The following is a 137,588-nucleotide window of genomic DNA, read 5'->3' on the forward strand; positions in this document are numbered from 1 at the left end:
CCTTTTCTGGGATGCTGGGCTGCGTGGCTGGGTGCCACATCATGGAGCTGGCGGTGGCTGGTGCTGGAAGACATTCCTGGAGCATGTCTCAACTGGCCTCTGTGGCAGACAAGGTTCCCCCTCCAGGCTCTGGCCAGCTCCTCCACTCCTCCCCTGCCTCAGCACTAGCCTCCTGCTGCTCCCCTCCCCAGTGTGAAAGTGCTGGGAGAGGTGGCTTCTCCCTCCCAGCAGCCCCAGAGCTGTGCCATGCATCTCCACTGGCTGGGAATGCTGATATCTGCTGGAGTGAGGAGCACTGCAGGAACACAGCAGGGCCAGAAAACTGAAATCCTGTAAGGGTTGTGCTGAATCCTGGCCCATGGCAGATCAGCACCAGAGGCAGTGGCTGCAGCATGGAGAGGGTGGGCAGGGGATGGGGGCAGCAATCCCCAGAGCACCACAAGTGCAGCAGGCTCTGTACCCCACCATGGTGTGGGACTGTGCAGCAGGCTCTGTACCCCACCATGGTGTGTGACTCATCCCGTCCCAGAGAGCTGAAACCTCACCTGGGGCTGAAGATTTTCTTCTTGTTTCCCACTAAGGCAGCAGTGAGGCCTCATGCCTGGCAAGCAGGGGCAAAGAAAAGCTCAGCTCCTGTCCTCCCCTTGTGAACACTCTCAAACCAAGGGGTTCCCTTCGCAGGGGTAATATGACCCCTGTGAGGCTCAGGGGTAGTGCTTGCCTGGGCAGTGCCCTGCAAAGACCAGGGCTGTTGGGACCCGTGGAGGTGTCCTGGAATGTCTCATGATGTGGCCAGCTGTTGAGTGTCATTTGGGAACTGGGTAGGCCTGCACAGGTGAGGAGCTGGGGTCAGGGTCAGCCCTACAAATGTTGTCTGTGTAGAGGAATCAGTACGCTCTGGTGCCGAGCCAGCTGGGAGATGGGGAAGCCCAGGTCTGGGCTGTGGGAATGACTAGTGGCTGGGCTGCCAGCCGTCCAGGCTTTGAGAAGGCTTTTCAGCCTTTGAGGATGTCCCCGGAGGGGCTGGCGTGCAGCGGCGCGGGGGTGCCCGTGAGTCACTCACACCTGGCGCTCTCCATCTGCACAGGCAGGACCGTCCCGCGCCGGCGGCCGCAGATTCCTTCCCTGCTCCTGGTATGCGGAGGGAAGCTGGGAAACACCGCGGAGGCGGAGACACACCGGTTCTGGGGACCCAGCAGCCCTGCGTGCCCCGCTCCAGTGCACATGTAAGGGCAATGCTACTGGCAAGATGGTCAAGATGCTGCCGTGGGCGACTGGGGTTTGGGGAGCACCCCAAAGCAGTGCCTGCCGCAGTCCTGGGGGCCGAGGTGGTGGGCAGAGCCCCTGGCACGGCTGTGGAGTGTCGCTGCCCCGGTGTCGCTGCCCGGGTGCCCGCTGAGCGCTGCCCGCTCCGGCGCTGCCCCGCTGGCCGCGGTGACCCCCGGCCGCCCGTGCCCCGCCGCCGGCACCGCGCCGTGGGGCGGCTCCACAGCTCCGGGCCCGGGGCCAGCCACAGAGCCCTTGGCAGGCCCCTCCGCTCCCTGTCTAACCGAGCCCCTGGTCTAATTGGGACAGGCCGCCCTGTCTTCATTAAACGGGCTCTGGCGGGAGGAGGGTCTAGGGATGGTCCTGACCTGAGGATGCTGGACTGACGGCCGGAGCCGCAGGGCTGGGGCAGGCAGGGGCAAAGCTGCGGGCACGGCGAGCTCCGGAACCCGCCCGCCAGCCCTGGGGGCCAGGGCTGAGGTCTAAGGAGAGGAAGGCTAATGAAGAGGAGGGGATGCACTGCTTGCTGTACCTTTAAGAAGAGCGAGGGCATCGCCGCTCCTCCCCTGCCTGGGAACAGCTTGTGCCTGGGAAAGTTGCCTGCAGCCGACCCTGGAGCATCTTTGCTCGGTGGCCGGTGGCCCTGCCCCCGGCCCCCAGCTGTGAGGTGGCCCTGGGCCCCAGAGATCCCCACTGTTGCTCCTCTTGCTGCCCACAGGAAGATGCCTCTGGACCTGTCTGTGCATTGCCCTGCCAGGAGCCGGAGGGGAGACCCTGGGGCAGTGGCCAGGAGGGCACAGGTACGTGGGGTGCTGGGGACGGGGAATGAGGGCTGACCAAGGGGACAGAGGACAGGTGGCATGGGGTGCATAGCAGGTTCCTTGAGCCAGGATCAACCCCAGGTGAGCACAGGCACCAGTGGGGAGGATGAGGTGATGAGGTGCTGTGTGATGTGCCCCAAGGAGCGGTGTAGTCCCACAGGTGGCCCAGGGTGAGGAGCACCCTGAGGGTCAAGGGTGCACCCTGGGCTGAGGAGGAGCCTCAAGGGACTGTTCCACCAGCCACAGGATGGGCAGGAAGTGAGACCAGGGCAACACGAGCTCCCCGCCTGCCTTGCTGGGCATCTTCTCCCTTTCGCCTCCTCCCAGCAACTGCAGCCACATCACCAGTGGCTTTCCAGCAAGTTTCTCCAGCTCTGGGGTAGGTCTCAGCCACAAGCCTGCTGTGAAATGGAGTTTGAGAAGGGCAGGATGATGTTCCCACAGCTGACTCCAGTGCAGTCCCCGTACTAGAACCATGCGTGCCAGGGCTCCGCATGCTGGGTACCCCAGCCCTGTGTGCAGGAAGGATCCTGGACGGGGCCTGGCTGTCCTGCAGCCTGGTGGGAGCTGTGCTGGCATGGGGAGCAGCCCTTCACCACCAGTGCCCTTCCCAGGGCTAGTGCTCAGAGCCAGGCTTTAACCCAGATGGTGCCAGGCGCTCAAGTCCCTGTGGCAGCTCCATCCAGGTCTGCCTGGATCCAGGCCCCAAGTCTCCATGACACATTCCCCTTGGATGGATGGATGGATGGATGGATGGATGGATGGATGGATGGATGGATGGATGGATGGATGGATGGAAGTGGGTGGCCAGCTCCTGGATGGCACGTTCCAGAGCTGCTCACCTTCCTGAAAGATGCAGATGCTGGAGGGAAAACTGCCTTGAGCCTTACTGGGGCCCACTCAGCCCCTCACGGAGGTCTCGGTGGCAAATCCAGCAGCAGCCGTTCCCGGGTGTCCAGCCCTCTCCATCCCCGTGCCGTGCAGCCGCTGCACGCCGTGCAGCCGCGGGGCAGCCCGGGTGGCCCTGGAGCGGGAAGAGCCTCAGGAGCTGCTTTCCTTCCTTCCTTCCCTCTCAGGGGAGCGGTGGGAAAAGCCCTTTGGGAGGCCGGGCTGGGCGGGGGCCGCGCCGCTCCGCTCCCCCCGGCCCGTGCTCCGGGCCGCCCTCCATAAAGGGGCGGGAGCGCCGGGGGCCGGTGCGCGCCGGCACCGCCTGCGCCCGGCACGGCTCGGCACGGAACGGCTCGGAGCGGTGCGGGACGGAGCGGCCCCGCGGGGGCGGCGGGTGAGCCTGGAGCCGGGGCGGGGGGCACTGCGGGGCAGGTCGGAGCCTCCGCGGGGGCACCGCGGGCACTCGGCCGCGCTCCGTGGCGGGGCTGGCACCGCCCGGGCCGGGCTCAGCTGGGGCTGGGACCCGGCGGAGCCATCGCGGGGGTACCGGGCCAGGTGCCGTCCGTGCGGCGGGGCTGGCACCGCCCGGGCCGGGCTCAGCTGGGGCTGGGACATCGCGGGGGTACCGGGCCAGGTGCCCTCCGTGCGGCGGGGCAGGGGCTGGCGGGCAGGGCTGCCCGCGCTGGCTCCCGCTGCCCTGGAGCACCTTCCTGGGGCGGAGGAGCCCTGCGGGCGGGGGCCAAGCGCGCCGCTGCTGCCCGTGCCGTGGGGCAGGGGAAGGGGTGGCGGGGGCAGATCCCGGGCTGTAGCCGGGCTGGGGCTCTCTGTATCCCCCGCACCGCGGACAGCCCCACCGGCTGCTCACGGGCCAGCTCCTGCCGCCTGTCCCGGCCCGGAGCGGGGCTCTCCCCGCGCCGTGCGGTGCCTGGGGCGGCACTGGCACCCTGCCCTCCCAGCGCTGCCAGGCGTTCTGGCACGGGTGGTGCTGGGAACCTCCCGAACTGCTGTCCCCAAGGCTTGGGGCTGCTGTGAGACTGTGGTGGCAGCATCTTGTCCTGCAGGCTCCCACGATGAGCAGCCAACTCCTGCTCCTGGCTGTGCTCCCGGCGCTCCTGCGTCCTCCAGCTGCCACGGCACAGAAGAGGAACCAAGGTAGGTGCTGAGCACTGGGTCCACACGGTGGGTGGCACAATAAGAGGGCTTCAGCACCAATGTGCCACAGCGCCAGTCTGTGCCCTGAGTGCTGTCACTGCTCCGCAGCAGTGTGTGAGGATGTGCTGGAGGCTGACATCGCCTTCCTGGTGGATGGCTCATCCAGCATCGGAAGGAACAACTTCCGTGCTGTCCGCACCTTCATGGAGGAGCTGGTGGGGCCCTTTGTGCAGGTGGTGGGTGAGAAGGCAGTGCGCTTTGCCATGGCACAGTACAGTGATGACCCACGGTGAGCCCAAGGGAAGGGGAATGTGGGATGCAGGGTGGCAGGGCTGGGTGACAGTGACAGTGTCCCCCTGCGCTCTCCAGGGTGGAGTTCTCGTTCTCCCAGCACACTGATGGCACAAGTGTCCGGAGGGCCATCCAGCAGCTGAGCTACAAGGGTGGCAATACTCGCACGGGCGCTGGCTTCCGCTACATTGCTGACAACTTCTTCAGCCCCACGCAGCGCCGGCCTGGGGTCCCCCAGGTATGTGTGCAGAGCAGTGACCCTGGCAACATGGGGAGAAGTGTCAGGCCCATGGACCCCAAGCTGGATCCCACAGTTCTTTCCTGGCCCTGCAGATCTGCATTCTCATCACGGATGGCAAGTCCCAGGATGATGCTGAGGGGCCGGCAGCGAAGCTGAAGAGCCAGGGTATCAAGGTCTTTGCTGTGGGTGAGTGAGGCTTCTGCAGCACATGAAAGAGTCTTCTGCTTGGTTCAGGTTCCCCCCTCACCCATCATCTCCCTGTGTCCCAGGTATTAAGAATGCTGACCGCAAGGAGCTGATCCGTGTGGCCTCGATGCCTACTGATGCCTTCTTCTTCTACGTTGGTGATTTCAAGCTGCTGGACACGCTGGTGCCACTGATAACACGGAGGGTGTGCACCACTGTTGGGGGCACCCTGCGCCTGCTGGGTATGAGCCCCCATCCTCCTCCCTGAGGGGCACAGGTGCTGACAGTGCTGGGTGCCAGACTGTGCACCCTTAGCATCCGTCCCACCACCAAAATGACCTCCCGGCTATCCCATCCCATCGGGCACATGTGTGCTGCCACAGCAAGATCTCTCTGCTTCATGCATGTGCAGCCAACAGCCCCTGTGCTACTCCACAGATGGGCCAAGCCACACTGGCCCCTCCAACCTGGAGATCCCAGAGCGGGGCCTGGATCATCTGCGGGTCCGCTGGAGACCAGCCAGTGGCCCCATCACTGGCTACCGGGTGCAGTACGTGCCACTGACAGGGCTAGGGCAGCCCATCCTGGCAGAGAGGCAGGAGGTGAGTGCTCCCATCTGACTGCTCAGAGCTCCTGGGGTTCCTGGTGGCTCCATGTGTGACCTGGGGAAGATGGGGGGGTGACATTGTTCCTGCCCAGGTGAGCGTGGGGCCACGGGAGACAAATGCTGTGCTGCGGGGACTGCGTGTTGGGACAGAGTACCTGGTCACTGTCACCGCCCAGTACGCCAACAGCATTGGCGAGTCCGTGTCCGGCCGAGCACGGACCCGTGAGTGTCCATGTCCATAGGGATGGGTGGGTGCAGGCATGGGGCTGGGGACTCATCCCTGCTTCTGTGTGCCTCCAGAAAGCCGTGCTGGCTCCGTGCTGGATTTTCGCGTGGTGGAGGCTGGACCAACCTTTCTGAGGCTGGCCTGGCAGCCTGGCCCCGAGCCTCCCCAGGGCTACAGCCTCAGCTATGCTGTGCAAGGTGAGGGCATGGGCCCGAGGAGGGTCAGTGCTGCCTGGGCACCCTGCCTTTGTGCACCCCCTGGGCAGAGGGAAGCAGGGATGAGTGTGAATGCAGGGATACATGCCCGGAGTGCAGTGGGTGTATATCCACCCACCCTCACACGGCAGCCGGCACGCGTGCGCTGGGCGTGGGGTGCGTGGTGTGCAGAGCTGTGGAGGCAGCCTGTGTATTCCTACACCCCGAGGCTTCATGTGCAAGGTTCAGGGTGTGTGCTTGGGCGTGCACAATGGCTGGGGCCCTGGCATGTGCCCCCATGGCTGCTGCACATGGGGAGCAGGCAGCAGACCCCCGTTCCAGCCAGGGACGGGGCTGGAGCCACACACCTGGCAGCCTCACCCTGGCCTGGGGCGTTCCAGGGGATGCCCCTGCCCTGGCCCACGTCCCAGTCTCTTCCCAGTGCTCCCCACCCCTGGCACTGGCTGGCATCCTCAGGGCAGGGTGCAGGCCTACAGACACCCCTTCCCTGCTGGGCCTGGTGTGTGTTATGTCCCTGTGCCCCTCACACCCCTCCAGGAGCACCTCAAAGAGAGGAGAAGAGCCTGACAGCCAGCGCACAGTCAGCCACACTCAGCAACCTGCAGCCCAATACTGAGTACCTGGTGATGCTCCAGCCCCACTATGCACAGCAGCCTGCTGCCCCTGCCACCCTCACTGCCCGCACACGTAAGTGCTGAGCCCAGCCCTGGGCCCAGCCAGGGTTAGGAATGGGTTCCCAGCACAGGGATGCCCCCCTCCAATCACTGTGCCCCATTGGGATGGGGCTGCCTGGCCCATGGCTGCCTGTGGGGGTGGGATGGGGAAGCAGGTGAGCATGGCTACAAGGTGATGCTCTGGGCCCCAAAAGTTGCTCCCAGTGCAGGATGCAGCACTGTGTGCTCCCAATTTCCTTTGCAGCCTTCTGGGAGTGTTTCCACCAGAGCTTTCCTCCCATGACGTAAAAAATGTTGACTGAAAAAATGCAGGGTTTGAGTACAGTGCTCTGTGGGAGGAAAGTGTGGTTTCCACCAGGGCAGAGGCTGTTGGAAAGCATCTCCGGGTAGGAGTGGGGGTGAGGCTCCAGGGCAGCACCTTTGCAAGCATCTGATTTTGGCAAACCAATTCCTTCAGCTGCCCCAGGCAGTCTTAACCCACAGAAAGTATTTAAGGCATTAAGAGGAAGACATTTGAGCTCCGTTTTGCACAGTTTGATGCTTTGAAGGAGCCGCCTGAGCGCGGGCTGCGCTCAGTGACCTCAGTGTGGTTAGCACTGGTGAGCAGGGGCAAGGGGGCTTCCTGGAGACAGCGGTTTGCAGGTGAAGGTGCTTCCTGCTGCCTCCTGCCCCATTCTCATGGGGGAGATGGACAGTCACCTCACTCCCACAGGGCACCTGGTGGGCGTGCAGCACTTGACAGTGCACAACGTGTCAGCACAGAGCATGCTGCTGGCCTGGCAGCCTGTCAGTGGCGCCACCGGCTACCGCCTCTCCTGGGCAACCCGCACAGGTAGGTGCTTCTCCCAAAGCTTATGCCCCTTCTGCTGGTGGCCCCTGAGGAGGGACAGGAGGGAGCTGGTGGCACCTTCTGCCTGACCTCCCCAAGGGACTGCTGCACTGGCTCCCACAGGGCAGGACAGGCACAGGGTGGACCTGGACGCCGGGCAGATGTCACATGCCTTGGTGGGGCTGCAGCCCAACACTGACTATGTGGTGACGGTGGCCCCACTCTTCAGGCAGCTGGAGGGGCCCACAGCCACTGTGCGGCAGAGGACAGGTAGGTGTTGGGTACAGGTGATGCCATCCTGCTGCTGTGCATGGGAGGGAGGAGGGACCAGCCCTTGCAGCCCCTGTCCTTGCCATGTGTGGGGACCAGGGACATGGGCTGGGTGGCTGCAGCAGGGTGGCACAAGGTACCCTGGCCCATGGGGTCCCTCTTGCAGAGGCAGGTACAGACCAGACACTGCAGACCAACATCCTGGGCCCCACATCCATCCAAGTGCTCTGGACCAGTGCCCGTGATGCTCGTGGCTACCGTCTGGAGTGGAAGAGAGCCACAGGTAGGCTCGAGGTGCCTGTTGCCCCTGTGGGCCCTCCATGCCAGCAGCTGGCTGTGATCCTTCCCTTCCTGCAGGACCAGAGCCCCCCAGAACAGTGTCTCTCCCCAGCAGCACCAATACTTACCAGCTGACGGGGCTGAAGCCGGGCACCGAGTACCGCATCACCCTCTACACACTCTATGATGGTGGGGAGGTGGCCACCCCTGTCACCACCTTTCAGACAGGTCAGTGCTGCTGTGGGTCCCCTGAGCTGTTCCCCAGCATTCCAAGCCTTTGGCATGGAGGGATGTGGGATGTCCCAATGGGCATTGCTCAGGTTGAGGACTGCCTTGGCCATGACAACCCCCAGCTGTCTGGTCACAGCCCAGGATGAGTATGGGGGTTGTGCTGAGTATGGAGGTTGTGCTGTCCAGGCTGTGCCACTCCAGCTGTGCCTCACATGTGCCCTCACAGGCGTGGAGGCACCCGTGGGTGCTGTGTCAGACCTGCGGCTCATTGAGGAATCGGGCAGGCAGGTACGGCTGAGCTGGACGGCTGTCCCCGGTGCCACCGAGTACAAAGTGGTGCTGCGCAACAGCCAGGGTGAGTCTGTGGGCAGGGTCAGGGTGGCACCCGGGGGATCCTGACCAGCTGACACTGAGCCACCGCACTGCCCTCCTCCTGGCAGATGGCACGGAGAGGATGAGGCGCATCCCCGGCAGCCAGACGGGGCTGGAGCTCGGTGACCTCCGGGAGGGTGTCCCCTACCTGGTGCGTGTCTCAGCACTGGCAGGCGGCCAGGAGGGCAGTGCTGCCACGCTCACCGTCCGCCTCAGTAAGTCCACGTCAGGATTTGGTGCCAGGAGTTCTGGTACTGCATGTTCCCACTGGCCGGCAGCTGTCTCTATCCCCCTGCAACCCCTTGGGATGGCAGCTTGGCTGTGGGGTCCCTTCGGACTACCCAGGGTGATGCTGTGGTGTTATGGGGTGGTGCAGAGTATCCAGAGGTGGGCAGCATTTCGGATCTGCGGGTGATGGAGGCCGGTCCCAGCCAGCTGCGGGTCACCTGGCGAGGGCTGCCAGGTGCCGGGGGCTACCTGCTGACGTGGCAAGGCAGTGACGGTGAGTGTATGGACCATGGGGTGCTGTGGCAGCTCTGCTGGAGCCCTTCCTATCCCAGCCATCTCTTAGGTCTGAAGAAATCCCGCTTCCTCCCTGCTGACCCCACCACCTTCACCATCGATGGGCTGCACGCCAACATTGTCTACACCGTCAGTGTCTCAGCCATTGTGGATGGCCGTGAGGGCAGCCCCGTCACTGCCACAGGACGGATAGGTGAGGTAACCCCTGCCTGACAGAGCTGTCTGGTGCCATTGGCTGTGACCCAGGATGACAGTGGCCCTCTTGGTGTCACAGTGCCAGAGCAGGTGGGGAAGGTGACCCAGCTGGAGGTGCAGGCATCCAGGAGCAATGTTGCCCGTGTCACTTGGGTCGGTGTGCCGGGAGCCACTGCCTACCGTGTGGTGTGGAGCCGCAGGGACGGTACTGTGGGGTGGGGATGGGGGTGGGCTGTGAGGGCAGCAGGGTGGGGGCCTCATGCCACAGTCCTTGGCAGGGGGTTCGGAGAATAGCCGGCGAGTTCCTGGCCACACCAACTCCTTTGACATCCCCAACCTGGAGGGAGGTGTCTCCTACACCGTGAAGGTGACGGCACTCATTGGCAACCGGGAAGGCAACCCCGTCTCCATTGTCGTCACCACCCGTGAGTGCTGGGGCAGGGGGCATCACCCCAGGGTGGCACTGGGCACTCCTGCCTCTGACGCCTGCCCCTCTGCCCCGCAGCGGAGGCAGCCCCCCCACGCCCTGTCAGCGGCTTCCAGGTGACCGAGGCCTCGGAGCACCACCTGCGCCTGACCTGGCTGCCAGTGGCTGGCAGCACCGGGTACCGCCTGTTCTGGCGCCTGGCTGAAGGTAAGCATAGCTGGCTGGAGCCCCTGCATCCCTGCCAGCTCCCACCCGCACCCCCTCACCCCTCTCTGCCCCTGCCAGGGGGGCCCCAGCACAGCCAGCAGCTCCCAGCCACCTCCAGCTCTTATACCCTGTCGGGACTGGAACCGGGCCGGCACTACCACATCAGCATCACCAGCCTGGCTGGCAGCCGGGAGAGCGAGCCAGCCACCATCACTGCCATCACCAGTAAGGGACTGACTGCCTGGGGCCAAGGCAGCATGAGCCCCCTGACACATGGCTTGAGCCCAGAGGGGCACCCAGGGACTGACTGTCCCAGCATTAGGCTGGGGAGGGAGAACGTTGGGGGCTGCCCCATGAAGCTGGGACACCCTTTCCTCCCCCTTGGTAGCTGCCCCGAGCCACATCACCAGCCTGCGGGTGACGGAGGTGCAGAGGGACTCTGTGACTCTCACCTGGACCCCAGTCCCCGGTGCCTCTGGCTATGTCCTCTCCTGGAGCCCTCCTGCAGGTGAGACGAGTGGGTGGCCCCAGGACGGTGGGCGGCATCCCCGCAGGGGCCTGCTGATCCCTCTGACTGTCCCGTGGGCGGCAGCTGGTGGGGACAGGGGGCGGACGCTGCCCAGCACTGCCAGCTCCCAGCAGGTCCCCGGGCTGCGCCTGGGCCAGCGCTACACCTTCACCCTGCGGCCGCTCCTGGGGAGCACTCCGGGTGCCGAGGCGTCCGTCAGTGAGCGCACAGGTACTGGGGGCTCCCTGCAGGGTGGGCTGGGCTTGTCCCCACTCTGGTGGTGGCTTCACCCCTTCCCATCCTGCAGTCTGCAGGGATGCCCTCGGTGACGTGGTCTTTCTGGTACATGGCACCCGCAACAGCTCCTCTGGAGCCAGCGCTGTGCGCACCCTCCTCTCCAACACCGTGTCAGCCCTGGGGCGCCTGGGCCCTGAGGGCACACAGGTAGGCTGCTGCCACAGCAGTGGGGGCACGGGGGGCTCGTGGGTGGGCCGTGGTGCCCACTGCTGCCCTGCACCCTTGCAGGTGGCCCTGGCCACGTACAGCTACCGCAGCCTACCCTGGCTGCTCCTCAACCGCTCCAGTGACCTGCCCACCGTGCTGGAGCAGATCCGTGCCATGCGCTACGAGGAGCCCAGCGGCAACAACATCGGTGAGGGGCGGCTCTAGGAGCTGGGGCAGTGTTTCTGCGATCCTGCTGACTGTCCCTTCTTCCTTCTCTCTGTCTAGGGGCAGCCATGACCTTTGCCAGGACGTACCTGCTGAGTCCTGGTGCAGGGCGCCGTCCCGGGGTGCCAGCAGTGCTGGTGGTTCTGGCTGACAGCCCCTCGGGGGATGATGCCATCACAGTGGCCAGGGATGTCAAGGCTGGGGGTGAGGATTAATAGGGTCTCATCAGGGTGTGCAGGGACTTCTGTGGGGTGCTGAGGGTGCTCTCTGCTCAGGGGTCCAGGTGCTGGCAGTGAGCATGGAGGGGGCAGACCGGGAGCAGCTCCGGCGCATGGTCACCAGTGAGGACCCACGGTACATCTACCATGGCAGTGACCTGGCAGAGCTGGAGGGAGAGCTCACCGATGACCTCTGCACCATCATCTCCACCAGGGTAAGGGCCAGAACACCTCAGGGATGTGGAAGGGGAGCAGCCCATGTAAGCTCTGATCCCTGGGTTCACACAGGCTTATCTTTTCTTGCCAGCCGGAGCCAAAGCCAAAGCCCTGCACTATGGAGTGCCCCAAGGTGAGCTTCTCAAGGCTGTGCCATGCTGTGCCACAGGTGCTCAGCATGGGTCAGAGACCCCTAGCTGCTGACAGCAGAAGCCCAGTGGGGAGTTAAGCACAAGAGTGCCAGCCCCTAACCCCTTCCCTCTGTCCCTTGCAGGGCGAGAAGGGAGAGCGCGGTGAGGCAGTGAGTGCTTTGGGGACACCCCGCCACCAGCTGGTGGCTTTGGGAGGTTTGCATCTCCCAAACCAGGCTAACATCAGCTCACAGGGGATGCTCACTACTGGCTTTGTCTCTGCAGGGACTGCAAGGACGTATGGGACCACCAGGTCTCCCTGGGCAGCCGGTAATAACCTGATGGAGGGGAGCATAAGAGGGGCAGCTCCCTGGAGAGGGCAGTGCCATGGTCCCCATGTCCTCATGTTCCCTTGTCCCTTTGTCCTGCCAGTGGGTGGGTGTGGGGCAAGGACCTGTCCAGCCCTTGCTACAGGGGTGGACAGGCAACACCTCTTGACCACCACCTGCCACCCAGCCTGTCCTCTCCCCTGTGTCTCCAGGGTCGCCACGGGCTTCCCGGCTCTCCAGGACCACCAGGACCACGGGGTCCACCAGGAGAGAGTGCTGAGGGTCCAGGCAAGAAGGGGGACAGGGTGAGTACCTCTGGCCCCTCACCTAGGCACCCCAGGATCCCTGGACACAGTGACTTGGCCCCATTGGGGCCTCCCACTGCCCCTTGTCCTTTTGGTCTCCACACCTGCACTGGAGGGGAAATCCCGCAGAAGAACCCCAGCCCAGCCCCACACTGCAGCCTCACACCCCAGCTCAGCACACGGGGAAAGGCACCCCGGAACCCAGCTCTGCCTTGGGGCTGCCCTGAGCTCCCAGGGCTAGGGCCAGCACTGCCTGGAGCACTGAAGGAGTCTGGCAGTGCTGGGGTACACCAGATGCTGCCATGATGCTCCTCTGTCCTGCAGGGATTTCCTGGAGCTGATGGGGCACCAGGAAGCCCTGGACGCCCTGGGAATCCTGGATCACCTGGGCAGCCAGTGAGTAAGGGTGTCCCCTGGCTTTGCTGCTGCACAATGGGCTCTCCATCACCCTGCCTGCTCCCTGAGCCAGCCTCTGCTTCCCTGTTTCCTGTGCTGGGGAGTCTCAGCAGCTGGCAGGGGCAGTGCTGTCTCCTGTGTGTGTATCCCCGGCAAAGTGTACTGTCTAGCCTTACTTTGGCTGGAGATGCCATGCCATGCCATGCCATGCCATGCCATGCCAAGCCCCCTCATTCCATCTCATCCCATCCTCACTCCCCTGGCTGGCAGGGATGTGTTCACCTCCTCAGCTGTTGTTTTCTAGGGCATCCAGGGCATCCCTGGTCCTCGAGGGGATCCTGTGAGTATGGCCCCAACCGTCCCCAACCCTTCTCACACCCAGCACCCCCTCTCATCCTCATCTTTCCTTCCCAGGGGACACGTGGGCCCATGGGACTCCCTGGCCCAAAGGGGGAGAAAGGTGACCCGGTAGGTGATGGGCAGGGGGCTGCCCCACAGGGGTCCCTGGGGAGCTCTGGGGACCCTGGTGGGCACAGCTTGGTGCCTGGCATCTCCTGGCCCCACGGCCTCCCCTGGCCCCACGGCCTCCCCATCTCCCTGCCAGATTCCTGGCACTGTGGCCACAGCAGGGCACATGTGGCACACGTGGTCACTGATTTTTCCTCCCCCTCCTCATGCAGGGAGAGCCCAGGGTGTTCACGGATGGAGAGCAGGGGCTGCCAGGCCAGAGAGGGGAGCCAGGTGTGCCGGTAGGTGTGGGCATACAGGTGTGAAGGGGTCTCTGCCAGCACCCCCAGCCCACACCTCAGCCCCAGCTGATGGAGCCCCTCTGTCCTGCAGGGCAGCCCCGGCCCACCTGGGATCCCTGGCCCACGGGGGCCTCTTGGTGACCCAGGCCCTCCTGGTCCACTCGGACCCATGGGGCTACCAGGACCTCCTGGAGAGTTTGTGAAGGTAAATCCCCCGATGCTGCATGGGGAAGGCTGGGGATGTGTGGGCAGAGGGATGGGGAACAGGCAGCTGCTTGGAGCTGTTCCCCTGTGGGCTCCTCCTGGGCCTGCTTGTGGGCTGTGCCTGCACAAGATGCTCGTGGGGTGCAGTGTGGGGAGAGGCACTTGGCATGCACATACCCTGATGCCACTGATGATGGCTCTAGCCAGCATGTTCCTCTCGTATTCAAGGAGAGCATGGGAACAGCCCAGAACTGCCCTGATTTGCTTTTTTCACCTTTGCAGGGAGAGAAGGGTGACCGAGGGGAAAGGGTGAGTGGCTGTGCATTACCCTGACTCCTCTACCCTACTGGATGGAGGCCCCTTGAGTGTCCAAGGGCACTGCAGCCCCTCAGGGTGCTGGGGAGGACTGAGCCCTCAGGGCAGCCACACAGGAGCTGACCCTTCTCTCTGCAGGGCCCCCCTGGATTCGTAGATGGGGCAGTGCCTCGAGGGGACCCTGGACCCCCAGTGAGTTGAGCCCCCAGGCCACCAGGGCTGGCAGAGGGGATCCGGGCTGCACAGGCTGTGTGTGCCCAGGGCTGAGTCACATCCACAGGGGCTGAGATTTTCTGTCTTGCAGGGCCTCCCTGGGGACCCTGGGCCTCGGGGACCTGCTGGGCCCCCTGGGCTGAAGGGAGAGAAGGTAAGAAGGTGGCAGGGATGCTCCCCACTGGGGCTGGACCTCACACTACTCTCCAGTGAGGATTCCCATCTAATGGGCATCCCCGTGTCACGAGCATGGCTCTCACCTTTCCAAATCCCCAGGGTGATGGCACAGAAGGTTTCCCAGGGCCACCTGGCCGCCCCGGAGACCCAGGAGACAGGGTGAGTGTCCTGAGAGAAGGAAAGGCAGGCAGGAGCTGGCCATGCCAGGAGCCAAGCCTGAGGGCACGCTGAGCCCTCCTGCTTTGGGCAGCCTGGGTGTTTGCCTTGTCACACCAAAGGTGACAACGTCTCCATCCTCCTCTGCAGGGCCCTCGGGGACCGCCGGGGGAGCAGGGCAGGAAGGTGAGTGGTGCAGGGACCCAGGGATGCTCCTGCCATGCCTTGGCAGAGAGAAGGGGGTTCTGGTTCTGTGCCGGGACCCAGGATGTCCCCAAAGGTCCTGCTGTGTCTGACCCTTTGTTCCTCCTATACCAGGGGGACCGTGGGGTGCCGGGCGAGCTGGGAGAGACGGGCGAGAAGGTGAGAGGGTGCCCAGGCAGGGTCCTGGTGTCGCTGGGACCTGCTGGTGGCAGTGCCTGGGCATGGCTGTCACAACCCAAGGGTCTTGGGTGGGATCCAGGGCTGGCTTGTGAAGAGCTCTGGGGCAGTGTGTGGGGTGGGGGCAGTGTGATGTAGAGGGAGGAAGGCTCCCTGAACCCTCCTCTCTTTGCTCTGCAGGGAGACCGTGGTGTGCCAGGCCCACAGGGTGAGAAGGTAGGAGCACCCTGGGCATGGTGGAGTGATGCCCACTCTGCCCTGGAGCAGCCACGCTGGCAGGGGGTGGCAGGATGCCCCCACACCTTCCTCTTCCTCCTCTCCTGCAGGGTGAGGTGGGAGCCCCCGGGCACCCGGGGCCATCAGGCAGAGAGGTGAGTCAGGGTGGTGGCTGTGCTGCTGTGGAGCCGGGAGCTGCCATGCCCTGGGTGGTTCCCAGGCACTGCCAGCCCCCTGAGGTCTCCAATCTCACCACAGGGAGCTCCAGGACCGACTGGCCCCCGGGGGGAGAAGGTGAGGGCAAAGGGGGGTCCCAGTGGGGTGGCAGGGGTCTGTTGGGGAAGGGGCTGGCAGTGACACCTGTCTCTCTGCAGGGTGACCCAGGACCACCTGGCAGGCCAGTAAGTGATGCTGCCCAGCAGCTCCAGCTCTGCCTGCCCCAACCCCAGCACAGGGAGCCATGGGCAGTGCCCAGCATGGTCTCCTCTGCTTCCCCTGCAGGCTCCCAGCGTGGCTGGTGTTGGAGAGAAGGTAACCCTGGCCCAGCCGTGCCCTCCACCCTCTGGGCATGGCTGTGGGCATGGCTGGGGAGGGGATTGCACAATTGGGCTCATCCTGGTCCTAAGCCTGGTGCACAGCTGCAGTGGGGGGAAAAAAATGGGTGGGTTGGGGTGCTGATTTTTTCTGCTCCAGGGTGACAGAGGTTTCCCAGGACCAGAAGGACCTCCTGGCCCCAAGGGTGACACAGGAGATAAAGGTGCCCGTGTGAGTACTGCCATGAGGATAGGAAGCACAGGGCACAGCCCTGCCCAGCCTCATGGTGCCTGTGCTGTTGCTCCATGCTCTGTCCTTCCATGTCCAGGGTCCCCCTGGCCTGAGCATCCCCGGGCCAGCTGGCCCCAAAGGCGAGCAGGGCGATCGGGTGAGTCTGGGGGCACCCTGGGGACCCCAGCCCATGGGCCTGGCCCTCCCCTGGCCGGGGCTCACCGAGCTGCCCCCTCCCCAAGTGACACCTGCTCTTCCTCTCCAACAACCAGGGTGTCGTTGGCCTCACAGGCAGGAGTGGCCCAAAGGTGATGTCACTGCCCTTCCATTTGTCTGTCTGTCCATTTGTCTGTCTAGAGGGGCTGTTCCTGCAGGCTGTGCCCCTTCTCTCCCCAGCTGCCCAGCCTCTGGCCTGACTGTTGTCCCTTCCCCTGCCTAGGGTGACCCAGGAGAGCCAGGAGAGAAGGGGGAGCCGGGCCGAGCGGGCGCCCCGGGGCAGCCGGGGCTGCGAGGCAAGGAGGTAGTGTGGGACACGGGGCTCTGGGGCACTGTGGCCCTGAGCAGACCGGGGCTGCCAGGGAGCAGGGGGATGCTGGTGACTTGTGCTTTTCTCTCCTGGCCGGTGCCCACTGATTTGTGCCTCAGGGAGAGCGAGGAGAGAAAGGTGACGAAGGCACTCCGGTGAGTGAGGGTCCCCAGGACCACTGCCCCTCTTCCCACTGCCCCTCTTCCCACTGCCCCTGTTTCCTCTGCCCCTCTTCCCACTGCCCCCACTCACCCCCTCTTTCCCCACAGGGAGAAGCAGGCCTGCCTGGCAAGCCTGGAGACAGGGGTCCCCGGGTAAGTGCAGGGCTGCTGGGCACCCTGGGCAGGACAGAGCCTCATGGCCTTGGGGTGGCTCCTGCTAATGCACATCTTCCCTTTGCCCCCCACCCAGGGCCTCCCTGGCTACCGTGGTCCCCCCGGGGAGAAGGGTGACTTGGGGGACCCAGGACCTGAAGGCAGGAATGTGAGTATGTGCCCAGGGCTCCATGGACACCCACCACCCCTCACAGCTCCCTGCCCCACACCACTCCCCCTCTGACTCCATCCCTCTTTCCTGCAGGGCAGCCCTGGAGCACCAGGGAGCAAGGGTGACCGTGGGGACCCAGTGAGTGATGGCAGGACCACATGTGGCCCCCCACCCCAGAGCCAGCTGTGCCCTCCCCAGGGCTGTGCCAGCTCCCCTTAATCTGCTTCCCTTGCCCTTCTTTCAGGGGCTTCCTGGACCTCCAGGACGAGCTGTAAGTTCTGCCTCCCTCTTCTCCCTGCCCATGGGCTGGTGCCCGGCCCCATCAACATCTCCTCTCTGCCCCACAGGTCGATGTTGGGCTTGGAGGAGTGGGGGTAAAGGGTGAGAAGGTAATGACTGAGTCCTTGGGATGCTGGGGTGGGATACCCCCTGCTGTCCTCTGGGCTCTGCCTGCCCACTGGGATCCATCAAGCCCTCCCTGCCCAAAACAGCCTCTGCCACGAGCAGCTGATGTGCCCCACGACTGAGAGGCACGTGGAACTCAGGGCATAGGGGCTGACACTCATGTCCTGTGATGGAGGAGGCCCTGTAGCCCTGAGGTTTCCAAAGGAGCTGGTGTGCTCCTGGCTGCCCAGCCCCACAGCGGTCCCATGGCAGCACCCAACACTCTGGGCATTCTGCTTTTACAACCCAGCTGAGGCTCAGGACCATTTTGGCCAGAGGTTGTGCCCTGTGCAGGGTGGCACTGTGGTCCCCAGCTGTGGCTCTGTGGCTCAGCAGTGCTGCTCAGTGCCTTCCTTCTGCAGCCATGGCCTGGCCCCCACTGCCCCAGCAGGAGCTGCACTGAGCCCAGCCACCTCTTTTTCAGCCTGTGCCTCTTATTTTGAGACCATTCCTCTCACCCCAGCCCTAAACCACACAGCACCAGCGCTGTGCACTCTGGCACAGGTTTGGTACAGCACAATAGTCTCTGACCAACGTGCCCTTCCCTGGCAGGGGGACCCTGGGGACCCGGGCGAGGACGGTGCCAAGGGTGCCCGGGGTGATGCTGGCGCCCCTGGAGTGCCTGGAGAGAGGGTAGGTGCTGGGGCCTGCTGTGGGGGGCACTGGGGCAGCATCAGGTCTGATGTTCTGCAGGAGAGCCAGGGGTCCTGGCATGCAGGCACTGCCTGCTGAGCAACCAGGATCCCTCCTGTCCCCCCATGCCCCACTGCTGAGTGTGTCTCTTTCTTGCAGGGTGTGGAGGGTCCCCGTGGCCCCCCTGGCACACGGGTGAGTGTCCCCTTTCCCAAGGGGGTCTGAATGGGGACCCTGCCCTGTGCAGCTCCTGGTAATGGGAGATGATGCTCACTTCTCTTCTACCCTGTAGGGTGACCCTGGGGACCGAGGCCTGCCAGGAGAGAAGGTGAGAGGGCTGAGGGCTGAGGGTTGTCCCACAGCCCTCCCATCCCACCCCAGAGCTCCAACCACCCTTCCCTGCTCTCCCACAGGGGGACCGTGGCCCACCAGGGATGGATGGCCGCAATGGGCTGGAAGGCAAACCTGGGCCCCCGGGGCCTGCTGGGCTAAGGGTGAGTGTGGGCCAGGCTGGGGGAAGCTCTGTGCCTGGGTGGGAGCTGTGGGACAGAGGGATGATGGGCTGGGAGGAGCTGTCCCCATGGACACCCCGTGCTCCAGGCTGGGGATGCTCTGGAGGGGGGGGCCTTTGGCAGGGTAGCAATGTCCCTGTCCTCACCTCCTCCTTGTCTGCAGGGGGACCCGGGAAAGCAGGGAGATCCTGGCCGGGATGTAAGTACCTCTGGAGAGGGCAGGTTTAGGTTTGTGTTCCTGCTGGGGCCATCAGGCATGCAAGGGACCAGTGTCCTGTGCCATGCTTCTCCCCTGTCCCCAGCAGAGTGCCACTGCCTGTGACACTCCCTGCTCACAGGGCTGGCTGTGGCAGACGGGTGCCCTGCTGCCCTGTGCTCCCACTATCTCCTTTCCCTGCAGGGGCTGCCTGGGCTGCGTGGGGAGCAGGGACCCCCTGGCCCTGTGGGTCCCCTGGGCCCACCTGGCGTGCCTGTGAGTACCAGCCAGCACCCTAGGGACACATCCTGTCCCATGCCCTCTGTGGACCCCAGCTGGATCCATCTGGCACGGCTCACCCTGTGCCCAGCTCCCCCTGCCATGCACCTTGAGGCTCCAGCGGGGCCCAGGCACCCCTGGCTGGTGGAGAGCCTGGGGGGCTCCCTCACTGCCTTTCTTTTCCTGCCAGGGCAAACCTGGTGAGGATGGCAAACCTGGCCTGAATGGCAAGAATGTGAGTAGGGGAAACAGGGCTTGACTCTGGGGCTCTCCCAGGATGTTGAGGGATAGTGATCCCAGTACAGCATAAGGCAAGGGGAGGATGTGGCAAGGAACCCCCCTGCTCTGAGCCATCCTTGGGTTTGTGCCCATGTTGAGAGAATTGAGCTGGGCACTGACAGGCAGCCTTTGTTCCCAGGGAGAAGATGGGACACCAGGAGAGGATGGGAGAAAGGTAAGGAGGTGATCCACGGGTGGTTCCTGTGTGGTCCCCATGTGATCCCCACAAGCCTGGTGGCTCCACCCTTCTCGGACCAGGAGCACCATCCTGGGGCAGTGGATGGGGCAGCATCCCTCCAACTGCTTTCTCTCCTGGTTAGGGAGACAAAGGTGATGCAGGACTGCCTGGGAGAGAGGTGAGTACTCCCCGAGGAGGAGTGTGTGACGGGGGTGCTGGGTGCCTGCCCCCCTCAGGCACAGACCCTGGGGTGATGCTGCTCTCTCGGCAGGGCCGCAGCGGTGCCAAGGGCGAGCAGGGGGACAGAGGTGTGCCAGGCCCCCTCGGCCCCCCTGGCCTCCCCGGCGTCCCAGGGCAGGTTGGCCCCCCTGGCCAGGTGTGTAGTTCTCTCTCCACCCCATGGTGCCCCTCAGCACCAGACCCTGGAGTCCAGATTGCTCTAAGGCAGGCAGGACCCCCATCCATGGCTGCCTTGGGGCACTGCCCCGTGTCCCTGGGGGCCGGGTGCTATTGTGTCACCTCCATGTCTTCTAGGGCTCCCCAGGCCTCCGTGGGGTGGCTGGACCAAAGGTAAGTGTGCTCCTGCCCCCCAGTCCCCCAAGGCAAAGGTCTGGGGGGACCACATGCCAGAGGGAATAAGCCCCTGTCAGGAGTCCCCACCCCCAAGATAACAGGGCTGGACCCTGGTGCTGCAGCTGGTGCTGGGCAGCCTGACTGCTCCCCTTGATCCCTTTGCTGTGTTTCAGGGGGACCCAGGGGAGCCTGGACTGCGAGGGGAGCCGGTGAGTACCCAGCACAGAGCCTGACAACCCCAGTCACAGCCACAGCCCCTGCCAGGCAGCAAAGTGTTAACTCTGAAACCTACCAAGGGCGAGCACTGCTCACCCCTCTTGCTGCAGCTCTGTACATCTTCCCATTCCCTCTTTTCCTCTAAACCTAGGGGCGACCTGGCAGCCCTGGAGCACGTGGAGACCCTGGCACTACAGTGGTGAGTCCCTACCCTGACCTCCTGTGCTGGGACAGCAGCCTCAGCCCTGGGGGACAGAGAACCATCCACAGCCTCTGTGGTGGGAACCTACTTTGTTTTTAATGTCTTTTTTATTGCAGAACATTGAACGTAGCCTGGAAGCACTTGGCATTAAAGTATGTATTTCCTGACTGTCAGGCTGGGGCTTTTTCCTGCCTCATGGCAGCAGAAGGATGGCACGGGAGGTACTGGGGGATGCGAGCAATTTAGGATGGGTTGGCAGGATGGTGGGGTGCTGCTGCAGCTGGTTCCACTTTATGCTCTCTCCTCCTTCCCCATGTTCCTGGGGCAGCATCGTGGGCTGGGGCTGAGGATGGTGGTCAGCAAGGGCTGATGGCACCTGTCTTCTTCCCTCCCAGGTTTCATCCCTGAAGGAGCTCACGGGTGCCTATGATGGGAGCTCAGACTCGTTTCCGCCGGCGGTCGAGCGGCTGCGGGGCCAGAAGGGCAGTCGGGGGGATCCAGGAGAAAGGGGGCCCCCGGGCCGAGAGGTGAGTGGAGCCAGGCTCGATGCCAGGCCCCAGCACTCTGCCCCACTCCTGCTTTCTGGGCTGGCTGGGGGTTCATGCAGCCGCCTCAGCCCCGCCTCAGGGCTGGCTCTGGCAGCGCAGCTTTTGTCTTGCAGGGCTCCTTAGGCTTCCCTGGCGAGCGAGGACCCAAAGGTGACAAGGGAGACCCAGGTACCCCCGGCCCCCAGGGCCCCATGGGCCGGGCCGTGGGTGAGCGGGGTCCCGAGGGCCCGCCTGGGCAGCCAGGGGAGCCTGGCAAGCCAGGCATTCCTGGGGTGCCGGGCCGGGCTGGGGAGCTGGGGGAATCCGGGAGGTCCGGCGAGAAGGTGAGTGTGTGTGCAGGTGCGAGGTGAGGTCTGGGGGACCTGCTCTGGGGGCTTGGGGACAGCCCCGTGACAGCCACCACGGTGTTTCCACAGGGCGACCGTGGCGAGAAGGGCGACCGAGGGGAGCAGGTGAGCTGGGCCAGGGACATGGTGCCCTCCATCCCCTCTGGTGGTGTGCCTCTCTTGAGGGGATGCAGGGCTCTCTGTGGGGCAGGCAGATGCCCATTCCCATACCTTCCTGGCCATACCAGGAAGGCTCTGCTCTCCTGTGCCCTTTGACACTCAACCTCTTTCTCTGCCCTTTCAGGGAAGGGATGGCTTGCCTGGACCCCCAGGGCCCCCAGGGCCCAAGGTAGGTGATGGCTGCTGCTGGGGAGCATTGTCAAGGTGCCAGCCTGCTCCTCTGGGGATGGATGGCCACATCCAGTGCCTTGGCTCAGGGGCTTGGGGAGAGCTTTGCCCCTGAGGGATCCTTCCTGAGGTGCCCTGGGTGCTGGCCCTGACTGTGCCGTGCCCACAGGTGGACGTGGTGGAGGGCAGCCTGATGGGCCTCCCAGGGGAACGCGGCCCCATCGGACCCAAAGGAGCCAAGGTGTGTGGCTGGTCTGAAAGGAGAAGGCAGCTGAGACAACTGAGCTGGGCCAACATCATGGGCTGGGGCTGAGGATGGTGGTCAGCAAGGGCTGATGGCATCTGTCTTCTTCCCCTCACAGGGTGAGCCCGGAGCCGAGGGCGAGCGGGGACCCAAAGGAGACAAGGTCTGAGGTTATAAGTCTCCCATGTCAAAAGGGAGCAAAGCCCTGGGTGAGGGCACTGCTGGGCACAGCCCTCAGCAGGCCCTGGGAGGTCATGGGAAGGTCCCTGCCTATCTTGTGACCCCGTGCCTGTCCCCACTGCAGGGTGAAGGTGGCTTGAGGGGTGACCGAGGGGAGCCTGGTGAGAAGGGCAGGGACGGCAGCCCGGTGAGTGCCACACTGCTCCCCTGCCTGGCACTGCCCCCGGACCTGCCTGGCACTGACCCCATCCCTGTCTCCATCCTTTGCTCCAGGGCCTCCCGGGTGAGAGAGGGCTGGCAGGCCCTGAGGGGAAGCCGGTGAGTGGGGACATGGTGGAGAGATGCAGGCTGGGACTGGGGGAGCTCCTGTGGTCTCACACCAGCCACCACCAGCATCAGCAGGAGCGTTTATGGCTCATTCACCTCCTTCTGCCCATGCAGGGCCTGGGATTTGGGGGCATCTTCCTATTCCTGCCCCTCCTAAGTGCCCTGGCTGGGTACCACACACTGGGAATGGGGAGCATCCCTGGGGGGCAGGCAGGGCTGTGTGGAAGTGTGGGTTTCTGTTTGTCCACTGACTGTAATGTGGTTCTTTGCAGGGTGTGCCAGGCTTTCCTGGCGTGCTGGGACGCCCGGTAGGTGTCTGTGTGTCTCCCATGTCCCTGTGTCCCACCACCTCAGCACACAGCTGGGGGCTCCTGGCTGTGAATGCTTGGTGAAACCATGGGGGTCACCTTGCTGCTGGGCTGGGTCCTTGGCCCCCTGCATCTTAGCAGGACCTGTCCAGGCTTGTCTAACTTGGTGCTTACAAGAGCTGCTGGCACTGTCTGGGTCTGCTCTCCCTGGGGACACCCTCTGCTCCCACTGGGGAAAACCCACTTCTGCAGTGATCCCATTTCTTCCTCCCTTCAGGGCAATCAGGGAGACCCAGGACCCCCAGGACCTCCGGTAAGGAGCCACCTTGCCCCACCCTGTGCAGGGGACTGTCATGCAAGGGTGGTGTCAGCCAGGGTGGGCATTCCCCAGGGAGCAGTGGTGGGGTGGCACTGCTGGGACTGAGTGGTCCTGCTGCCCCCTGCCTGTTCTGTGCCACCAGCAAGCACCACCCCAATAATGTCCCCTTGTCCCCTGCAGGGCAGCACTGGCCCCCCAGGGACCCAGGGCCCCGCTGGTGCCAAGGTAAGGCAGCAGCACTGGCATCTGCATCAGCATTGCCACTCCAGCCTGGCAGAGGGAAAGGCTGCCTTGCCAGATTTGGGGACAGGAGGGAGGACCACATTTCAGGACGTTTTGGGCTGGGGGGAGGGACATTTGGCTGGACCTCCTCCTGGATCCAGCTATGAAGATGTGCCTGTGACCAAGTAGCTGGGTGGTTGGGGTGGTCATGCTGATGCAGTGTGTTCTTCCCAGGGTGATCCAGGGGAACCTGGCTCCAGCATCCGTGTGAGTACTCATACCCTCCCTGCCTGTACCCACCTGGCTGCCCAAAACCATCCAGCCTCCCCTAAATCAGCCAGTCCCACCCCAACACATCTTCCCATGGGGGCAGCCAAGGTCCTGGCTGTGCCATCCCCTCTCTGATGTGTCTGTTTCCATTGCAGGGCTTGCCTGGCCCCCAGGGCAACATGGGCCTGCCAGGACCCCTTGGCCCCCCCGGCCCAGGGGTAGGTATTTGCAGCACCCCAAACCCACCCCTTGGCTGCTCCTGGGGCCTGGGATGCTGCTTGATCTCACATCTCCATTGCAGGGCCCGCCGGGTGTCCCTGGGCTGCCGGGACAAGTGGTGAGTGTGTGACCCCCACATCTGGCTGCCATCAGTGAGGGTGCCTGGGGCTGCCTGCACAGCCCAGCCCCACTGTCACTGCCTGCAGGGGGAGAGTGGGAAGCCAGGAGTGCCGGGCAGGGATGGTGTGCCAGGGAAGGACGGCGAGGCAGGAGTGCCTGGGAAGATGGTACGGACGTGCTCACCCTGCCCTATGCCCACTCAGCTCAGCCTGGCTTTCTGCAGCCAAGGCTGAGGGCTGTGCCACTTGTGCCAGGGCTTACCAGGACCCTCAGGGCCTGCTGGTCCCAAGGGAGAGCCAGGAGATGCTGGAGCCCCAGGGCAGGTGAGTGCAGAGCTGCCTTGGCCAGGATGAGGGGAGCATCCCCGTGCAGCCCTGCTCACCTGCCCACTGTCCTCTGCCCCAGGCCATCACCGGCCCCCCTGGAGCCAAGGGAGAGAAGGTAAGGAGCCAGGCTGGGAGGGCTGGGCTGGGCAGGGGTCTGCTGGGCCCTGGCACCCACAGTGGGCACAGCTGAGCACCTGTGTGTGCCCTGCAGGGAGAGCCGGCGCTGCTGGAGGGTGTGCTGCTGGGAGAGCCCGTGAGTCACACCCTGACACTGCCCTCATCTCCCTCACTGACCCTTCCCTACCATAACCTATCCACCACCCTGGCCTTGTGAGGGGCCAGCCAGCCCTGTGTGTGCCCTGTCCCCTGACACTGCTGTCCCTGACAGGGCTCCAAGGGTGACCGAGGCTTGCCAGGCCCCAAGGGTGACAAGGTGAGCGCTGCCCTGGGGGTCAGTGGGGAGGGGTTGTGTGGTCCTCAGCTCCCTGGCTGCTTGGACACCGTGTGGGGATCCAGCTGCAGCTGCTTGTCGCAGACATGTTTTAGGAGAAATCCTTTCCTCAGGATTTTTTCTCCTGAGAAGCTGAGAGGCCTCAGGAACAAAATGTAAACAATGGTTATCTGCTGCTGTGGAATGCAACAGGTGCATCTGTGACTGGTCCATGGTGGTTGTTTCTAATTAATGGCCAATCACAGTCAGCTGGCATGGACTCCCTGAGAGTCAGAAGCTTTTGTTATCATTCCTTTTCTATTCTTAGCTAGCCTTCTGATGAAATCCTATTCTTTTAGTATAGTATAGTTTTAAAATAATATATATATCATAAAATAATAAATCAGCCTTCTGAAACATGGAGCCAGATCCTTGTCTCTTCCCTTGTCCTGGGACCCCTGTGAACACCACCACAGCTGCTCCTCCTGTTCATAATCCCACACATCTGCTTTTTCCTTCTTTTTCCCTGCCAGGGGGAGCCAGGAAAGTTTGGAGAGCCAGGAGATCCTGGGGAAGACGTGAGTAGAAGGCATATTGGGGTGGTGGGTGGATATTGGGGGCAGTGGATGCTGGTGGGGGCTGGGATCTGTGCCCCTGCCACCTACTGCCCAGGTGCTCCTGGGGGCTTGGTGTCTTCACAGGGAGCCAAGGGGTCCTCTGGAGCCAAAGGGGAGAAGGTATGTGTCCCTGGGGGATGCTCTGGGTGGCACGATGGCCCTGGCACCTCTGTGCCCCCAGCCTGGTGATGTGCCACATGCTCTGTGCCACCTTGCAGGGATCAGTGGGTGTCGGTGCACGGGGACCACCAGGACAGGACGGGCCTCCAGGTTTGAAGGTAACCCCTGTCCCCCTGTCACCCTGGCTCTGATCATGTCCCTTGTGCCCCAGTAATGCTCTAGCTTGGCTGCTGAAGGAAAAGCACACTCCTGAGGAGCTTCATCTTTTACTTCCCTGCCTCAGGGTGACACCGGCCTGCCAGGATTGCCAGGACCCCCAGGCTTGGCAGGCCCTGCTGGGATGCCAGGACAGCCAGGCCTGAGAGGGGACAATGGACAGCCTGGCCCTCCAGGTCCCCCAGGAGAGAGGGTAAAGACTACAACTAGAACACAGCACCACTCGTCCTGGTGACCCTGGACCCTTGTGCAGTGGCACTGAGATCCCTGCAAGCCCCACTCCCTCCCAGCCCCAGGCACTGCCCATTCCCTGCTTCCTCCCTGCAGGGTCTGATCGGCTTTCCAGGCAGGGATGGCACTGCTGGACCACCAGGACCTGTGGGGCCCCCAGGGCCAGCGGTGAGTATGGTGGCACAGCATTCCTGGGGCTGTGGACTCTGCCCTGCTGGCTCAGACAGGCTGGCAGGGACCAGCTGGCACCTCCCTGGGCCCTGGGGCAGGCTGCTGCTGGAGTGTGCAGTGCTGTGCTGTGGTGGGACTCTCAGGGATGTTTCACAGGGTGCAGGCTGCTGCTGGAGTGTGCAGTGCTGTGCTGTGGTGGCACTTTCAGAGATGTTTCACAGGGTATCTGGCATTGCTTTCCTCCCGTGACTTGCTCACCCTTCTCCTTTCTTTTAGGGCATACAAGGGGCCCCTGGCCTGAAGGGGGACAAGGTAAGACCAGGGGCAGCCCTACAGCATGAGAGGTGGGAGGCTGCTTCCCCTGTGGAGTGTCCCTGCAGCCAGCTCACCCCTGAGGGTGCTGAGCCCACTCTGGATGGTGGCACATGGCACCCAGAGAGCTGGTGGGGACTGTGGGGTGTCCCTGGCAGGGCTGGGAGGAGCTGTGGGCAGTGAGGATGGGGATGAGTTCTTGCCTTTCTCTGGCAGGGAGCTCCAGGGGCCGGGCTGCCAGGAGCCAGAGGTGAACGTGGTGACCCAGGACCACGGGTAGGTACTGCCACAGTCCCCCATGTCCCCACAGCCAGGAACAGGAAGGCTCACAGTGTCTGACAGGTCTCTGAGCCAGAACTGCAGCTGTCCCTGGCCTGGGGTGATGCTGGGGTGCCCCCAACACCCTTCTCATATCCCTTCCTCCTTGCAGGGTGAGGATGGACGCCCAGGGCCTGAAGGGGATCGTGGGCCAGCTGTAGGTACCCCCCTTCCTCAGCTGCACCCTGGTCTGGGTGATCCCTTCCTGAGCACCCCTCTCTTGTCCCCCACAGGGCTTGCCTGGGAACCGTGGGGAGCGTGGGGACAAGGTAAGGGACTGTGTGTGATGCACCTCCAGGTACTGGGGTGCCCAGGGAGGTGCTGCCTGCTCCCTGCTGTGCATCTTTGGAGCATCTCCCCTCATCCTCACAGGGAGACCTTGGGGCCCCAGGACCCAAAGGAGACAAGGTGAGTCCTTGGGGAGGGGGCAGTGGGGAGGCAGCCAGCAGCCCTGGCCCCCTTCTCACCCCCCTCTCTGCTTTGGGTGTACAGGGTGATACTGTGGTGGTGGAGGGGCCGCCAGGAGCACGGGGCAGCAAGGGGGAGCCGGTAAGAGCTGTCCCTGTCCTCCCTCTCCCCATCCTTCCTGTCCCTCTGGGAAGAGCTGGAGGAGCTTTTCCCTGCTGGGGGACCCTCCCTTGCAGAGTGTATTGTCCCCACCTCCAGCCACCCTACAGACCCCATGGTCCTGCCCCCATAGGAGTCTGTCCTCCCCACCCTGATGTGTGTCTGAGCTTCTCCTCATCCCCTGACCCCTCCCTGTGTTTCCTCCTTTGCAGGGAGAGCGTGGCCTGAAGGGCACAGAAGGGGACAAGGGGGACAAGGGGCAGCAAGGCATGCTTGGAGAGAAGGTACAGGGCTGGGGGACTTGTGCAGGGCTGGGAGCTGCTGGGTTGGGGATCATGGAGGGCTATTGACAGGGCAAGGGACAGAGGAAGCAGGGCATGACAGCATCCCTCCCTGTGCCCTATGTGCTGGTGGTGCAGGGACATGGTGCAAGGGGACCATGGCCTGGAGGTGACTGTGGCTGTGCTGTGGCCATGCAGTGGCTGTGGCTGGAGCTCTCCCTCCTGGCCTGCGCTGATCTGGGTTTCTGTTGCAGGGCACGAGGGGTGAACAAGGAGAGAAGGGCTCCATGGGCTTCCCTGGGGCACGTGGCCCCAGTGGGCAGAAGGTATGAAGCTGGGCAGCCCCTCTGCTGGGTTTGCTGGTGGCACCATCCCCTCACCTGCCCTGACTGGTGCCTTTGCCTTCCCCAGGGAGAGGTTGGAGCACCAGGAGAGCCTGGCGAGCCGGTGAGGAGCTGTGCCTGTGCCTCTGCCACCCCAGTGCAGGGCAGGAGCAGACCGTGGTCATGCTGTGTGCTCTCCCACAGGGCCAGCCTGGCCGTGATGGCATCCCCGGGGCCCGGGGAGACAAGGGGGACATGGGACCCCTGGGCATGCGTGGCCTCAAGGTGAGTTGGTTTCTCTGGCTGCCAGCACTCTCCAGTGCTGGCTTGGCATGGCTCTGACTTCCCATCCTTGCAGGGTGAGCGGGGCATGAAAGGTGCCTGTGGCCTCAATGGGGACAAGGGTGACAAGGTGAGTGGGTACCTGCAAAGTGCTGCAGGAGCCTGAATGTTCCCTGGGGGCTGTGGCCCTTTGGAACCCCTCCATCAGCCAAGGGAGCGGGGAGATGGCTGAGGCCAGACCTTGACCCCGTGACAGGCTCAGGGGATCCCTCCTCAGCCTGTGGCTCTGGGGTGAGCACTGAGGGGTGAAGAACTGACTGCCCTGCCTCTCTCCTGCCTGCTGTAGGGAGAGCCAGGGATCCCGGGGCGCTCGGGGCTGTCAGGGAGGAAAGGCGAGCCGGTAAGCACCTCAGTGACAGCAGGGTGGGACAGGAAAGCGTGGCTGGTGGCTGATGGACACCTGCATTGTCCCCCAGGGAGAGCTGGGCCTGTCAGGACCACCAGGCATTCCTGGAAAGGAAGGGCTCATGGGACCCAAGGTAGGTTAGAGCAGTGCTGGGAAAAGCTGTGCTGGCACTTCATCCCCTCGCTGCCTGCCCCTGCTGTGTGTCCCCTGCTGCCTGTCCCTTCCTCTTTGCAGGGTGACCGGGGATTTGACGGGCAGCAGGGAGCCAAAGGAGACCAGGGGGAGAAAGGAGACCGGGTGAGCAGGCTGCAAAGGGATGGGATGCATTGCACCACATTGCTTGTACCAGGATACAGCCTTGGTTGGAAGCACATCAGAGCCTGGTGCTCCCAGAAGAGCCATTCAGTGCTGCTCTAAGTTATGTCACTAAGCAAGGACTGACAACAATTCCCTGCTCTTTATAAGGAGGCACCAGTGCTGTTTTTTTGGGGATGCCCAGCTGTGGGGTCGGAGGATGTCCATGGCATCTGCTCTGAAGCTGGGGGCTCTGACACCCCTGGCCTCACCCTCTGCTCTCCTCTCCTCCAGGGTGCCCCGGGTGTTATGGGTGGCCCTGGTCCCCGGGGCAGTGATGGTGCTCCTGGCCCCCCTGGGCCCTCAGGGAGCGTTGGCCCACGAGGTCCCGAGGGCATGCAGGGCCAGAAGGTAAGGCCTCACCACAGGTGACTGCTCCCTCTGGGGCTGTGAGGATGGGAGGGCCCAGTCCCCCTCGTGGGTGAGGGGTGGGTGGCATCTGGAGTCATGTCCCAGCTCTGTCCTGCCCTGCCAGCTCGCTGGTTTGTGTCCTCCCTTGTGTCCCCCTGCCCAGAGGATGGAGTCTGAGGGGGGGAGTCTGCAACCCTGCTTGTCCTTGAGTTGGGCTGGACCTGTCCCCATCCCCACCTGCACTGGCATCCCTGGGGGGCAGGCCTGGGGAAAGCAGCACCTCCATGGTGCTGGGGAGAGCAGAGAGACTCCAGCAGCCAGATGCTGAGCACGTGTCCTTTGCAGGGGGAGAGAGGCCCCCCTGGACAGTCAGTGCCCGGTGCACGTGGCATGCCTGGCATCCCTGGTGAGAGAGGAGAGCAGGTAAGTGTCTGGGTGCCTGGCCCTGCCTGGATGGGCTCCAGCCAGGGCCAGGTTCCCACCTCCTTTCTGCTGTCCCCAGGGCAGTCCTGGCACCCACGGGCTCCGTGGGGAGAAGGGGGAGCCAGGCATGACGGTAAGGAGCCAGAAGGGAGCCAGCACAGGCTCGTGGCACTCAGGTCACTGGGGTGGGAAGGGGTGCTGGATCCATGCCACTGAGGTAGGGGCTGCCCTCACCTCTGGGCTCTGCTAGACCCTGGGGAAAGGGCTTTTCCTCCTCTTGAATTGTACCATCCCCCATTGCTACCCTTGCCCTTCGTGTGCCCGGCAGGAGGAGGAGATCCGTGCCTTTGTCAGGCAGGAGATGAGCCAGCACTGTGGTGAGCATCCCCTCTGCTGCTCTGGGGCTCGGGGTACACACTTACCTGCTCTCCTCTCTGGACTCACTGCCCCTAACCCCACCCTGTCTCTCCCACAGCCTGTGGTGGCCACTTTCCACGGCACCAGGACTCACGTGAGCACTCAGGTTGCAGCTCTTCCTTCCTATCCCCCTGCCCCACACGTGTGGCACAAAGAGAGCCCTGGCACCCAGGTGTGCCACTGGTTTTGGGGAGCTGGAGGTGGCTGGCACCCTCCATGGCCCTTCAGTCAGGGTCAGCATCAGTGCAGGACCCTGCACAGGGAGAAGGGATGGTGTGTGGCAGAAATGATGGCACAGGGATCCCCAGGGACAGCTGGCTCAGGGTGGTGCCAGTGGGGTCTGGGTGCTGCCAGGGTGTGCCCAACTGAGGGGATCCCAGGAACTGTACCCCATCTATTCTTGGGTGTCAGAACTGGGGCAGGGGTCTTGCAGGGGGTCAGCAATGCTGGAGGGAAGGGTAGGCTGGAGGAGTGGGATTGGAGGGATGGAGGCAAGGGGTGGGCTGGGATGAGGTGGGTGCTTTCTCTCCAAGGAGGCTGGGGGGCTCAGGCCAGGAGCAGCTTCCACTCTGCCCAGGGAGCAGGAAGAATCGTCCGCCAGGAGAACGAGCAGGACCAAACAGGTGATGGAGAGTCTGGAGGATCTGTGAGATCTGGTGACATGGGCATGTGTGCCTCCCTGTGGCCTCCCCTGTCCCTGTCCTGCTGGGCTCTGAGTGGGTGCTGTCTCTCTGGGCCTCCCCTGCCTGTGCCTCCTCCAAAGCGCCCGTGGCAGCCCTGGTCTGTGGTGCAGACAGAGGAGGGGTTATCTCCAGGTCCATCATCCCTGTCCATGTACCCTGTTAGGCTGCAACAGGGTTGGGCAGTGCTGCACTGCTCCACATCTGAGAGGGGTGGTTTTCCCTTGGGAAATAAGGGGAAAGCAGCCCACACTCCTTTGCCTCTTCCCTGATGCCCGTGTCCCCTTGACAGGGTCCTTCTCCACTCAGCCGTTCCTTGCTGGCAGCGCTCACATAGTCCCTGTGCTCAAGCTGTCGCACGCTGAGGAAGATGAGGGTGTGTTATCCCTGTGCTTTCAGTCCTTGTCCCCCTTTTCCTGCCCTCCATGTGTGTGGTGAGGACTGCTCACGTGTGGTGCTGTTTCCCAGGGCAGGACAGGCAGACCATGCTCGACGACGACGACCTCGCGTATGACATGGATGGAGAGGAGGATGACTACGATGAGATCTCGGAGATGGACAGCTTGGAGCAGCCCACAGGGGATGGTGAGCTTCCCTGCACTCACCTGGCACTCAGAGCTAAGCTGCTGGGGAAACCATGGAGCTGCCCTGCATTTTTCTGGGCTGGTGTCTTCACATCAGCTGGGCAGTGGGTCCCTGTGCCATCTGTCTGGGGGATTTGGGATTTCCTGCCCTCTTGCTGGTACCTGGGGGGGTTGCACCTTCTCTATCACTGTGCTGCCCACACTGTGCAGACCTTGTGCTCTATCCCCCTCACTGAAGCCATCACCAGCAGTGATGGGTGGTGTGCTGGGCTGGTGGCACCTGCTGCCCTGGTAGAATTCCTGTGTTCTGCTCATGAGCCACAGGACAGATCCCAAAGGACAGATCAGGGAAGCCCCAGTGGCAGCAGCCTTTGGAGAGTCTCTCTATAATCCTTTCAAGGGGTGCTGTGGCCATCATGTCCCCAGCTCTTTGCTGGGAGCTGTCCCAGGAGACAGAGTGGAGTCTCCTGCCCTCAATTCCAGCACTTGGGCAGAGCACAGGGAGTCTCCTCCAACCAAACCCTTCCCATGCTCAGCCTTTCCCTTCTGGGGTTTCCCTCCTGTGCCTGGTGGGTTCCCTCACAGCAGCGTTTGCCCTCAGCTGAGCCCTGCAGGCTGCCTCTGGACGAGGGGCACTGCCAGCGCTACACCCTGCGCTGGTACTACAACCAAAGAGCCGCCGAGTGCCGGCCCTTCGTCTACAGCGGCTGCCAGGGCAACCCCAACCGCTTCCAGAGCAAGGAGGAGTGTGAGCTGCACTGTGGACAGCACCCTGGGGCAGGTGGGCAGGGCTGGGCACAGCAGCACCTCCACCCTGTGCCGCGGGCTCAGCCATGCAGAGCTGGGGACAGTGCTGCTCCCCGGCCCAGCTCTGACAGCGCCTCGCTTCTCTCCACAGATTCCCGTGGCAGTGCTGGCAGCAAGGAAGGAGGGCAGCCAAAGGTGTAGGTGCAGGTGGTGTCTGGGCAGGCAGGGCTGCCTGGAGCTGCCCAGCTGCTGCCCTGGCCGGGGCTGGGCTGCCCGTGGGGGCAGCAGCCATGTGCCCACCATCCCCAGCAGGAACCTGGTGCTATTTCTAACCTGTCTTTATGCTGCTCATGGGTTTTTCATTTCATATCAGTTTATTGTCATTAAGGTGAAATTTATGTCAAATGGGAAATTGCCTCCCAGCAAGGCTCTGAACCCCCTTTCCCACTGGGCTGTTCTCAGTTTGATTTTTAAATTATTTGTTGCCAACAGAAGGGTTCTTAGTCCTGTTCCCTCTCTCTGGAAGCAGAGGTAGGACTTGGCATAGTTGGGCTCCCTCCCCTCCCATAATGTCCTTGTACCCTTTCCTGCCCCCCATAGACCCCCAAACTCCCTCTCTGCTCCCTGTCTCTGCTGGGAGAGCTGCCCACATCCTTGTGCCAGGCAGTGCCTCTCTGCACAGCATCCCTCACCCTGCAATGAGCTCCATCTGATTAAATTTCACCTTAACCTCAACTAGGGCCCAGTTCCCCTTTTGTGGCTGCGATGGTTTGGCAATGAGCTGTGGGGAGACTGGAGGCTCTTGCCATGTGCTGCCCTCCAGCTCACACATCTGCCAGCAGCACATCTGGCCTTAATCTGGGGGATCTCGCCTGCACCCCCAGGCCTGTCAGGGAAACCCTGAGGATGGTGCTATGTTAGAAGCGGTTCCTGCTCGCCCACACTTATTCTCAAAGGCTTTGTGAAAGTGATGTCGCAGCCCCTGCTTCCCCCCATCCCCAGGGCTGGGTAGGGACATGCCCTTCACTGCCCCAGAGCCCCAGGGCTGCTGGGTGGGCTGTGTGGCCCCCACACGTCCTGCTGTTCTCTGTGTATATTATATACAGCAAATGTCTATGTGTACCAATGCAGGGGGATGTGTATTAAAGCTGTGCTCACAGGGAGATGTCACATTCTTGGCTCATTGCTGGAGATGCCTGTGGAGTTTGGGGACAGCTCTTGACTCAGGCATGCCCCCTGCCCCTGCCAGCTGGGCTGCCCTTTCCAGCTGCCCACTGCACTGGCTGGCAGTGCTGGCTGGGATTCCTCACCCCTTCCAGGGAGCCCAGTGTCCCATCCCTGTGCCCAGCACGTGCCCAGCTGATGCAAGCCAGGCCATGACCCCCTGTGCAGGCCCTGACGTATCAGCACGTGGCTCTGTGGTGCTGCATGATGTGCTGTGTGAATCAGTGCTGCCAGCTAATTTTGGCTACTGGGTGTAAGTTCCTGGCTGTCCCTGGGAGGAGGAACAAAGCTGGCATTATTTCTGTTCCCTGCTGTCCTGGGGAGGGTGGCATAGGCTCGGTCACCCATGGGTTCAGACCACAGGGGTGGGCAGAGGCCCAGTGCTCTGAACCCTGGGCACCCTGACTCCTGCCCTTGGCTGCAGGGCTGAGCACCCACAACTCACCCCATGTGGTGCCCACCCAGCCTAAGAGCCTTGGGATGCTCCCACACTCCCTAAGGGGGGAATTTTGGAGCAAAACCCTTGTATATGGAGCTCAGCAGACAGCAATGCCTACAGGCTGCCACCCACCTTGGGCAGCTGGGCCAGGCTGGACTGGTGCAGGTGCCTGCAAACCACTGGTGTCCCAGCTGGAATGCATTAAGGTGAGCTGCAAACCAGTGATGTCCCAGCTGGAATGCATTAAGGTGAGCTGCAAACCAGTGATGTCCCAGCTGGAATGCATTAAGGTGAGCTGCAAGCTACTGGTGTCCTGCAAACCAGTGGCCAAAGCAGTGCCTGGGTTTGGCACAGCAGGGAGGTGACACGTCTCTGGACATGCCCTCCATGTAGCCAGGGAGCCTGTCAGGACACAGTGCCAAACTGGCACCAGGAGCTGTCCTTGTGAGGCACAATGCCCATGATCCCAGCAATGTGCATGTTCTCTCCCTCCCTGAAGTGATCACCAAGTCTGACAGGAGCAGGGAGGCCTAATTAGATGGAGAAAAAACATCTTGCAAGTCAAACATGAAACAATTACAAGTGAGCTGTCCCAGGTTCCTGGAATCCCCTCCGAACGCAGCTGGGGGAGCTGCAAGGGGGCAACACCCACCCACATCCTGGGATGATTTCATCTGCCATTAGGCAAAATGTATTAAAAAGATTTCCACACAGTGCCCCCCCACCTTCCCCCTGTCACCGTCACCCCCTCTGCGGGTCGGAGGTGGAGCTGGGACGGGATAAGAGCCAGGGCTTGGCAGGGAGCAGAGCAAACCCCCAGCCCATGGTCCCTGCAGCCTGGGAGCACTGCTGAACATCGAGGAGACGAGGACCTGCTGCAAATGGTGAGGCTGTGCCCTCAGTGGTGCTTTTCAGGGGCTTTTAGCTGGGAAATAGGTTGCAGGGGGTTAGATACTTTTCATTCCTCACTTTGCAGCGGGTTAACCACCTCTGGCTGCCTACTCTGGTACTTCCCAGAGGGTTTCACCCCAGAGATGCTCTGCTGGGTGACTGATTTTGGGGAGAGGCAGCTATATAGCAGGATTTGTGCAGCAGTGTCCCTGCACCTGCTCTGACCCCCACCCCACATCCCAGCACCCCATAGCACAGCATCCTGCAATCCCTGGGGCCCTCCCTGTGACCAAGGTGAGGGATGGGCTGGAGAAAACTGCTGAGGCTTGATACAGCTCAGGACCTGTGGCCAGTCTCCTGCCCCAATATCCTGTGTATTTAAGTGGCTCGTGTCCCCCCTTGGTGGGTGGCTGTTGCCCCAAAGAGCCCAGCAACACAGTGGGGAATGGCACCTGCCAGGGAAGGCATGGCAGGAAGAAAGCTCCACTGCCCGCCCAGCCCTGAAACCCCAGGGATTTCCCTGGCCAAAGGGCAGGAATGGGCTGGGGAGCAGCCACAGCACCCTGGCAGGACAGGGTTGTCTCCTTCCCTGGGTGACAAACGGCTGAAGGGTGTGAAATTGAGGGCACAGCATCTGGCCAGGGGCTGTGTGAAAGGACAAGGACACCCAGGGGATTTGCTTCCCATGCCCCCTTCAGCCTCCCCAAAACTCCCCACCCTGTTCAGGAGGGTTAAAATCAGGGTGGAATAATGAAAGGCTCCTGAAAGGAGGGTGAAGCCCCACCAGGTGCACCTGCAGGGAGTGGAGGGGTTCTGTGGGTGACACCCTGGTGGGGATGTGACCTGCCTGGTGGGCTGTGGGGCAGTGCCAGGGTGATGGGAGTGATGCTCAGAGCCAAGCCATGTGCTCCCTGCAGGCAGCCCCGGGCACGCTGCGAGGCAGGATGCTGCTCTCCTTCCTGCTGCTCCTCGGGCCACCAGCAGGAGCCTGGGAGGGGCCCAGCCATGAGTGGCTCTCACCAGCCCCCCGAGGTGTGGATGGAGGGAAGCTGCTGAGGCAGGAAAGCACCAGCCACAACAAGATGCTGCCAGCTCTCTCCAACATGAGGAGGGCTGACGGTGGCTCTGGGGCAGGGTCTCATCCAGATGAAGCCAGCCTGCCACTGCTGGAGGGATCAGAAAGACAAACCCTGCCCTGGCTGATGAGCCCAGCCACGGAGAGAGCAGCTCCAAGCAAAAAGAGGAGGAAGGTGTCCCTGTCACTCGATGTCCACACTCACTTACTGAAAATCCTGCTCGACCTGGACCGAGAGAAGGAGCTGCAGGCCAAGGCAGCTGCCAATGCTGAGCTGATGGCCCGGCTGGGGCGCAGGAGATGAACTGTGCTGGGATCCAGCAGGGCTGGAGGGGACAGCAGGGCTGGCACAGGGAGGTGTGGAGCAGCATCAGCGTGTCCGCAGGGAACTGGACATGGCACCTCATCCCCCTGGCGCCAGTGCTCGTGGCACAGGCAGCAGCCATGGCAGGATTTGGTTTAACCACTCTCACCTCAGCACCACTGGAGAAGACACAGCTGGGTTTACCTTGGCCAGTGCTTGAGCACAGCTGGTCCCAGCCCCAGGCACTACAGGGATTTCTGTGCTTGGCTTTGCTCCCTGCTCATCCACCACCTAGATGTCTGCAAAGGGGCTGCATCCAGCCAGGCAGCTTTTCCTGGGTGCTTCTTCTCTCTGGGTGACTGAAGCACACAAAATCCTCCACAAAGCTTGGCCAAGCCTCAAAGCTGGAATTTTGAGTGACCACACACAATAAAATGGGACACCAAACACAGCTTGTGCTTTATACCTGCTCTGCACCCCTGTCACAGACATCTTTTATGAAAAATCCTTTCCTCAGGATTTTTTCTCCTGAGAAGCTGAGAGGCCTCAGGAACAAAATGTAAACAATGATTATCTGCTGCTGTGGAATGCAACAGGTGCATCTGTGATTGGTCTCATGTGGTTGTTTCTAATTAATGACCAATCACAGTCAGATGGCTTGGACTCTCTGTCTGAGATACAAGTCTTTGTTTTTCATTCCTTTTTTTTCTATTCTTAGCTAGCCTTCTGATGAAATCCTTCTATTCTTTTAGTATAGTTTCGATATAATATATATCATTAAATAATAAATCAAGCCTTCTGAAGCATAGAGTCATATCCTCGTCTCTTCCCTCATCCTTGGACCCTTGTGAACACTGTCACACACTCCTTTACACTCCCATTTTGTGTTCCTTTTCTCCAGAGATGCTGTGAGGGCATGTGCTCGGCCAGGGCCAGCATGGGAGGTCATTAAATTCCACATGAGGGGTGTCAGACCTGGCACCAACAGCAGAGCCAGCCCCTGGCCCAGGGAGCCCACAGCGGCTCTGGGCCAACAGGGAAATCGTGTTGTGCCCCTGGAGCTGCTGCTTTCAGCCCAGCTGGGAGATAAGAGCAGAGCAGAGCAGAGTGCGGCCGCCCCGTGCAAAGTACAGGGTGGTGCAAGCCAGGCTGAGGCCAGGAGACACCTCCAGGGGGGCCACTGGAGCTGCTGGGGGACACAATGCTCTTTGAGGACTACCTGCTGCAGGGTGAGTGAGCCCTCACACTGTGGGGTGGGCACTGCCTCTGGGAAAGGGGCAGAAGCAACTGGGGTGACCCCACATTCCATGGAAGGGACGGATTTCAGGAAGGGATGTGCCAGCAGATGGTGGGTTGGGGTGAGGTGGCAAGGTGGGTAAGAGGTATTTTGCCATCCCTGCCCGACCTGAGGTTCAGGTGATGCCCGGGCAGTGCCTGGCCCCTTGAGATACCCCCTGCCCCTCCTGGGTGTATGCTGTGGGGCTGAGCCTGGAGTTTGGGGTCCAGGGTAGAGACAGGGTACCAGTAGCAGTGGGGGACAGCAGTCATAGGAAGATCTGCCAAGTGGGACACTCCAGGGCAGGCAGCCTGAGTGACAACTGTCCATTCCCTAGAACGGGATTCTCCCCTGCCACTCCCAATTGTTCCTGGGACGCTGAGCCCTCGAGGATCTCCTCATTTCCACGTTCTGCCCGTGTCTCATCTGTCCACCCCGAGACCCAGCATGCCCCCATGCTTCAGCCCTCTCTGCCCCTAGTGCCCCGTCACCTCCCCAGCTCAGGAATCCCAGTGCCAGCCCCATCACCAGTGTTTCCCCTAGTGCCAGTGCCTCCTGCCCTGCGCTCTCCCAGCCCCAGTGTGCCGAGCAGTGTCCCCAGTGCTTCCCCTGCAGTCCCGGTGTCCCCAGGGGTGCCCCTGCAGTCACAGTGTCCCCTGCAGTCCCTGGGTCCCTCCAGCGCTGACCCCAGCCCGGACCCCCGCCAGCCCCGCCTCCCCGTCCTCCGCCAATCAGACCGCGCCGTTGTCGATTGGCCCCGCCCTCTCCCTGTCAATCACGGTTCCGTACCACGCCCTGTACACGTCCTGGGGGCGGTGCCGCGCCTGCGCAGTGCGGAGGCCGCGGTGACAGTGACAGGCTGGCAGGAAAGGGCGGGGGCAGGAAGGGGCGGGGGCCGTGCCGGGACCAGGATCAGGATCAGGATCAGGATCAGGATCGAAATCGGGACCGGGACCTAGGCTGGGACTGCCACTGCCACGGGACGGGAGGGTTGCAGTCACAGGCCGCTCGATAGCACCATGCTGAAGAAGTTCGACAAGAAGGACGAGGAGTCGGGTGAGGGGAGGCCGGGGCGCTGTGAGGGGAGAGACCCCTCTGTGGGCACGGAGGGGATCGGTGAGGGCGAGCCCTTCGTGGCTGCGGGGAGAGCAGTGAAGGAAGAGACCCCTCCTGTGGAAATGGGGGAATCTGTGAGGGACAGAGGGAGCTGGGAGGGGAGGCTCGGTGCCAGCTTGGCGGCGGGGGCTTGTGGTGTGCATGGAACCAGTGGGGAGCACTATGGAAGCACTATGGAAGCACAGTGGAACCACTATGGGAACACCATGGGGGCACTAGAGCAGTCTGCTGCCTCCTTCTCGCAGCCGAGGATAAACTGGTTGTATCGGCACAGCACACCGAGGTTACTGCCACATCAGCAGGTGCAGAGCCTGAGACTAAATGTTGAGCACATTAGCGCTGTTCACAGTTGCCCAGCTCTGGAGCCAGGTGCTATAGCCAGGTAGAATCCAGTTCATCGTTTCTGGCCTCACAATCACTGCTACTTTGAATGGATCGGAAAATCTGAGAGCACGAAGTTTCATGCCTGACTTCAAAACTTTAGGCCGATTAGTAAGGAAGAGGTTGATATTTTATGTGGTGTGTAATTCAGGTGGAAGCAATGCATCATAGGACAGTGTTTCCTTTCATGGTTTAGCTTTGTGGTATCTTTTTCATCTTCCTATGAAGCTTTCTACACATCTTGCTGTGCATAACAAATCAGTGTGTCCTGAAGCAAATTGATTCAGCTTACATCTTGGTGATTATTCTGTGTGACTGTGCTTTCTTTTTATCTTAATGGGCATTCAATGCTTTACCCTTGATTCCCTTTTCCAAGGCCTCTAGTGGCATCTTGATAAGCAGAGAATTAGTGAAGTAGCTGTTGGAGGGGAATTGCTCTTGGCTTTAATTTTGAGGGCTGTTCTTCGTTTGTACCTTGCCACACCCATCAAGGTATTGACATTACCTATGGCTGGGGCTGGCAGGAGAAGCACAGATCCAGTTAATTGGCTTCTGTGTCTTTGCTTTCCATGTATGGTTTTGCTAGCCTTGGATGACCTGCTCCCACTCCCTTTGACATGTCATTTGGCCACAAAATTATGTTTCTCTACAAATCAGAACAAATTGTTGTTAGTTACCCAATATTAGGAACTTTATGAACACACAACCTCTGTCCTCCCTGCATTTTTCTCCCTTTCCATGGAAGAAAACTGATGCAGCGTGCTGGGAGGACTGAGACCCCATGTAGAATGTATTTCAGGATCCTTAGTGCTATGAAGGATAAAGAGGTGATGCAGTGTTGTTCATGGCTGATTTAAGGATTGTAGACATGCTGGACCATGGAAATACTGGGCTGCTGGGCAGGTTTTTTGGAACACATTAGCATATTTATCTTAGAACTGGTTCATACTCATACTAGAGACATTTTTGCTCTTTCCCCTTGTTTTGTTCTACCTCTTCAACCTCACATAAGTGTCTGTGTTTTGTTCAGCCACCTGCTGCCTTTGCAAACTTCTCCTGAGCCAGAGGAGGCATTTATGAACCAGGAAGGAGCCAGAGTGCAGATGTGTTTACCTTTTGTATGTAAGACTTACTCTAGAAAAGGCTCCTGGCACCAGCCTGGGATGCTACAAGCTTGGGTCAGGTCAGATTTTGGCCCAGGAGATGTTCTCTCTAGTGGACCAGGCTTTGGAACAAACACTAGAACAACTCTGAAAAAGGCTGCATTTTGTCCCAGGGCCAGGCTGAACATAAGCCCCTATCAATAACTAGCAGCCTTTGAAAAACTGCAGCTCACAAATGCTTGGGAGGCAATCTAATAGAGACCATGCAGAATGATAGTGCTTTTCCCTCTGATTATTTCATCCTTAATTGCTGGGGGATTCTAATTATTTAGTATAATTTACTTTGTTAAGTGGAACAATGAAAGTTACTTTGTGCCCAGCCTTTCTGGTCTGCTGTCTTGTTCTCTTAATTAGTGATAGAGCCAAAAATACTTTACTGGTGGATTTTTGTTTGGTTTATATGGGAGGGATAAAACACTCCTGACTCACCAGTCTGGCAAGCAGTACCTCTTTCTGTCTAAGCCTTTGTTCCTAGGCCTGTCCTATTGATGCTCTAACTGCCAGCAAGCTCCCAGCCCAGGGTGGAAATTGTCTTTGGGGATACAGTGGAGCACAGTTATTTTACAGCTGATCAGTCTGCCTCAGCTCATAGTCAGTTACTTCTGGAGGGGATGGCAAATTGAAGAATGTCCCATCTGCTCTGCCTTCCCTGCCTGCCATGAAGACATCCAATCAATATTACTTCAAAGAGGGTTCTCTCATTGCTTGGTGTTCATGAAAAAAATAATCCCAAAATCAGACTTCTTTTAAAGTATGGGCATGGTTCAAAAGTTGCTTTCCCATGGCACTCTCCTTGGAGAGACTTTTACTCTCTCTGTTTTGCAGGTGGGAATTCCAACCCATTCCAGCACCTGGAGAAGAGTGCAGTCTTGCAAGAGGTAAATCTTCAGACCATCTCCTCTGTGCATACCCCACTGGATAGAGTCTCTCCCTCTCTTGAGTAGGTCACTGGAGAACTTCAGCAAGGAAATGAGGGTTTGTTACAGTCCTGCTTGCTCTGAAAGAGATGAGCAACAGTTCTTATTTTATTACTGGACAGATGAAGGGAGAAGGTTGAAATGGTCTCTGGAACAAATTAAAGACTGTGAACTATAAATAGTAATAAAAGGAATAAAATTATCTGAGAAAGCTTACCCCAAACCAGGAAGAATGGGAAAGTGGCCTTGGACACCCCAAATGTCTTGTGGATGACAATATCAGTGAGAGGGGTGTGAGTGGTTATTAAACAGTTTTATGAATTTTCTCTGAAGAAATGCCATTCTCAATCCCCAGCCCCTGTTGTTTCAGCATTCTCTGCTTGTGAGGTTGGGAATGGTGTTGGTTCCTGTAGCCTCAGCAAGCTCAAGTTCATCTGTTGGAAGAGTGTTTTAGCTAGCACACAGTACAGACCAGTGTGGGTGAAAGTGTGATGAGAATTTAGCCTTTAAACCTCTATTGCTCTTGGATTTGTAATCCCAGACTGCAAAACCAGCTGTTTAAAGGGGTCCATGTTTAACAGGAATTAAAGGGAAATCTGATCCAAAGTCATGAAGTATCTTGCCATACCTCACTCACAGTGTGTAGTTGGGACAGGCAGGACAATGTTTGCAAGGGGGTCAGTGTCACTCCTTGTCTGTGCTTTGTTTCCAGGCTCGAGTGTTTAATGAGACTCCTATAAACCCACGAAAATGTGCTCATATCCTCACCAAGATCTTGTATCTCATAAACCAGGTAAGAGAGAGAAAATATACATCTATACAGACATGTGCATCAGCCCAAAGCTGGCTGTGCTAATTGGGATTTCCTTTCTTCTTTCCACACAACTAGGGGGAGCACCTTGGTGTCATGGAAGCCACCGAATCCTTCTTTGCTATGACCAAGCTGTTTCAGTCCAATGATGTAAGTCTGCCTTTGGTTTTCTCTATTTACCTGGTGGGATAATTTGTCCCATTTTTATACAGTCAGCTTTTCTGTCCTGTCTGAAGCTACCTGATCTGAGGTAGCTTCCCTACTCACCCGGGAAGAGTAGGGTGAAAGTTTAGAAGTGGTGATCAGCTTCCTAGCCCTTCCCAGATCTTGTAGCAGCTTAACTGAAGTGTGCACTGCTCTTGAGGCAGAGATTCCTCTCTCTAAATTGCCATTTAACTCTGAGATTGTGGTAGGCAGGTGGATTTTCCTGTGCTTTGTGCCCAGCATTAAAATATCCTGTTGAGAGTCAACAATTGTGTGTTTGGAGGAGGCTAGGAGTGAGTGCCCACTCACAGCAGTAGCACTGTCATTAGTTGTCCCCCAAACTGCAAGGCTTTAAAATCATGAGACCAGTGCAGAAATCCCCAGACTCAGGAATATAAATTGTTTGCTTTCTTGCTTTTGGAGCAACACATGGTTTTTAACCACCAAACCATCAAATAGTTTCAAGGCTTTCTCCTTGTTCATATGAATGACAAGTGGAAGATGAAACTGTAGATCCAGCTAAATCTGGTATCTCAATGGCCTCACCCTAAGACTGAGGGATTAGAAGAGGAAGAGGTGTTTTGTTCATCAGTCTGGATTTTGTACATCTTTTACGCTCAAGGAGTGATGCACTCTGAAGGTATCAAGTTCTTGTGATCTTCATGATAAAATTATGTAAGCAGGGAAAACTGAGGTCCCTTCCTACCTGGGATCATCTCAGCTGATGTTCTTCTTGCTTATTTCCTTGCCAGCCAACTCTTCGCAGGATGTGTTACCTCACTATCAAGGAGATGTCTTCTATTGCAGAAGATGTGATCATTGTTACTAGCAGGTCAGTCACTTCATTTTCCTTGCTGTAATACTGACATGCTCTTCAGTAATGTCTGTCCAGCTTCTTGAAGTAGTCCCTGAGCAGGGTGATGATAGGGAATGCCTTTGGTGAGGAAAAAGTTTTCCTTTATAAAAGACCAATAAAATACAGACATTAAACTCATAGTGATGTATGCAGAACATGCTGTGTCCCTGTACCCCATGCCCATGGATGTCTGGGGTATTTCTTGGTTACATGATATGGTAGCACTGCTGGCTTTACCCCTTTTGCAAAGGCTTTTTCATTAACTCTTGTCTGAATGCTTTGAAATGTTTTGAAGAATTCTGGCATAAACTCCAAGGCTTTCAACAGGTAGACAAGGATTTACTTCTGTAGCAGCACTGAATATGACTTCACCAGGGAACAAAATTCCCTCTGTGAGTCATTCCTGAATTGCTGATCATGTGTTCTGGTTTGAAAGCAAAACCAGTGAGAGACTCTTAAGTCAGAAATACAATTTATTAGGAAAAGGGAAAAAATCAAATACATACAATAATACAAAAGAAAAAAAAACACTGACAGAGTCAGAATACAACTTGACACCCTGCTAGTTAGGGTGGCGGTAGCAGTCCAGATGAAATGATCTTGTTGAAGTGGTGATCTCATAGAAAAGAGTCTGGAAACTTGTGTCTTCCTTGTCCTCTGGAAACCAGTGGGTAAGGGCTGCCTGTTCTGTCCCAAAGCCCAGATTATATCCAGGTAGGGATGCTTCGCTCCTCTCCCTTGGGCAGAGCATCTCACAATGGGCTGATATCACTCTGAGTCATGTGGTGAGTCCTTGATATCTCTGAGTCATTGGCAAGGTATTGATGGGCCCATTAACAGGAGATAAGGAAAAAAACAATGCCCCTCCTGTTTTCAACTGTTCTTGAGGATGGGAATAGAATACATCTTTGTATTGTAACCTAGGACATCATGCCAGTCAAATGTCCTGTGGGGGAGTCAGGAGCATGCCTGTACAGGGTCTGTAAAGGGCTGAGGCAGAAGCCAGTCTCAAGTGCTGCAATGTGATGAATTCCTGGCCCTTCACAGATGGTCTCACACTGACCTGAGTACTGATCTTTTCCTCCTGCCTTCCCACCCCAGTGGGATTTGCCTGAGACCTGCAGCTGCCTGCTTGGCATTCAGCCGTGATGCTGGCTGCCTGCTGCTCTGTGTGCACTGTGTGTGCACCTGAGAGCTGCTGGCTCAGGAGTGCCATATTGAGAGCTTCCTGTTTTCCCAGCTTAACCAAAGACATGACTGGGAAGGATGACAATTACCGAGGCCCTGCTGTGAGAGCACTCTGTCAGATCACTGATGTAAGTGCTGCTTTTCCCATGGGGCAGCTCTGTGCCCTTCACTTTTTCCTACTTTTCCCCATGCCTTTCACAGTCAGAAAGGCTTTCCCATATCAGTGTTGTTTCCCTCTCCCTGCAGAGTACCATGTTGCAGGCCATTGAGCGCTACATGAAGCAGGCGATTGTTGACAAAGTGCCAAGTGTCTCCAGCTCTGCTCTCGTGTCTTCCTTGGTATGTACTCTCTGCAGCACAGGCCTGAGGGACAATCAAGCAGGGAAGCAGTCATCTGTGGTGGGACTACACATCTTGGGAGTTTCAGGATTTTGTTGCTATTCCTGTCTTTGTGAACTGAGGGACTGGCACTGACTTTGTTAAGAGATCATCAACCTCCTGGGGCTGCAGCTGTTATGGCCAGATCTCTGCATGCTGATCCCTTGTTCTTCTATAAATTGCTGCTGCCAGCACACTCATGGGGAAGGCTCATTGCTTCTTAATGTAAGCTGAAATTCCCAAAGCTTCCTCCATTTTTATCTCATGGGTTGTTGTGGCTTCATCTCCTTCCAGCACTTGCTGAAGACCAGTTATGATGTGGTGAAGCGCTGGGTGAATGAGGCTCAGGAGGCAGCTTCCAGTGACAATATCATGGTGCAGGTAGGACGCCCACCTCCAGCAGGGGAATAGCCACCAGCATCTGAGCATGGAGCAGATTGCTGGAGCTCAGCCAGGCACTTCTGGGTGATAGAGGGGACAAAGGGGGAAAGAACCCACCGTGGGTTTGTGACGTTCTCTTTCCCTGCACAGTACCACGCCCTGGGCCTGCTGTACCACGTGCGGAAGAACGACCGCCTGGCAGTCAACAAGATGCTCAGCAAGTTCACACGCCACGGCCTCAAGTCCCCGTTTGCCTACTGCTTGATGATCCGAATAGCCAGCAAGCTGCTGGAGGAGGAGGCTGGCAGGTGAGCGGTCTCCTTTGCCCTGCTGAAGGAACTTCCTGGTCCTGCTTCCATCTCCTCTTGTAGACTCACTTGCCATCTCATTTGTTCTGTCTTTGAAGAGCAGCATGCAGCTTCTACCCTCTTATTGTTAGATAAAAGCAGAGAAAATATAGGATGTCCTCCTGGTTGTTTTGAGATGGCTTCTGTGAGTCTTGCGTGCATCAAATACTATCTTGTTTCTCTGAGTGTTTTGCATAGCTGTTATTTGTTTTACTCCATTTTCTCTATCTTCTGTAATTGTTTATCTAGCATGTATGCAGTGTGGCTTCCTGGTGGATAAGAGTTGTGCTGTGTACAGTCATTTCCTACTGTGTGAGAATTGAGGGGGATTCCCTTTAGGCTGTAAGGCAAAGGGTGTCTTCTCAGAAGGCAGCCTGACTTTCAAGCATGCTGGAAGTACAGTATAATGACCACTACAAAATCTGGGGACAAAGTGGGTTTATGGCTGCTTGTACCTTTGCTTTAATTCAATCTTGTGGGGTTTGTTTGTCCCTTAGCCGCGATAGCCCTCTGTTTGATTTCATTGAGAGCTGCCTGAGAAACAAGCATGAGATGGTGGTGTATGAAGCTGCATCTGCCATTGTTAACCTGCCCAACTGCACTGCCAAGGAGTTGGCTCCAGCTGTCTCAGGTAAGTGTGGTGCTCATGGTCATGGTGAGGGAGTTATGAGCCTCCAGTAGTGACCCTGCTGTTTGCCCCAAGAAACAAGGGCCTTGTGCACTTTCAAGCTTTTATGCTGCTCTGTTCTTTGTTGCTTTATGCTGCTGCTGAGAGCCTGTGGTGTGTGGGAGTAGCTTTGTTCTTGTAAAGGTATTTCCTGGTGTGTTCAAGTGTTTTTACTTTATGGGTCAGTCCTGGGAAAGGAGCAGGGTTTGCACAAAATGGAGAACAGCAGTTCAAATTAACTTAATAGGAAAGATGACAAGGTGATGAATTTGGCTTTCACAAGCAGCAGAGGATAGGAGCACTGTGGAAGAAGGGGGAGGTAGGTGAGTTAGTTGTCAGCAGGGGTGTGACAAAGGCAAAGGGGACAAGAAGGAGGGAGGAATCTGTTAAAGGTACAATTGCTTCTTAAGCATTTTTCTAGGTACCTTATGCTTGCAACTGTCTCTTTGCTGAAGCTCTTGCTTTAGGTATGAAATGCTTCTCAATAACAGAGTGCCTAAACATCTGCCTGTGTTGGTTTTCCCACCTTGCAGTTCTGCAGCTGTTCTGCAGCTCCCCGAAAGCAGCACTAAGATACGCAGCCGTCCGTACCCTCAACAAGGTAGGAGCCAGTCCCTTGGGAGCTCCAGTAGTGTCTCATGTGCACGGAGGTGCAGACTGCAGAAGGCAGCCAGATTATGTGATGATTTAGTGTGAATAACCTCTGTCTTGTGCTACAGCCTTACATTTCATTGCTTTCTGTCTGGAGTAAAACCTCAAAGAACATTCTACAGAAGAAAAAAAGCCCTGATAATTTTCACTGGTCTCTTAGAATGTCACTAGTCTTAGTATTACTGCTTTCTCTTCTGAGCTTCCCATGGTGTGGAAGCTCCTTGTAAAACAGGGATCAAACCTTGGTGATGCTTCTTGCCTGCTCTGTGGTAGTCTTTGCTGCAGCTTTTCCCTTCTCCTTATAAACACTATAAAAGAAAAAGAGAGAATGGCAGTGTCTGGTAACTGCTGTGCTTCTGCCTACAGAGCTGTTTTGCACAGCTAGTCTGGCTAAATTTTTGTTGGGAATTCATAGCTTTCTTTTCTTATTATATAGAGCAAAATCAGAGAGTTAAAAATAATAAAAGACTGTTTACTGCTACTGCTTTTCTTCCAGCAAGGGGTGCAATTCTGCAGGAAACAAGAGCTTGCTACCTTAACTCCAGATTAGCTATTTGTCTGAGATGTCTCTCATGTGCAGTCTATACCACTTATTTCTGTGGGAAGGAGTGAGTTTTGTTGGGTTTTGCCAGCTGGGCCTTTTGCATCTCTTGAGGGATTTTCATTCTTCCTTGGCTGTTGCAGGTGGCCATGAAGCACCCATCTGCTGTGACTGCCTGTAACCTGGACCTGGAGAACCTTGTGACAGACTCCAACCGCAGCATCGCCACCCTGGCCATCACCACGCTGCTGAAAACCGGCAGTGAGAGCAGCATTGACCGGCTCATGAAGCAGATCTCCTCTTTCATGTCAGAAATCTCAGATGAGTTCAAAGTAAGGAAGTGGGAGGAGGAGGGACACCCAGATTCCTGAAGAAACCTCATGGTCTTTGTCCATGTTTGTGTGTGTGCTCTAAACCTGCATGGAGCTGCTTCCAGAAGCAGCAGAATATTTGCAGGGAGGAGAAAGTATTTGAGGCTGTCTGTCTAAGCCATGCCTCAGTCCTACATCTCCAAAGTCACATGTCCTTTTCTGGGGAGATGCCTTCCGAGAATCAAATCTCCTTCTTTCCAGTGGGTGTGGGCTTTCTTTAGGGGCTGCCCAGTGCATAAAGATCTATCTCCTCCAATTCTTAAGATTGTACCTCCTGGAACTGCATTTGTTGAATAAATAAAGACAAAAACATGATTTCCAGTCTAGGGAGCCAGCAGAAAATTGATACAACTCAGCTATTTTTTCCTGCAGGGTGAAACAGAATTGTTTTTACTTGCCCCCTTTTCCTGCAGGTGGTAGTGGTGCAGGCCATCAATGCTCTGTGTCAGAAGTACCCTCGCAAGCACGCTGTCCTCATGAACTTCCTCTTCACTATGCTCCGGGAGGAGGTGAGTTTGCAGGACAGCTGTGTCTGCCTTGCTTGTGTGCATAACAGTGCTCCCTATGAGTGTCAGGCTTTTACTGATAAGGCTGTGCAGTGAAAACCTCTCTCTAAAAGGCTTGCAGTCTAACTGCAGAAATGCCCAGCTGTGCACAATAGTTATAAGCATACTGCTAGACATATTTTTAGTGTGGTTTTCATTCTGTGATTTTTTTAATGGGGGTTTATTAACTCTCAAAGCAAATGCAAGCAACAGCAGATCTGTTGGCAGTCCATGTGTGTTTCACATTTGAACCAGCTTTCTTTTATACTTCGACAGCAAATTCCAAGAAGTTTTGTCTTGTACACAAAGATTCAATGACAACCTATTTATTGATGACATGGGACCACTTTTGTTCTGGTGTCTGTGCTCTGGCAGTGAAGGGATCACGAGTACCTATAATCATTCTCTGCATTCAGCCAGACAAAAATCACAGAAACAGCTTTACAGAGGTTTGCTGAGGCTGTTTCTAAATGATCCAACATGCCTGCAGCACAGCTGGCACCACTGCTTGCTCTGACATCACTTCCTGCCAATACAGCCTCTCATTTGGGAACAAACTGGAGCATCTCATTTTGCTCCTGTGAAAAATGGACTATTCTTCTTTCCCATATTTTCTGTGGGTGGATGGTATCATTTTGAATATGGTTTTGTACTTCAAATCATTCTGTTTTAAAGCTTTTTTAATCTGAAGTAGCTCCAGAAGGATCCAAATGCCCAGCACTGTGCATGTAATTGGCAGAGGGTAGTGTACAGTTTAATCCCCCGGTGTGTATTGAGGACATCAGTAAATAACGTCTGAAGATTGCCAAGCATTACTGGCGTGTCAGCTTTGGCTCTACCTGGGGAGGTATTGATTGCCTATCATCCCACACTAATGGAGCTATTTGCTGTGTCCTGCTGGGGCAGATATGATCCTTCATACATTTCTCTTGTGATTCATCCTCAGATGTCTAGTGCTGAAGGGGAGAGGGTTGCGTTTTTTCTCTTTCCATATGGCTGATTTTAAGCACTAATTCTAGCAGCAGAGGATTTTGATGGAGATAAAAACCCTTCAGCCAGATGAATCCTTTTACTCTTGGGTTAGGACTCTGGATTTGTTTTGGTTTTTTTTCTCCAGTACAGCCATTCTGAAGGGAGCTGGCAAGAGAGCTTGAATATTAGCTGGCCCTCTGGGTGTAAAGAGGGTCAAAAGTGAGGGCAGAATTACTGCCCTCCTCCTTTCAAGCACACATTAAAAAGCACTGAGTGTGAGTGACCTTTCAAAGCAATGTTTCTCCTGGCTAGCTCAGAGTCTCTAAAATACTTTGATGTTTCCAGCTGAGCAGTTCCCTTTTGCTCCTCAGGGTGGCTTTGAATACAAGAGAGCCATCGTGGACTGCATCATCAGCATTATTGAGGAGAACTCAGAGAGCAAAGAGACAGGCCTGTCTCACCTCTGTGAATTCATTGAGGACTGTGAGTTCACTGTGCTGGCCACTCGTATCCTCCACCTCCTGGGGCAGGAAGGGCCCAAAACCAACAACCCCTCCAAATATATTCGCTTCATCTACAACAGGGTTGTTCTGGAGCATGAAGAAGTCAGGGCAGGTAAGTGACAGACCTGGAAAGTTCTCTGCCCTTGGACAGATCTTCAGGGAGCCATAGTGTATGAATGCCTCTGCTTTTGAGGGTTGTGATTGCTCTAGGCCTGAGCAGATTGTTTTATACAGCAAAGATCTTGCACTAGTATTGATGGAAGAGGCGGCCTGTGGCTGGGAAGTGGGAAGGAATATGCACTGGTTCTGAAACCAGACAAAGGGTTGCAGGCTAACACTTCACCTCTGCTTCTTTCTAGTCACAATTTTACTAATGTACATACTTACTAGTGTAGCATCTCTGACATGATCAAGGCCAAGAAATGGAGGAAACTTCAGCTGATTCCTTTGTTTTCTAATTCAGTTTTCATGACTTTTGCTACAGGTGCTGTAAGTGCCCTTGCCAAGTTTGGAGCTCAGAATGAGGAGATGTTACCCAGTATCTTGGTGTTACTGAGAAGGTCAGTTGGGCCTCAGAGTCTTTCAAAATCCTGGGTGAAATACCCTGTTTGCTTGAGAGCTTGTCTACTCTCTTCTACTTGTGGATCTGAGAAGGTGCAGGGGGTACCCGTGATCCTGTGATAGCATCACCAGTGCATTCAGCACCACAAACTGGACAGAAGCCATGTGTGGCAAATTACTGTTTTTCTAATATAATTACTAGGAGATTGCTGGATCTTCCCTATGGCATGTTTTTTCTGGCCCCGTGATGTTTCTTAGTGATGGGGATTCTGAAGAAAGTTTTCCACTTTCCCCTCAGGTGTGTGATGGATGATGACAATGAAGTGAGAGACAGAGCCACCTTCTACCTGAATGTTCTGGAGCAGAAGCAGAAGGCCCTCAATGCTGGCTACATCCTGAATGGTACTGCAGGAAGGCCTTAAAACAAGTCTGAACCTCTTTCCTGGTCTAACAAGAGTTAAACTAAGATCCTGGCGATGTTGTGGTTTCAGTGACCTGTCCCTTCTCTCCCCAGGGTTGACAGTGTCCATCCCTGGCCTGGAGAGGGCTCTGCATCAGTACACCCTGGAGCCCTCTGAGAAACCCTTTGACTTGAAATCTGTTCCTTTGGCAACAGCTCCTATCATCGAGCAAAGAGCAGGTGAGCAATCAGGTCCCCTGAATGCTAGTGATATTCTGCACTGGGCTTGCTGAGAACTGCTGGGCTCCATCCTATTTGAATTTTGTGGGATTGTATCTCCTGGAAAGACTAAGGACTGCAAATCTGGTTGCTCCCACATTAATGTTTCAGTTTAGTCCAACTGCTAATAATAGTAGTAGCTGGCAATCCTCACTGGAGCTGCTGCAGTTCTAAAGCTGCTTAGGAAGCCAAGTACGGGTGTCTAGTCTATATCAAATGAGAAATGAGCTCCCTTGCTTTCCTTACTCAAATTCCTCTTTAGACATTGATCTCTTTTCTAATTTAGTCATTTCTTACTGTTCTCTTTCAACTTTTTTGGGTTTATTTTTGTTTGAGTGTTTTCTTTTTCATTTGCAGAAAATGCCCCTGTTGCTGTAGTGAAACAGCCAGAGAAAGTGGCAGCAACACGGCAAGAAATATTCCAAGGTAAATTGATGCAAGGCCTCTGCTCTGTCCATGTGTGAGAACTCTGTGGCCATCTCTTGCTGAGCCTGCCTTAGCCCCTCTGGCTTCTTCTTACTTTCTTGCAGGGAGTGACATGAGCTCCCAACTTAAGGTCAGCTGTTCACTCCTGGAGGGTGGAGGTGCCTGCAGTCCTCTTTTTTCTGTCTTGCAGTAGACATGAGCAAAGGATGACTCTTTTTCATTTTAAAAGTCTCTAGGGAATGTTTATGAGTATTTAATGGATAGTTCTTTGCTGTAGCAGCTTCTGGCAGCTGAAACAAGGGGTTTGACACTGCTAACACCTCCTTATGTCTTGAGGAAGGCAGTAATTTGTGTCCTCTATTTCAGAGCAACTGGGGGCCATCCCAGAGTTTCGGGGGCTGGGCCCACTCTTCAAGTCTTCCCCAGAGCCTGTGGCCCTGACAGAGCTGGAGACAGAGTATGTGGTTCGTTGCACAAAGCACACCTTTGTCAACCACATGGTGTTCCAGGTGGGTAGCTATGGGGTGTGCTGCTGAGGGCTCTCAGAAGATAAGCCCCTGACTGGCAAAAGCTTCATTGTGAAGATATCTCTCAGGGATATCATAGAATCATAGAATGGCCTAAGTTGGAAGTGACTTTAAAGATAATCTAGTGTCAACCCCTCTGCCATGGACAGGGACACCTTTCACTGGACCAGGTTTCTCAGAACTTCATCCAGCCTGGCCTTGAACACTTCCAGAAAGGCAGCACCCACAGTCTGTGTTAAAAGCAGAACACTGCAATGACTAGTCCTTAATTTTTTATCCATGGTAGCAGAGCCCCAAAGAAAATTAATAAGAGTGGGGGGAGTGTGTCTGAGCAATGCTTACAGGTATAGTCAAATCCAACAAGCACTAGGTGGGGCTGTTCTCACTCAGGAGTTGGCAGGGGGATCTGTGTTCTTTCTTCAGAGTCCCCAAGCCTATGGTTTGGGCATGAAAGAGTGAAGCTTACTACATCTGAGAAGCTGAAAAGGGTACCCAAGAAAGGGATTCAGTGGGGCAGAGCTCTTCATCTGTTGTGTTTTGTTTTAGCCTGTAGCACAGGTGCTTTCTTCTGTACACCCTGGCTTTGGCTGTACCACACTGCTGCTACATGTGAGATACTAGAATTGATGTGCCAGTCCCCTTGCCTGGGCTTCAGAGAGTCTGAGGCACAGCGAGTCCTTTGCTAGCTTGTGAGCTGCAGTGTTTTGTCCTTAGCCAGCTCCTTCCTCAAAGCTCAGAACTGCTTACACTGCCCTTTGCAAAGGGGTTGACCTTTGTTTCTATTGTCCATCCACCAGATGCAATTGTGTGAGCTTAAGAGATTTGGCATTGCAGCTGGAACAAAGTATAATCAGCAAGTTTAGACTTGCTGAAAACTTCAGGCCTGCTGAAACTTGCTCAATCTGTACCTTGTTCAAGCCATGCAAACAATCATCTTCCCATCTGCAGTGAAGGCACTGTGTCCCTGTAGCTTCAAGTGGGATGACATGGGCAACACAGTACTTGTGTTTCTGTAGAGCAAAGAATTAACCCGGGAATTACTGGAAATTAGAGGGAAAAGTTCCATACTAACTGGTGGAACTGAAACAGGCAAAATCTGACACATCCCTGCCCTCACTGAATTTGTGATCCTGCCTGAGTTGCAGAGGGCAGGCCTTGGATTGGTGTGTGCTGGTTCATTTTAAGTCTTGTTTCCTTAAAAAAAAAAGCTTCTGGAGCACTGGACTCCCCAGCAGGGTTTTAGTTTTTCCCCTAAAGCATTTAAATGAGCACTCTTTAGTCAAGTTGCTCTGTCATGAGCCAGCTGATAGTGAGGTGCACCATGGAAGCACAGAGAGCTGGGGGTTCACACCAGGCTCCCACTGTGCCTCAGCTGGGGCTGCTCTGCAAGGAGTAGTGAGCAGCTTCAAGCTGTTGCTGCTTTCCCCTTTCCTGTTTAGTTTGACTGCACGAACACCCTGAATGATCAGATCCTGGAGAATGTCACAGTGCAGATGGAGCCAACAGAGGGGTATGAGGTCATTGGCTATGTACCTGCCAAAACCCTGGTGTACAACCAGCCAGGTACCTGCTACACGCTGGTGGCACTGTCTGAAGAGGATCCAACAGCAGGTAAACAGTCTGCACTCTTTTTTCCTGTGTTGTTTATCCTCACACATTCTACCTTACATCTCAGCCAGATATTTATAGCCTGTGTATGAGTGCAGCCCTGAGTGATGCTGATCATGACTTGTCTTTGCTGTTTTGGGGGTTATCAAGCCTTTATTCTCCTCTGCTGGTTACTTTGTGCTGTAGTACTGCCAAGTTGGGCTGTGAGAGCTGGCAGATGAGTTGTCTTTTGTGCACCCTGGCATGTCCTTCATCCTTTCTTTGTGTTAGACATGGGGAAGCTGATGCTTGTAAAATGCTGAGAGTGCCCAGATGCTCTGGGTAGCAAAGGGGTATTTCAGACAAACCGCTAGAATTTATGGGATGTCTGTTTGAATAGAACATCCCCCTCCCTGTTTGCCACTGTCCAGAACATGAATCAGGCTTTACCTGTGCTTTGGTCTCCCTGGTTTGTGCTCTGGAACTGCTCTGCTGTCGTGTTGCTGCTGTTCACTCAGCAGTACCCATCTTCTAGGGATGAGTCATCACTTCTTCTCCCAGCTGAGTGGTATTAATGAGCTGCAGCATTGCAGTGCAAGGGGCTTTCATTTCAGAGGCACAGGAACTGATCCCTGTATGTGGATCTCGCCTCTTCACAAGGTGCTGATGGGACATGTTTAGTTAGTATTCCCAACACAATGTCAGGTTCACTAGTAATAGCACTTGATCTGAGGATTATAGTCTTGTACAACCATCATGAGCCTGTCTTTATCACTGTTTGCTTAATATTATAAATAAATAGCTTGTCCTTGAGAGACAGAAACTGTTGGAGAGCTCTCTCTAGGTCAGTGGCTAAGCCTGTGCTGCTGACAGTGATGGGGAGAGCCTGGCTGCCCCAAACCTCCCAGCCCCATTCTACCTCAGGGCAGTGTGGCTGTGGTGATAATGTGAGCTTTGCCTTTGCTTTCTTGTCTCCAGTGGCCTGCACGTTCAGCTGCATGATGAAGTTCACTGTCAAGGACTGTGATCCCAACACAGGCGAGACGGACGACGAGGGTTATGAGGATGAGTATGTGGTAAGAAGCTGGGCATGTATCTGATCCTGGAAACTGCTGTCATTTTGTGGGGTTTTGCAATCTGAACTTGGATCCCCCTGCAAGCAATGATGTGATCACCATCACTGAAGTGGGCAGCATCATGTAAAGGGAGCTCTTGCTGTTTCTGATGCACAAGAGAGTTTGCAGAGCTTGCTTTGTCTCATTTGGAGTATTCTCCTGTTGCACTGTGGATGGACATCTGACTGTGCAGGATATGTGTGTTTTGGGAGGCCATGGTGCATCCTCCAGGTTTGGGTGACTGTGCCCTATGGGCTCCAGCAATGGCACACTCGGGGTTATAGAGACAGAGGGTGCTCAGGCATCTTTTGTTCTCCACAAGTTGCTCCTGTGGTGGCACAGTTAATTGTCTAGAGGCTTGCCTGGCACAGGGAAGTTGCCATCCTCGTTCTTATTCTGGGGAAGGTGGAGCTCTTCCCTCCCCAGCACTGACACTGCTGAGAGCAGTGCTGCTGCAGAAGCACCTCTCTTCCTTGGAGAGAAAGGGATGTTGTTCACAGCCTCAGCTTGGCCTGTTAGCTCCAGAGACTGTTTTCTGTGCGTTGCCTGTCACTGCTGTGAATCTCATTAGAGGCACTGCTGTGCAGTGAGTCACTGTCTTCCCAGAAAGAGTGAGGAGAGTTTTTCACAATGGAACAAAAGAAGTTAACACTTCTTTCAGCTTCCTACCAGTCACCAAGGCAATTGAGTGATACTTAAACTCTTCCATGTGTTTCAACTAGAATCAGGAGGAAATTCTTTTCTGCCGCAATTGTTGGAATTAATGCAGGCTGGTGTCCTTCAGGGCATTGTCTGTCCTTCATTACATACTCTGGAGGGACAAGCCTGGTTCTGCCTTGCACAGGTGCAGTCACAGCAGCTGCTCAGCTACCCTGGTGCCAGTGTTAGGTGATGGCACACATCTGACAGTGTCTCACTGTACCAGCCTACAAATTGATAAGCCAGAAAGGCAAAACACAAGCTTACATGCATTTCAGGGAAGCAAATGCTCAAGCAGCTATTTATAAGCTTTTGTTTTTCCCTCTGTTTTTGCCATTTGTCCAGTGCTTTGATCTCTGTCAGACCAAGGGCTGTGCTCAGAGCAGGAACATGGTTTGTAAGCCCTGGAAATGGCATCACTGTGCATTTCTCTGGCCTAGCAGTTGCTCAGTAGCAAACCAGAAGTGGAAGTGGAGGCACTCTACTGCATTCACCTGATCTTAGGGGATCCAGTTAAAGTTGACTCTGAGGATAACAGGGTTAAGAACAACCATGTTTCACTTGAACCTCTTCTACCACCAGCTTGAAGACCTGGAGGTCACAGTGGCTGATCACATCCAGCGAGTTCTGAAGCCAAACTTTGGAGCAGCCTGGGATGAAGTGGGTGATGAGTTTGAAAAGGAAGAAACCTTTACTTTATCTGCTATTAAAACCCTTGAAGGTAAGGAAGGGTGTGTGAGCACAGCAGAGCTCTTATTTTCCCTCTGGCAGGCAGAGTCCAGAGGCCCAGTCTGGCTCACTTTAGATCTGTCACAGGAAGGCTAATGGGGCAAAACCCTTCACAAGCTTTACACCACAGCTGTTAAATAGGGAGCTGCAGTTACTGTCATAATAAGTTAGTTCAGGTTTCAAATAAACTAGTGAGTGTTTTGTGACCAGTAGAGACCAGGCTGGATTGTGGAGGCAAGAGAATAGCTTGCTTTGCTCTTGTACTTAACCCTTCCAAGCAGACAGACCATAATTCAGTTATGAACTCCCACCATTCTTCTTGAGACCAGTAATAAGAAATGAAAACATCAGAAGACATGAGGCTGGTGAGCAGGCTGGTGGGGTAAACCCTCTTCTCTTTCATCATGTATCAGATTCTGTTTTACTCACAAACCTGTGAAAACTCAGTTCTTTGGATGCCTTACAGAGTGTCCTTGTCCTGTAGCCATTTCTGTGCTCCCTTGAACAGCCCCTTGGGGTTTGAAATACTCTCCCTGAGCCTTTTCATATTTCTCCTGAAGACCTGTGTTTCCTGCAAGACATCTCCCTTTTATAGTCTCCAGAGAAGCAAGCAGGCTGACAGGGCTGTGCAGTAAGTGCAGCCACCTGCATTCTCCTTCTGCCCTTGTCTGACTCATTCCTCCTCTTCTTTGTCGCCAATTTGCTACATCAGATAACAGAACTCTCCTATGGTGGTGGGGTTTTTTGTGTGTTGTCTTTGTAGTCCTTGTGGCCTCCAAAACCACGATTCTGACCAGTGTGTCCCTCAGGACAAGGAACATGAACTCTAACATGTAGGGAGAGCTTGAGTCACTTTTAGTTGCTCTTTATGTGCCCCTGTTAAGATATCTGTGACACAGAGCCCATTTTATTGCTTTTTTTCTAACAGAGGCAGTGAGCAATATTGTGAAGTTCCTGGGGATGCAGCCCTGTGAGCGCTCAGATAAAGTGCCAGATAACAAGAACTCTCACACACTGTACCTGGCAGGTGAGCTGTGGGGTGAGGTTCTGCTCGAGGAGCAGCTCTGGGAGGTTGCACAGAGCTGCCTGTTTAAAATCAGGGCAGGAGTTCCTGATGGAGTCCACTGTGCTCTGGGTTGGATTTTGAGGTTTGTTCCTGCCGTGATTTCTGTCTCTGCAGTGCAGAGCAACTGGTTTTGGGATCAGGGAGGGTGCTTTGGTGGAAGGGATGTTGGGATCAGCCCCAGGCTCAGCTGGGTGGAATTTGCTGCCTTTGTGATCTGTGGCATCCTGCTTTGGAGTGAGCCTGGTGTGGGAAATACAGCAGCCTTACCCAGCAGAACAGATGAGTACCAGAGCTCCTAGACAATCCTGGATCTCTTCTCACCTGGAGTTTATTTTACACTTTGGTTTCATGGGTTTTACAGTAGCAGGAGTCCCAGGTATGTTATCATGAATGGGAACTGAGCTGCTTTAGGGTCTCTCCTGGCCCAGTACAAGGACTTGCCAGATTTTGCAGTGGTGTTCATCTTCAGACTTGCAGGGGAAAGCAGCCTGCAGCGTTGTGACCCCTCCTCCCCCTGTCCTCTGCAGGTGTGTTCCGGGGTGGCCATGACCTCCTGGTGCGGTCTCGCCTTGTTCTCACCGACACGGTGACCATGCAGGTCACGGCCCGCAGTGCGGAGGAGCTCCCTGTGGATGTGATCATGGCCTCCGTCGGATAAACCCCCTTTCCAGGACTGTCCTAACTCTGAGCCTCCACCGACAGCAGAACAAGGATCACGGTCACTACAGCAGCTTTTGTGTTCTCTGCAGTACAGCTGTACTTGGGGCTTTGTCTATAAAATCACCACGTTTTTAATCTCCGGCTACGCCGCGCTCTGTCCCCGCGTCGCAGCATCGTAGCGGCCGCTCCCCGTGCTCCTCCCGCTGTGGTTCCAATAAAGCAGTGTTGTGGCTCTTCCTGGCTGTGTCGGGGGCGGGACCGGCGTTTCGGCGGCGGGGGCCGGCCCTGTCCCCGGCCGCAGCCCCTCCCCGGGGCGGGCGGGAGCGGAGCGCGGTGCCCGCAGAGCGGGCGGGATGTGCGGCCGCACCGCCTGCTCGCTGGCCGCCGACAACCTGCGCCGGGCCTGCGCCTACCGCGACCGCCGGGGCCGGCACCGCCAGCCCGACTGGGTGCGGCAGGAGCGCTACCAGCCCTCCTACAACAAGGGCCCGCAGTCCAGCGGCCCCGTGCTGCTCTCCCGCCGCCACCTCCACCAGGTATCCCCTCCCGGGCTCCGCGGGGCCGCATCCCGGCGCGGGGCGGGGGCTGGGTATCTTGCGGCTCAAAGCGGAGCGGAGGGAAGGAGGCCGTGCCTCCCCGGGGGTCAGGGACTCGCCCTGAACGGTCGTGGTTTGTTTCGTTTCGCTTTGCTGTACGTGGCAGGTATTGAATTTTCTAATTGCTGAAATGTCGCTTCTTGTTAATATTTACATGTTCAGAAGGAGGAGGGGAATCGGTACTGTGTTTCCACCACAGTGTTTATGTTTTCTGCAAAAATTTGTATAAGTGCTTAACCTTCGTAGAGGTTTTTTGCAAGTGTCTGTAATTATTCTGCTGGTTTGAATTGGCTTTCCTGAGGCACCGTTTTGTTTTTTTTTTTTTTGATTTCATAACTCTGCGGCGTGTGTCCAGGTCACATTGGTAGTAGGAGAGAGCAGAGAGAAAAAGAAAATCTCAACTCCCGAGCCGCACAGTAGCTGTACACCTGTGGTGACTGTTGTCCCGCATAATTTAAGCCTCATATGACCTCCCCCGGACAACCTGGGCAGCCTCTACGGCTGTTGGTGCTGCTCGTTTGGTTTCACACACAAAGGGTGCCCGGCCAACTGCTGCTCTTTGGCGTTCAGCGGGGTGAAACGGGGTGTGCTCAGTCGGAACACCCCAATCTGGACCTGCTCTGCTCTCCCTCCCCAGCTGCTGGGGCAGCTGCGCTTCGCAGCCGTTACTGGCACTGGTGATCAGGTGGGACCCTCGGTGGGTCCACTCAGGAGTGCTGTGGGCAATGCCATCAGCCCCATGCCCTCCTTTCCTGCTTTAGGGGTCCCACATACCCCCATGAGTAGGTGGAGCTGGTGGAGCAGAGGAATATGGGGCAGGGAGTGTGATACAGGTCACAGGCAGACACTTGCTTCGTTGTCCATCACTGTTCACGTTGTTGGGATGCTGGTGCTGTGCAGGGTGTCCCTTTTTGCCACTGCTGCCCTGAGAGAGGCTCTGAAAGACTTCACAGAACTGCACACATACACGTCCCTGCATACCCACACCTATAGCAGGTGTATTTGTGTGTCTGTCTGCTGCAGTCCTTTGGGAGCAAACAGCCCAGCAGGCGCTGCCAGCAGTGACAGCTGTGGGCAAAAAGTGAGAGCAGGCTGGGGGAGAATCGAAAGCCACAAACTGTTTCCATTGTCCAAAGACAGGTAATATGCAAAACACAAGCAGTGAAAGTGCACCAGGTTAGCAGAAATCACATTATTAAAATGAAAATGAGGCTTTTGCCCCTTTGGGCTTTTCGGTGTCACCAGGGGACTTTGACACCAGCCTGACATGGCTGTTTACTCAAGAGCTCTGGAGTTTGTGTCTCCAGCCATTTCCACTAAAGAGAAGCTGTGTTCATTCTTCCAGAGAGTTGGGTGAGCCTCATGGAGACAGTTCTTTATTCCTGCAAAATACTCATGTGCTTTCTGCTGAAGATTTATTCTTACATGAAGGCTGTTAAGAATATGCAAAGGGTTATAATTAGGGGCTATTTCTGCATGGCTTGGGAGGGGCTGTGAGCCCCAGCTTGTCTCTTGGCAGAGATGCTGACCAGATCCCCACTTTTAGCCACTTCCATAGGACTTCCCAAAACACCTGTGTGAAGCTGTGGGGATGCTTGTGGTCTCTGTGACGTTGCTCTGACCTGAGGTGTTTCTCTGTTCAAAAGGATGCTGACTCCTCCGAGCGGGTCCTCATGGACATGCGCTGGGGCCTGGTGCCCTCCTGGTTCAAGCAGGACAACCCCTCCAAACTGCAGTTCAACACCTCCAACTGCCGCAGTGATACCATGCTGAGCAAGTCCTCCTACAAGGTGAGCTGCTGCCACCTTTGTGTCCTGCCTGAAGAAATCCTGTAGTCAGCAAAACCAGGGCAGAAACATCTGCTGGGCCAGTACTTGTCACCACTTGCCATTGCACAGGGGGGCAAGTCCCTGTACTGCAAAACTGGGGGTTTCACTAAAACAGAAGAACTGAAAAGGCACATACTGGTAAAGCTCAGCATAGCACTGCTGGTGGCATTTGTGCATCCCAGGGGCAATTTAGGAAAGTCCTGAGAGGGAGTGAGAGGGCTGGGTGGTTGCAGGAGCCCTTCTGCCATTACAGGCTGCCTGGGGCTGCTGTTCACTGCTCACTTGTGCTGTCTCTCCCCAGGGTGCTCTCCTCAAGGGCAAGCGCTGCGTGGTCCTGGCAGATGGCTTCTATGAGTGGCAGCAGCAGACTGGGGGGAAGCAGCCCTATTTCATTTACTTTCCCCAGACCAAGGATGCCACGGTATGGAGTCCCTTGCTGTGTCTTGAGCACTTGCACCCAGCTCTGGGCCCCTGCTCCCTTCAGCTGCCTGGGGAAATGCCCTCTTCCCTCCTACTCTGCCCATCCCAGCAGGGCCGTGCTCTGTGCTGGCTCGGCACTCTGTCACCCCCTGCGGCTGGCGGTCCCCATCGCAGCGGTCTCCAGGCTGTGAAAGGTGACACAGCGTCCCTGCCGTCACGGTCACTGCTCCCCACGTGCCAGATATTTGCATGGGTGGGCAGTGTGGCTCACAGGGGACTGGGCTGGGAGTTTCACTACCTCTTTCATTTGGCTGAATCAGTGGCTGGGATATTCAGACGGGGAGGAGAGCACTGGCTTGCCTGTGGGAAGATGAGGGTCCTGCTACCTCTCCTGGAGTCACCTCAGATCAGTAGAAAGACTCCTGGAGAGCCTCAGATTAGTTCTGTTCATGACTCAGATCCGAGTCACTGACCTGCCTCAGCACTGGAGATCTGTGCTGCTTTGGCTGACCATGGTGACCAGGACAATGGGGCCTCTCTCCTGCAGGACAAGGAGATGGAGGGAGATGAAGAATGGAAAGGATGGAGGTTGCTTACTATGGCTGGGATTTTTGACTGCTGGGAGCCACCAGGGGGAGGAGAAATGCTGTACACTTACACCATCATCACAGTGGATGCCTCCAAGGACGTGAGCTTCATCCATCACAGGTAAGTGAGAGCAGGCAAGGGGGTTGGAGGGTGGAGGGGGATGAAGTAGGAGACCTGCACCTCTAGACACCAGTCTGGCAGCACGCAGGCATGGAGTGCAGCAGCCTCCTCCTGCTCTAGGGGAGAAGTGCTCCTGACGCATTTTGGGCCACCAGCTCATGCCCTTTCCATAAATCACCATCTCTGTGCTCTGTGGATGGCAGTTGGAATTGGATCACTTTCTGGAACTGGTCTCCCTGCCTGATCAGGGCCTGGCAGTCAACCCCTCTGCCTCTTCCAGCAAATCAGTTACCTGGATGAATTGAATGCACACTCTGCCTTGCAGAAGAGCATTCTGCTGCTTCAGTTTTCCCTGTTTCCCCCTAGATGCCAGCTCCTTGCTAGCTTACAAGTCTGGCTTTTGCCACCACACTAACATACTGCTGCTGAGCTTTGGCTCCAACTGTCTTATCCCTTAGGATGCCAGCCATCCTGGATGGGGACGAGGCCATCAGGAAATGGCTGGACTTTGCTGAAGTGTCAACCCAAGAAGCTGTTAAACTCATCCAGCCCACGGAGAACATTGTTTTCCACCCAGTGTCCACCTTTGTCAACAACATCCGCAACAACACACCCGAGTGTGTTGCACCCATCGAGCTGGGAGCCAAGAAGGTGGGTGCTGCTGGGGGCTTGGCAGGGGGCAGCTCAGCCACGAGGATGTCTCAGAGCTGGGTCAGAGCTACCAGGCTGCAGGAGGAGTGGCAGTAGGCAATGTCTGCAGAGCATACCCGTGCTTGATGCTGGAGTGCTGAGCCCTGGACAGATTCCCTTCCCTCTGCTTCCAGAAATAAAACTGGCAGCCTATGCCAGGATTTTGCTGCCAAATGAGGCAAATTCCATGTGAAATGGGTCTTGGAACAAGCCTGTTCACAGCAGTCTGGGGAACCTCCCACAGATGTGCCTGGTTGCAGGCAGGGCTATTGCTCCAGCCTCCACATCCTGCTCTGGACCAGCTCTTGCAGCTGGCTGGCTGCCCTGCTCCCTCTGTGCCTCTGACTTCTCTCACACTGTCTTTTGTCTATGCAGGAGGTGAAAGCCACCCCAAGCAACAAAGGGATGCTGGGCTGGTTAAAAAAATCCCAAGAGAGCTCTCCCCAGAAGAAAGAAAACGATTTGCCCAAGTGGACAAGTCAGTTCATCCACAGCCCTTCGCCCAAGAAAACCAGCGCAGATGTCCTGCAGCAGTGGCTGGGGAAGCAGGGACAGCCACCTGCGAAGAAGCACAAGGCTTAGGCACCAGCTGAGATGGCTGGCCATCTCTTTTACCCCTGATTTTCCTAAGCAGAGTGAGAAATGATATTTTTGGAAGGCTTTGCAGACTGGTGTTGAAATCATCCAAGCCTCTCACGTGTTGATCTGCTGCTCTAGGTTGTTGTCTGTCTTGTTTGTGTTTTGTTAAAGGTTGATGTCTGTAAAGGTTATAGCTTTGTCTTGTGCTGATGGGAGTGAATATAACCTGTTGTGGCCTCACTCCCTGCCAGTCCTGCAGGGAGACAAGCGAAGATAAAGCCCTGAGAACCCTGAGAAGCATCTCAGCCTGCTGGGGAGGAATAGCTTCTGCCTCCTGACAATGTTCATAGTTCATGTCTCTTTCTGTTTGGTTTTCTCTTCCCTTTTTTTGGTGTTAAACTTATACCTCTTTTCCACTTGAGTCCACACTCATTCTGTAAAAATTCCTCTTCAATGCTCTCGCCCTCAAAAGATGGCTGCAGTGCTGAGGAACAAGCGGTGAATATTATGAGGAAGCCCTAGGCTGGGAAGATCTGCACCAGCATTGCTGTGTGCATTCATGGCTCCTAAACAGGGAGATGTTCAAGTGGCACAGGAAGGAACTGGACTTGGCTTAGGTTTCCCTGCTGTGGAACAGTGTGTGTGTCACGTTGCTTGTGCAATCATTTTGTTAATGGGATTTGAAGACTTAGAGAGGATTTCCTTGATCTGGGGAGGGATGCACTCTGCCTTATTTGAAAAGGCCAGTCATTAAAGCCCAGATAACCTAAGTGCCATTACAGAACAGCATAGGGCCGTTGTTTTTGAGGTCAGGGATTTTGTAAACAGAGCCAGATGTTACAGACCAAAAGCCTTACACACACTGAAATCCTTGCTAGAAATCAGTACTTCCTTTGTGTTGGAAACAATAAAATGGGCTTCACTGGCTGGCTGTGCCGTGCTCTTGTCCATGTCTGTGTCTGTGCCCCAGAGCTCCTGCTTTGCAGGCAGAGCTTGTACCTCCTCTGTCTGCTGAGGAGCCAACCACCTACCCACTGCTGAGCTCTCAGGGTCTGAGCTCTGCAAGGCCATGTTGGGGGATCAAGTCCATTTGCCAGTGGTAAATATTCCCTGGGGGTTGGTTCTGGGGCTCCTCTAGAGTCATCTGTCCCTGGGGAGCTGCAAGGGTGGCTGTAGCTGAGCTTGTCCCTGGGGAGGGACAGCAGAGCCAGGGCAGGAGCCACAGGATGGACACCTGGGGAGACCCAAGTGCTCTTGGAATGAAATCTGCCTCTGAATCCCTTGCGTGCTCCGGAGGCAGCTGAGCGCTGGTTTCATGACTTAGGGGAAGCTGGGGTGGGATTAGGATTTCTATCCAGAGAGCCTGTTGCTAGCTGGCTCCTCATTGCTGTCACCATGACTTGAGGCAAGAGAGTCACTGTATTAGCAGCTCCTGGCAGGATAGACCTTCGGCTGCTGGCACTGTCACCTTGATGCCTGTCCTTGCAGGAGCCTCAACAGGAGGTTTCTCTCCCTGCCTGCCCCTCGCTGTTCCAGGATGAGCTGCTCAGCTGCCCCAGCCTAGTCAGTGCTAACTGCAGATGAAGCTTTTCTAAAGGTCACCAGCTCATCTGGAATTCATTTCAGGTCTCCAGTTGCTGTGGAGGGAGTGAAGATGCTGAGCACGAGTGGAGGGATGCTCAACTTTCCCAGCTCTGGAGAACATAATCCTTCCCTTGGGGATGCAGGGGTGATGCAAAGGCACAGGGTACAGGTTATCTCCCTCCAGACTGTGAGCACCAGCAGCATCACCCAAAAAACCCCAAAATCCCCTACACTGAGTGTTTAATGAGGATGTGTTATTACTGAGCTATATCACCCTTAAACTGGAGTCTGGCTGCTTGCCCAAGGCTATTTGAGGCAGTTCCTCTAACCTGGTGCAGAGATGACCACAATCAACCCGGCCTGTCCACAGAAACAGGTTTGGGAGAAACTTTCCCCTTTGATACGTGAGGAGACAAGGGAAGGTGGTACTCGCTGGGGGTTGCCCTCGCTATCGGGGTTCTTTCCCCATAGCATCGCCCTCGTCCGCAGACTCTGGTGTCCTCCCGGGAGAGACATCCCGCTGGCCGAGGAAGGGCCCGTGGGTTTGGGCAAGGCAAACGGGCACGGCTGCCGAGACACCCACGGGCGCTCGGGCCAACACCCCTCCCTCCAACCTGGGCCCCGACGCCGCCAGAAGCAGCTGGCGGGTGCAGGAGCCCCGGCGGGCTCCGGGGCCGGCCGAGCGCAGGCAGAGCCGCCTCGCCGCCCGCCCTGGGCGCCGGCCCGCGGCGGAGCCGGGGCGCTGGGAGCCCTATGCAAATCAGGGATCGGCACGATAACCAATCAGCGCCGTGGCGGCAGCGGCGGTGGCCAATGGGAGGCGGCGTGCGGCGGGCGGGCAGTGATATCCGCGGTGCGGCGGTGGCGGGCCGGGCAGTGCGGCGGCGGGCGGCGCGCAGCGCGGAGCGGCGGGAGTGCGTGCGGTAAGGGCGGCGCGGCGCGGGCGGGGACGGTGCGGGCCCCGCGCGGTGTAACGGCGTTTGTCTCCCCGCAGGCGCCGGGACCCTCTGTGCGCGGCGCTGCTTGAGAGGCGGGGGCGAGGGGCCGCTGCCTGCCGGCCATGTCGGGCCGGGGGAAGTCCGGCGGAAAGGCGCGGGCCAAGGCCAAGTCGCGCTCGTCGCGGGCCGGGCTGCAGTTCCCCGTGGGGCGGGTGCACCGGCTGCTGCGGAAGGGTAACTACGCGGAGCGGGTGGGCGCCGGGGCGCCGGTGTACCTGGCGGCCGTGCTGGAGTACCTGTCGGCCGAGATCCTGGAGCTGGCGGGCAACGCGGCCCGCGACAACAAGAAGACGCGCATCATCCCGCGGCACCTGCAGCTCGCCATCCGCAACGACGAGGAGCTCAACAAGCTGCTGGGCGGCGTGACCATCGCCCAGGGCGGCGTCCTGCCCAACATCCAGGCCGTGCTGCTGCCCAAGAAGACGCAGAGCTCCAAGAAGTGAGCGCTGCGCCCCGTCCCCCCGCCCCCAGCTCCCTTCTCACCACTGCCTCACCTCTCCTCCCGCTGGGGCTGCGGTTCCCCGTCCTGCCCCTCAGCCCTGGCCGGGTGGTGAGCCCTGGCAGCACCCACCAGCCCTTCACTGCCCCTCTGGCCTGGGCCGTGGCAGGGTGCTGGGTGAGCATGGGTGAGGTCAGGCCCTGCTTGTGCCCCCACTCTGCCTCTCTTCCCTCTGGAAGAAGTGGTTTTGGAGGAGGCAGCTGGATCGCAGTTGCTGGCAGTGGTGACATCTGGAGCCGTGCGGTTAGGTCACGGTGCAGGGCTGCTGGTAGCTGCTGAGGATTGTTGTAGCTGGCCAAGGGATGGACGCGGGCACCCCCGGCTGCCTCTCCCCTCCGCCAGCCCCGGGACTGTGCAGGGCCCCCCCGGCTGGCCCTGCTCGCCCCGGTGTGTGCTCGCTGCTGCCGTGCCCCCGCCTCCATCCTCAGCAATGCCATCCTGGCCGCACTGCAGCTGCGAGGGCAGGGGGCTGGAAAACGTGAAGAGGAGAAAAAGTTTCTCCATTGGCAAGGAGTGGCTGTTAGTCTTAGTTTTGTTCATGGTAAAACTAGTGCATTGCCTACTGTAAAGAAGCTTTAGTCCTATTTATTTTAAGGTCTCTATTTTTGGGTACATCCCTGTAAAGTCACCTCCCCGCAGCTCCCTGGCTCGGTGGGTGCTGGGGTACTCGGTGTTCCCACAGGCCGTGGGTCCTGGTGGCAGGGTGGGGCGGAGGCTGCGGTGACAAATCCCCTCGGAGAGCGTCGCAAGGTCAGGCGCCCGCCGGGAGCGGGAGCTGCCATCTTCTGCCATGGCTCCCCTCCTCTCCCAGCTGCAGAAGCCCTTCGTCTTGCTGAGAGCTGCCCTGTACCCTGGTTGCACTTCTGGAAATTACATACTCTGTCTCTTTTTTTGTTGTTGTTTGTTTGTTCAGCACTATTTCTGGCTCTGAGAAATAAAAGTGACGATGATATCTGTTAACTGTAACCCTTTATGGATTAATATTTCTTTTGAAAACCACTAGAGTTTGTATTAAAGCCCACTCCTGGCTAGTGCCATGTTTATTTCCTGGCTGTGTGGCTAATGTTGAGCATGGGGGCAGGATAGCTGTCCCGTGACCCCGTGAATAGGTGATGCAGAGACAGCTTTCCTGCTGCCCAGCTGCTTCTGTGAGGCTGATACTTGTGTGCATGCAGCAGTGTCGAGGCAGTCCCACCTAGACCTTCATCACACGGTTTTTTAAGTAAAAAAAAAAAAGTATCTTCTATTTATGTGCTGTAAGTAGCATGTGTTCAACCTATTGAATCAGCTGTTAATCTTGTGGATGAAGTATCTTACCCTGGATCTGAGTTTAATGTTACCTAGAGTAGAACCTGGATGCTTGTCAGCTGGCTAATGCAGGGGTTTTCCATTCGGGTGTGTGGGAGTGGTGTGTGCATTGGTGTGGTGCTGGTGGGGGTCTGGAGGTGTCCCACCGTCCCACTGGGGTGGGGACAGCAGGGCACAGCCCCCCCGGGAGCTCTCTGCCTCCTGCAGGGCTGTTGCCATCAGCGAGGTGGGGATCAGCAGTTTCCTTCCTGCTGCCCAGTATCATCCTTAGTGTCTGTATCTTAGTGTCTTGTTCTCTCCCTCTTGTTTTCTCCAGGACCAGCATTCTGTAAACCTGAGAGTGCTTTGTATTTCTTAGAAAAATGCAGAACTTGTGATTCTGAAAAGAATGGTGCAAACCTGATATCTGATTAAACTGGTTCCCTGTTGAATGCTCTTAAATGTGCCGTGTCTTGTCACCTCACCAAACCCACGGAATCTGGCAGGCTCTGATGTCTGGGCTCTGTACTCTCTCTCCAAGGGGAAGGACTAGTAAAACACCAGACAGGACCACTGCCAGACTGTGGGCTTGCCCTTCACTCAGACGGGGAGCCTTTTCCTACCCTGGGAGAAGATAATGCTGTTGTGTGGCTCTTCTCCCTGCTGGGGGGATGCCACACTGCCTGCCTGTTCTGTCACAAGTGCCAGGAAGCTTCAGCTGCTCCTGGCTGGGTGCAGTGGAGGAGGAGTGAGGCTGGACCCAGGACCTTCCCCCAGTGCTGAAGGTGCCCCATGGCTGCTCCAGGAGCCTTTGGGTGACCTTGCAGAGATGAGAAAATTCCCTTCAGAGATCCTGAAGTGAAGGAAGGAACCTGGAGCTGCAAGGCAGTTTGTTACTCTCACACCCTCTCATTTGTTGGACATTCCCAGATGGCTGTTCTGGAGGATGCTCTGCAAGCCAGTGTTGCACCTGTTTGGGTTCTAGGGAGGAATAAGGGTTGTGGAAGCTTGGATGACTCCCAGTGGTGTTCGGGTTGGTCTGTGCAGGGCTGTAGGAGGTGTGGGTGCTGGGCAGGTCCCTGTAGGGCAGTGTCACCTGCTGCCCAGGGCTTGCAGCCTCCCTGGGTGTGGTGTGGTTCTGCTGTGGCTGGGTGCTGGTGGCACACAGTGCCCTCCACACTGAGCTCCAGCTGGGCTCTGAGCTGCCTCTGCTGGCATGTGACAGACCAGCTGGGATGGTGCAAGGCAGACCGAAGGAAATCCTGTCTGTCACAGCAAGCATTGCTGAAGTGCTTGGCCTTTATCACCTCATAAGCTTCACAGCTGAACAGTGTTGTGACCAGGAGCTTTGGAAGTCTTGGTCTTTACTATAAAGCTGGAATAAATGTGGTCACTGTCAAGCCTGCAGCTTCAGGGACAGGTCTTGTCCTTTCTGGAGGGCTGTTACTGGTCCACAGCCCATGTGAAGGACTTGGCTGAGCAGAGCCTTCCCCAGAGGTCAGGTGAGCCTGGAAGGGTCTCTTGGTCTGTGCTTCCCTTACGGAGAGGCCTGGGAGGCTGCAGGGTTGTTCCCTTGTCTCTTGGGTACCTGAAGATGGGATGAGCACAGACTGGGAGCTGAAAGCTGCCTGCTGTGGGAGGCTGCTGTGCATCACCACGTGCAGCACAGTCTCTGCCAGCTGTGTCCCTCAGCTCTGGCACTTGGATGAGATGAGTCACTGGCTCTTGAAAGTCCCCAGGGCTTGGGTTTCTCTCCAGAGCCTGGTCCTCATGGTTGGCAGCACCCAGGGGAGCTCACTCAGGGATGCCCCAGCATTATGGCTCTGGCAGGCTCAGCCTGTGAGGTAAGGCAGCTCCAGCTGGATTGGCAGAGTGTCACCCTGCTGCCTTCCCTGTGCTGGGCAGCTGGAGGGTCACTGCCTTGTTTCTGCCTTTATCTGCCCACAGGAATGTGCCTGCAGGTCTGCCTGGTTACAGTTTGCCATGCAAGAGAGCCGAGGAGAGCTGAGCCCTGAGATGGGCTTGGTTTAACCTCCCCTCCTAGGGAGCAGGGTGGCCTGTGTCCCAGCCCTTGGTGAGGGCATCCCCTCTGATCCTCCCAAACCTGCAGCTACTGACTCAGGACACAGTGTGGGGCAGTGCCAGAATGCAGCAGATCTGTCCCAGGCTTGCTGAGGGCCAGCAGGATGGGGACTGCTGCTTCTAAATACAGACCTGGAGGGAGGCTGCAGCCTCTGTAGCAGACCAGGTCAGGTCTCTTTCAGGAGCATGGCTGCCTTCTCTTCTGGATGTAGCAAAAGGACATTTCTTCAGGGAGTAAAACTTGCTTCCCTTCTCCCTGCTTGTTCTCCAGGGAACAAAGGGATAAAGCAGGTCTGACTGGGGCCCTGAGGAAGGGGCTGTGCCTTTCCCAGGAGTGCTGAAAGGACTGGTGTGACAGTCCCTAGGCCCCACTGGCTGCTGTCCCTGTCACCTGCTCCGGGGGATGCTGGATGGGCCTGATCCATGGGGTGTTCCCTAGGCACCGGGAACATATCGATGCTCCAGCACAGGGCTCGCCAGGGCTGGAGCAGCCCTCGGGCAGTGCTGCTGCTGAAACTCTCCCTGGCTGGTGGCAGCAGCGGGGCAGGGCCGTGCTGTGGGGCTGGAGCTGCGGCGATGGCAGCGCTGCCGGGGCTCACCACAGCCGGCCTGGGGGATTCCTGCACCCCCTCCGTGCCCCGCTTCCCCCCCCCCGTGCTCCGGGCTGGGCTGCCCCTTTTTGTCCCCCCTCTGCGGCAGTCCCGGGACACGGAGGGCGATGAGCTCGTCCCTCGGTGCCTCCCGCAGCCGGCAGAACAAGATGGCCCAGATCCCGCCGGGATTTACGCAACCGCGCCGGGTGCGCTATAAATAGACAGCGCCGGGGGGGCTCCGGCTGTGCCCCGCTGCCGCTCCGGCTGCGGGACCGGGGAGCGCTCCCGGCCGGAGAGGGGCGAGGGCTGTGCCCGGGAGCTGCCCTGTCCGACCGGGTGCTGCGGGGGATCGATGCCGGCTGTGGCGGTGCGTGTGCTGCGGGTGTCCGCCGGGGCTACCCCCGCCCCGCTGCTCCGGGAGCGCAGCTGCGCAACGATCGCGCTCCTCCCCTGCCTCCATGGCCGGGGATCTTCCTCTCTCTGCTCCTGCCCTCCACTCGGAGCAAGGGTGCGGGCTCTGCGCATCGGCACCCGGACGGACCCCGAAGAGCAGGAAAGCCCCCCCCGAGAGCAGCCCCCTTCCTGCCCGGTCCCCGACGCCTGCAGGGAGCACACGGGAGACTCGTTTTGTACCAATTTATTTGAAACGACGATAAATGAAAAGGAAAAAAAAAAAAAAAAAAACCAAAAAACGACCCCACTAACCCAAACCCTCCCCACCCACCCCCAGACCCATACAAAAACATTGAAGGCCATTGCAGGTGCGGCCGGCGGCCGCCAGGGGGCGCCACTCCAGCGCGCCGGGCCGTTGCCATGGCGGCGGGGCCGCGGGCCGCCAGGGGGCGCCCTGACCCTTCGGTGCGGCCGCGAGCGGGCGGCGCGCGGCGGGGGGGGCGGGGCCAGGCGGGGCGCGCGCGGGCGGCGGGAGCGGGACCGGCCCACGTGGCGCGGGGGGGGCCCCGTGCAAAATGGCTGCTATGGAAACCGGGCGGGAAAAAACCCCGGGAAGAACCGGGGGGCCGGGGAGGGGGTGAGGGCCGGGAACCGTCTACAGGCGGGGAGGGGCACGGCCGAAAACAAAAGGGCGCGATCGGGGAAAAGCCGCGGAATGGGATGGGGGGAGAAGGGGTGGACAAAATAAGGCGGCAGAGAAGGGGAAGGAAGGGGGGCTGGGGCGGCCGCAGCCCCGCTCACCGCGCACGGCGGTGGCTGCGGAGGCGAGTCAGCAACACAAAGACAAAGCGGGTCCCCTGGGGTCTGTCCTCAGAGCAGTCTGTGCCGCGGGGCTCTCAGCCCGGAGGGCGGCGGGAGGCTCCCTGCGCCTCGGTCTCATGCCTTCCGGCTCTTGAGCGCCTTGGGCTTTGCCGACTTCTTCACCTTCTTGCCCCCGGGGGACGCGGCTCCCTTCTTGGTGGCCTTCTTGGCTTTGCCCTTGTCCTTCTTCGCCGCCGCGCCGCCGGCTCCCTTCTTGTGCGATTTCTTCTCGGGCTTCTTGCTCTTGGCCGCCGGCTTCTCCGCCCTCCGGGTCGAGGAGACCGTCGCCTTCTTGAGGGACTTGTGGGCGCTGTTGCCCGCGCCCCCCTCCCCGCCGCCTTCCAGTTTCTTCCTGTTGAGCTTGAAGGAGCCGTTGGCGCCGGTGCCCTTGACCTGGAGCAGCGTGTCGTTCTGTACCAGTGCCTTGATTGAGTACTTCAGGTAAGTCCTGCCGTTCTGCTGGTCGAACCAAGCCACTTTCTTGGCCTCGTTATAGATCTTGGCCAGCGAGGAGCCATTGCGCTCGCCTAGCTTGCGGATCGTCTCCACCACTAGCTGGCTGTATTTGCCCGGCTGGTTCTTCTTCTTGTTGTTCTTCCTTTTCTTCGATGGCGACAACGAGGCGCCGCCGCCTCCTTTCGCCTTCTTAGCAGCCGCTTTCTTCTCCGGGGAGAGCGGCGCCTCCTCTGCCTCGGCCATGGGCAGATCGGTTTCTTCTAGGTCTACCGACATGGTGCGGGGAGTGGCGGGCCGCGGGCCGGCGCGGGGGCAGCGGCGGCGTGGCGGGGCCCGGCGAGCGCAGCGCGCTGTGCCGGCTCCACTCGGTGCGCGTTCTGCCAGGGCGGGCGCCGCCGCCGCCTCTTATATGGGCGCGGGGCGGACCACGTTGAGAACAACAACAGCCTGGTCCGCCGCCAGCCCCAGTTTGTGCTTCTTGGGGCTCGCTCGCGGGGCCCCCGCGCCGCCGCCCGGCCCCCCCGCGCCGCCGCGCCCCGCGCCCCCCCGGCCCGGGCCCGCCGCCGCCCCCGCTACCCCCGCCGAGCGCCGCCCGACCACCCCCGCCCAGATTTTGGGGGCGCGGCCGGCGCGGCGGCGGCGGCGAGGAGGGGGGCGCCCAGTACGGCGGCGACTGGGGCCTCACCTCGGCCCCCCCGCCCACCGCCGGCGCCGTCGCCCGCCGCCCAAGAGGGGCCTCCGCGGGCGGGGCGAGGCGGCGGGGGCCGGGGGGCGGTGGCGGCGGCACTGGCCCTGGGTTCTCCGGAGGGAACTAACACAGGCGACGCCCTCCCGCGGCCGCCGGCAGCAGCAGCGCGGAGATGCCCCTCCGTGGCCGGGGGTCCCCGCCCCGGCGACTGGGGCCATCCCCCCACCGACCCTCACTCACCCCCCTGGTCAACGGGGGGGGCGGCTCCCGGGGGAGCCCTGCGTGCCCGGTGTGACCCCCCCCCGCTCCCGGCGGAGGATGCGAAAAGCGCGGCGGGGCCGGGGCAGGGCTGGGGAGGGGCCGGGAAGCCTCCCGGCCGGGCTCAGGAGTGGGTATGGGGGCGTGTGTGACTCGTGTCCGCCCCTGCAGCCTCTGCCTGCCGTGGTACCGAGCGCCGATGCAGGCGCGGCTTCTGTGAGCGGGGGGGAAGGGGGCAGCAGCGATGCTCTGAACACCCATCCCCCATAATTCACCCCATCTCCCCAAATCCCAGCGGGGAAACGCGGCTGAGGGGGGAAGGGAGCGCACGACGCCTCCCTGGCCGAGCCCCGGCGCTTCCCCCGCTCCTGGGAGTGGGATCCGCGTGCCCCCGCTGCGGGTGGGCCGGGACACGGGGCACAGGCACGGGGGCGTGCCCGGCTGTGCACACACCCCTGCACACGCACACACACAAAATGCACACACACGTACGGACACACGCACACACACCCACACACACACAGGCACACACACACACACGCACCCACACACACACATGCACCCACACACACACAGGCACACACACACACACGCACCCACACACACACAGGCACACACACACACAGGCACCCACACACACACAGGCACACCCGCACACGCTGTCGCACCCGCCCCCTGCCCACGCACGCCGAGCCCGCACAGCCCCGCCGCCCTTCCTCCCTCCCTCCCTCCCTTCCTCCTCCCCCTCTCCCCCTCTCCCATCCCCCGGCTCTCTCCGCCATTTCCCTCGCCCGCAGCCCCCGCCGCCGGCGGGACGAGTCCCCGCGCTCTCGGGGCTCCGGGGGCGGCCGGATCCTGCCCAGCCGCGGCTGTGAGCCCATCCCGAAGCGATGAGCAGAGATCCCCCGAACAGCGGGGCTGTGCCCCCCGAGCAGCCGTGCCAGGCATCCCTGTGATGAGTTCTGCCCGCCTCGGGCTCGGAGAGAGGGCACAGCCCCGGCATCCCCCACCGAGAGCCCCCCGGAGCACCGGGAGCATCGAGCACCACCCCGGGACCCGGCAGCCACCGCCTGCACGGCTGTCAGCGGGGGGTGAATGATGTGCATGTGTGTAACATGCAAACACACACCTGTACATGTGTAAATGTGACCCTGTAGCCGGGTGGAAGCTTATAGCTAAGCCAGCTACAGAGCGTGGTTGGTATGTATGTTGTGTCTGTTATAGATGTGTGATATCTAATAGTTGTTGTTTAATGTAATAGCTACAGTAAATTTAAAATAAATGTGCCTGCATACACATAAAGACATAGCTATATATTTTTTAAAATTGACATAAACATATGAAAATTTTAGAGCAGTACACGTGTGTGGGTGGTTGGATGTGAGAGCAGGGCTGGGCAGTGAGTGCACTGATCTCAGCCCGGCTGTGTGGCTGGGAGCAGCACAGGGACCATCCAGCACCAACCCCCAGCCACAGAGAGCCAGCGCTGTCAGTAAGGGCTGCTCTCCCTCCCCTCCAAGGACAGGGCAGGGAATGGAACACACACGTGTGTGTGAATAGAATGTGTGGGGGAGGCTGCTTGTGTGTGTCAGAGAGAAACACAGAGGATGGGAGAAAATAGCCCCAACACACACACAGACACACACACACAAACACACACATAGAGACACACAACACACACACAAACACACACATAGAGACACAACACACACACACACAGACACAACACACACACACAGACAAACACACACATAGAGACACACAACACACACACACACACACACACACAGACAAACACACACATAGAGAAACGCAACACACACACACACACAGAGACAAACACACACAGACACAGAGACACACAACACACACACACACACACATAGACACACAACACACACACACACAGACACAACACACACACAGACACACACACACAGACACACAGACACACACAGAGACACATAGACAGAGATACAGAGACACACACAAACACACAGACACACACAAACACACACACACAGAGACACACAACACACACACAGACAAACACACATAGAGACACACAACACACACACAGACACAACACACACACACAGACACACACAGACAAACACACACACACAACACACACACAAAACACACAGACACACACACACACACACCACACACAGACACACACAACACACACACAGAGACACACAACACACACACACACACACACACACAGACAAACACACACAGACATTCTGTCCCCACATGAACACACACACTTACATGGACACAGCCAGACTTGTTCACACACACAGCTCTCACACATGCATACATACAGAGATAACTCCACAGGCAGCTCTCTCTGGCTATATATACCCACACATTGGCATTTATAGAAACAGGGGATGAGAGCGAGCGTGCTGTTCAAACATTCTCACTGTGCACACACAGACATACATAATGTATGCAATATGTACTGATCTGGGGATAAGCTCTCACACTCTTTTCTCCTGCCCTCTCTGTGCACACAAATGCATGCACACTATTTCTGCCACTGTATACATCCATATAGGTATGCTTAGAGACACACAGTGAGAGCTGGTCACACACATTATTCTCTCCTCCTGTCTGTAAATACATGTGCATATATACCTGAGGAAAAGAGCAAGACTATTGTCTCTCACACACACATTTTCTATCACTCTCTCTCCCTGCCCTATATAATTGTCTCATCTCTGTATCATTCTTTCTCAGTATGTGATACATTATAGAGAGAGAGCTTTTCTCACTCATTACTGGCTCTGTATAATGTACATGTGTACAGAGTGTTCACTAATAATTATCTATATATGATTTTATACTATATAATTAGAGAGAGCATTGCTTATACATATTGTTCTCTGTTCATATATATGCATATATACCTATATACTGAGTGTTTTCACACATGACAGTCTCCTTTCTGTTCCTGTATAGATGTGTATATATGCATATATATATTTATATATACACACACCCTTATGGACACAGATGTTCACACGTAATTCTAACAGAACATAGAGAGTTAGGGGAGAGCTGTTCACACACATAATTTCATAATTTGCTCACTACATGGGTATACATATACTATTTAGGGAGAAAGCTGTAACATATATATATGTTAAAAAAGCTGTAACATATATATACATGTTATATACATGATATGTTATATATGTTTTATATATAAATATATATACATATATATATGAACTTCTATATGGAGAGAGAACCTGTTTTATTACAGAATTCTCTACATATTTATACATACATTATACATGTAGACTTTGGGAGCCAGCACACACACAACTCTCTTGTTATATATAAATAAATACACAAAGATCTTCACTCAGCAATAGTCCGTGTGAAGAGTTCACACTAACAATAATCTCTGCTCACACATATCCTCTCTCTTGCCATATCTATAGATTTAGACATATATAAATAACAAAATGAGTGAGCAATTCATATACATGAACACATTTGCCATGACTCTCTCTCTCTTTGCCCCCCCCCCCCCATATAAACTCTCTGGGATACATAAATATATGTATATCTATGTATATATGTTGATCTATTCTCTCTCCATATGTACACACATGGGTAGAGCTAGTAAGAGCCATTCTCACACACAGTACTCTCTCTTGCCTTATATATGAGTATATAGATGCATATATGCATATACATACAGATTTCATGCACAGTTCCCACTCTGTATTGTACTTAAAGAGCTGTTAACACTCACAATTCTCTTCCTCTCTTCCTGCACACAGATATACATATTTATATACCTGTATCTATAGAGAGACAGTCCTTCTTCCTTTCCTGCTACACACACGTGCACACACTCCATGTGTGTATACATATATGTACATAGATACTAGGGGGATGAAGTAGCAGGTATGGGATTTATAAAGTATAGTTCTATATTATATAGACTGTGTATTTATAGATGTGCATATATACATGCACTGAGCTGTTCAGAGATCTGTTTCACATACAACACTTTCTGATGTATATTCTCTCTGTATGCATATGTTCTCACCCATGAAATGCCTTTTTTTGTAATAAACTATATACATACATATATTTGTGTATATACATATAAACTTCCCACAGAGAATTCTCTTTATATATGCATATATACATATATAACTGGAGAAAGCACTGTTTGCACACTCATGTATATTTATAGAACAAGAACCTGTGAGCTGTTCACAAATGTGCATAATTCTCTCACTCCATGTACATACATAGATCTGTGCTTAGGAAGGGATGAGAGCTCTTTGCATACAAGTTCACCTGAAATATATTTATTTTTATATATGCACATAGGTATATATGCATCTACAGAGAGAGAGTTGTTCTCACACACAGTTTTCCCTTTCTATGAATATACACATATATATGCATAAATACTATATATGGAGGGCAGAGAGAGTGACCTGTTCATTCACCTCTCTCTGCATTTATGTGGATGTGGATATGGTTATTCACCAAGACTGTTCATACTAACACACAATCTCTTTTGCTATATATCCACATACATATCAATGCATAATTCTGTATATTATTACATATATATATATATATAATTAGAGATATTCACACACACACTGTATCCTTAAAACCACACAATGTCCTTTCTGTCCCTGCATGCACATATACATATATATGAAATTGTACATATATATACAGTGAGATTGTGAGCTGCTCAGTCTTTCTCTTGCTGCAGACACACACCTATGTGCATGTGTACAGATATGAAGCACACATGCACTATCCACACACACAGAGCATTCCCCATGTCTCCAGCCACACACACTTTATTTAAACATTTACTTATATATGTAACTCATTCTTATATATGTAACTGATTGTGTGTGTGTCTGTTTTCTACCATTCTTCCCATTTTTTTCCTTTTTTCCCCAAGAAGGAGGGAAAGACTTACACAGAGCATGGTAAAAAATACCCCCATCACATCCCTCCCCCTGTAAAAATGCATGTGGGGTATCTGTGTGTGGGTGTGAGGCTGTGGTGTCTCCCACCCTTTCTTCTGCCCCCATATGTAATATCTGGGATGCATACACAGTGTGTGTGTGTGTGCATGTATTGATCTGGATATATATATTATCTGCCTGCATGCATGTGTACATGGAGCAAGCACAAGGGAGCCAGTCATTCCCCCTCCCAACTCACAAATGTTCCCATATCCACCTCTACATCCAATTTAATTAGATATTTATTTATGTGTCTGTATTTCCTTTCATTTTCTTTCTCTGTCTCCCTCCCCCTCCTCTCTTTCTCAAAGAAATATAAAAATAGCTAAACTACACATACAGAGCTGCATGTAAATGACCCTTTTATATAAAGACCAGACAGTAATAAAGAAATAGTATACAAGTATATAAAAATACTTATATATATATAATAGACACAGAGAAGTGTATAAATAGTAAGAAAAATCTCTGTGTGTAGACAAAGAGAAAAAAACCCACACCCATAAAAATACAAGCATAAAATAATTTAAAATGTGTCTGAATGTGTGTGATCATCTCTGTCTCTCCATGTATGGGGGCAGTAACTAACACAAAGACATGCATACCTTTGTATATGTGCATATCCATGTAATTAATATTTAAATTTTCTTATATAAATATATAAATAAAGTATATGTGGGTGTAGCCATATCTATGTGTGAGATATTTTTTGTCCTTTTCTGAGTATATATATATATATGTATATGAAGAAAAAGATGCTTTATGCTACATGTGTGTACATGGGTAAGGCTGCAACCACACGTGTCTGAAACAGAAACCTGTAATGACTCGTGCTGTCTCTGAGCCTTGGGAGATTTGCCTCTGTAACACAGAATTTACACTCACACAACTCCATGCCTGTGCTTCTTTGTGCTCTCCTGCTTCCCCTGTGGTTTTGCTCTCCAAAAGATATGTCCTGGTAAATAAATACATACACACTGTGAAAAATGTGTATTTTATGATTGGCTTTTTGCAAATATTAAAATGAATATTATATGTGTTGTGTTAGAAAGTAATGCTGTATTAATTCTCTTAAGTAGTGTGTTAAATATAGTTTTAAGTTATAACAAAATATTAAAATAGAAACTACGCTATGTAGGATACTTTTTTTTAAAGAAAGGACTTGCAGTGAGATAGCAGCCACAGGACACCTAAATCTTTCAGAGAAAGAGAATTTATTGCTCTCTTATCAGAAGAAACAAACTTCTTCCCTCCTCGAAGGTGCTGTTAGCATTCAGGGGAATGAGTTGACAGTGACCAGACAGAATCCTGTGTTTGAATGGAATTTATGCATCATGTATGAGGTGTATGAATATGCAACAGGCTGTTGTTTTTAAGGGTTAATTCTTTGTTAACGTGTGTCCTTTTTCAGGCTCCTGCTGCCCAGAAAAAGGTACCCGGACGTCCGTAACTCTTTGTTTCTATTGTCTCGTATTGTCCTAATTCAATTTGTCCAAATTATTATTACTCTAATTGTATTACTATTTTTATAACCATTTTATTACTATTAAACTTATAAAATTTTAAAAACAAGTGATTGGCGTTTTTCACACACACATTCCTGCTGGTGTAACTGTGTTTGGGTGTGCAAACAACTAAAGCCCTTTGGTGTCCCTGCAGAACCCCGAGCCCGTTTGTGTTTGTGTCACACATTTCCTTTGGTGTCCCTGCAGAACCCCGAGCCCGTTTGTGTTTGTGTCACACAAACTGCGGGCCCCGGGCTGTGTCCCTGCACACCTGGGGCCGGGGCGGTGCCGCCGTTTGGGGCTCCAGCTGTGCAGGGCCGGGGCTGGCACCGAGCCCGCTGCGGCTGCAGGCCCTGGGCTGGCAGGAGGGCTCCTGCTGGGGCTGCTGCTGGGGCTCCGGGCAGCTCCAGCCCCAGAGCCCGGCCAGGAGCCGCTGCCAAGGCGTGCGGAGCGCTCCCGCCCCAGGCTCCGCAGCTCCAGCGCCGGCGGTCGGCCTGGAATCCCTTTGGCACGGCTGCCCCCGCAGCCCCTCAGCACAGATGTGCTTGTGTGATTCCCCAGCTTTGATGTGCGCACATCACACAGCACAGCTGCCTTCCGAGCCGTTCCGGCCCTGCTGCGAGCAGCCGCTGCCAGCCCCGCACCTGCCTGCTCTGCCCACCCCGCCCTGCCGCCGCCTCCTCAGCTTCACCCACTGCAGTCCTGAGCTGGCTGAGGCTTTTCCTTCCCCTCATCCAGCCAAGCTCCTTCTTTGGGTCTCTTCCTTCTGCCCTGCCAGGACTTGGGCAAAGAGGAAAACCATGCCTGAGCTCATGCACCAACTGAATGCCTCAGCCTCTTCCAGGGCCAGGCTTCCTCTGGGATTCACCCAGCAACAAGTCACCCTTGCATCCACTGTCACTGCAGCAGCAACAGAGGTCATCACAAAAGTAAAAGCCATGAGACTCCAAAGGTGCAGGGAGTGGTTTTAAGTGTGTGTGTTCCCTGCAGCAATAGTCAGTTCAGCTGGCTTCTCCAGAGCAGTGATGACAGAGATTCTTGCAGAACACCAGTCCCCATCTGTGACACCACCAGCCCTGAGTGTAACAGCAGGGCAGCAGTTCCCATGCTGCTTGCCTTCTGTACTGGTTTTTGTACACTTGTGTGTATCCCCACCTGTAAAAACATTGATATGTAGGTGGCAAATGGAATCCTCCCCTCCCCTTAAGCATCCATAGCATCCTGTGGCAAGGAGCCCCACAGCTGTGCTACTTCATCTGGAGCACTCTGCCTTGGGTTATTGCCAGTTTATCTGACTGGAAAGACATTAAACACAGGGTTGCTTGAGGGCTCAGCCCCACCACCCAAAACCAGGCAGAGGGCTGCAAAGTTCAGACCATCTCCTTTCCCCAAGAACTTCAGGGTTGTTGTTCCCCCCTCCCCCAACTTGGCTTGCTCCACATTCCAGCTGTGTCCACAGAAAACAAGTGCAGAGCAACACTTTAAATGAAGATGAGCAGAAGGTCCAAGTCTTTCAAAAAGCACACAGACAGAAAAGTGGTCCCAGCAGGACACGTTGCTAGTGCAGTTATTTGAGATTGATGTGGACAGCAAAAGCCCAGTCAAGTGAGAGAAGTATGATAGGACAGCACTATAAAATAGGATATGGAGCACAAAAACTGTTAGAAAGCTCTTGAAATAACTGCCCTCATTTCACTAAACTCTGTTTTCCATCTTCCTCTGGGTACAGTTGTCAGCTCAGCCTTGCTGAGTGCAAGCAGAGGGTCATAGCCAGCATTTAGAAATTAAAGGCTTTATTTGACTAGGCTGGAGCACAGAAAAGCCCTCAACTCACTGCAAGGAAGCCCAGGCCAGCCTTGCTGGGGAGCAGGAAGGGCTGAGCCTGCTCTGCTCACACAACCTCTGCAAGGGGAGGGCAGCAAGAGCTTTAAGAGCCTGTCCCAAAACACAGAGGCTGTCCAGGACACACACCCAGAACAGGGCTGTGCTCCGAGGGATCTGATCCAGCATCATTCCTGCCCCTGGAAGCAGATTCCAGAGAAGCAGAGGGGTAACTCTCTAGCAGTGCCCCAGCCAAGCAAGCAGGGCTGGCTCACCCCTCTCTCAAAAGCAAGCTGGAAGGCACAAACTTTATAGTAAGGAAGAAGCACAAATGTCCTTCAGTTAGCAGGCACTGGCTTGCTGGGATGGTGACTAGACAGAGGAAAGAAAGCATGTTAGTGGAGGAAAAAAAGAGCCAGAAACAGGAGTAAACAAGAAGGTTTGTTCTTGTTAAGTTTATTGGCATCATGTTTGTTTCTTTACATAAGAGCTCAGCCTACGTACTAGAATGTAGACCTCTGGAAAACAGGTAGAAGGGCTCCATTTAAGCAAGCTACAAATGCAAGAACAAATACCAGGAAGAAAGGAAGAGAGGAAAGGGACTAGATTGCCAAGTTTTTCCATACCAAAAATCCAGATTAGCAGTCAGTAAGAAGAAAGGGAAGATTCATAGTCCAGGTCATTCATTAAGAAACAGCTACCACACCCCAAGTGGGAGCTCCTTCCACAGCACAAAGAGCCACAGGCACACCTCAGCTCTGGCTCCTCATGCTCGCTCCAGGATGTCAGGAGTTAAGCAGTAGGGGAGGTGAACAAATGAGGTCATTTCATAGCTGTATTTAATTTTAAATCCAATAATCCAGTGTGCATATCAATGCTGTTATGCAAATCTGAGAATTTAGATACAAGGAAGCCAGACAGATTTTTCCAGAAGATGAAGCCTTTTTGGCCTCAAAACAAGAAGGCTTACATAGTTCATCTCTACTGTACAGAATACTGCCTCTATCTGGACTCTGTGTTGCTAGCACGCCGCAGGTCACAAGTGTCCTCCTCACTTTCTACACAACCTGTGTTTCAGTACTTGAACATGTAATTCAGGAATTTTACACTAATTTATACATTTTTAATTGGTTGCATATATTAACATGTACTATAAGATTTTTCCTAAAGAAGCATTACATAATACATGGATACTGTAAAAAGATCTGATTAGTTAAAAGTAACAAGCATTAACAGAGATACATACAAAACTCAACCTAGTCTGACTGAGTGCTGAGCTTGCAATGAACTATGGGTAATCAGCCTTTCCAATTGCAGCCTTCACAGGGGAAAACACGAGACAGTTAAAAATGTATGTAACTTGTTACACAGATTACCTGTAAACAGTTTCTCTCCATTGGACACCTGGAATTAGATTCAGTTCCAAACATACATAACAGTTTCCATTTTAAACTAAGAGAAAGGTCTGTTACCATGAAGTGTGATGTGGATGGTGTGGGGACCTGAGCTCTGAAGTGCAGGACTCAGATGCTCATGAGAGATGGGTGGATTTTGGCAGCTGGAGATGCAATTTTTTTTTTTTTGTAATTTCATTTTAAACACAGAAGAGGGGCTGTGTGTTTGAAGGCCTAAGTGTGATATTTGTTTGTGAAGGACTGTGCTCAACCCCTCCCACTCCCCTCAGCAGCTGCAGCTCTCCGCAGAAGCCTTCGCTCGGTCAGTCTTGTCTAGTTTGATGGGTTCGGGGAATTCATTGTAAAGTTCCACTTCGGTTTCCTAGTGGGAGAGGAGGAGGAGTTAATGCTCTGCAGACAGCTCCCAGCATGCAAGGAGCTGGGCAAGGCTGGGGGTGAGCCCCAGGCTGCCCACAGCACTGGGGCAGGGCTGCACACTGCTTCCCTCTCTACCTGTTTAAGTGCATTTCGTGCGATCGTCTGGAAAGCTTGTTCCACATTAATGGCCTCCTTGGCACTGGTTTCAAAGTAGGGGATGTTGTTTTTACTGTAGCACCAGGCTTGTGCTCGTTTTGTGGTGACCTGGGTGGACAGAGAACAGCATCACTGCCTTCTGCTATGCAGGGAGGGGTTTTATTTTCTGGGCAAGGCCAGAGATCCCTCACATCCAACCTGAGCAGCTCTGACCTCAAAGCCACAGCCTTGAAACAGAACACAGGAGACCACTTCCCATCACCTGACAGACCCAGCCCCAGGGGAAGGAGACCACAGAGCACTGGCTTGCTCCCATAGGAGCTGCTCAGCACATCTGGGGGAGGAGAAGCAGCTCCTCTCCTTGCACCTCCCTCCCCAGGAAGCTGCTGCAATCCTTCCACCAGTGGGCAGGAGCATGCTGTGCACAGGGGCCTGACCTCTCCAGGCAGGAGAAACCCTTCTCCGGTGGCAGACAACATCTGAGCCACTCTCAGGCACCTCCCACTCCTGTTTCTCAGGTAACCCTCCTGTGTTTCTACAAGGTCTCCCACTCCAGCAGTTTCTTAAGAGGAGGTTAGTAAGTCCCAGTACTCACTTGTCTGTTTTCTAGGTCAATCTTGTTTCCCAGCACAACAAAAGGAAAATTCTCAGGATCCCTTGGACTGGCCTGAATGAGGAATTCATCCCTCCAGCTGTCTAGGGTTTTGAACGTGTTGGGAGCCGTGACATCGAATACCAGCACACAGCAATCTGCTCCCCTGTAGAAGGCAACTCCCAGAGACTGAAATCGTTCTTGGCCTGCTGTATCCCATATCTGGAGCAAAAGACAGGGCAGATAAGCCAGTTCTACTCTGACACAGTCAGTCTGCAATTAGGGCATTCATTCCAAAACTCCCCACCAGGCATATATAGTCCCCAGCTGGGCAGATAGCAGCACCTGCAGGCTTAGGGATTTCTGTAGGCACTAAGCATCAGGAGCCAGAAACACCTTCTAAAGATAGTTGACCCTTTTTGTATTCAGCCTCAGCCAGGGACATATTCTTGTCCTGGACAAGCAGGACTTGGGTATTAGGGTCAGCAGGTGACCTGTCTGCAGTGCTTGGATGCACCTGGATACCAGCAGAGTTCAAACACTCCTGTGATGGCTGCAGCTTTTGCTGCCTTGCAGTCAGTTTCACCACAGAGAGATGAAAGCTGCAGATACCAGAGACATAAGCAGGCTGGCAGGTTAACACTACACCCATAAGGCTTGGGGTGACACAAATGGTTGACCTAGGGAGTCCTTTCCAGTTCTTGAACACTAGGGAAGCGAATCTTTCTAACAAGACCTAGTTTGCTTACAGTACCAAATCCAGTTTTTTAAACAGGACCTAACAACACTGCTGTTAGCTAAACCCAGATTAATCTTTGTATTCCCTTGTTCAGCCCATGCAAAAATTTGTAGAGAAGCCCAGAAGCACTTATGTCTAACAGAAGTTCAGTGCAAACAAGACTCACACCCTGGACACTGATCCCTACACCAGAGCAGATGCTTCCACACAAGTGGGGTGATGGCACCCCTTGCAGCAGGGTCCCTCCTTACCTGCATTGTCACTAGCCTGTCATCCACCATCACCTCTTTTGTCAGGAAGTCTGCACCTATCGTAGCCTTGTACTGGTTACTGAATTTCTTGTTCACATACTGGTTCATGAGCGATGTCTTTCCCACCCTGCACAGGAACACAAAAAAGAAAGACTTGGTAGGCTGCTTCTACAACAATGTTTGAGTTGACCACCCTTAAGAGAACATTCCAGTGCCCCTCACTGCCCATAACCTCCTGGCTTTTCAACCAGGGAAGAAGCACCCACCTCTGCTAGTAGGGGCTTGCACACCAAGAGATGCTGAGGCACCAGCTGAATAAGAGCATTAGCTACCCAAGGATACAAAGGATTACATCCTGAGAAACTTCACTTCCCCATCACTAATCTGATCCTTGGTAAGGAACACACATTCACATTATGACCATGAAGGTGATTTTAGAAGATGAAGTGCTTCAGAGAAACCCATCACAAACAGTAATCTTCAGCCTCTGCAGAAGGAGGAGGTGGAAAAGCAGACGATCTCAGATGGCAACAGCTCACAAACACATCTGCTAGGCACCCAGAGGTGGAGATCCTCCCCAGAGAGCAAGCTTAGAGGCTCACATGCCCTCTGTGTGGCTGAGAAACACTCCCTGAATAACAGCTTGCTGGGGACAGCAGTATAAATAAACCTTATGTCATGGGAATCAGGTTACAGCCTGCACAGCAAGCAACCTGTGACAGCAGAGCAGACTCCTTGCTGAGAGCACAGAGCAAAGCCTTTCACTCCAAGGGGAGTGCTCCAGCCAGCCCCGAGGAGGAGCAAAGCAGATGGCTCAGTACAGACTATGTCTCTGACAGAGCTTTAGGAAGTCACCTAAGAATGCTTACTAGAGGTTTTGGGGTTTTTTATTTTATTTTTTTTTTAAGTGAAACACTCATTCCAACAGCACATGTCCTCCCTGCAGAAGGTTATCCACTCGGCTACTCCAGTGGCCTGCCCACCACACTTTCCCCATTTAATATTGTGGCAGGACCTCAAGATACTGCAAGGACACATTCAAGACAGAGGGCAGTGAAGAGTTCTTAGACCTGAGGTAACACAGCTGTCATGGGCTGGAAAATCTCTCCTCCCAGCACTGCTGATTCCTTACAGTGCATCCAGGCTCCCACTAGTCAAGAGCACTGCTCTAGCCAGATACAGATTAGCATCTTAAAGGCTCTTCCACTTACCCAGAGTCTCCAAGGATGATGACTTTCAGTAACACTTTCTTCCTAGAAGTCATCTTTCACACTAGAAAGGAAGAACAATCCCATCACAAACTATTAGTATGTCATTCCTCAAGAAAGCAAGCAGCAAGTTTGGAGGCTGGGAAACCTGACTCCCAGCAAGGAGCCAGGGACAGGCAGGGCCCAGCACTCCTGAAACCAGACTCCAATTCAAGGCTACGCTCAGCACTGCCCAGGTGTCTGCCCACCGCACAGGCTGGGCCATGCCAGACCAGTAGTGGCAATTTAATACCAGATGAGCTGAGCACTTGTCACTTACTGTACCAAGACCCTTCTGGATCCCATTTCCAGGCCATTTGGGAGATACACTAGCCCTGGCCATCTCCCTTGACTTGAGGCAGTGCAGTAAATCATACCAGCTCCCAACACAGATTAATAATTCTTACACATGCCACAAAGTGAGGGGTAAGCAGGCATGTGTCTAATACCACACTCAAGCTTTTTTGTGCTGTTCAGTAGTTTCCCAGCAAAAAATAATTAAAAAAAAAAAAAAAAAAGGCAGCATTTCCTCCATCATGAGCTTGGAGAGGGGATAGCTTTCTCCAGCAGCTGTGTTTTGTGAAAGAACCAAATCCCAAGGACATGATGTGGTTGAAGCAGCTGCAACAGCCACACAGGGCAGCTGAATTACAAAGCAAACTGCTACCAGACTGTGGCTTCTCTGAGGGCACAGGAAGCTGACTACTGCCACCTCAGCTTTGGTGTAATAAGGTTACAGTGACAAACCTCAACATTCAGCCCACTGATGGCCATCCACTCCATCAGATGATGACTTGTTTGTCAAAACTTCATAGGCAGGAGGCTCTAAACTGGCCACTAATGGTGCATCCAATTAAAGAGAGAGCTGAGCTTCAGAGTTCCACACTCATCTGCTCCCAGGTCTCCTTCAGACCAGTGAGGCAGCTACAAGTTCATCAGCTGCAGCAGGCCTGAATACACTTCTGGATATTCTTTAGCATGGTGAGAGCAAGTACAGGGTCTGTCCAGTGGCTGAGCACACCCCTCCTACCCTGAGGCCCTTCTCCACACCTCTGGGGAGGGGGTGGGCCAGCCACTCTTATGTGCTGCATCAGATCACAGACCCTGTTTTGGTACTGACCTGCTCCACAACACAAGGACTTGGCTTTCCTGAGGGAGCCCTGCACGTTCAGTACAGCAAGAGGAGCCACAGGACGGCTTTAGCTGTGCTACTTGACTCCAAAGATCCTTGACAACTGGACTTGGTACTCAGCCCTTATGTATGGACTTGCCTACCCTAAAATTCCCATCCTGCTATACCACATTCATTACAGCACACAACTCCTACTCTTCAGGAGCTATTCCTGATTTTCACAGCTAAGGAGGCCTTTGCTTCTACAACAGGGATTTATGTCTCTTCAAGCAGCTTGATCCTTATGTGCTTCCTGGGATACACAACAGCCTTAGGTACTGGATAACTACACCCATTTCACCCCACTACTACAGGAGGCTTCAGGCTGTAAAAGCCTCTCACTAGATGCAGTCCCAGTTGCAAAACATCTTAATCATCTCAGGCTTTGAGCGTTAGAAGACATGGAGAGCTTTAGCCTTTGCTGTCAGTGGATGCTGCAGAAGCTGAAGGAGCACTCCTGCAGCCACTGTAGTGATGCACCTACAGCTACACCTTTTTGGACTGGACCCACCTCACAGTCACAGGGTTGTTTAGGTTGGGAAAGGCCTCTGGGATCACCCATGTCCTGTACGTGTTGCATGGTGGCATTCAAGATATCTGCTCCATAACCTTCTCTGGCACCAAGGTCACACTAACAGGCCTTCCACAGATCCTCCTCCTGATTCTGACCCTTCCTGTAGATGCACATTTCATTTGCTAACTTCCAGTGCACTGGGACCTCCCCAGGGAGCCACAACTGCTGGATTGAAAGGGGCTAAGGAAGCACTTCCACCAGTTCCCTCAGTACCCACCCACAAAACCACTGAGTCTTGAGTGTGTGTTGAAGTCATGTAGCAGGCCTCTTCCTCAGCCTTTATCACTATGTTTCCCTCCACATCTGATAAAGGATGGGGATGCCTCTTTGCTCTCTTTTGTTACTAATGTACAAAAACACTCTTTACACATTTTATTATCTTTTACAGCAGTAGTCAGATTAAGTTCTAGTTGGGCTTTGCCCCTTCTGGGTTTTTTTCCTGTATAACCTCATGAGATCCTTGAGATACACCTAAACAGGACTCAGTGCTGAGGAGATAACAGCCAGGGGCTGTGCAGTGAGCAGCAGTGACAGGTCACCCACAGGGCTGATGCCACCTTTAGATGGGTGTTAGCAGATGCCAGAGAGCATGTAGAGGACAGCTTCTCCAAGTGTCAACACCTCACTTTTCCAGTGGGCTGCATGGTTCACCGATCCAGCTGACAGCCCAGCTATGCTCACCAAGACAGAGCCAGCTGAAAGTTGTCAACAGCACCAACACTGAGCTCTGCTTCTGCTCTTGCCAAGATGCACGCACCGTAGCCACGGGTAGAACAGACCAGAGAAGGCCCTTCAAGCCTGCACCTCCTGTGTTCACAAAGCACATAACAAGTGACACTTTTGCCAGCCAAGCCAGAGACTTGTGCAGCACAAGCAGCCCAGATGGAGCGAGAAGCAAGTGAACAGAGCTTTAAAACAGCCTTAAGACAGCTGTGTACACTGAACTGTCATCGAAAACATCTGCATAGGTTCAGGTCCAGTGCAAGTCACCCGATTTCCTCAGGACAGAGGAAAACAACTCACCCAGAAGTGGCTGTGCCAGAACCCAGCATGCTTCTGGGAACTGCTTCTATTTTCCTCAGAGTGTTTCCAATATCACTTGCTGCTGCAGCTCACAGCTTCCTGGTATTTGAAGCAGCTTTGGACAAGCTGGCATTAGTTCTTGTGCTTAGGGAGGGATTTGCAGAGCCCTAAATTGCAACACTAAATCACACTGCATGCTTATCTCCCAAGTTCAACATAGCCTGAAGTTCCACTATGAGGGGAGGGAAAACTGCTCTGCTGAGCAGCCACAGGAAGTCAGGCTGAGTCAGAGCTGCCACTGCCTTCTTGTCATAGCTGACAGGTTACCCAGCAGTGTGAAGGGCTGTCACTGCCCCATCAACACCAGGCAGGTGAGACACTCAGCTTCCATCCCAGGTGATGCAACGGATGTGAGCCATAGCACAGGAAGAGCTGCTGCAGCTCCGTATTTGGTGTGGGACAGTGAGGAACTGCAGCCCTGCCAGGGACCAGCATGGACACTGCCCAGTCTCACACCATTGTTCTATCAATGCCTGACTGATACTGCCTTGAAGCCCAGTCAGTTGATGGGCCAAGCCCCCTTTAATAACCTTCTATTGCAGATATAAACAGACCAAGGCTTCAGAGTTATTCCTTGCCCAGTACAACAAGGAAAGACATCCTCAGGTCCTGTAGAAAATGGTTGAGTTCAGATAGGCTGGGCTCCCACTGACTCAGCACTAAGAGTATTTTGCACCATAGAATGCAGCTTGTCTTGCCTTATGGTATTTGACACAATTACTCCAGAGCAGCACCCTGTTGAGGCACACACCCTTCAGATGGCAGTGTGAGAGCTCACATGGGGCTTCTGTCCAGTCCAAGGAGCACTTCTGAACAAACACTTCCTTTTTCAGAGGTATCACAAAGAAAAACTTGTTTGTTAAGATTTGATCCAAGACTCAGCTCTGTTTCACACTACATGAAATCCTTTTGAGCGAGGTCATCTGCATGACTGCTCAGAACACAGCCTAGAGCAGCACACCCAGCCAGCCCTGCTCAGGAGCCACCAGACACTCCACATCAGCCAAGGGCTGATCACCAGAATCATTCCTCCTCCTCCTGGCTTAACTGTGCCAAAGAAATGACACAGCTGTCTCTAATACAGGAGAGGAAACCTTCCACTCCATTTTTAATGCCTATCCTCTAAGCAAACAAGCCATTAATGATATGCTGACCCTCAAGAAATTAAGCTGGTATAGCACACTGTCCCACAATACTGTTATTACCTTTAACACTCACCTGCAGCAGTAGTAAGGGAAAATTGCTAACACTGCAAACATCACTGGTTTAGCTAATCTGAAAGGAAAAGTCAAAACCCATGCTATGAAGCTTCATAGCTCTACAGCTCAGATGCAAGAGCAAATAAAGCCTATGCCAAGTCTAATTAGGTTTCCCTTGTTGCTTCAGAGCACATTACAACTGTCCTTTCCCTTGCTATATTAAGACAGCTGCTTTAACTCAAAGCAGAAATGGAGGGTTACAAATTCCTTAGAGATGTTCACGTGTCAAGTCACAATGTAGGCATTTTAATATTAATTGGGTTGGTACAAGAAGGAACAGTAGCAGTTTGCATTGATGGCACACCAGACCTCAGATTAGCTATGCTTTAACAGAAGCAGGCCTTGCAAAAGGAATATTCTAAATGGCTCATGGACAGTTTTAGTGTGAAAGCATCCATCCCTAGGGGAATCTCACCTCCTTGGAAGACAAGGCTCCCTAAGCAGCAGCATACCCATGCCAGTTTTGAAGCTGCTGAGCAGTCTTTACTGTTTCAGCTTTGCTATTGAACAGTTGGAATCACAATCCTAACATGTCCATAGAGGCTGGAATGTTTGACCAGGAGCTCCCTGTTACTACAGCTATCAGCCTGCCACCTGCACCTTCTCAGCAATCAGCTCAGTGCTGAAGTGAGGATGCTGGACAGCACATCTCATCCTTATGTCCTTTGCCAGGAATATTTAACACCACACCAACCAGGCACAAAGTGGTAGGGCAGCAGGCATTAAGCACAGCTAAACTCAGAATTATGGATGCCTAGTTATGCTCCCTGTCCCAGCAGGCAGCACAAGAGTAAAGCAGGTATCCCACAAAAAGGTGTATTTGAACCTGAAGCACTGCAGCTCTGTTCTGGATGCCATGGCTGATAAGCAGAGCTTCCACTTTCCCACTATACCACAGGACCTTTAGCAAAAACACCCAACCATGAAGAAGCTGATGTGGACAGATCAGGTGTCCATTAGGGGCTACCACACACAGCACCATGCCTACCACAGTGACCAGACAAGAGCTACGCTTGTGCTCTGGAAGAACCTTCTGTCCTGAAATGTGGGAAGAGTGTCCCAAAATGCAGCCAAGTGCACTTCTGACACAGAAACAGCACCTCTACTCACTGTTCTCTTGCATGGATGTCTCTGTACTACAGAGAGCTATTTTTATTCCCTCCCTCCTCCCTCACTGGGTTCAGCATTTCTTCAAGGAAACTGAAGCTGGAAATATTATTCAGGACCAGCTCAGTCAGACTGAACCAGTTCCCTCTCAAAAGTATCAAGTTCCCTAGCATGTTTGGCATCTCAAGGGCTTATGTCTGCTTATATCTTCAGCCACTGAAATGAGATGGTGACTGAATGTTTATCCTGTTTTTAGAGGCCCAAGCACACCAAACAACCTGGCACATACCACTTGCCCCATGGTCACACTGCGCCTTGCCATGCTTTAGCTAAACCTTTCAGTAGATACATGAATTTGCTCCAATTTTTCAGCTACTCTGAAAAAGCAAGGCTTCATCCTGAAAAAAGGCATAGCCTATTATTGCCATTAGTTAACCAGAGTCCCAGTTCCTCGTTGCAGAGTGTCCAAGCAGTCCAGACACGCTTTGTATTGAAGCCTCAAACCCCAACTGCAGCAGAGCCCCAGATGGGGCAGAAAAAGCTTTACCAGTTACAATTTCACAGCAGCTTGGTTCCCACTGGCTGGTCAGACAGATATTGCTAACAAGGCATCAACCAATACAAAGCTACAAATGACTGCCTGAACAGTTCAACACAAATCTGAGACCAACAGATACCAACATTGCATTCTCCCAAGAGTGACACAAGTGCTGTCTTTTCAGCTGGGCAAAAGCACAGCAGTAGTCAGAAGACAATCAGCAGGGGCTATTAATTTAGTATCAACATGGCTTAAGAGATGCCAAGCTGCCTTCAAGGAAGAAACCAGGAATATCACAATGTAGGCATTGTGGCTGCCTTTGATGTTTTTGACTGCCACAGAGCCTGCATATCTTCCTAACCAAACCCAGGTGCTCTACAGGTGGAACATGTATCCAGCATCCTCACAGTGAGCACTACTACAGAGGCATAGGAAGTTATAATAGCAGGTTGAGTCTTGCACTGACAAAGGCTGCACAGGCAGGACAGCACTCTCCCACTGCCATGACAGGACTATCAGGAGCTCAGCTTCCCCAGCTCACTGGAAAATACCATTGAGAAAAGCCTCACATTTAGTGGGGACACGTGCTGTGTCTAAAAAGGAAACCAGGAACATCTTGTAATTTGGGCTGACAACTTGCAAGAACTGCTCCCTGTAAATAGGTTGTTTTTGAGGCAATGGGCTCTACAGCCCATACAATCAGAGGTGCCTTCAGGCCTCGCAGATGCACCATGGAGCAGCAGTCAGTTCAAGTAGAGCCCACACCAAAAGCACCTGGCAAGATATTCTTGTGACAGCTTCACTGAAGGGTACACTCTAGCTGCTGTTCTACAGTAGCATCTAAAAACTGATTTCCACCTCCTTCTTCCCAACACGTTTATGTTGCTGTTCTAACCGATATATTTCCTCCTGCTGGTACCCAGCCAAAAGCTCAAGCAAGCACAGCTCCTCATTCCCTCCTCAAGAGGAGCAGCTCAGCAGGCAGCTGAGCTGCTCCACCAAGAGCAGGCTTCTGTCCAGTTGGTACTTTTCCCAGACAGCCCTGTGAGGCAGAAACTACCTCTGTTCATGGAGCTGAAAGCCTCAGCTACAACTTAATTTTTGATACCTTGTGTAAAACATTATATTGCAAGCTGTCAGGTGTAAATACAGTGTCCAGTACATCCCACCCCCCTTTGAGAGTCCTGTGCCAAAAGCTTCACCTTCCTGAAAAACAGCCTGGAGCTTTAGATGCCTGCTAGCACACTGACATGGCTCAGATCAAAACTGAACCTTAGAACATGGTTCAATATCCCAGAGGAATTAGCTTTTTAGATTACATCTGTCTGCAGTAAGCTTCCACCTCCTTTTGAGGGCAGAGTTGCAGCCTCCAGTGCTGGAGCAGCTGCTCTAGGACTGAGTGAAGCTTAGGAACCAGCAATAGCAGCTCAGCCACATGGCTTCAAGTTCTGTTCATTGTCTACTTCAACACAGGCACCAAATCAGTGTGACACAGTGCTAAAAGCCAACTGACATGGTCTGAAGAAGCTCCCAGATGGAGCTGACACCAGGCCTACACAAATACTCTGCTGTGTCCTGTTCATGGGTAACATGCCCTTAAAACAGGTCAGTGCTAAAGGAAGAGAACAATGGGGCAACATGCAGCTTGGAGAAACAGGCAGAAAACCTGGCTGGGAAATGGAAGTTTTGGAACAGTTTTGAGCATAACAGATTCCTGGTGTGATCAAGGATGCTCCAGACCAGGGCTGGGTTGCACACTCCTATCAGTGGTAGTAGGGTTTTAGCTTGCCTCAGACATCCCCTCAACCCTCAGCTGGAGGCTCTATCACACATCCCTTACATGGGCAAGGACTCAGGGCTCACTGGAAGGAGACATGCCAATATCCAGCCTGCCAGAGTGCAGACAACACAGGGAAGGCAGAAGCAATGCCACTGGTAGGAGCCGTGTCTGCACTGACATTGCAGGACTTGCACATGAGAAGGGGTCTGCCCTGCCTGAGGTCTCAGCTCAGCTGTGGCTCCCTTAGGGCTGAGATTTGGAGAGCACTGCATTCCTGAGAGGCACTGATGCATATGATCAGTTAGGCTCAAAGCCCGGGTTCTCAAAGCCAAGCTCTTCAGTCCAAGCCTCACTGATTCACAGGCCTGTTACACCTCCTGGCATTTCTCCAGATGAGAGTTGTTCTATGCTGCACAAAGTTTAAACACTAGCTGTGGATCTGAACAGGTTTTTGACTGTAAAGCTGCCATAATTAATTGTGACTCTACCCTAGAAAAGTCCAAACTACATAGGACTAGATCCCACCCCTAATGCCAAAAATTGATCTGATTTCTGCTGGTTTAGACATCACAACAGCCACCTTCTCGTGAGGAGGCATCATGCTGATCTGACTACATGGTTTGCGAGTGGGAGCAGAACAAGCATGAAAACACATTTGCTTACAGCACCACAGCATATGCTTGTCCATGTTCAAGCAGACCAACACTGAGCTTAGGAGCAGTGGGAAAGGTCTGGAGGACATTTCTTATTGTCTGCAGGAACAGTACAACAACATCCAGGCCTCTGCCAAGCCTAAGATCACAGGAGCACATGCAAGACCTTCCAAGTGATAATCACGCTGAGGCAAAGCAATGAAAGGAAGAGACTGAAGAAAATGTCCCCAGGGATGCAGCCAGCTATGCTGGGCAGCCATCTTGGGTGGATCACTTTGCTCCTCAACAACCTGAGGATGATTCCCATCATCTCCACAGAGGGTAGCAGGTATGGGAGACTGCAGCTGTGGCAGGAGAAGAGGCCACAAAGATCCTTTTGAAGCTGATGCTACACACTAACAAGACCAGGATTCCCAGAAAGCAAGCCAGGGCTGCTGAAGTGGAAGTCTTCTGCTTAGAGGAAGACATCTTAACAAAAAGGCCAAACCCAGAAGCTTCACTGAAAGCTGGATGTTTCCAGTCATGAAGTTTTAGTCCACTGATTCCTCCAGCAGCTAAATGGCCCTTATACCACAAAATATCCTCTCAGGATTGGGCACACATACCCTAACAGACTGGTAGCAAGTGTCCCAAGATCATCTTCTACCTTCTCTTGGAGGCTCAAACCATGTCAAGAATCAGTGTTGCTGTGCCCCTGCCTTCCAGTAAGAGGCAGTTGCCCTGTTAAATCCTACAGGATTTCAGGTAGTTCCCAGCAGATTTCCCCCAAGGATAAAGCTGTTACAAGAAAAGGCATGCTTGCTTTAACACCCCTCCCCCTTTATCAGAGCAAGTTTAACTTCCCCTATTCTGCCCTGGGGGAGACAATCTCAGGATGTGGGAGGAGAGTTGAGCACATAGCTGGCTGCTGGGAGACACTAGGCAACAAGCCATGTGTCTTGACTAAGGGCCTTGCCTACGCACAGCACTGCAGCTACACCAGCACAGCTTCCATGATGCCTCTACCACCACGGCCTCCTTGGTGGACAGCTTTCCAACCAGTAAAATAAATCTGGGACTAAGTGGAACACAGATAGAGTGCTCACAGAGCTCAGTTTATACAATGGTGTTTACTGGCCTTTGGACACACAGCACTCAGATAGTGGAGCCACCCAACAGTTTTAGTAACCCTGACATGAATATCAAGAGCCTGGCACAGTTCTCACATCAGGCCATACCCTGAGTGACAACTCCCTTATTGCTTTCTATAAAACAAACACAGTCAGAGGCAGCTGTTTTTTTTTAATCTATGTGTCCAGAAGATAAGGCTGTCCAATTCGAAATATTCTAAGTTAGCCAGGCCCCTGACAAACAGTTGAGTTGTTAGATTTTTACCATATCTGACAGTATTTTTTAAAGTGCTCAGATTAATTCTAGTTTTGACTACAGTTTAAGTTTTCAGAGATTCCTGCTTTCAGTTTCAGAAACACAGATAACTTTTGCAGTGGTAAGCAAAACACAGATCTTAGACCTTGTCAGTGGTAAACAAGCCTTGTTTATCCACTCCTGGCTGCCAGAGTTCCTAGAAGCTAGGCAGGAAACAAGAGGCTGAAAGGAGACTTTGACCAAGTCAAATGACAGCCCTTAGGAGGTCTGCCAGAGGCTGCAACTTACACCTGATACTCAGATCTGAGAGTGAATATTGTGTTTCCTACAGCATAAGAAGCTTGATAGAGGAGAAAGGACAAATACTGATGGGAGATCCTACTAGCAGATGTGGGGAAGCACCAGATCAACACTAATGGCAAAAGCATTACTCCTCCTTCCAGGAGGTCCTGTTGTCAGTAATGAGTCTTCTAGAGAGGAAGCTTTCTCTAGGGACAGGTTGTAATCTAAGAACTACACCTTGATCTGTGAGCAGAACTCTTGATCCTACACACACTCAATACTATGCTAATGTGGTTTGCAGAGCAGGAAGGACAAGTATTTCAGTACCAGAATGGGAGTGCAACAGGTAGCTTGCCATCACGGCTGAGTCAGTGGCTAACAAGGAATTCATACTGTGGATATTCAGTTTCACACTCATACTTCATACCCTCATACCTCTTGCATAGATCCTGTATCAATACTTTACCACTTCACCTATTCTCTTGATGAAGCTCCACAAAGGTCCAATGAAAACCTCACTTGCATGGTGAGATTAAGAGAACTTTGTGGGCAAATGGCATCTTGTTAGGCAGGGGAAAAGGTTCAGGCCCAGGCATGTCTCAGCTAAAACCCTCTCACTGCTCATGCTGGAGACAATGTCACCACTGTGCCAGTTTGGACTCCAGATATCATTATCCATGTCTGGGAGCCGAGTGACTCAGCCCACTTGAGGGAGACAAGCACCAGACAGGTTACTTTGAAGAGGATTCTGCTTCCAGCTGGAAAGAGTTCAAGGGCTCAGCACAGACTTGTTAGATAAACTGGCAGCCCAGTAACCAAGGTCCAGGTACTCCAGGCAGGCTGGCTCTGAAGGCAGCTCCAGTTACTGGCCTCCACTTTTGTCCACCACTTCACTAGTCCACCTTGTCTCTCAAATGACCACAGCTACAGTATATAGGACAGACTCAAGACAAATACTGGGCTTTTTAAATTGACATTTAATTTCATTTAACAATTTCTGCTTGAAATTCATGCAAGTACAGTTAGACACAATTAGTCACCTTAAATTGTCATTTTAAGTGGTTATGCAGAAGAAAGAGCAAATCACTCACTGTATCAAGTGCCTTTAAATCATACAGAGAGAAATCTGTGCCACAGGTTTACACTTCAATCCCATCTCAAAGGCAGTGCACTCTGTCCTGAAGCTTCACTGCCCTATGAAGACAGCTGTGGCCTCAATAACAGGTTTCCTGGCAAGAGAAGCCAAGGCTACCGGAGATAAGCTGCAAATCAACACACTTCAGTGGCCTTGATGAGCCTGCTTCCCTTCCCAGGGTCACTGGCCATGAGGGAGCAGCAGCAGTGTTGACAAAGCTTCCCCCACAGAGCGAGCGCTGCTTGCTGGCACCGGGGAGGAGGAGCAGGAGCAGCGCTCGCAGCAGCGATGACATCACCAGGGCAGATCTGCCAGCACAAAATGCAGCAGCACGCTGGGCTCCAGAGCTGCATCCTTACCCATCCCTACCAACAGGGAGCAAAAAGCAACAAGCACATCAGGAGCCAGAGGGGAACCAAGTGACACAGGGGTATCCCTTCAGCGCCTGCTATTTCTGAGCAGCACGTGGGCAGCTCCTGACCTTGGACGCTCATTTGCAAGCTTTATTCAAGGTGCATTTAAAGAGATATGGGACCTTTAATCGAGCCCCTCACTGCACAAATAAGCATGGTGTATCAACTACTGTCATTCAATTAATTATCTATATCTAATTCAGTTTTGAGATGTACAGCTTGTGTTTGGATTGGTGCTGCAGAGAGAGACACTTTTATCCTCACAATCTCTGGTTACAGCTATATCTGAAGGCAGACTGTTACACAGCAACTACAAAAGATCATTTTAGGAAGCTGCAGAGGGAAGCCAACTCAACTCTAACTCATGAGGCAATTAAATTGCAATTATCAAGACAATGCTGTACAAGAATGAAGTACTTCAGCATCTGAAGGGTGCAAGACTGCTGCCAGACAAGCAGCACATGCTAGTGCCCAACCAAGTTCAGCACTTAGGTAAGGTCTTAGCTGGACTCTCTTCTGTAGAGGCAACAATCTTTAAATTACTCTACAGCTCTGCAGAGAATCTTAGGTCCACCAGGGCCCAGTAACAGGAACTTCAGAGCAGGTCAGGTCACAGCCAAGGAGAAGCCCAGAAGACAAAAGGAAACACTGGCAACATGCAAGGTGAGGGTCCTGTACTCATTTCAGAAAGGTTCAATTTACTTCAGTTACTAACAACATTGCTGTATTCTGAAGGCAGGGACATGCAACAATAAGTACCTGTGAGCCCACATCATCCACCAGTTTCAGAGAATGCAAATATCCAAGTGCCCTATTGCATAGCCCTTATTCTTGAGCCAGGTATACCTGCAAACTTTCTCTCACAATGCAGCATTTAAAAACACACCCTAACCAAGCACAGCCAATTTTGTTTACAGCCAAATGTTAAGTTCTGCATAAAGTAGTCTCATTTTCACACAGAAGTCAGACCAAAATCCCATACATGTTAGAGACAGAGCTATTTATAGTTTTGCACAGATGGTTTGATGGTAATTGTCATGTTTCCTCAAGGACAAGCTTTGCCAGAGATTTGCTCCAACAGGTAATTCTCACAACCTTCCAACACAAGTATCATAAAACACGAGCTTTAAGAAGGTACTGCAGAAAATAAATCTGGTAACCCTCCTGCTCACAAGCTTTCATTTTGATCAGCAAACTAAGCAAAGTCATATCTTTCCCAGGTCACTTCAGAGCAGAGCTTGTTCATTTTACACTTTCAGCTAAGGATTTATCAATGTTTTAATATGTCTGTGCTACTCAGAGTTGGATTCCCTGGCTTTGACAGAAGGGCCAGGATGCCTGTAGTGCAGACTCTGCAACACAGTTATTTAAATTCTTGTCACCCTGAAGGTACAACTCAGGATGTTGTTCCCCACCTTTTCACTCAGGTGACCAGTGACAGGATCAAGAAAACAGTGTGAAGCTTTGTCAAGCAGGTTTAGGCTGGATACAGAGAAAAAGTTCTTCACCCAAAGGGTGGCTGGGACTGGAACAGGCTCCCCAGGGAAGTGGCCATGGCCCCAAGCCTGCCAGAGCTCAAGAGCACTTGAGCACTCTCAGGCACATGTGGGAGTGTCCTGTACAGAGCCAGGAATTGAACTTCTGTGATCCTTGTGTGCCCCTTCCAACTTGGAATATTCTGTGATCCCATGCTGACCTAATATCAGGATATTTGAGTTTGAGGACAGGGACCACTGCAGGACACCACAGGGAAGAACAACACTAAACACAGCTTCCATCTTCTCAGTTATATTTCACACTACAGGTTGGGAGAGCAAGAAACTGCTATGAGATTTCAGCAGTCTTCCTTACTGAGGGCTCAGATTAGCCCCATAACAGCCTTTCTACACCAGACATAGGGTATTAACATAACAGCACAAAGAGTAAAGATAAAACCCAAAACAAACAAACACACACCCCAAACAAGCAAGGCAGTGCTTGAAAGTTAACAGTATTAGAGCTGCTTTACTTCTGAGGCTCAGGCCAGGCAGGCATGGTGGGTCCACTCATTAGTGCATGGAGGGCAAGTCATGTGTTCAGTCAGCTGTTGGAAGTCACAAGGGAGAGGGGGAAAGAAAAGTATACTTGTTCTTCCTGAGTAAGTACAGCAACGAAGCCTTGATTATTTAACAAGGAATATTCAAATTACTCCACCCACTTTAACCTCAAATTCAGCTCCTGAGAGAGCCGGGTACACTGACTCCAGCAGCCTGGTTCTACTGGAACCATAGCCAGGCTGCAGCTGTCACAGCCAGGAAAACACTGGCACAGCTACTTATATACCATTCCTCTAAAAAGAGAATCTCCACTTCCCCAAACCCAACACCCACATGGATACACAGACTGTTAGGCACAGACCAGAGCTGGCCAGCCAGTGACAAGTACTGGAAGCTTTGAAGGTTCCATGCTGGCAAGTGTCAAACAAAGAACAGCTTGCTTACAGCTGGGGGGGGGGGACGACGACGACTTCATTCTGTCATGTGTTCTCAGTTTACATATAAAACCCTCATACAGACCACAACAGCTCTGCTTATCAGCAAACATTTGGAGTTTTCCAGGAGATAATGCTGAAACTTCTAGCTTTGAGAACAAAAGGCCTAGAGTGCTAGGTGAGACACACATTTTGATGCTGAGGTTACCTACCCTACTTCAGATGAAGACAGCCGTTTTTGCTACTAAAATAAGCCCTCTATTTACAGGGAGTGCAACTGTCTTAAGTACAACCATCAGGCATTTCCATATTTATTAGTCTCTATATATATGGAAACTAATAACGCATCTATCACTTAATTTACCTTATTATACACTCACAGACAAAAGCACTTCTAAAATCCACTCTAATAGTTCTTAGCACTGACTCAGGCTTTACACACACCGACAGCTCCTTTCGCAATAACTGCCAGTCTCGCCGGCCGCCTCTCCGGTCAGTTTAATCGCTCCCGGGGCTGCCGGTTCACGTTACAAGCGCTCCCCACCGACCCCCGAGCAGCGTTTCACCGTCCCGACCCAGCGCCCTCCCACCGGTCACCCTGAAGCCTCTTCGGGCTTCGCAAGGAGCCACAGCAGCTCCAGAGGCCCCAGACAAAGCGCTCCCTGCCCGGAGGCACCGCTCGGGCCGCTCCGCAGAGCAGGCTCCACAAAGGCCTGGCCAAACGCGCATCCTGGGAAAGGCCCTCGGGGAGGAGCCCGGGCCTGGGGAGACCCCCCTGCATTGTCCCGAGCCAGCGCCGGGCCCGGCTCCAGGGAGCTCGGCGCCGGCAGCGCGGCCACCAGAGCCCGCCTCGGGGCGGGCAAACGAGCCGGGCCCCGGTGCAAAGCCGGCCGGGAGCACCGAGACAGCGCCGCCTCCGCCGCGGGCCCCCCGGTGCCGGGGAGGGGCCGCGAGCGGCTCCCCCGGCCCGGGGCTCGGCCGCCCGCCCATCCCCGCAGGCAGCGCGCGTTGCCGCCGGGCTCACCTGGTGGTGCTGCCGCCGCGGCCCGAGCCCGATCGCTGCGCCCCCCGCCCGCCTCGTCGGCTTTAATGGGCCCCGCCGCCTCCCGCGCTCGCTTCCGCCTCACCGACAACTTCCGCTCACGGGGCCCGGCGTCACCGCGCGCCGCACACGTGACCCGCCCGCCATCTCAGGGCGCCGAGGCCCAGCGCGGGCCCACTCCGTGGGGGTGGAAAATAAAATAAATGTTTGTGGAAAATAAATGTTTGTGGTACCACCGGAGCCCGCACAGAAGGGAGGGAGGGATGGGAAAGGACCTGCCTCCCCCGCTGGCTTCCAATGAACACCGCGCCCTGGCCTGAGGGGAGGTGGAAAGGGCCAAAGAAACCTTCATAATTGATGAGAACACACGGGCACAAATCTGTTCTTTGGTGTCTTCTAAATAGCATTGAAGAATTAGCACGGAGTTCCCTACAGTTAAATTCCTATGTGAAAAAAAAGAAAAAACTCAGTTATTGCTATTAGAAATAAAGAGGCAACATTTTAGATTATATATGTTTAATATTTACAAATTTTTACTTGCAGCTGTAATTTAAAGTGGGGTAGTAGCACCAGTGCATGTCAGGAAAGAAGATAAAAGATGCCAGTTGGATGTACATTCAGATTAATTAACCAGGCAATTGGCAGCACCAAGAGCAATAGTGCAGGGAGTGAAATGGGAGCCTCGAAGTGTCTGGACCTAAATCCATGGGGTAACAACTATCCTGGCGGTACAAGTGAAATCCGTATTTTCTACTCTCAGTTGGCAGCAGGTTCATTTAGTTACTCAGCAATTACTTGAATATTATTACTCATCCAAGTCATGTGACTGCTGTGGGTTTAGTTAGCTTATGAACTCAGGAAAGCCACCATGGGAAAAAAAAGTATTTTTAAAGCTAATGAAAGATAATAAAGGACTGAGGCAGTGTTCCAGCAACATTAAAAAGAAAATCACACAATGACAGACTTGTTGGGGTTGGAAGAGACCTCTAGAGATCATCCAGCCCAGCCCCTGCCAAGGCAGGGTCACCCAGAGCAGGTGACACAGGAACACGTCCAGGTGGGATTTGAATGTCTCCTGAGACTCCACACCCTCCCTGGGCAGCTGTTCCAGAGCTCTGCCACCCTCAACCTAAAGAAATTCTTCCTCATGTTGAGGTGGAATTTCTTGAGTTTTCATTATGGCCTTTGTTCCTCATCCTGTCACTGGGCACCACCAAAACGAGTCTGGCACCATCCTCTTGGAGCTATCTTTGAGATACTTGCATGGATTACAAATCCCCTCTCAGTCTTCTCCAGACTACACAGGCCCAGTCTCTCCTCGTAAGAGTGATGCTCCAGACTCCGGAGAAGGAAAATTTCAGCAACAATTTATTAGTGCTTTTAGGGTGCCCCATTAGATGCAAAGAGCTGCAGAAAAACCTGGTATCAGTTAAAATGCAGACTGGACAAAAGAGGAAAAGCCTTCAGCACATCAGCAGCTGGTGGAGCAGAGCACTGGCTTGTCCCGGTGCATTGCCTTTAACAGGAGACCCACGTGCTGGGCTCTTATGGGCAGACATTAATGGCAAATAGTGGGTGTTCCTCAGCTCTCTTTTCTTAAGAGTTTCCTTTTAATTTTTTTTTTTACATAAGGTGAAAAGCAAACAAAACCTGTGAGTTAAATTTCCTCCTGCTGGCACCACCAATTACAGACCTTTGTAATGCAGAACTTCACAAAAAGTTCCTGTGCCACTTGCTCTTGATAAGACCAACAGATGCTTTCCAATCCTCAGTGGGAACACAGCATTTTCTTAAGCTGATGAGGCAAGATCCTCCTTCCCTCCAAGGACATACAGATCCTGGCCCTGGGGAGGACCAGGGGCAGCAGACAGGTCCCTGCTATCCAGGATGGGAGCTACATTCAGAGTGGCAGAGTGAAAATAGGAGGATGGAGTGGCAAATGGAAGTATTGAGCTATGGCTCCTGAAATACCTCCCTCTCCCCTCCCCATCAAAATAAACACCTACCCTGGGGACACCAGAGTGTGCTGCAGTGAGCAGCCCAGCACACTGAGGTTTAGCAGCCTGTGAAGGAAACTATAAAATGTCCAACCCCAATGAAAACCCATAAAAACAGATCAGTTTGAAACCAAATGCCAATCGTTCCTAATCACTAACACAGCTCTGAAGAAATCAATTCTCTATCCTTGAGGGGCATTCACACAGCTGAGTGGATCTCTGAGGTTACAGTAAGAGATCTTTAGACATTTACTGGTGCAGAAACCTCAACCTATTTCATGCATTCATTCCTCTAAACCAGGAAGTGAGAATGTCTCCTGCTTTGATTTTCTTCCTTTTGTGTCACCTAATCTCTATTTGCTAATCATCCTGATCCAATTAGAGACAATCAAACATTATATGTCTTACACCACCTCTGTGCTTTTGTCCTTGGACCAAAAGAGCCCCTCCTTTTCCCCTCTCATTTCTGAGATTATGGAGTGAACAGTGGTACAAAAACACCTGCAGAAAGGCCCAGGGAGGACATCACCTCAGCTGTGGCACTACAGATCCCTGCCATGAGCTGAGAGCATCTCGGATTCCCTCTTCTGTGGACACACAGCTACCCCACCCCTGGCCATCTGTGACATTAAAAGCTTGAGTAGAGTCCCCTTATTCCCCTGATACTCGTTCAGCATATTTCAGCTCTTCAGAGTCCTGCAGCCCCTCCTCCTCATCGCTGGGAGCAGCCTTTCTTTGCCTCTGTGCCCAGAAAGATGTAGCACCAGCCCCTGGTGGCTGTGCCTCAGTGAAAACTGACTGCCCAGAGCTTCCTGTGCATAGCTGTCCTCTCTCAGCTGGCTGTGCAATGCTGTCCCTTGTCACTTTTGGCCTTCCAGACCAGCTTCCTCAAATTATCATTATAATGTTCTAACATACGGAAATTTAAAAAGGGAACTAAAATGCAGTAAATACACAAAATGTTGCTTTGATACTCCAAGCTTTGTCATGCTTTGATTTATCTTGTCTAAAGCAGATTCCCCCTGCTTCTGCTGGCATTTTGTTCATTAAAAATTTGCTATTGCATGACCACCTATGTATTTCCACTGGCAAGAGCAGAGACCCAGGCAAGAGCACAGCCTGCCCTGTCCCCTAATCCCTGCCTGCAGTACAAATACTGTTCTGGTAATCTGCTAATGCTTTCACCTTTGCAATCCTCTGATAGTTGCCAAGTCATAGAACAGCATCACATGAAAACAAAAAGGTAGCTCTGGACAAGCCTTGATCACCAGATACCAAATACAGAAAGCAACTGTAGTCACTTTATCTCATGGCAGATCTCCAGTCTGTGGTGCAGAGGACACAACACAGTGCAGGGATTATGTCTGTGCTCACCCAGCAAATGCATCTGCTGGAGGATGAACATCTTAAAGCACTGGTACAGGGCCTAAATGCAGCCACTGAAACCTGAGCCCCGCAGGGAGGGTGGGGCTGACCTGCAGTGATGCAAAGCCCGATTGTGCCAAGTCCTCTCACACCAGACACAAGAGACACATAAAAGAAATGGCTTTGGACTCTTTTGACAGCTTCCCCCTGTTCAATAGCAACAGCCACAAAACCACTGCAGAGTTGTCATCTCTTTGATACTGGGAGGTGGCAATGCTGGCACCTTCCCTTAGCTGCCAGCTCACTCCCTGAGATGAGAAGGTCCAAACACCTGCTCTGCCTTGAGTCAGCCTCCTGCAGAGGCTGTGGACAAGATGCTGAGCACAGGGGATATCCTTGGACAAGTATCCATGTTGGCCCTGGCAAGACAGGCAAGCCCATGCTGCTGGTCATGGTGTAAGGTGGGCCCCACATGGCTTTGTGCCTACTGAAGTTATCTGGGCCTAGACTGGTGGAAACCAAAGCCCATGGAAAAGCCACAGAGGAAGGGATATTTCCATGGCCCAGACTTTGTGCTTAGGGCCAGAGAGGCATCCACATATTATTTATAACCATAAACCCATGAGGTTGTCACACAAATAGTGACAATCACCTGAGCCTCCAGCAGGTCTCCCAGCTGCCCTTCCACCCCATCTACAGAGGTTCTCCAACACCACCACCACCTTCCCTCTTTTAGAGCCAGTCATAAATACCAGATAATTATTTTTTTACAGCTGCATTGGGAGGTATGCCAGGTAATTTCATATGACTGTTCTCATACTCAATTCAAGAAGATGATCCAAAGACTGAAGTAACTTCCTTGAGGCCAGAGTGAGTCAGTTACTTTGTCCCTCTAAACACATTCTGAAAGGCTAAGGACATTCTGAAAAGATTTTCAAACCATAGGAATGGTATAAAAATAGGTACAGAGAGAGGTGAACAGCCAGCACAGAACTGCACAGGCTTTTGCAGAACTGGCCTTGCTTCAGGGATCAAGCTTTTGAATGAGGAGTGTGTTACCAAAGCAGCAGGTTCCATGAACTGTTACTTACCAAGCACTGAAGCCTTCACAGTGCAGATCTGGTGAGCCTGAGAGCTCTCAGCTCATGCCATTAGTGGCTTTTAAGGCACAAGGGCAGGCAGGACAGGCCAGTGGCTGGCAGGGCCTGGAACACCTTGCAGGTACCACTGCATGGGTGCTGTGCGATGGGGTGGACCAGCCACGTGAGCTCTGCATCCAGCATTTTGTGACAAAGGTGGCCATGTCATGCTGTTGTTGCACTCAGAATGTGTCATGGCAAAGGAGCCTGGAGCCATATGACCTCTGTGAGTGGGACAGGTGACTTGCATGTTGCTTCTTCCTTAACAGTGAGTCAGTGTCCAAAGATGTCCCAAAGAAGCTCTCTGTGGCTAGGAACCAATCTGGCTGCAATGCAGCACACTCTCAGGGTCTGCAGGTCCATCCTGCAGCCCAGGAGACTGGGGCTGTCTGCAGAGGCCTGGGAAGTTCCTCTGGGACCCTCCATGGGAAGGACACAGACGTCCCACAGCAGGATTCCCACCTCAAACACCAGGCAAGGCACAGGGTGCTGCACATTAGCTTCAGATCTATCTGCTTCAGCTCTTTTCAAGTGACAGATTTTCGCAATGCCCTCTTGTCTGCTCTAAAAGGAGAAGCAAATCCTGTATCAATGGTAACCACAAGAAGCTGGAATAATTTTGAGTACATGTTTTCAGAGACTGTGACAAAGATACTCAGCCTTGAAGGATAAGGGTGTGTGGGCAGTGAGGTTTGCTTTGCTTTTATCTTGGACAACACTTTTCAATGCCTGGTATCTCAGCAGCTGCATTTCTGACCCCAGGGAGTTATGACTCACTGTTTGCAAATCTCTGAGCCACCAAATTGAAGGTATGCCTTGCAAAGCATGATTCTAAACTGAAATGCTTATAAGTGGGTGTTACAGCTCTCCAGTTATTCTGTTCCAGCACTCAGGGCTGGTTCCATATTGCTGCCTAAATTTCTGGCAAATAGAAATCAGCATCTCTTACTTTGTTTAGATAAACAGGATCTCTCAGGGTTTGTCTTCTTCAGTGAAGTTCTCAACCAACCTGTGAGCAGTGAGGCTACAGAAGATGCATTATCCCACCTATCCCAGCACAATGCCAGCCTGAGGAAATCTATTCTGCCCAGTTGCTTCAGACACCAACATCAGAGCTGAGGCTGGCCCTCTGGGGGCTAAGGCTGTCTTTCAGCTGCTTTCTGGGTGACCTGTGTGGGGTTAAGTGAGCCACTGACTGCCATCCTTTCTGTTGGAATACATCAGTTTGCTGACTCAAGGACAAACAACACAAATGTTTTATCAAACATTTCTTAGCAGGCAGGCAGGAGAGCTTTGTGTGGGTAGCCCAAGGCCTTCAGAGAAATAAATAAGAACAAATGACCAAAAGATCCTCACATTTCTTTTTTCCTTGATCATTACTGTTTTTCTTATCAGGAAGGTGTCTGCATACAGTGCTGCAGACCAATGCTGTTCACAAGGGGTTAATGCTCCCTCTCTTTGGGAGACCTGTGATGGGAAGGAATCACCACCATCCATCTGGCAGGGCATGATGAGGCTGTCTCTTGGGAAGGGGCCACTGCTGACCACCACATCCACACATGTCAGGGTCCATGAACAGCTGGGCTTGGGTCAGAGGTTTTGGTCCAGCCAGGCAGGGGCTCAGGGGTGCCTTTGCTGGAGAAATGGAAATCCCAGCTGACACTTCACAGAACAGGATCCAGGATGGCCCCTGCCAGCGGATTCACAAATTTAGTAACCTGGTGAGAAATCTGCATTATCTCACTGCTTGAAGTCAGAGCTCTTGGAGGGAGCAAGACAACTGCCAATCTGTAAATGACCCCCTCTTGTTTGCTGTCAGTGGGATCCTCAACTTCCTGCTGCGTGTGGCAGATCCTGCAAAACTGAAGCTTTAAAATCCAGGTTTAAACTCTCTGTGAACAACAGGCTCCTAGGTAGATACACCAGCATGTGCTTTCCTTTCCAAAAGCAAGCTGAGGAAGAGGAGTTGCTCCATATGAAGATAGCAACTCCCTTACTGTGCAGGGTGGCAAGTGACAATTCATTGCCAGACTTCATTGCCACTGAGGATGGATGGACCACAGAACTGTACTGTTCTCAGGTCGGTCCTGGCACCACATTTGCCAGACCTTAAAGGGTCAGGAGGAAAAATGCAACAGCACTTATCAGAGAGATGGGCACTAAATCCCACAGCAGTCCCGTGACACCCGGGCACTGCATCACTGCACAGCCTTTCCCTCACCTTCCGTCCTTCAACCCGGGCACAAACCACCTCCTGAAGCGACCCCAGCAGCGGCACTGCACACCCAGAGCCTGGCAGGCAGCAGGAAGGCACAATGAAACCTGCAGATCCTTCACCCCGGGGGACAAACCACCTCCTGAAGCGACCCCAACAGAAGCACTGCACGCCCCAGAGCATGGCCGGCAGCGGGAAGGCACAATGAAACCTGCAGATCCCTGCAGCGCGAGGTGCCCGCTAGCCCGCAGGTCCGGGCGGTTCTCACAAACAGCCCATCACAAAGAGCCTCACCGGGGGCTGCTGCGGGAGGCAGCCGGGTCCTGCCCGCCATTGTTTGTTGTCGTTGCCAAGGTGAGGCTGCAGCGACGGGGGCGGGGCCGAGTGGGCGGGGCCGGGGCCTCCCCACCGCGCCCCCGCCGGCACCGCCCCTCCGGCGCGCCACGGGCGCCCCCTGGCGGCGACGCGCGGCCATGGCGGGGGTGCGGCCGAGGGGACATGGCCGAGGGGACAGGGCCATGGCCAGGGGCAGGCGAGGCTTTTTGTCACCCCTCACCGCTGGGAACCGCCTCCATCGCCCAGTCTGGATGGGGCACAAGTGTCACCGCTGCCTGCAGCTGCCGGCCAGCCCAGGTCAAGGATCTCAGCACAGCCTCTCAGGTGCTCCTACCTTGATTCTGCTGCGGGCTCTTTCAATGTATTGATCTCTGTGATTTCAGCCAAACGCGGCTGCTGTTGCCTCCATCACTGACCCTGGGAGGTTGCAGCCCTGGGGTAAGCAAGCAGATGGAGAGGTGTAATTCTCTGTCAGGCCATGCAAGGATTTGCAGATCTGCAGCACAAGGGTGAGATGAAGCTGCTGCCACAGGAGCCAGCAGGTCTCCCCTCTGCCCATAGCAAGGACACCCAGCCTCCTCCTCTGGAGCCTGGAAGGACAGCAGGTTCCTGCCTCCTTGGTTCTCAACATCTGTCCTTTCCAAGTATGCACTTTTTCCCTTCTCTCTTCTCCTCTGGCTTTGCAGATGCCAGTCCACCAAAGGTATTTTCAAGCTGTGGGTGTAGCCAGGTTCCTGTGTGAACTGTGAAGTACTTGAGTGGCAGCCTTGATCAGACTCTCATTTTTTAAATATAGTTATAACAGTACTGTTCCCTCTATCCAAAACATGCTCTGATCCTGTGACAAAATCCAGAGCCACTCAGCCCAAGGCAGCTCTCCTTGTGTGGACCACATACCTAGCTCAGCTTTTCCATTTTAACTGTACACGTGTAGCAGATTTTTTTCATTTACAGCCTGCCAGTGCCTGCCTATGGCTATTTCAGTTACATTTTCAGTAAGCTTTAAGAAGAGTTTAAAGTACTTTTTAAATGATGAAATGCCCTCTTTTCCACAATTTTTTTCTCCTTATTTCAACAACACTCATCACACAGTAGTCTCACCCCTTGCAGGACTCACAGATGCTCTCCCACATTCTTCCAGAAGGTTTTCCCTGTGTTTACCAATGCTTCAGACAATTGCTGTGCACAGGCAGGTTTCTTTCATTATTTTCTCCTGAGTCTTGTGGTCTGACAAGGAGAGAAAACCAGATTTTTTTTTAAACCAGGAAAAAATTATTTTAAAGAAAGGTGAGCGCTATAAGGAGTGGAAAGGGAGGGGCTACTGCAGATAAGGAAGTTGAAAAAATCCAGAGGAGCAGCCCCTGGACAGACAGTGCCCCATCACTACTTTCTCTGTGAAAGCATGATGTGTTTCCAGAGTAGCTGAACAAAGAGTAGGAACCAAGCTCCAACCAGCTCCCCTAAGTCCACCATTCCATGGAAATCACAAGCAAACCCCAAATAAGAATAATGGTGTGTTTTGCTTGGCAGAGGCTCAGTGTGAGTTGTGCTGACAAGCTAAAAAATGAGACTGTAAAAACAATGAAACTGGAAGAATGTTGTTGTTCTTTTTCTCCAGCTGCTTTTTGAGGGCCTTAGCAAGGCTAAGCAGACTCTGCCATCACTCAGCCACCTCATACCTGTGCTCTCATGACTGGCAACTACCAACACCTTGCTCTGAATAGAGAGAGAGAAATGCCCTCTGCCTCCCACTGGCAGCCAAAAGGCTGATTTTACCTACACAGGGTTAAATGGTGAAACAGCAATAAAATCTGAAGCAGGGAGGTTTTTTCAAGATCACTGATAGATTTGTACTAAAATCTTCAAGGTGTTGCCAGCATGACTTCTGGTACACATACCCAGCCCTGTTTATTCTCTTCTGTCCCTGACCTGGGCTCCTCAGAGAGCAACACATTGTATCGTGGTGCAAGCTCCCCTCTGGCATGGGGATCACAGCAGAATAAATCCTGTTCCCTGCTGCTACAGGCTGCAGTGTGCTTCTGTAGTCACAGCCAACCACTCCTTCTACAAAACAACTTCTCCTTCCCTCCTTGAGAGCAAATTGCTCTGACAGATGACACAGCTCTGAGTTTGGCATCAGCCCTGTGTAAACACAGGAGCACAGGGCCTTTCCTGGGGTGCGGTTCTGGTCATGGCCTTTCCTGCCAGAGGCATTCATTGGCCCACGATGGTGCCTCAGCCCTGGCAGATGGCTCCATCCGGCTGTTCCCTCCCACTGCTCCAGCCCTGGGGCTGACACACCCTCTCCCCAGCACAGGGGAGCTGGGGCACTGTGCCAGTGCCTGCATGGCACCAGGGGCTGCTCACCTCTCTCATGCTGCTTAACCTGACCTGCAGCTCTCTGCTGGAGGGGGACATTCCTTGCAATGAGAGAACAAAAAAACATATCAAGAGACACAAAAAGCAGTTCTGAACTCCTGTCTCTCTCTGTTACTTGGCACCAGGCCTGGGTAGCCAGATATGCACACAGGCACTGCACAGCCTGCAGGCTGTCCCCAGGCTGTCCCTGGAGCTGTCCCAGCCACCATCACAGCCAGCCAGGGGCCACCAGCAGCTGTGACTGACCCCATGCATGAAGGACAGCCTGGCACTGCTCACAGGGCAGTGGCAAGAAGGGCCTGTAGAGCCAAACTCAGCCTTGAGCAAGCCCAAAGGCAGCACCTTTTCAACCCAAAGACAAATTTAGTCTATGCGGTAGGGCTGAAGTCTTGAAACAGATGATACACAGGCTCAGCATGCCTCAATTATCACAATTAGAAATGGATTCAAACACGGGGTTAGTGTACAGCACTCTGGTTCAGAGCTCACCAGGGATGGGTCACATATTGAAACTGGCATTCACCAGCCAGGTCAAATCCAGCCTCTGAGATAAACCCATTGGAGAGAAATTTTTGGCTCGGGACAACTGAAGCCCAATTATTTCCAGACATAAGGGACATATGCATTTATTTCTTTCCCTCCCTTTACCAGGAGAAATTGCCCTAAGGGAGAGAGGGAAATAAGAGCTGCATGTGTTATTAAAGAGGCCGACTGGAGTTCATTTATTCCGTGTGACACATGGAAGGACAGTGACAGCCCTTCCTAGCAGAGGAACTTGCAGACCCAACCAGGGAGTCCCCAGCTGCAGCACTGCTGGCCAGCCTTTAATTAGAGGTGGCTGTTCTGCTCAGCCTCTCATGTTTCACAGTTGCTTCCCCCTGAACATGCCTACCCAGCTCCAGGCCCCAAAGCCCAGCTCTTTGGAGAAGGCCAAGATAAACAGGCTTTTCCTGGAGAGCAGAGGGACTTGGAATATTTCCCTGGCTGGAAACATGAGGCCGAGGAGGTGGAACCCACCCCTGCAGGCATCTCCTGCTGTGCTGCTGGAAGAGAACACCACTGTCACTGAAACAGGGTGACAAAACTACCTGCTTGTGCTAGGATATGCTTACAGGGCGAGTTGCCAAATTCACAGGCATTTATGTATTTACCTACATAAATCAAAAGGAAATTGAAGTAATTTGCCAAGAAAATTTCCATGACAGGAATTTGGGGGTGTGGGGGGTGGTAAGAGAAGAAAAGGAAGGCTAGCTGAGAAATTATGCTGTTTTGAACATAGCACACCAGGAGACATCCCATTCTATTTAGCCTTTGCCAAGGGGCTGTTTGACTCCATATCCAAACACATAATTTAGGAAATCCTCTTCCGATACTTGGCAATCTCAGGCCAAATCAAAGAATTATCTCTGTGACTCTATTAGGATCTTAAAGAAAGATTGAGTCCTGGATCACATTATGCAAACATGAAAGGTCTGCTGTCCCACAGGGCTCACAGGCAAAAGCCCTGCTCTGGCAATCACAGCAAACAACCATTCCTTGCTTTTATCTGCCTTAGATATTTGAGAATAAAGTGTCAATCACCTCTTCCCCAGTCATGTGTTAAACCACTAACATTTTCCTTTCCCCAGCTGTCTTCAGTCAGTGCAGGGCTGGTTACCATGCCTTGGCTACCTGCAGCACTTCTACTCTGGCATCACCAAGCTGTCAATTATCTGTGGTTTTTTTAGCAGAAAATTTTGGTTTGTCTTAACTCTATTTGTGTTAAACCTCACCTTCCAGAGCAAAGTGTGCCAGGTCAGTGAGATGAACTGTCCCAATTTGAGGCTCATTAATTCAACAGCATAATCAATCCATCCCTTTGCAGTGCCTGGTGCTACATCCCAGTGCCATCCACACTGACACCTCCTCTGGGCCGTCCTATGCCCAACAGTTCCCAATGCCTTCCCATCCCTATGCCCAACACTTCCCAATGCCTTCCCATCCCCGTGCCCAACACTTCCCAATGCCTTCCCATCCCTATGCCCAACACTTCCCAATGCCTTCCCATCCCTATGCCCAACACAGGATTGACATCTCTGGCCCCTGGAAGCCCTGGCAGGAACCAGCCACTGCTAAAAGCATGAAGAAACAGAGCTGCTTTGTGCCGTGGCAGGAGACGAGGCTGAGGAGCACCTGAAACCCCTGAGTATCCCATAATATTTGTTATAGTTGTTTTTCCGCTCTTTTTCGGGCAGAAAAAGAAGTGAGAAACCCCAGCATGGCCAAACAAGCAGCGCTTGACCGGCCCCGAGGCCTACCCAGCCCTGGGAGCTCAGCACGGGCAGGGGCCCAGCGCCCAGCGGGAACACCCGAGCTCGCCGATAGGGCCGGGCCGCCGGGAAGCGCCGGAACTGCGCGAAGCCGAAACCACCCCCGGGCCTCCGACAGAGCCCGCCCAGCTTCTCACCTCAGGCCCGGCCTCAGGAAGGCGGGGAGGAGAGGAGGAGGGGGCCGGGCTTCCAGCGCCGGTGGGCGCCGCCATCGCGCGCCTCCTCCCCCACCGGGCGCCGCCATCTTGTGCCGTGCCCGTACAGCGCGGGCGCTGCCATCTTGTGCCCTCCCCGCGCGGTGTGCCGGCCATGGCGGGGCTGCCGTGCCGCCTGCTGCTCCTCTGCCTGGCGGCTGCCGCCGCCAGTGCCGATCTAGTGCTGGAGGAGGTGCGGCGCTCGCTGGACCTCAGCACGCACCTGGCCAAGATCTCGGCCGAGCTCAGCCTCGCCAATGCGCCGGGCGGCGCGGCCGCCTCCACTTTCCTGCTAGCTCTGGAGCCCGGGCTGGAGCCCCGGCTAGCCCACCTGGGCGTGCAGGTGAGCGAGGGGAGCGGGCACCGAGCGCCGCGCCCGGGGGGCCGCGGGCGCTGCCCGGCCCTGCGCCCGAAGGGACACGTCGGCACTGCCGGGTCCTCAGCGCCGCTCCCGGATCCCGCGGCCGGCCGGGAATGGGGGTGTGTGCCGCGGGGTGAGGGCGGGGGTGGCAGGCCTGGAGACCGTGAGGGGGCGATTCACACCGACAGGCTGGGCACGGGTCGCCGCCAGCACGGACGGAGCAGGGCTGGCAGCCCGAGGGGACGGGGGGCGCGGCCCTTACCCACAGGAGGATCGGAGGAGCAGTAGGACTATATTTCTGTTGTAGCCCCTGAGGTACTGTCACTTTAGATAAACTCTACATACAGCAGAGAGGGGTACATGCAGTGCTCTATAGTATATCTGTATGCAGAGTTCTGTCGTATACCTTGATCAATATTCTCATTCGTGCAACTTACGGTGACTGTGCCGGCTTGGGAACCAGGCTGAGGGAACATGGGAACACACAGCACACTGATCCCATATGTTGTTCGGGAACAGGTGAAAGGCGAGGAAGAGGAGGAGAACGCCTTGGAAGTGAAAGAGACCAAAGTTAAGGGCAAAAGGTGAGTATCACCCTCTAAGGTGAATACCTAGAGGTGTGCATGGGGAGTTCCTAACTCCTCACAGTGAAGCAGAGATACTCCCCCAGTTCCACACACCTAGAGATCAGGAGTATTTTCTTCCTCATCTGTGCTCAGTCTCTTGTACTCAGTGCCTTGAGTAATGCCCTGGCCTCCTGGGACACCAGGTGAGAGAAGTGTTTGGTCATGCTCTTTCCCATTCCTCCATTCTGAGCTCTCAGACGGTTGGCGGTGGTGACTACAGAGAGTTTAGTGCCCTGTGGCAGTGCGTAGAGCATCACAGAGTGCTGGGTGCCATGGCCCAGTGCAGGCTCTTCCTGCTGCCAGGAGAGAGGATGCTGCTGTTTGCATCAGGCTCTATACTGCCAAGCTTGGAATATTATGTAGGTGCTGCAGGCAGGTGTTTTCTGAGCCATGAGAGCTGAGAGGTGAGCGATGCCTTTGAAGTGGCTCAAAAGCACAGTGCAGCTGGGTTTGAAGAATACAGTAGCTGTGGAGTTAAGATGCCAGGGTAGACCTTGGCTTCTGACATGGCTGGATGTCTCATGTGATCCTGCCCTTGGGCCACCAGGCATGACATGGAGCATGTTTCATTCTGGCATCACCTCGGTCTGTCCAGTCCAAATCCTTACAGATTTGGTGGAGTCTCACTCCATTCAGTAGAACCTCAGTCCAAAACCTTGCTCTCATTCTGGCCATTAATTTCAGATCCTGTGGGCAAAAATCTGAGAATAAACAGACTTTGTGGCAACAGGTGCTTAAGATGTTTGTGATTTGTCTTCTGGACTTGTGCCCGTGCTTCCTTTATGCAGATAATTCCTGTAATCTGGAGAAGAATGCAAAAAAACCTCTTGCTGAAGCTTTATAAATGCAGGATTAGGGAGTGGTATGTCACTATTCCTCTTCCCAAAAGAAACCAGGTGTTTTTTTGTGGAGCAAAGACTGAAACTCTGCCTGGACACAGTTCAGCCTGTGCTGCTTCCCCAGCACAGCAATCACACCTGCTGGAACAAGATAACTCTATGTCTTGGAGGGGCAAGTGAAATACCTGCCCAAATCACACATTACACATGTGATACGTGGTCACCTGTCCCCAGGGGATGTTGCAGTGGGTGGAAATGAATGCTCTCTCCAGGGAGGTCCCATGTTCTTACCTGTTCTTCTCCCTTCCAGCGGGAAGTTCTTCTCGGTGAAGCTGCCCTCTCCTTTGGCCCCAGGAGCCAAGGTCCGTGTCTCTGTTGAAATGGTTTTCACACACGTCTTGCAGCCCTATCCCACCCACATCACCCAAAGTGAGAAGCAGTTTGTGGTCTTTGAAGGAAATCACTATTTTTACTCACCATACGTCACCAAGACCCAAACAACCCGTGTCAAGCTGGCCTCCAGGAACGTGGAGAGTTACACCAAGCTGGGCAACCCTTCCCGCACTGAGGACACGATTGAATATGGCCCCTTCAAGGACATCCCTCCATACAGCCAGGTAAATTTCAGTGCAAAGGGGTTGTGGCTCTGCACAGAGCATCTTCCAGACATGGAAGATGTGTCTCAGAGGCTGGAGAGTGGGAAACTTTCACGTAGAAATCACAGGTCAGCCATGAGTTAAACTGTGTGCCAGGAACACGTGCATCTGCCAAGGAGGGTTCTCTGTGCCACATGGAGTGGATCGTTGTGAGGGGAGCTTGCTACTTCCTTTAGATCTGACAGTTTATCTTTTCTCCCTCGTTAGGACACTCTGAAGGTGCACTATGAAAATAACAGTCCCTTCCTGACCATCACCAGCATGACACGAGTCATTGAGGTGTCTCACTGGGGTAACATTGCTGTTGAAGAGACGGTTGATTTAAAGCACACAGGAGCAGTGCTGAAAGGGCCTTTCTCCAGATACGACTACCAGAGACAGCCAGACAGTGGGATCTCTTCAGTCAAATCTTTTAAGGTGGACATTTTGCACATGTATTTTTATAACTGTGACTTCCCCTTTTCTTAGATCCCCAGAGGAAAAAAAAATTGCAGTTGTCCTTTGCCTTTTGTTTGGTAACCATACCTGAGTAATAAGAGAATATTAAAAATCTGGTCTATTTTCAGAGAAAGCTTGTGCTGGATAGGAATAGCTTTTGGAAGTAGCATTAGGAGGTTATACACTATTGCATTTGCTGGTCTAACAGACTGCATGTACAGGGGCATGTGGTGTTTTCCACACTTCAACCCCTCCAATCTCAGGGATCCTCTAAATCCCTTACCCCTATATTGAGATCTCTGCTTTGGGTTTTCCACCGTGCAAGAACCATTCATTCTGTCCCCACCCCCTTACTTTCAGAGTTGCCTCTCTGTCATATCCTCCTCATGTTGAACAGTATTAATTGGAAACTCACCCATTCATTCCTTGCTCACAAAGCACTCAACAAGAATTAAAGCTATGGCTCTGCTAGCCAGATGTAAAAAGTGTTATGTGTTCTCATCTGAACCAAAACCTTTCTCATTGCTTGTAGCCTTCAGGATTGATTGTTGTAATTCTCTAGGGTGGTGTAGCCAAACAGAAATCTCATTTTGTTGAGTGTAAAGCTAGCAAGCCCAGTCAGCTAGGGCAGCAAGTTGGAGTGAAAAGGGAATTGCTGCCCTCGTGGGCACGATGATCCCTTGCTGTCTGGGGAGTTTGAAACTCAGCTGGAGAAAGCACATTCATTTGGATGCCAAGAGATTTTAGTGCTGGCAGCCACTTGTGGGATTGCTTATAATAGCACAATTTTACCACTCAGTTCAACTGAACGTCCATTTTGTCATGTCTCATGTGGGAACACAGTTTCTCAATGCTTACCAGCCTTTATTGATTTTGCCAGTTTCACTGAAAGTCACTCCCCAATGCACTCACTGCTGCTTCTCTCCATACAGACCATTCTCCCAGCTGCTGCTCAGGACGTCTATTACAGAGATGAAATTGGGAACATCTCCACCAGCCACCTTCTTGTCCTGGATGACTCTGTGGAGATGGAGATCCGTCCCCGATTCCCGCTTTTTGGGGGCTGGAAAACCCATTACATCATTGGCTATAACCTGCCAAGCTACGAATACCTCTACAATCTTGGTGGGTTGCTGAGGGGGAAGGGAATAAAAAACATCCTCGTGTGTGTTTTAAGGTAGTTGCTGTACAGAAAAGAATTGAAAGCTGTGGTACACAGGACCTTAGCAACAACAGTTGCCAGCTATTTTTTCTAGAATATGCAAATCTCCCTTTTTTATGCTTCCTTCAGGTTTTTGTAGACATCTGGTTAAAATATATATGAGTGAGCTAGTGCCCCCTGCTGCACAATTATCCATGCAAATTCTGCTCCTGCTCTGGGTGGGAGCTGAGTTTCAAGGCTGTCCCTTGTTCTCTGAGGAACTGTAACCACTCTCTGCTCTGCACTTTTAGGTGATCAGTATGCCCTGAAGATGAGGTTTGTTGACCATGTGTTTGATGAGCAAGTTACAGACTCTCTGACTGTCAAGATTGTCCTGCCAGAAGGAGCCAAGTAAGTGTGATTCCTCCTGGCTTGTTACTGCAGACAGTGCTATGTTGGTGGCACTTCTCCAGTCTGCTCTAATGGCCTGGGGACAGTGAATCAAAACCATGACTGTGCATATGGAGGAGATCTTGGAACACAGCTTTGCTTCCTTGTAGAGCATTGTTTAAACTGCATAATTTACCTTGTGCTAGAGGCTACAACTGCCCAGACGAGTTTTGGGTTACACCATCTCAAACACCATAGAGTCATATGGGGCTGTCTGCTTTTACCCACAGGAATATCCATGTGGACAGCCCCTATGAAATCAATCGTGCCTCAGATGAGCTTCACTACACATATCTGGACACTTTTGGACGTCCTGTTATTGTGGCACACAAGAGCAACCTGGTGGAGCAGCACATCCAGGACATCGTGGTGAGTGTGGCCTCTGAGCAGTTGTGCCTCCTCTAAATTCAGCAGCTCAGTCAAAACACCTAAGAAATAAACACTGACTGGACTGCTTGGGTGCTTCTGCTGCTGCCTGAGGAGAGGAGTAAACCCTGCAGTAATACAGGGCACTGCTCAGTGTTTGGAACTTCTCTTGTAGGTTCATTACACCTTCAACAAAATCCTGATGCTGCAAGAGCCTCTCTTGGTGGTTGGAGCCTTTTACATCTTGTTCTTCACTGTGATTGTCTATGTCAGGCTGGATTTCTCCATCACCAAGGTCTGTATGATGAAGAGCCCTGTGGGAATATAAGCAGATTTCTCAGCTGTTGAATGATGATTTTTCATACCAGTAATTCTCACTGAATGTTCCTGCCATTCCAGTGTGTTAGTGGTTGTTTCAAGTCCTGTGTTTGTTCAGCCTGAGCACTGGTACTCCTGTAGGGCTGATCTCCTGTCATAAAGCTAACTAGAGTTTTGCTTGCTGCATAAAAAGGAATCCTCCTGAGAAGAAGGGATGTCTGCAGTTCTCCCTCTGAAGTGTTTTCACTGTTAAACTATTTGTTGGGCTGGACTGAGTGCTGAAAGGTGCTTCCCCTAATCAGCACTTGCACCATTCACTTAATTACTGTCAGTTGACTTAATTGGAGAGGGAACAATTTTCATAACAGTCCTGTGGCAGATTGCAGGCATGGCTTGATGCAGGTCAGAGATATAACTGCTTTGATCTTCCCCCCTGTCCTCTTGCAGGATCCAGCTGCTGAAGCCAGGATGAAGGTTGCCTGCATCACAGAGCAGGTGCTCACTCTGGTGAACAAGAGGCTGGGGCTGTACCGCCACTTTGATGAAGCAGTGAATAAATACAAGCAGTCACGGGACATCTCCACCCTCAACAGTGGCAAAAAGTCTTTGGAGATGGAGCACAAGGCCCTGACAAATGAAATAGCCTCTCTGCAGTCTAAACTGAAGACAGAAGGCTCTGACTTATGTGATAAAGTAAGAAATTCGAATTTATCTTATAAACTCTCCTGTTCTTGGCTCTGTCAAGTATTCTGCAGGAGTTTTAATTGGGTGTTTCTGCAGCCAGTATAGGTTGGGTTTTTCCATCTGAAAATGGCTTGATCTCTGCAAGTGTGTGAAAACTGTTATTTTTGCAGTAATCTCAGTTATGCAGCCATGTAAATGTTGCTGGTAAACAGCTGCTTGTGCTGTTTCTTAAGCAGCCTTTGAACCAGCTGCATTTGTACAGGTTAATGCTTTTGTAACACAATCCTGATGCTTCTCATCGAGCTCATGGCAGTGACATTTAAGCAAAAAGTGGAAACTATCAACAAATTAACAGTTCTGACTCTACTACTCACACCGGTCAACCCAAAATCTTCTCCCTCATCTTTTATTTTCTTGCACATTTACATTTGGTGCTGACAGAATTTTGGTAACATGATGCTCCTCTGGGGGTATTTTGCTCTACTATGTTGAAAGCCACAGCACAATGAGCACACACCCACTGTCCTTCCCTTCAATGTATTTTTAACACTTACCTGAAACAGCCACTTAACCCCAAGTGAGGGACACTTTGGTCTCTAAGATCCATTTAGCTAATAGCCACTTTGATTAATCTCTTATTTACCTGAAAGAGTAGCTCTGTCATTGCAGACCTCCCATCACACACCATGAACATTACCTGTAGGGACACAGCTTCCAGCTGTCAGAGCTGTGATTTAGCTTGAAGCCTTTAAAATCCATCATGAAATACTCTTTCACAGTCTCTTGGCAATATGGCTCCTGGGTCCTTGGAGGCCCTTTTATCTGCACTCCTTAGTTACCCATTCATGGAATTTTCCTCATAATGTGATGGTTCAGGAAGCAACATTCAGGGATTAGAGATGTTTCTACTTAGCAAAAGATGAAGTCAATGCTATCATCTGCCATCTCTTCTATTCCAGCTTCGCTGTAGGGATTGTTTAGTTCTGTTTTGTCTCCTCTAATGCTCCCTGGGTTTGTCACCCTGCCAGGTGAGTGAGATTCAGAAGCTGGATGGCCAGGTGAAGGAGCTGGTGCTGAAGTCGTCGGTGGAGGCGGAGCGGCTGGTGGCAGGCAAGCTGAAGAAGGACACGTACATCGAGAACGAGAAGATGCACTCCAACAAGCGCCAGGACCTGGTCTCCAAAATCGACAACATCCTTGATGCCCTCTAACTCTGCTTCAGCAACTGCAGGGGTGTGAAGGGAGGTGAGAATGATACACTTGGAGCCAAAACTCACTCCCAGCAAAATTAGGGGGAAAGTTGATGTGGAATGTCTGAAAGTGCATTTTGTTTTTAGATTTTTTTATAGAGCCTGTCTGCTCGACAGCACGTGCTGTGCAAGGAACCAAGCCAGCATGTTTGGCTGGGTAATGGGATTTCTTTACCAGAGGTGAGACTCAGCCAAATTATGAAACATCTCCTGCTTTTGGTTTGCCCTGTATAGATGTGCTCTGAGTAAATGCACACAAGGAGCCAGTCTGAGCACAGACACACTTATGGCAAAGCTGAATCTCTCAGCTCTGGAAAGAATAATAAAAGATACCTTTGTTCTACTTTGAAATAAAACAGTCACTGCCTTGTGTCTACGTGTTGTACTGGGGTTGGAGGAGGTGGAGGGGCTGGGTGGCCCCATCCTGCCCACAGCCATGAGTGCAGTACCCTGTGGAACAGAGTTCAGCCCTGACCACTCCTGCCTCCTGTGTGCCCTGAAGTCAGAGCTCTGCCACCTCACACAGCCCTGACCCAGACAGGGGAGAAGCCAAGCCCTTGTTCCCCAGGAATGTGCATGCACCTCCATCCTTACAGGGAGAAAACAGAACCTGTCTGCCATCCTCTTCCTGTGTGCTGCATGTGACAAAAGTCCCTGCATTGCTTGTGCTACCCATGTAGGTCCTTACACTTAGATAACTTGGGAGGTGTATGTAATCCCCTGCTAATAACAGTCTCCTAAGATTTTTCCTGTACATCTTTGCCTTGGTTCACTATTGAATGCTCCAGACATGGCTGCAGAGAGCAATATGGTTCTCCCTTACTGCCTTTGCCTGGCATAGTTGTTTAGATCAAAGTGGTTAGAGATCCTCATACAGAAAAAGCCAGAAGGGGCTGTGTCCCTCTGTTTGCCCTGAACTGCAGGTGGTGGCAGCTGCCCTGGGTGGGTGTGTGTGCAGGGCAGGGGTGGTAAGGGGTGTGTAGCCTTCTCCATTGGGCACCTGCAGTTCCTGTGGGAAGCAGACTCTGCAGAGAGTCTGGAGGTTGCCTGCACACCAGGCACAGCACGTGGCTGCCCCACAGACCAGTGGCTCAATGAGGAGACTGATGCCCAACGTGGCTGTGCTGGGGAGTGAAGGTTTGCCACAGTACTGCACTGGCACCCTGTGTGGCACACTGGCTTGAGGCAAATACAGCCCCCATGGCTCAGTGCTCCTGCCAGCCCTGTGCTTGGATCTGCACAAGCAGCAGGACACTTTCCAGCCCTTTGCCAGGCTACCTGCCCTGCTGTTCCTCTGTGCTGGACCTTCACAGCCCAGGTCTGTCACAGACACACTTGACTCTGCTCCATACTAGCCTCTTTTATCTGAGATAAAAGTTGTCCTTATCCTCTCCTGGAATACTTTTTTCCTTGCACAGAGGATGCAGTTAGTTGGAAAGCCCTCTGCCCTAGACCACACAGCTTCCAAAGTAGTTTGTTAGTCAGGAGTGTTCTGCAGCAGGCCTGAGCCCAGGCACCCACCACATTGTCACCAGGTGCAGCTCTGTCCCATGCCCACAAACTCACCTAGCAGCAGAGTGAGCAAGCCTAAATCCCTGCCTATCTGCTCCCTGTGCAGGTGCTGTGGGGCACCCTGAGACATTGAGTCCTGCCTGACCAGCTGCAAATAGCTAAAATCAAATAAATTGTCATTAATCCATTGAGCCAGGGCACACACCATACTCAGGGAGTACCAGGGACATCCAAAGCCAGACAAGGGCTGCCTGTTGCACCCAGCCAAAGCAGGCAGGTCCAGAGGATGAGGAGAGGGATCAAACTGGTGATCCCAAAGATACCCTTAACTCTCCATTCCCCCAGCAGAGGAAAAGCAGTGCCACCCTTCAGAAAATACCACTTCTGCCTGGCTGGAGCCACAGCTCAGACCCCTCAGGGTACAGTGGAGCTTGTGGTGCCTGTTAGAAAGCTCTGTGGGGTTGACAGTGCCTGTGCCTTTGTACCCCAAGGGTATCTGATCAATCAGCAGACACCTCAGCCCACAAAGCTACTGGGTAGCTTCAGATACTGCTTGTTAATGGAAACTACATCTGCAAAGACAGCAGCTATAAATAGGATGAATGCAGGCAGCCCCAGCTAGAAAGGAGAGCTGGAAAGGTCCCCAAAGAGAGCTGCCCCAGTTCCTGAGGCTGAGAATAAAACAGCCAGTGCAGAAGTGATGCCTCAGTGCTCTCCACACAGCTCCTTTCTGCCACCCTCCCTGGGGGGATGTGCCTCCCACACTCTGCTCCCTTGAGCCCTTTCTGCCTCAGTGCTGCTCCTGCAGCAGCACATACACCAGGGAACCTTTTAACAAACACACAGCAGCAGAGTGACCTAGAAACCTGAGCCATTTCTAGATTCCTGCAAATTTACTACTGTGAATAAATGAGAAATAAAGGAAAAACCACAGCACCTACCATGAGCTTAGGATCTGCAGGAGCCAGGGGAGAGGCAGAGCAGCAACACCTGATGCAGCAAATGGACTAATTAGGGCTCTAGCTGTTTGTCCCTGCCAAATTTAAAGGAAGCAGCTTCCAGTCCATGGGGTGGGGCAAGGGATGAGGATTATTGGGTTAGGAAGGTTGTCACCTGTTTGCTGTCTCCTCATCAGCTCTGAGGGCTCTAGGGGACCTGGCTTCAAAATCTCTCTCCCATGGTTGGGGTTTACAAACTGTAAATACATCCAAGGTGGTTTTCAAATGATCTCCCTGCTCAGACTCTATGATGTGCCCAGGTAATGCTCCTTGCCAAATGTGTGACCCAAGGTGCCCACTGAGGACAGGAAGGAGCCACTGCAGGGCAGCCCAAATGGAGCTGTTAGGGAGCTCAGTCTCTCATCCATGTGGCTCAGGTGGGGCTTGCTTTATTCCTCCAGCCACTGTCACCATGCTGGCTTCTGCCACCTGGGCCACTCCAGCAGGTCCCTGGCCAGGGCTGGCCATGCTGGCACCATTTTTGGCTGGCTTTGGGATCTCCCTGAACTCCAGCTGCTGCTTTGCAAGGATATCCTTTATTTCTTCCAGGCTTGGCAGGTGTGAGGAACTGCAGCCAGCAGGTTTCCAAAGCATCACAGTCAACACTGGGCAGGGATGTAGGCACTGCCACCAGGGAATCCAGGCATGAGGGCTCCTCTTCCTTTCAGCCACACTCGTGCCATTTAACCTGAGACCTCTGGGCAGGGGGAATCCCAACCTGGTGCAGAGGACCATCTCTATTTTCCTTCAAAAATAGCCAGGCCTTCAAGAGAGAGGTGGGAGCTGCTGAAGGACTGTCTCTGCTGCTCTTCACAGAAGCTTTTCTGAGACAGAAAGTTCACTTGTGATCTTACTCAGAGAAAATAGCCTGGGGAGGTTGTTCGGAGTTGGGAGGCATCTGCCAGGGGAATTGCAGAACAGCAGAAGGAAAGGCTCAAATATAGGAGCACTTGAGACCCTCCAGCAGATTAACATCTCACATGTAATTAAAGCTGAGCCCTTCTGGGAGTTTGTGTTCAGTTGTATTCCTGTGCAGAGTTTGGAGCCAAAAGGTTGGAAGGGCTGAAATTTGCCTCTGCAGCAAAAGAAACAGAGAAGAAAAAAAAAGTGTACGGAGCAGAAGGAAAAGGAAACCACACAAATGCAAGATTTGCTGGTGAAAGCGAGCCATGATTTCAGATCCCAGCACAACACAGCCACCTGCCTTGCACAGACATCTCACTGCTCCCACCACCTTCCCACACCTCCCCTGCTCACCAGGGTGATACCCACAGCTTCTCCTGTGGTCCCAGGCAGCCAGAGAACAGCTTCTCCCTCTTTGACTTCTTGTTTAGAGTCTTCCAAGGGAAAATCTAGAGCTGAAGACCAGCCCAGAAGGTCCAACCCATCCTCCAGTGAATGCTCAAACTCAAGGGCTGGGAAAAAATCAGGTTTTATATTAAGTGCCTGGTAACTCCCACCCACATCTCGTGGCCCTAGCCAGCCCCTCATCCATCCTCTGTGGGTGGGGATAGCCCAGTACTATTTCCATACCATGGACCCTTTCTCCCCTCCCCATGCTGACACCTCCCCTCTGCTCTGCAAGGACCAACCACATTTTATTTATTTTTCATCCAACAAAAGAAAATCACTGGGCTTAACTCAGCGCAAATCCTGCAGGTCTGTGGTTGGCTCTGGGGCTGCCATGTCCCTGTACACCTTGGGGGAGCATGTACAAACACATACCTGTTTTATCTCTTCCAGCTGAGCTGACCCTGCCATTTCAGCGGGAAGCAGAGCTGGAGCACGTGCCAAGTGCCATGCAAGCAGCCATGCTTTAATGCTGCCTGCTGCATTACAGCCCCAGGGAGCACACCCTCATCACAGCTGGGCACACCCTGCACCAGCACAGGGAGTTTTGGCAAGTCCTCAGGGTCAGCAGCATCCATGGTCTGTCCCCTCCATCTGTCCATGGACCATTCCTGCAGTGGGGCCCACAACCATGGGTACCCCATCCCTGTGGCAGACCTGGTGAGCATTCCCTGCCAGGCTCCACAAATGGAAAGACAGACTTCCCATCTCCTCTTCCACCATTTCCCTCCCTCCATCCCCAGTAATGCTGCCTGGTTCCCAGTCTCCCCAGTCTGTCAGCTGCCCAGCACCATCTGGTGGCTTTGGACCAGAGGCCAAGAGACTGGTTTGGCCGGTTTGAGCTGCTTCTGGCCGGAGGGTAAGGGATATCTCATACCCTCTTTGCCAGCACCCGCTCCCTCACCATTGCAAGGTGGTCTGTGCCCTAGAGGGGGACCATGTCTTACCAGGCAGCAGCATGGGGATGAGGACATGTCCCAGTGGGCAGCAGTGCACAGAGGGATGTGAGAAGACCCCCGTGGTGCTGGTGGGGCCCATGAGGCCCAGGGCTCTGCAATGACACCTCACTGCCTCCATTGCCACTAGAGGCCGACAGTGCCAGGGGGGTGGCACTGCCATACTGGACACCCCCACCTGCCCTGTCCCTGGCCACTGCTGCCCACACCGCTTGGGGGACCCATTGCCACGCTGGCACACGGGCCAGCTCTGGCCTAGGATGGTGGCAAGCATCATTCTTTCTTTTTTTTTTTTTTTTTTTTTGCCTAAATTTATTATTTTTTCTTTCCCCCCCTTCTTGCTCCTCCTCGTCCAATTTGTCTTCAAAGCTGACATGAGAGAAAACCCCAAATGACAGCGCCTGCCCGGCACAGTTTTACCACAGTATCCTGAAAAAGGCATCTGGTGAGCTGATAATGCAGGGGGGCTCCGGGCGGGAGCCCCTGCCGGAAGCACAGGACTGGCGGCGGTTGAAGGGCCGATGCTTCAGCAAACAGGAAACGTCCTCAGGGCACAGGGAGCTCCTCTGGGGCTGCTCCAGGCTCTTGAGGCACAGCCAAGGCAGCCCACCCCACTGGGGCCATGGTGGGCAGGCTGGGACCCCCATCCTCCCTGCCCAGCCCCACTGCCATCTTGTGCAGGGCTCCAACCTGTTGAGTTTTGTCCTCCTCCCAAGGACAGCAGCCATGCACACCGAAGATGGAGGAGCACCACAGGGTCAGTGTGGGCCTTGCCTGCCATGGCAGAGCCAGCTTTGGTGGCTCTGGTGTCTGGGGATGTCCTCCAATTGTGTCACTTGTGTGGCTCTCTGTAGTGCCCAGCCTGAAGCCTCTGCTGTGCCAGGGGCTCCGAAGATGATGGGGAGCATCCTTGTGCCATGGGGACACGAGGGCTGAGCATGGCAGTGGCTGACGAGGCACAGCCCTGAGGTGCAGAGCAGCGCCTGGCCAGCAGGGAGGGAGGCGGCTGCCTCAGCCCGACAGCGCAGGATGCAGAAAGCCGAGCCCGGTAAAGAGCAACCCGAGTGTCCCACGGCTCTGAGCTCAGCACGTCACGGGACACTCAAAAGAGAGGAGCTGAGAGTGAGAGCAGAGAAGCTGTGAACTCACAGCTGAAGCAGGAGCCACACTGCACATTGTGTTGGGTCCCTCCCCAGCGAGGGGAGATGTTGGCTCAGGCTGTGAGGTTCCCTCCATGTCATTGTGCCTCTGACCCTGCCACTCTGCCACATCCAGCTGCTGAAGGGACAACCTGGTGGTGTCCCTCTGTCCTTCACAGTTCCTGACTGCACAAGGCTACTGGGTGGCTGTGCAAGGCTCTGCCTGAGCTTGTCATTAGGTCAACATTTTGCTCTCAGCCAGCTACACAAGCAAAAAGATCATGGGTACTTCTTGTCCTCTGACTCTTGAACTGGTCCTGACTGGAGTGGTCCAGGACTTGCTGAGCTTGGACCAAGATCTGGAGATGCTGGCTTACCAAATACCCTCCCATGGTGAAATGTTCATGCTCATTGCCCACAGAGCAGCATCACAGTGGCAGTGGATCCAAAGAGGCATGGGGAAGGTGATGGGGATGCTTGGCACCTCTTTGGTAAACCTGCTGTGCAAAGAGAAATAGGGACTGGTGAAGGAAATGACAGTGAGGAGCTCAGGGCCAGCCCCCGGGGCTGCTGCCACTGAAAGGCAGGATGGTGTCCTCAGCCAGATCCAGCTGCTCAGGGTCTCAGGCAGCCAAAACCACACTTCTCTGCTGCTCAATGTGCACACCAGCACACTTCTCTGCTGCTCAATGTGCACACCAACACACTTCTCATGTGGTGTCTCGTGTGCCTCTTTGGCACGCAGGGAGATTATACAAGCTCAAGGCATTCAGGGAGGGATGAGGAGGAGGATTTAGAGAACCTGGTGGTAAAAGAGCACATGCACATGATGTGGGACAAGGTGTGAGCTGAGGAACAGAAGATCAAGTGAGTTCCAGTTCTGGGCAGGTGAATTACTGAGGTGCTAAGACTAAAAAGAAATAATATAACCAGAGCATCAGAGTGAGAATCCTAGCCGAGTGTCCTTCCTATCACGGGGTGCTGTTTGGGATACATAACACCTGGCTTGTTTGAAAAGGAGCTTGTGAGATAAAACTAGAGGGGTTGAAGGATTCCTCATCATCCAGATAAATGAATGACACTCACTTCTGAACAAGGCTGCAGCTCTCCAGCAGGTGGATGGATCCAAAAACCTCCTGGCTTTATCCCATCCAGCAGTTCAAGAGTACCCTGTGAACAGCACCAGCTCTGTGAGTGATGGGTGCAGAGCATGGGCAGCAGCTGCAGGAGCCAGGAACACAGGAGGATGCCCATCCCAAAGGCAGTGAGCTGGGCTTGCACCCTGCCTGCCCGCCCTGCTCACCCCAGCCCTGCTGGTTCCTGTGCCCGCAGTGCCCCCTGCCTTTGCTTGCACGGCCCATGCGGGGTCTTAGGTCAGCTCTGCCCACAGCATTGGGGGTCTTAGGTCAGCTCTGCCCACAGGACTGGGGGTAACCTCCACCTTGGGACATTCCCATGCCAGAGAATTAGAACAGGCAGCAGCTTTTGCTGCCTTTGGGACACCAGTTACTGTGCCACGGGGCGCCTTCATATGGCAGCTTTATGAACTGGCAACAGTTCTATTGGAGGACAGTGCCAAAATTTGTTATCCTTACACTTCACTGATGACTTGCAAGTGGACTTCAATTTTTATCACGTGCATTCAGCATCCCTGGATACCCAGTGTGGGTAGTGAGGGAACCAGACAGCCCAGACAGGCACTGCACACCTTGCTCCTGCATGATTTACTCTTGAGTGGTCACAGAAGAAGATTTTGTCACCCAGTCCTGCTGTCTGTGCCCAGGACTGTCAGCTCCCACTCCGGCACTGTCCATCTCCAGCCTCACAGCCGGGAGCATGCATCACCTTGACAATAGCTCGGCCAGCACAGGAGCATGTGCTTGCAGCCGGCCTCTCCCCCCACTGCCCTGCAGACCTGCGAGGAGGGAAGATACTGAGATGGAAAATGCCTCTCCCTGACTCTTCATCCAGCCCAGGGGAGAAAAAAGTTCCTCTTCTCCTTCCTCCGGCAGAAGAGCAGGAGCTGCGGCTGCTCGGGGGATGCTGTAGGCAGGAGCCCCCTCCTTGCTGTGAGATTGCAGCGTTGCCGCTCCAGGATGCAGGCGCTCCCCGGCCCCGCGGGATGCAGGGCTGTCCCCCGGCTACCGGCTGCCACCAGGGGTCCCTGCAAGCCCGCAGGTTGTCCCTGCCCGCCGCGGGGACAAAGGGACAACCCGGCTCCCCTGCCTCGGCCCACCCTGGGCTGGTGTTTCCAGGGGTTTTGCTGGCTCAGCCGGGCCAGCACGGAGCTGAACGCCAGACTCGGCATGCAGAGAGGGATGCAGGGCAGAATGGGAAGGATTAGGGATGGAGATAGGGCAAAGCTGTGAACAGGGTGGACATAGCCCCACTGAACCCCAGCTCCTGTAACTACTTATTTAAGTCTTGCTTTGGGGCTGTTCTTCTCTGATTTATCCCAGTGAGGCTTTTGTCTGGTGAGATGCCACGGGCAGGTGTTAAGGGGCTTGGATACTTTTTTGGGAGACACATACCCAGTGCCCAGGGCACAGATGGGAATTGGGAGGAAGGTGAGGCAGTGGAGGCTAGGTAAGGACATGGAGTGCCTCATTCAGGTGGGAGAGAGTGTGTCATCAGACAGAGCAGCAAGGAGGGCAGAGGCAAAACCAGTGCACCAAAGGTGATGGAGCAAAGGAGGCCTCTGGGGGGCTGTTGTAGCTGCATGGGTGGAAGCTGTGGGGTCCTGAAGAAGCTGTGGTGATACCGGGACCAGGCAGTGGGGGAGACAGTGAACAACAAGTCTTTCTCTGGGCAAGGCCGGAGCAGATGATACCAGTGATGAGGGGAGCTTTGCTCCTCACACAGCCACGGAGAAGCACCTTCTTGCAGCAGGGAGTGCTCCCATCACAGTCAAAGCTTTGCTGATAGGCAGCAGAGCAAACCCAGCTTGGGCAGGACCCACAAGACATGTACATCAAGGTATCAGGCAGCAAGCAGTGCTGATGTTCCTGTTCAGGCTGGTATAGAGGGACAGGTCCCCTGCCTGCAGACGTGGGAGGATTTGCAGGACAGGGCTGGCAAGGGTGGTAGACACACTTCAGGTAAACCTTCTGTCCCTTCCTCTCTCCTCAAAGGCTATAGGGGGGGATGCAGATCTGCAGATGCAGCAATGCTGAGAAAAGCAGCATCTACCCCCTTTGGCCCCCCCAAATGTGCTCCAGTATCTGTTTTGAGTGCTGTCTGCCTGAGTTTCCTCCCCTCTGACAATCTGACATTAATCTCCCCTGCACTGCTGTCCTGGTCACATTCATTTTTATCACAGTTCCGTTGGTGCCTGGCTGAGCTTTCCGGGTGCCGGCGGGGCCCTGCGCGTGGTCCCCATGCCGGTGCTGCCAAGCTCCTGCTGTCCCTCTGCCACCAGCCACCCCAGGGGGGCTGCCCCCACCCTCCCCAGTCGGAGCTGCTCACCACATCAGGATACAGAGCAGCGCACCAATTCCGGACGGGCTTATTTCAGCGCTCTGGTCAACCGCAGGCGTGCTGGGTTTCACAAACACGCCATGGCAGCCCCACGCAGCCCAACGGATGCTCCAGCTGCTCCAGGGGACCATGCTGACAGCAAAACCCCCTGCAGCCACCCCAAAGAGAGCCCAGCCTGAGTCTGGTGTCTCTGCTCCAGGACAGTCATCCTGAGGCTGGGTAGGTAGGAAACCTGAGGTGTGTTGAGCTTCTTTGGTTCTCAGCCTGGTTTGCAGTGCCCCAGCATGTGGCAGGCCGTGAGCATGGCAGAGGCTCTGTGTGGCAGTTTGGGTGCACCTGTGGCACCTGCCTTCAGCTGGCACAGGCTGTTGCAGAGCAGTTTGGTGCCAAGCCCATGCACGACCCATGCAGGCAGAGCTGGGCCAGGCAAGTGATGGCACACCCTGCCACTTAACGAGTTATCAGAGCTAATAAGTTATCACAGACAAACAAAAGCTGGTGCTGCCAGGCTGTGGTTTCAGCAAGGAGCCCAAGCAATCACTGCAGCTGACTGGGAGGGCAGCTCCTTGTGCTGCAGTAAATGCCCCTGGCACTGCTTTGCTGACCTCTGCAGCTCTGTTCAGGTACATCTTTCTACTCAGTTAGATCTGGCTGCTGGTTACTGAGACGGCAGCAAAAATCCCATAAGAAGGAACATCATGGGGAAAGCATAAAAGAACCTGCACAGAGCAGGGGACACAGGTTCCCCTCTGCTCAGTGCCTGCTCAGGATGTCGCCAGTCACCCCAGGGAAACAACAGCCTGCATGTGATACCCTCCCTACAGCCCCACTCCTGGAGCTGCATCCAGTCTGCCTGACCCCTGCCCCCAGCCCCCTGAGGATAGCCCCCTACCCATGCCCACAGAGGACCTGTTTTCAGGCAGGCTGTGCTACCTCAGTGCTGGCTGCCTGCACAGGCTGCCAATTTCCTTGTGACCACGCTTTCCACACCAAGCACAGAGCAGTGCTTGCAGTGCTGATGTGGGTCTCTGGGCAGGAAAGCCCTGGGGAGCAGCAGCTCAGGAATACAGGGGTTTTTGTGGCTCTCCAGGTTTTATTTCTAATTGCTTCTGATTGCAAATGATGAAAAAAAAAAAAAAAGAAAAAAAAGAAAGAACCAAAAAAAGAAAGAACCTCTAGGCATACATTAGCTATTTACCTGCACATCCCCCTTTTTCCCAGGCTCTCCTGGTGTCTGCACACATGTCCCATCATGAGCTCCTAGATGGCAGTGATGGCCTTGTGGAACACCAATGTTCTGGGAAAAAGCTGGTTTCCACAGTGGGCTCCCCCTGCTCCAAGGTACTGTCAGAGTCCCCGAGTCCAACAGGGAATTTTGTTCCTCTTGAGCCAAATATAATTTATAAAACCAAGAAATGGAAAAGCAAACACCTGGCCCACAATACAGGCAGCTTCATTCTCTGTGAACAGACATTGCCAGGGCAGAGGGCTCACCCCTGCCTGCAGTGAGTGGTGGGCAGCACAGACCTCAGGGGCTTGCAGGGGTGACCTGGACTGTCAGCAGCACAGAGCACTCAGATCACCACCTCCTCTCCTCTCCTCTCTCCCCTGCACAGGCCTGTGCCCTGTTGGCCTGCCCACAGCCCCAGTGATGCTGGGGGGTCCTGGGGCACACGGGAGGGGTGTCCTGGCAGAGACAGAGCCACAAAGCAGCAGCACCTGCTCTGAGCACATCCAGCCTGCGTCAGGAGGCAGAGGCTGCTGAGAGACGCTCCTCTGTCTGTCATCAGTGCAGCTTCTTCTCTTCAAGGTCCTATTGTGCCCCTTTGAGCACGTTGGTAAGCTTTGCCAGACTAATCCTGCCTGGTATCCACCCCCTCTGAAACTGGGAAAACAATGCCAGCCCTTAACTTTGTAATCCCAGCAGGCTGGGGAACGTGCACGCTTTGCTTTGAAGGCGGCCCTGCCTCAGCCCATCTGTGGGGCAGGGCAGGGAGCTCTGTACTCTGTTGTCGTCCTGTGACAGCTCCAGCAGACATCTGTCACCACTGGCCTGGTGTGAGCGTGTGGCTGAGCCAGCAAAGCCTTTTGGGGGGGATCTGGGCACCCATCGCCCCCCACACCAATCCCTGCTGCAGCAAATCCAGCTGGAGGGGAAAGGTGCCTCCAAGCCACCACTGGGAAAGGGTTGCACCAAGGGTTAGGGTTCTGAAAACCACAAAGCCCAGAGCTCCAGGCACACTGCAGCTGCAAAAGGCATCCCAAGTGGAACACAAAACTGCCAAAAGATGGCTGCCTCCATGGCTTTCTTCTTTGATCCAATCTCAGCCCTCATCTTTTCTTCCTCTTGTTAGGGTAGGGGTCACACCTCTGGCAATGTACCTTCTGCAGGGACCCAAGGGCCATTTGCTCAGAAAGCCTCATAATGGGGTCTTGGGTGTCAGGCCTCAAAAGGGCCTAATTTGCCCAGCCCAAATATTCCTCCATTCCTGTAGGAGCTCTGTTGCATGGCTCTGGTGCAGCAGGAGGGGAGCTGCCCTCCCCACCCACGCTGTGAGGGACAGGCTGCTAGGGAACTGTGGGGTGTAACCCAAACAGGAAAACTGTCAGGGACCCAGCCCTTTCCAGCTGGGACAGGAAAGAGACACTCTGGGTCCACTCAGGGCCCAAGCTGGCTGTGCTAGCAGCCACACTGGGGGCACCCAAGCACCAAACAGAGCCCACACTGGGATCTCCATCCCACCAGGCTGTTCTCAGGGTCACCCCATCCCTGTACAGCCCCCTTCACTGCCCACCCAAGACCAGATCATTCCCAGATTTCCTGAGCCTAAAGACTGGGGTTTGTTACCACCCCTTGGGTGGGAGCTGACCAGGCTCAGGATCCTGGGGGTGATTCAGAGCCTGGGGCTGCAGGAACCCCATGGCTCCTCTCCAGAGAGGGGTCTGGCCCCACAGCTCAGGAGCAGCCTGATGCTCACACAGCATCTCCCCGGGCCGAGGGACAGGGAGTGGGGTTCAGCATCGGGGAGCCAGGGAAAAGCAGAGACCAGAGGAGGGAAAGCATCCCTACAGACTAAAAGAACAGAAGGGACATGTCAATTCGCTGTCCCAGAGCCCGAGGGGTCCCCGGCAGCGGCAGCGGCCCCGGGGCCGCCGGAGGGCACCATCCGCCCGCTTTTCCCGGCTGCCTGGCGCTCCCGAGGATCGGCCCCGGCCCGCCAGTCCCCAAAGCCAAGCTGTTCAAAGGCACACGAAGGATGTCCACATCTACAGCCTGCTCTCTAAGGCAAGGACCCTCCTTCTCCAGCACCCCTAATCTCTGCTCAACCCCACGCACGGGGAATGTGTGAGAAGTGATCACAGGCGTCCCCATACCTGTGACAATAGGCAGAGGGGAGCGCACCCAAGCGATGTTCGCCCCAGTGAGAGGAAGCAATCCCACAGCACCAGACCCCCAGTTCCTCGGGAGCAAGAGCTGGGCCACATTGGTATTTTGGGGTTAGAAGTGGTGAGGTTTGGTGCACGCTGCAAGGAAAGGGCTGCTAGTTGGGGCTTATCCCCCTCTGGTGATGAGTGCCCACCCCAACTCCATACTGGCACTCACCCATGTGTGGTGGGGATAAAACATTGCTGAGCACCCACCCTGAACTCTGCACTCTCACAGAACCCCAGCTCCACCTGCACTCCTGGGTGTAAATGGCACAGAAGGGGCACAGCATGGCTGTGGATTCACATCAAATTACTGTCCAGGCTTGAACAGGCAGACACAGAGGAGGAGAGACGAGTGCCCGACCTCCACCCGTCCCTGTCCCCACCCATGTCCACAACAGCTGCCTTCCCCTCTGCAGTCACCCCTGTCTCCTGTCACTGTGCCACTTGCCTTTACCTGAGGCACCTCACCCCTGCCTGCCAGCGACCAGCCCCTGCCAGTGGTGTCATTGTCCCTGTCAGTGGTGTCATTGTCCCTGTCAGCGCCCTGCCGCCCTGCAGGTGTGAAGACAGGACGGCCCTTTGTGTGTGAGCCTTCCTCAGCTGCTCCTGCCCCGCTGCTGGGCTCCCTCCAGCCTCTGCACGTCCCCCTGGCTTTTCATCACCTGCCTCTTGCTCTTCACAAAGGGCAGCCCTGTCCTGCGTGCAATGGCAGCTGTGGTGCTGTGTGCTGCACATCACCCACAGATGGTCTCCCTGGGACTGGGTGCCCCATGGAGGGAGGGAAACAGGGAGACAGGTGAATCTCCTGGGCAAGGCACGATGGGGGTGGGACACAGCCCTGAAAAGGGGGCTCTGAAGGACTCCTGCACACCTCTACACATCCCACCCGTGGCCATGCAGCCAGGAGAGCAACGATTTAGTGTGCATTGCTCCAACACCCCAAGGGAGCAGTCTTGGATACAGCCCACCGTGGTGCTTCTCAGGGTGGGGAGAAACCTGATTCTGTGCTTGCTCTTTACTGAGCTCTGATGGCCAAGGCTTCTGACCACTATGAAGGAGAAAGTCCAACCTCCACTTCACAGTTTCCAGGTGTCATTCCACTGAGGAATTTCCCCTGAGAGAACAGTGAGGCAGTTTCCATTATGCCCAGTGGGCTGTTTGCCTGCAGGCAACTGGGGCTGGTTTGCAAAACAGAGAGAGAAAACAGGTTATGTTTGAAATATTTGCAGCCCTTCCTGTAACAACAAAAACGCTGCCCACAGCTTCTGACCTGGCACAGATCACAGCCTCTGTGTTTGTTTGGTGGCCTTGAGATTTACACCTGCCCAGTGGGGACAGGCAAGGAGACCTTCAGTTCCAGAAAAGAGCAGAAAGTGTTTTGCCCTGGCTGCCTGCCCTACTCCAGGCCAGGGATTTCTGTGGGCTCGGGATATCCTGCTCCTTCTGCCCCAGGATAGCAGGCACAGCTCTGGCACAAGTGGCTGTGCATGTCCCCCAGCTGGGACAAGAGATGATGGAAAGTGTTAGATCCTCAGAGCAGTGGGCTCGTGGCCTTGGGTGCTTTGCAAAGCAGTATTTTCCTTCCCCTACTACAAATCTGCTTTGCTCTGGGCACCATTGAATCACAGTGATCTGAAAGTTTGTTTTGCAGTTCATTGATCCCACGCTGAGCTGGCACACACTGGCCAAATGGCAGCAGGCTAAGGGCTACAGGGTTAGGCTGGGAAAGGATTTCTCCATCATGCCTTCCCCCTTTCTGAAAACAACCTAGGCAGCTCACTGTGCTCAGTTCCCTGCTGCACTCTCTACTTTCCAAAGCCTTTGCCAGACATCCCCCTGTGACTCCCCTCTGCAGAGCCCACGCTGCAATTGCTGCCCCTTCCTGTTCTCTGTCCCACAGATCATTAACTAGCTCTGCTCTCTCTCTTTTTATTTTTTTTCTTCTTCCCTTTTGAACGTATCAGCCTCATGGAATCAAAGAGGCATTTCAGTGACTCAGGCGTTTCCCATTGCCCTATTCCAGCATCCTCTACTCTTAACGCTGAGAGCTTTTCACGTCCTATTTGGAACTGATAGGAAGCCCTTTCATTGTTTCACTACATGGATATTAACACTGATGAAGGAAATGCTCCATCTGATAACAGAACCGTTGAAAAGAGCACCATTTCCAAACGAGCAGACTCGGAGACAGTGCATTCCTACAGCTCTCACCAGCTCAGCACACTCGCCTCCGGCAGCCCCAGCAGGCAGGACCAGCTCCCCACTACTCACCCCTGCAGGCTGGGATGTCCCTTCAGCACCTCCAGGAAACATGCTCTTCCCTCCTCACAGCACAGGACAGTGCCCAGGTTTATTCTTGAGATCAGCTTGGCATCTTCCAGGCTGTAAGGAAAAGCTGCATCTGAGATGCTCTGGCTTGAGTAGCCCAATGGCCAACTGCGGGGTCAGCCTCTGACTGGAGGGAATCTGTGTGTCTCAAGGAGTCAAGCAAAAAAAACCCATCCTGCCTGGGTGGACATCAACTGGCATTTAAGGCATTCTCTGAGCTGGTGTCCATTCTGCTTATCAGCATTTAATTAATTAATCCTGAGAGCCCCTCCTGGGGATGAAGTTTCTTAAATGGAGCTCAGAAGAGATAATAAGTCTCTTGAGAGATGGCTAGAGGGAGAGCCAAAAGCTCCATCTCATGCTCCAGCACTGAGCACAGCCACCAGCATCTCCAGGGGCTTCCCAGACCAACAGCCCTGCCATGCCCCAGGGTCCCCAAAACCAGCACAGGCAGGTGGGCAACTTCTCTCCAGGCCATATCCCAAGTCAGTCACCATAGCAGAGAAATGGCCACCATGGCCTCTTTCTGAAGTGTTTTGATTGTTTCAGGACTTTCTCTCCTGAGACCTCTCCAAAGCTGGCTGGGCAGTGTGGTTTTCTGTCTCTCCTGGAAGTAATTTCCTCCTGCTGTGGCTGCCCTAATCAATTAGTGACCTCTAAATGGCCTCCCTGATTGCACAGTGACATCCGGAGCACATCATCACCGCCGGTTTCCTCCTCTACCTGGGGAGCAGGCATTTTCCAGAGAGGGAGGCTGGGTGGGGAGCACCCCTCTGCCCAGCCCTCTTTAATGCTTCCCACCCCTGGGTGACTTTCCACTCTCTGCCCATCTCCTCCCACTCCCATGCAACAAGAAATGAAGTTTTCAGCCTTTGATGTTCTGGTAACAAACAGACCAGCACAGAAAGGTCCCTAAGCTCCACCTGAGCAGCCTTTGGAGTCGTAGTCACTCCTACACAATTCCACTGAAAAGCCCATCGATCCCATTTACTCCTGACCATCAGGGTCAGTGAAACCATCCCAGAGGATGCTCCAGCTTCCAGAAATGATGATCAACACAATCTCTGTTATCAGCAAACCTCCCAGTTCACTAGACAGGTCAAAAAGAGAATCAGGAAACTTTGGAGGGTCACCCAGCACAGGGACCACAGGGGAATCTACAGCTCAGATCCAGCCTGACAGCACCTACCTGAGACAAGCTTCCTCCCTCCTGGTGACACTCTCAATGTCTCAGGCACGATGGCAATCTGTGGTCACCACTGCATGCTTATTGCTGCAGGACAGCCATCACTACCTATCTCTTTCTTCTGTTGACCAAGCAAAGATAATTAAATCATAAAGTCAGACAACATCCTGAGTTGGAAGTCATCCACAAGAATCATCAAGTCCAAGGCTCTGCACAGGACAAACCCAAGAATCCCACCATGTCCCTGAGAGCATTCATTGAAATAGAGGGAATGGGGTTATCATGGTGGCTACCATTTTTCTGCCATTTTCCTTTCCCAGCTGATGAGCCCATTGGACTTTTGCTCTGCACTTAATCAGTAGATGAACAATTGAGGGCTTTCACTTCTGAGTTACTACAGCAGCCAAGCTGGCTCACAAGCCTGAAATACAGAAATTCACAGTTTATTAAATGTGTGTAGAAGAGAAATCAGGTCATCTATCAGAATATACATATCTCATTTATATCTTTTTTGGAACTTCTCTCACTGGGGTCTTGCCTGGGCCATGCAGCAGGGCTGTCCCACAGAAGCAGATATTCTGAGGAGCCAAGACACTCAGTAGTTAAAAAATTTCTTATTTTCTTATATCTCGCCTCCAAAGGGCTGCCTCTGGCACCACTGGAGGAAGTCACCCAGTGTTTTGTTCTCGTAAACTGCCCCTTTGATCAGCTGAGATTGGAGCGGATCAAACAGCTCTGAGGACGTAACCACAAATCCCAGGACGTGCTGTGACGGGCAGGGAAGTGGTGTCTCCAGCATGAGCTGGCACAGCCTTGGCCATCACAGTCGGGAAACAGCCCCCTACCCTGACCCAGCCCCAAAGCCCCAGCGGGCACCTCCAGGCTGCCACAATGGCCTCAGCCGACGGCCTGGCTGCAGCAAAGCTCCTGGGACTCCAGGGAAACACTGCTGCCCTTCCAGCGTGCTGGCACCGTGCTGCTGAGCCCCAGGCATGTGGAGGGTGTTCTCACCATCCCAGTCAGTGCTGGCTGCCCCATGGCTGCTTCCTTTCACCCCAGCTCCTTCCCCATCTTTGGGAGCTCACACAACCCTCACACCTGCTGAGTGGGACAATCCCCATCCTCGAGCAGCAGAGCCAGCTTGGAGTATCTGACCCCAGAATGGATGAAAGCCAGCCACGAGCCTCAGGTAAGTGTCCCTGCTCATCCTCCTGGGCACACAGAGCAAGGCTTGGGTGGAAAATGAGATTCTCAAAGATCAGGCTGTACCATGACTTTGCATTTTGACTTATTTTTTCCATTTATAAAAAGCATGGGACAGGAGCTCAGCACACAGTTCCTCAGTTCCTACACCTGGTCTCTCAATAAAATACCTGAATATACACAACCCACCATGTTCCTTATGTCTTAGGAGTGTGTTGGTCTGGGAGCAGCTGCCCTACAAAGCAATGTCCAACTATTTGGTGCCACAAACCACAGCCCCATGCAGAGTCCCTGCTGGCTAATGAAGGGTTGAGGGCATGTTCTGCTCTTTTCCTCTGTGGTAGCCCTAACAAGCCCTTTTCTCTCCCAGTTCAGGTCTTTGCACACACATTCTCAGGGGCCTTGAAAAGCCCAGAAAAACAGAGACAGGCACATTGAGCTTACTGATGTGCACAAAAAAGTGCATGTAAGATAGTCATGGCTTTTGTGCTCCAAAAAAAGGGAGCAAAGGGTCTGCTGGTGGACTGGATGAGACCAGCCATCATGGGGGGCAGAACACAGTGCCCCTCCAGTCAGCCACCCTCCCCTCCATCAAAGGGACACCAGCCTCCACAAATTGCTTGTGTCACAAGTCCTCTCTCAGCTACCTTTTGCCAGCTCACGTGGCTGCCAGCTCATGGCTAGGAGCTCATTTGGCTGAGCCAAATGTAAAACCCCTCTCTCTCTCCAAAACCCAGCAGGCAGATAAAAAAAACCTCCAAAATATTCATTTTAGTCAAATTTCTTGATTCTGGTCATTCACACCAACAACACTAAACAGGGAGATGTTGAACTCACATTGGCAGATGCTTGGGTTCAGCAGGGAAACAGGGCAAAAAAGGTAAAACCCTACAAAAGATAAAGGCACACAAAGTATGAGACAAGGATGATGCTGGACCAGGCTGGGTGGGACATGGAGGATGAAATTCCTCCATCAGAGGCTTTGCCAGGGAGAAGGATGGCAGCAGATGCCAGGCAGGGAGGTGACATGCCCAGGGCTGCCAAGGGCCAGGGACCAGCCCTAGCAGGCACTTTGCATGGGCCAGCCTTAAACATATTTCCACAGAGCTGGAGGGAAACCCCAGCTGCAGTCCTGAAAAATAACAAATAATAAAAGCGGCTGTGAGCAGCAGCAGGGCTGGCAGGAAACATTCCCAGTAGCAGCTGCTTCCTGAGTGCGACATTTATTTG

The 137,588-nt window shown here is 54.0% G+C and overlaps 7 protein-coding genes across 7 annotated transcripts; 5 read left to right on the forward strand and 2 right to left on the reverse strand.

The window, feature by feature from the left end:
- The first annotated feature begins 1,235 nt into the window (after nt 1–1,235).
- COL7A1 (collagen type VII alpha 1 chain) lies at nt 1,236–33,128 on the forward strand. Its single transcript, XM_077184789.1, is given in 125 exon segments — nt 1,236–1,485; nt 1,488–1,536; nt 1,538–1,597; nt 1,599–1,660; nt 1,971–2,002; nt 2,004–2,066; nt 4,037–4,127; nt 4,236–4,416; nt 4,497–4,656; nt 4,752–4,845; nt 4,929–5,087; nt 5,284–5,447; nt 5,545–5,674; nt 5,753–5,875; nt 6,431–6,580; nt 7,280–7,399; nt 7,520–7,666; nt 7,833–7,949; nt 8,024–8,173; nt 8,403–8,531; nt 8,617–8,763; nt 8,925–9,050; nt 9,120–9,263; nt 9,345–9,470; nt 9,544–9,690; nt 9,771–9,899; nt 9,978–10,124; nt 10,288–10,407; nt 10,492–10,638; nt 10,715–10,851; nt 10,933–11,059; nt 11,137–11,280; nt 11,352–11,509; nt 11,602–11,643; nt 11,785–11,811; nt 11,927–11,971; nt 12,183–12,275; nt 12,600–12,671; nt 12,976–13,011; nt 13,086–13,139; nt 13,352–13,420; nt 13,512–13,625; nt 13,907–13,933; nt 14,078–14,131; nt 14,244–14,306; nt 14,429–14,488; nt 14,636–14,671; nt 14,804–14,848; nt 15,047–15,082; nt 15,193–15,237; nt 15,341–15,376; nt 15,457–15,483; nt 15,584–15,613; nt 15,776–15,847; nt 15,945–16,004; nt 16,120–16,155; nt 16,287–16,367; nt 16,493–16,528; nt 16,643–16,687; nt 16,785–16,856; nt 16,953–16,997; nt 17,104–17,130; nt 17,207–17,248; nt 17,856–17,936; nt 18,096–18,131; nt 18,229–18,264; nt 18,350–18,430; nt 18,612–18,647; nt 18,849–18,920; nt 19,114–19,158; nt 19,342–19,377; nt 19,523–19,558; nt 19,652–19,756; nt 19,915–19,950; nt 20,127–20,162; nt 20,321–20,368; nt 20,488–20,523; nt 20,767–20,898; nt 21,033–21,242; nt 21,336–21,371; nt 21,550–21,594; nt 21,763–21,834; nt 21,956–22,000; nt 22,142–22,204; nt 22,291–22,335; nt 22,617–22,652; nt 22,930–22,965; nt 23,152–23,196; nt 23,428–23,460; nt 23,619–23,681; nt 23,765–23,800; nt 23,889–23,969; nt 24,057–24,125; nt 24,208–24,243; nt 24,340–24,381; nt 24,517–24,561; nt 25,092–25,136; nt 25,260–25,295; nt 25,394–25,453; nt 25,579–25,704; nt 25,839–25,910; nt 26,190–26,225; nt 26,442–26,501; nt 26,656–26,700; nt 26,777–26,812; nt 26,916–26,951; nt 27,036–27,092; nt 27,323–27,394; nt 27,646–27,717; nt 27,803–27,838; nt 27,919–27,999; nt 28,073–28,126; nt 28,343–28,396; nt 28,473–28,535; nt 28,637–28,699; nt 28,991–29,107; nt 29,453–29,530; nt 29,610–29,663; nt 29,859–29,907; nt 30,006–30,053; nt 30,481–30,570; nt 30,920–31,003; nt 31,096–31,212; nt 31,813–31,992; nt 32,110–33,128. Coding segments are annotated over 125 exon segments (9,618 nt in total). The 3' UTR covers nt 32,160–33,128.
- A 4,909-nt stretch (nt 33,129–38,037) lies between these two features.
- COPG1 (coat protein complex I subunit gamma 1) lies at nt 38,038–57,445 on the forward strand. The gene is made up of 24 exons (XM_054640057.2): nt 38,038–38,223; nt 40,653–40,705; nt 41,457–41,537; nt 41,634–41,705; nt 42,512–42,591; nt 43,856–43,931; nt 44,050–44,142; nt 44,476–44,562; nt 44,713–44,870; nt 45,407–45,540; nt 46,110–46,177; nt 46,912–47,100; nt 47,553–47,648; nt 49,028–49,271; nt 49,644–49,719; nt 50,019–50,122; nt 50,235–50,360; nt 50,757–50,825; nt 51,192–51,334; nt 52,792–52,963; nt 53,918–54,015; nt 55,336–55,474; nt 56,411–56,509; nt 57,076–57,445. The coding sequence occupies exons 1-24, from the start codon at nt 38,187–38,189 to the stop codon at nt 57,204–57,206; spliced, it is 2,625 nt and encodes an 874-aa protein (XP_054496032.1). The 5' UTR covers nt 38,038–38,186; the 3' UTR covers nt 57,207–57,445.
- A 111-nt stretch (nt 57,446–57,556) lies between these two features.
- On the forward strand, nt 57,557–62,957 carry HMCES (5-hydroxymethylcytosine binding, ES cell specific). The gene is made up of 6 exons (XM_054640058.2): nt 57,557–57,744; nt 59,451–59,594; nt 59,935–60,054; nt 60,601–60,761; nt 61,220–61,412; nt 61,827–62,957. The coding sequence occupies exons 1-6, from the start codon at nt 57,562–57,564 to the stop codon at nt 62,031–62,033; spliced, it is 1,008 nt and encodes a 335-aa protein (XP_054496033.2). The 5' UTR covers nt 57,557–57,561; the 3' UTR covers nt 62,034–62,957.
- A 1,435-nt stretch (nt 62,958–64,392) lies between these two features.
- Nucleotides 64,393–66,077, forward strand: LOC129124965 (histone H2A type 2-B). The gene is made up of 2 exons (XM_054640185.2): nt 64,393–64,537; nt 64,609–66,077. The coding sequence occupies exon 2, from the start codon at nt 64,675–64,677 to the stop codon at nt 65,053–65,055; it is 381 nt and encodes a 126-aa protein (XP_054496160.1). The 5' UTR covers nt 64,393–64,537; nt 64,609–64,674; the 3' UTR covers nt 65,056–66,077.
- Nucleotides 66,078–70,226: 4,149 nt separating this feature from the next.
- On the reverse strand, nt 70,227–71,254 carry H1-10 (H1.10 linker histone). The gene has a single exon (XM_054640143.2). It carries the CDS (start codon nt 71,057–71,059, stop codon nt 70,403–70,405), a length of 657 nt encoding a protein of 218 aa, XP_054496118.2. The 5' UTR covers nt 71,060–71,254; the 3' UTR covers nt 70,227–70,402.
- A 9,271-nt stretch (nt 71,255–80,525) lies between these two features.
- On the reverse strand, nt 80,526–99,834 carry RAB7A (RAB7A, member RAS oncogene family). The gene is made up of 6 exons (XM_054640440.2): nt 99,697–99,834; nt 84,807–84,867; nt 83,596–83,722; nt 82,609–82,827; nt 81,993–82,121; nt 80,526–81,861 (listed from the first exon to the last, which is right to left on the reverse strand). Exons 2-6 carry the CDS (start codon nt 84,857–84,859, stop codon nt 81,766–81,768), a joined length of 624 nt encoding a protein of 207 aa, XP_054496415.1. The 5' UTR covers nt 84,860–84,867; nt 99,697–99,834; the 3' UTR covers nt 80,526–81,765.
- An 11,840-nt stretch (nt 99,835–111,674) lies between these two features.
- On the forward strand, nt 111,675–119,149 carry RPN1 (ribophorin I). The gene is made up of 10 exons (XM_054640436.2): nt 111,675–111,991; nt 112,529–112,593; nt 113,785–114,091; nt 114,338–114,547; nt 115,501–115,693; nt 116,021–116,120; nt 116,390–116,528; nt 116,701–116,820; nt 117,291–117,536; nt 118,556–119,149. The coding sequence occupies exons 1-10, from the start codon at nt 111,764–111,766 to the stop codon at nt 118,736–118,738; spliced, it is 1,791 nt and encodes a 596-aa protein (XP_054496411.1). The 5' UTR covers nt 111,675–111,763; the 3' UTR covers nt 118,739–119,149.
- Nucleotides 119,150–137,588: the final 18,439 nt, after the last annotated feature.

This window comes from Agelaius phoeniceus, chromosome 11 (assembly GCF_051311805.1).
Source record: "Agelaius phoeniceus isolate bAgePho1 chromosome 11, bAgePho1.hap1, whole genome shotgun sequence".
Classification (NCBI taxonomy): domain Eukaryota; kingdom Metazoa; phylum Chordata; class Aves; order Passeriformes; family Icteridae; genus Agelaius; species Agelaius phoeniceus.

Coding starts and splice junctions, on each gene's coding strand:
- RPN1 (XM_054640436.2), top strand. CDS start 111,764: ATGGCGGGGCTGCCGTGCCGCCTGCTGCTCCTCTGCCTGGCGGCTGCC. Junction 111,992..112,528: donor TAGCCCACCTGGGCGTGCAG/GTGAGCGAGGGG, acceptor GTTCGGGAACAG/GTGAAAGGCGAGGAAGAGGA. Junction 114,092..114,337: donor ACATCCCTCCATACAGCCAG/GTAAATTTCAGT, acceptor CTCCCTCGTTAG/GACACTCTGAAGGTGCACTA.
- LOC129124965 (XM_054640185.2), top strand. CDS start 64,675: ATGTCGGGCCGGGGGAAGTCCGGCGGAAAGGCGCGGGCCAAGGCCAAG.
- HMCES (XM_054640058.2), top strand. CDS start 57,562: ATGTGCGGCCGCACCGCCTGCTCGCTGGCCGCCGACAACCTGCGCCGG. Junction 60,055..60,600: donor CCCAGACCAAGGATGCCACG/GTATGGAGTCCC, acceptor TCTCTCCTGCAG/GACAAGGAGATGGAGGGAGA. Junction 61,413..61,826: donor TCGAGCTGGGAGCCAAGAAG/GTGGGTGCTGCT, acceptor TTGTCTATGCAG/GAGGTGAAAGCCACCCCAAG.
- RAB7A (XM_054640440.2), bottom strand. CDS start 84,859: ATGACTTCTAGGAAGAAAGTGTTACTGAAAGTCATCATCCTTGGAGAC. Junction 82,828..83,595: donor ACAGGCTAGTGACAATGCAG/GTAAGGAGGGAC, acceptor CTTTTGCTCCAG/ATATGGGATACAGCAGGCCA. Junction 82,122..82,608: donor TTGACCTAGAAAACAGACAA/GTGAGTACTGGG, acceptor CTGTCCACCCAG/GTCACCACAAAACGAGCACA.
- H1-10 (XM_054640143.2), bottom strand. CDS start 71,059: ATGTCGGTAGACCTAGAAGAAACCGATCTGCCCATGGCCGAGGCAGAG.
- COPG1 (XM_054640057.2), top strand. CDS start 38,187: ATGCTGAAGAAGTTCGACAAGAAGGACGAGGAGTCGG. Junction 41,538..41,633: donor TCTTGTATCTCATAAACCAG/GTAAGAGAGAGA, acceptor CCACACAACTAG/GGGGAGCACCTTGGTGTCAT. Junction 50,826..51,191: donor ACGGCAAGAAATATTCCAAG/GTAAATTGATGC, acceptor CCTCTATTTCAG/AGCAACTGGGGGCCATCCCA.